Raw genomic sequence first — 144,179 nt, forward strand, 5'->3', positions numbered from 1 at the left:
GGTGTTGGAGAAGACTCTTGAGAGTCCGTTGGACTGCAAGGAGATCCAACCAGTCCATTCTGAAGGAGATCAACCCTGGGATTTCTTTGGAAGGAATAATGCTAAAGCTGAAGCTTCAGTACTTTGGCCACCTCATGCGAAGAGTTGACTCACTGGAAAAGACTCTGATGCTGGGAGGGATTGGGGACAGGAGGAGAAAGGGACGACCGAGGATGAGATGGCTGGATGGCATCACTGACTCAATGGACGTGAGTCTGAGTGAACTCCGGGGAGATGGTGATGGACAGGGAGGCCTGGTGTGCTGCGATTCATGGGGTCGCAAAGAGTCGGACACGGCTGAGCGACTGAACTGAACTGAAGTTTTCAGCATCCCTCCGTGTGTGCATCCCTCTGACGCCTCTGAAGTAAGTGAAGTCACTCAGTCGTGTCCAACTCTTTGAGACCCCATGGACTTTAACCTACAAGGCGCCTCTGTCCATGGAATTTTCCAGGCAAGAGTACTGGAGTGGGTTGCCATTTCCTTCTCCAGGGGGTTTTCCCAACCCAGGGATCAAACCTGGGTCTCCCACATTGCAGGCAGACGCTTTACTGTCTGAGACACCAGGGAAGCCCCTGACCCCTCTGGGTAGAGACAGTTTAACTGATCCTCTTCCCATGGTGAAGGGTCCTTACAATCCACCCCCTATCTTACAACTATTGAACCTTCATGAGGCTGTTCATTGCAATCACACTGCTTCTGTTCTGTGTAGTAGCACTGAGTTCTCCACCGTGGATCTTCCCCTTGATAGAAGTATCCACTTAGAAGATAAAAAAGGCAAAGGCTGTCACGTGGAGGGATTTGCAGAAATATTATTAATAAAAGTGGGAAATCTGCAAAGCTTCACTGTTCATTCAACCGTTTCCTTCTCTGGTCCACCCTTGCTCCTTGTGGTGCCCAGCCCTGCTGACACTCTGGAACTCCCTGGGAGACCCCATACCAAGGTAGGTTCCAAGAAACATTCCTCCCGCTTCCCAAGTGCAGGGCAGACCCTTACAGCCATATCCCCTGGGGGCGGCAAGTCCAGTATGGAACTGCCTGATCCCAGATCTGCCAGGGATGGCAGCCAGTGCCATCGGGGACTTGCTCAGGAGACATGGAGATCCCACCAGCTGTCTCCAGAATATCAGACATGGCGAACCCGTGAAAGGTCCACCCCTTGCTAAGTGATTGGGCTTCTAAGTCAACCACAGCTGAACGAAGCTGTTGCCGTTCAGTCACTGAGTCGTGTCCAACTCTTTGCGACCCTATGGACGGCAGCACTCCAGGCTTCCCTGTCCTTCACCATCTCCCAGAATTTGCTCAAACTCATGTCCATTGATTCAGTGTTGCCATTCAATGAAGCTAAGACTAAGCTAAGACTTGGGTTCCCCTTCTCCTGGCAGCAGAGAATCATAACAGTGGAGGAAGGTGACGACAGCTCCACTAACACCCGGGGTCCAGAGCATGAGGTTGCCTGCCTGAAATGCACAACTTCTTTTTTTCTTTTTAACTTTTTATTTTACACTGGAGTATAGCTGATTCACAATGTTGTGATAGTTTCAGGTGGACGGCAAAGAGACTCAGCCAGACATATATGTGTATCCATTCTTCCCCAACTCCCCCTCCCATCCAGTCAGCCATACGGCATTGAGCAGAGCTCCTTGTGAAACACAAAACTTCGTTAAAGTGTCATATTGTCTCTTAACAATTCATCCCATGCCATTCATTTTCGCAGCTTCTTTAATAATGTGAATTGCTTTCAACTGCTCACTATGGAGTGAGGTTCACACGTGCAGGAGAGACCTCAGGAAGCTTCTGCCACAGCTGCAGGCCATGAGAACAGAGCCTCAGATGAGGAGGGGCAGGTTTGAGCAGTTCTCCTCCTGGAGGTAGAGAGGACACAGTCACCCTGAGGCGCCTGGACAGAATGCAGCTCTCCGGGAAGACAGGGGCTGCAAAGGAAAGGGAGGGACAAAGTCTCAGGGCTTCCCTCACCATTTAAGCCAAGACTTTCCTGTCCAGACCATGAATGTGTTTGTGTGCTCATGAACCGTCAAATATCAAACATATCTCGGGACCCAGTCCTTAAGTCAGTTCACCTTTATTTGGAAGGAAATAATGGTGTTTCTACTACTAATTTCAAGGGATTTAGACAGTTACAATTTGAGATGAGATTTTCTGCTTCAGTTTCTCTGCTCGTATGTTTCAGTCGCTCAGTCGTGTCCAACTCTGCAACCCCAAAGACTGCAGCATCCCAGGCTTTCCTGTCCTTTACCATCTCCCTGAGTTTGCTCAAACTCATGTCCATTGAGTCGGTGGTGCCATCCAACCATCTCATCCTCTGTCGTCCCCTTCTCCTCCTGCCCTCAACCTTCCCTAGCATCAGGGGATTTTCCAATGAGTCACTTCTTGGCATCAGGTGGCCAAAGGACTGGAGCTTCAGCTTCAGCATCAGTCCTTCCAAGGAACATTCAGGGCTGATTTCCTTTAGGATTGACTGGTTGATCTCCTTGCAGTCCAAGGGACTCTCAAGAGTCTTCTCCAACACCGCTGTTCAAAAACATCAATTCTTTAGCACTCAGCTTTCTTCACAGTCCAACTCTCACATCCACACATGACTACCAGAGAAACCATAGTTTTGACTTTACAGACCTTTGTTGGCAAAGGAATGTCTCTGCTTTTTAATACGCTGTCCAGGTTTGTCATAGTTTTCTTCACAGAGCAAGCGTCTTTTAATTTCAGGGCTGCAGTTTCTCTGAATAGGCAACAAAGGAGATTGTAATACCAGGCAAGACCACTAGGTGGGGAGTGCAGCCAGCTGGAGCCCAAGTCAAGGAGGAAAAGGGTACCCAGTCCCAGGGGATGCAGACACTGGGTGCTGAAATGAGACGGGTGAAGGCAGTGACAGGCTCCTTCCTTGCTTTGTGTTCACATGGTGTGTCTGGAGCTGGGTGGTCATAGCAGAGAGGCATGAGGTGGGTTCAGTGGGTCGCAGGAGTGTAGCGCTGCTCAATGTAACCAGGGTACAGGGGAAAGCAGTCCTTGCTGAGCTGTTGATGCCACATCAACTATCTCCCTGGAGCTCAGGCCCAGCCCTCCAGCTGAAGGGCTGTGGGTGATGATGCCAACTGCAACTGTGGACAGGACCGCGCCCTGGGCCAGCCTCTTCCTTGCTTGGAATGCACAAGGACTGTGGGCTTCCTCGGGGGGCGTTTCTCGCAGATGGCCCTCAGACCTTTTGAAAGAGGCCCAGGTGGATTTCCAGTGGTGCCCAGTGGTCCTCTTCTCTTCCTTAATCCCCACCACCCTCAGCCTGAAATCTTTTCTTCTGCTTAGATGCCTCTGCCCATCCCACTTTCCAAGGATTCGCTGTCTTCCCTGCAGAAAGGATCACATTTCCAGCCCAACAGTTCCTCTGGCTTCTGAAAAATTTTGCAGCCTCACAAGTCCACAGCTCCACCCCTTAGCACAGTCACTGAGGTTCTACTCAGTGAGAGAAGGGGGCTTCTCCTCACCCCAGTTTCTAAAAACTGAAATAATGCCGCCAAATGGCCACGGAGCCCTCTCAGGGATAACTGTGTCAAGACCACAACTGCAAGGGGGTGTCGCTCCTGGCTTCTCCCCTCATCGAGGGCGCGCATGAACCGAAACCCGAGGAGGGAGACATGTACCCATGTGCTGGACCCAGTTTAGGGTGAGAGTAGAGACCCCAGAGGGATTCCCTCATAGCTCAGTCAGTAAAGAATCTGCCTGCAGTGCAGGAGACCCAGGTTTGATTCCTGGGTCAGGAAGATCCCCTGGAGAAGGAAATGGCAACCCACTCGAGTATTCTTGCCTGGAGAATCCCATGGACAGAGGAGCCCGGCAGGCTGCAGTCCATGGGATTGCAAGAGTCGGACACGACTTAGCAACTAAACCACCACCAGAGACCCCAGAAACCCAAGGAGGGAGACATATACCTACGTACTGGACCCAGTTTAAGGTGAGAGTGCTACTGCTAAGTTGCTTCAGTCGTGTCCGACTCTGTGCGACCCCATAGACAGCAGCCCACCAGGCTCCACCGTCCCTGGGATTCTCCAAGCAAGAACACTGGAGTGGGTTGCCATTTCCTTCTCCAATGCATGAAAGTGAAAAGTGAAAGTGAAGTCACTGAGTCGTGTCCAACTCTCAGCGACCCCATGGACTGCAGCCTACCAGGCTCCTCCATCCATGGGATTTTCCAGGCAAGGGTACTAGAGTGGGGTGCCATTGCCTTCTCCGAAGGTGAGAGTAGAGACCCCAAAAGGGCATCCCTTTTTCTCACCTAAGTTCCAAACCTGCAGACAGGCAAAAAAGTGAGGAATTCAAAATACCATCTTTCTTCATGATAAAAGCTGCACTGGGCTTAGAGTTGTGGTGTGTGTGTGTTCAGTTCAGTTCAGTCGCTCAGTCCTGTGTAAGCTCAGTCATATCCAACTCTTTGTGACCCCATGTGCTGTAGCCCGCCAGGCTCCTCTCTCCATGGAATTCTCAGGCAAGAATACTGGAGTGGGTTGCCATTTCCTTCTCCAGGGGATCTTCCTGACCCAGGGATCGAATATGCACCCCCTATGTCTCTTGCGTTGGCAGGCAGATTCTTTACCACTGAGACACCTGGGAAGCCCATGCTGCGGCTTAGCATGTGGCAGAAAGAGATCCCTGAACTGAACCTCAGAATCGGGCTCATCCACACAGCATCACACAGCTCCAAGCACTCACACCCTACTCCCCCTCACTGCCCCAGCCCCTGGCCCAGTGCACTTGACCTTGAAGGAGCTGACAGAGCCCCAGCCTCTGCAGGCAGGATGAGCCCAGGGAGACCCAGCAAGGAGCAGACTCACCCCTCCCACCCACCCCCAACCAGAGTCTCCCAGGAGTGGGGAGGAGCAGGGGGTCCAGGCGAGCCCCGCTGGCTGCGGTGCTGCCCTGGAAGGGGACCCTGGAGCCGGCCTGAGCATCACCACGGGCCCCAGGGGCCCGCCTCCCTTCACTTCAGCTCCCACGGAGGAGCCGGGCGTCTTGATCCTCTGGCCCCAGGGGCCACAGTGGCTGCTGCTTCCCCCTGCCCTGCAGGCTCAAATCCCAGATCCCACTGTCTCATCTCAGGGACAGGCCTCGGGTCCCCACGGGGCCCTCCCAGCGGGGAGACCACCCCCACTACTCAAGTCTGAACAGAAGCTGCTCCTGGAAGCTTGCGAAGCCCGTTGCCCTGGCAGATCCTGTGCCCCGTGGTCGCTCCTCAAGCGGGGCCTCTCCTGCTCTGTGGGTTCCCAGGTCTGATAACTGGGCTCCTGTGATAGCAGAAAGGCTCCGGCTTCAGTGCTCCTCGCAGCCACGGAACATGCCCCAAGCGTCTCCTTATTTCCTTCAGTCACTCCAGCAGGGTCTGTAGGAGGAGTTCAACATCCTTCTTTTTTTTTTTTAATTGAAGTTATAGGTGATGTTGTGCTAATTTCTACCTTATAGCAAAGTGGTACAGTTGTACACGTAATTCAAAGTGTGTTAGTCACTCAGATGTATCCGACTCTGTGTGACCCCATGGACTGTAGCCCACCAGTCTCCTCTGTCCATGGGATTATCCAGGCAAGAATAATGGAGTGGGTTATTATTGCCTTCTCCAGGGGATCCTCCCAACCCAGGGATCGAACCCGGGTCCCCTGCATTGCAGGCAAATTCTTTACCATCAGAGCCATCAGGGATGCCTGTTTATATATACATTCTCACGTATATATATATATATATATACATATTCTTTTCCATTATGGTTTATCATAGGACCAACCTGCCACCTGTCCTTTCCCAAACCTGAGTGGGTCTGACGTTATTTCCTGGATCAAAGAAACTGCTTTCTCCACAGAGGACTTGGGGTGCTTCAGACCCTCCCACCCCACTGCTCTCATGGGTGTGGTGCGGGCCCAGCTTTCTCTGACCTGCAGGAAGGTCTCCTCCAGGGGCCAAGAGCAGCCCCAACTCGGGAGTGTCTGTCCTGCAGATGGTCCAACCTCAGCTAAGCGGCCTCTGACTCCAGGTTCTCATCTTGGTGGCCCTAAGTGAGCCCACAGAAAAGCTGGCATGTTTATGTCAACATGCAGCATGGCGATGACCTGGTCCACCTGCCACCCAGGAACAGAGAGGAGAGAGAGGGGACCCTAGACAAGGCAGGTGTGGTCTGTGCCAGGCTTGTGTGGACCCTGTGCCCCATGGAGTCAGGGCAGAGGACAGTCCTGCCCAGACAAGGCTCAGCTCAGTAGTCCTGCTACCCGCTGGAGTGAGGGGGGTGAGAGAGGGGTCCATGCGTGTGCAGGACCAGGTACCCCTGAGACCCTGCCCACTGGTAAAGAAGTCCTCGTTGGAGTTCTGGGCTCTGTCCTGACCACAGTGAAAAGAAAGAAGTGAGCAGAGAGTAGAAACCCTCCTCTTATCCTCACGCATGATTTGGTTTCATTCTGACTCACAGTCTGGTCACGTCTGATCCTCTGTGGAAGGATGACAGAATCTGAGTGAAAAATCTATGGACAGACACAACTCCAGGGCCAAGGGTCATCCCCTCAGCTGGGGTTACCTGCTTGTTCATTTCTACATGATCTGGGTCCTAACCTCCATCTCCGTCTGGAGAGAAGCCTCTTGCCTCTGCATTCCCATGGCAGTGTCCCAGGTTTCTGTTCGTCAACCCCTGGCTACACTGGTGAAGCAACCCTGTAGTCAGGACACCTTAGACCCTTGCACCTAAGATGTCAACCCACATCACCAACTGGGCTCCACTCTCCAGCCCCAGGGCCTTGGAGGTTCTTCTCCTACCCCTGGCTGATTTCTAGGAATGCTAAAAATGTTCTCCCCACTTTATAAAGCTGAGCATTTGGGCTCGCTCCTGCTCGGTGTCCAAATGCTGGGACCTGACGCGGTTGGTCCAGGCTCTCTCACAGGCTGGAGAGAGGATCTGAAGTCTCTGTCTTCCCCTCTTCCCCTGACAACCATCTCAGCAAAGGGGAAGGGGCACACCTGAGTTTGCTCTTGACCCCATACTAAACTCTGAACCGCCCTGAGAAGGCAGAAGCCTGCAGACAGCTGGGGTCACGCAGATATCATTGCTGCCTTTGCACAAACAGCTGGACCCCTGGGGGCTGACCCGGCCGCTCCCTTGGCCCTCCAGGCCCTGAGTGTCACTCCTTGTCTTGCATCCCTGGGACCACATGTCTTGATGGCTGGAAGCACCAGGGAACTGCAGGTAGAGGGAAGGAGCCAGTGTCTGCCCAGCACAGCTCACTGGCAAGTACTTTCACTTCTGTTTTCCCCTCCATGGGCGGAGCCGCTAGCCCTGGATGAGACCCAGAGCTGACTTCCTGCTCGGCGCTCAGGGCTCTGGCAGCCTCTCCGGACCCAGGCTGGGGAGGCTGGAAGAATCAGAGGCCAAGCCCAGGCCCAGGCCAGGCTGGGTGGGAAAATGGCTGGAGAGGGCAGAGAGCTCAGCACCAGGTCAGTCTTTCTCCCTCTTCCTTCCGCCTTTCCCTGCGGCCACACTGCTGTTCAGTGCTGTCTTTGGACTCTGCACCGAACCTTTGCTTTCCACCTGGTGTAAGGGAACCTTTGCCTACCATATAAGGCTGGACAGAAATGTGTGACGAGGAGATGGGATTTCAAACTGCAGCAGGGCGCCTGCTGGTTGAGTCCTGCTGCCACAACACACATGACTGCTTGTTTTGCAGCTACGGCTCCGCTGGCCCGTCTGCCTGAAGGCGCCTTGTCCTTTATGACTTTTTATTTCCTCGTGACCCCAGATTACTCTCATTTCCCTCTTGTCAGTTCTACCTTTGCATAGATCATTTCAAAGAAGGTAGTTTAGAAAACACGAAATTCAGGGTAAACCCCTGACTTATTTTGAAACCCTGAGTGGTGTGGGCTCACGTCTGTCCTGTGGGTGACACCTCTGTCAGCTCTGGAACTAATCTCATTTCTGACTGGGGGTCCTGGGCTCCTCCTCCAGCCATCCTGAGCAAAGAAACAAAAGGAAGAGAAATGCCTCAAACTGCCCAGGGCTAGCACAGGCTGAGTAATTTTACGTTTGGTTTCATTTTCTATTCTGGAACAGGTTACATCTCTACAAGGAAAAAAGTTGTGTTTCTATCTTTCTCTAGTAATGGATCCGAAATAACATTACTTAATATTTTAAAATTTTAATTTTTTTAATACAGAAGAAATACATATGCAGTCTGGCTCATAAAATTTCAAACAATACGGAAGTAGAGAGAGGGGAAAAGTCCTGTTCACCACTCACCCCCTCGCAGCTTCCAATCCCGGTCCTGTTAGAGTTGTAGGCATAACCCTCCAGATTTGCATTTATGTATATAACTCATTTTCCTAAATACATAATGTGAGCCCTGTTTTTTAAAACATGGAATTATATTGTAAATGCCATTTTGCATTTTCACTTAGTTTAATAGTGAAAATCATAGAGATCTTCTTAATAATCATAGGCTTGCCTTATTCCTTTTAACAGCCATAGATAATACTATTCTATGGAATGGACACACCATAGTTTTATGTTGTTGTTGTTTGTTTATTTCTTTAATTGAAGTATAATCGTTTTACAATATTGTGTTAGTTTCAAGTGTACAGCAAAGTAATTCAGTTGTACATATATGAGTATATATGTATATACACATATTCTTTTTCATTCTTTTTCCATATATATTATTACAAAATACTGAGTAAAGTTCCCTCTGCTACAAGCAGGTCTTTGTTGGTTTGTCTGTTTTATATAGTAGTGTGTATATGTTACTCCAAAATTCCTAATTTAACCCCCCTCCATATGTTCCCTTTGGAAACTGTAAGTTTGTTTCCTATGTCTGTGAGTCAGTTTCTGTTTTGTAAATAAATTTATTTGGATCAGTTTTTTACATCCCACTTATAAATGATATATGATGTATGTCTTTCTCTGACTTACTTCACTTAATATGATAATCTCTGGGTTCATCCATGTTGGGGCGATGCATTTTTGTCTGACTGAGTAATATTCTGCTGAATGTATATACCACCTCCCCTTTACCCATTCCTCTATTGATATTTAGGTTGTCTCCATGTTCTGGCTACTGTCAATAATTCTGCAATGAATACTGGGTTGCATGCATGTTTGTGAAGTATGGTTTTCTCTGTACACATGCTCAAAAGTGGGATTGCTGGATCATATGGTAGTTCTGTTTTTAGTTTCTTAAGGAACTTCCATACTGTTCTTCATAGTGGCTGCACCAATTTACATTCCCATCAATAGTGTAGGATTCCCTTTTCTCCACACCCTCTTCAGCATTTATTTGTAGACTTTTTGATGACGGCCATTCTGACTTACACCATAGTTTTTAAACCACTCTACTGTTCTACTGACAGACCTTCAGGTAATTTTCAGTTGCTCACTTTTGCCAACAAGCTATGATAACAAAGATAATTTATTTCTTTATATTTTTTGCACATATACAAGTGTCTGTGTTGTGTCAATAACTAAAAAAGTTATAGTGCTGAGGCAAAGGGCACTCATATTTAATTGTTTATAGATTCTTCCAAACTGCATAAGTAGCGGAACCAATATATCTTCCTACCAAAAGTTAGGCTTCCCTGGTGGCTCAGTGGTAAAGAACCCATCTGCTAATGCAGAATACGCAGGCTCAATCCTTGGGTCAGGAGGATCCCCTGGAGGAAGGAAACGGCAACCCATTCCAGTATATTTGCCTGGAAAATCCCATGAACAGAGGAGCCTTCAGGGCTACAGTCCATGGGGTAGAAAAAGAGTCAGACATGACCTAGCGACTAAAAAACAACCCAAAATTAGACAAGCGATCTCCCCACACCCAAACTTTGCAGATGTGGTGGATAAAGAGTGGCATTTTGTTAACTTCATTTCAGTTCAGTCACTCACTCCTGTCACACCAGGCTTCCCTGTCCATCACCAGCTCCCGGAGCTTACTCAAACTCATGTCCATTGAGTCAGTGATGCCATCCAACCATCTCATCCTCTGTCGTCCCCTTCTCCTTGCATCTTCAATCTTTCCCAGAGTCAGGGTCTTTTCAAAGGAGTCAGTTGTTCACATCAGGTGGCCAAAGTATTGGAGTTTCAACCTCAGCATCAAGTCCTTCCAATGAATATTCAGGACTGATTTCCTTTAGGATTGACTGGTTGGATCTCCTTGCAGTCCAAGCTACTCTTAAGGGTCTTTCCCAGCACCACAGTTCAAAAGCACCAATTCTTCGGCACTCAGCTTTCTTTATGGTCTAACTCTCACATCCATACATAACTACTGTAAAAACCATAGCTTTGACTAGACAGACCTTTGTTGGCAAAGTAATGTCTCTGCTTTTTAATATGCTGTCTAGACTCGTCATAGCTTTTCTTCCAAGAAGCAAGCATCTTCTAATTTCATGTCAGCAGTCACCACCTGCAGTGATTTTGGAGCCCCCAAAAATAAAGTCTCTCACTGTTTCCATTGTTTCCTAGTCTATTTGCCATGAAGTTGTGGGGCTGGATGCCAGGATCTTCGTTTTCTGAATGTTGAGTTTTAAACCAACTTTTTCACTCTCCTCTTTCACTTTCATCAAGAGGCTCTTCAGTTCCTCTTCGCCTTCTGCCATAAGGGTGGTGCCATCTGCATATATGTTGTTACTGACATTGCTCCTGGCAATCTTGATTCCAGCTTGTGCTTCATCCAGCCTAGCATTTTGCATGATGATGTACTCTGCGTAGAAGTTAAATAGACAGGGTGACAATATACAGCCTTGACGGACTCCTTTCCTGATTTGGAACCAGTCTGTTGTTCCATGTCCAGTTCTAACTGTTGTTTCTTGCCTGCATACAGATTTCTCAGGAGGCAGGTAAGGTGGTCTGGTATTCCCATCTCTTTAAGAATTTTCCAAAGTTTGTTGTGATCCACACAGTCAAAGGCTTTGACATAGTCAATAAAGCAGAAGTAGATATTTTTCTGAAACTCCCTTGCTTTTTTGATGATCCAACAGATGTTGGCAATTTGATCTCTGGTTCCTCTGCCTATTCTAAACCCAGCTTGAACATCTGGAAGTTCACAATTCACTTACTGTTGAAGCCTGTCTTGGAGAAATTTAAGCTTTATTTTACTAGCACGTGAGAAGAGTGCAATTGTGCATTGAAGTGAAGTGAAGTGAAGTCGCTTAGTCGTGTCCGACTCTTTGCAACCCCACGGACTGTAGCCTACCAGACTCCTCTGTCCATGAGATTTTCCAGGCAATAGTACTGGAGTGGATTGTCATTTCCTTCTCCAGGGGATATTCCCAACCCAGGGATCGAAACTGGGTCTCCCACATTGTAGACAGATGCTTAGTTTCAACATTTTTTGGCATTGCCTTTCTTTGAAACTGGAAAGAAAACTGAACTTTTCCAGTCCTGTGGCCACTGCTGAGTTTTCCAAATTTGCTGGCATATTGAGTGCAGCACTCTCACAGCATCATCTTTTAGGATTTGAAATAGCTCAACTGGAATTCCATCAGCTCCACTAGCTTTGTTTATATTGATGCTTCCTAAGGCCCATTTGACTTTGCATTCTAGGATATCTGGCTCTAGGTGAGTGATCACACCATCGTGGTTATCTGGGTCATGAAGATCTTTTTTGTACAGTTGTTCTGTGTATTCTTGACACCTCTTCTTAATAACTTCTGCTTCCATTAGGTCCATACCATCTCTGTCCTTTATTGCGCCCGTTTTTGCATGAAATGTTCTCTGATTTTCTTGAAGAGAATTATTGTCTTTCCTGTTCTATTGTTTTCCTCTATTTCTTTGCATTGATTGCCGAGGAAGGCTTTCTTGTCTCTCCTTGCTGTTCTTTGGAACTGTGCATTCAAATGGGTATATCTCCTTTTCTCCTTTGCCTTTAGCTTTTCTTTTCATAGCTATTTGTGAGGCTTCCTGAGACAATCATTTTGCCTTTCCTTTTCTTGGGAATAGTCTTGATCACTGCCTCCTGTACAATGTCATGAACCTCCCTCCATAGTTCTTCAGGCACTCTGTCTATCAGATCTAATCCCTTGAATCTGTTTGTCACTTCCACTGTATAATCATAAGGGATTTGATTTAGGTCATACCTGAATGGTCTAGTGGTTTTCCCTACTTTCTTCAATTTAAGTCTGAATTTGGCAATGAGGAGTTCATGATCTGAGCCACAGTCAGCTCCCAGTCTTGTTTTTGCTGACTGTATGGAGCTTCTCCATCTTTGGCTGCAAAGAATATAATCAATCTGATTTTGGTGTTGACCATCTGGTGATGTCCATGTGTAAAGTCTTCTCTTGTGTTGTTGGAAGAGGGTGTTTGCTATGACCAGTGCATTCTCTTGGCAAACTCTGTTAGTCTTTGCCCTGCTTCATTTTGTACTCCAAGGCCAAATTTGCCTGTTACTCCAGGTATCTCTATCTCTTATTAACTTGATTCTCTTAATTACATGAAAGATTGAAAAATTTTTGTGTTTTCTATGATTACTGGTTAATTTATTGCCAATGTGAGTTCAGATGATTGTTCTTTCTTTAACAATAAGAATTTGCTAAATATTCTGAAAGTTATGAATATACTTTTCTTGCCTTTTAACTTTGCTCATGGGGACTTTTTCTTTTTTAATATAAATTTATTTATTTTAATTGGAGGCTAATTACTTTACAATATTGTATTGGTTTTGCCATACATCAACCTGAATCTGCCACGGGTGTACACTTGTTCCCCATCCTGAACCCTCCTCCCACCTCCCTCCCCATACCATCCCTCTGGGTCATCCCACTGCACCAGCCCCGAGCATCCTGTATCATGCATCCAGACTGGACTGGTGATTCATTTCATATTTGATATTATACATGTTTCAATGCCATTCTCCCAAATCATCCCACCCTCGCCCTCTCCCACAGAGTCCAAAAGACTGTTCTATACATCTGTGTCTCTTTTGCTGTCTCGCATACAGGGTTATCGTTACCATCTTTCTAAATTCCATATATATGTGTTAGTATACTATATTGGTGTTTTTCTTTCTGGCTTACTTCACTCTGTATAATAGGCTCCAGTTTCATCCACCTCATTAGAACTGATTCAAATGTATTCTTTTTAATGGATGAGTAATACTCCATTGTGTATATGTACCACAGCTTTCTTATCCATTCATCTGCTGATGGACATCTAGGTTGCTTCCACGTCCGGGCTATTATAAACAGTGCTGTGATGAACATTGGGGTACATGTGTCTCTTTCGATTCTGGTTTCCTCAGTGTGTATGCCCAGCAGTGGGATTGCTGGGTCATACGGCAGTTATATTTCCAATTTTTTAAGGAATCTCCACACTGTTCTCCATAGTGGCTGTACTAGTTTGCATTCCCACCAACAGTGTAGGAGGGTTCCCTTTTCTCCACACTCTCACCAACATTTATTGCTTGTAGACTTTTGGATCGCAACCATTCTGACTGGCATGAAATGGTACCTCATTGTGGTTTTGATTTGCATTTCTCTGATAATGAGTGATGTTGAGCATCTTTTCATGTGTTTGTTAGCCATCTGTATGTCTTCTTTGGAGAAATGCCTGTTTAGGTCCTTGGCCCATTTTTTGATTGGGTCATTTATTTTTCTGGAATTGAGCTGCAGGAGTTGTTTGTATATTTTTGAGATTAGTTGTTTGTCAGTTGTTTCATTTGCTATTATTTTCTCCCATTCAGAAGGCTGCCTTTTCACCTTGCTTATAGTTTCCTTTGTTGTGCAGAAGCTTTTAATTTTAATTAGGTCTCATTTGTTTATTTTTGCTTTTATTTCCAATATTCTGGGAGGTAGGTCACAGAGGATCCTACTGTGATTTATGTCAGAGAGTGTTTTGCCTATGTTCTCCTCTAGGAGTTTTATAGTTTCTGGTCTTATGTTTAGATCTTTAATCCATTTTGAGTTTATTTTTGTGTATGGTGTTAGAAAGTGTTCTAATTTCATTCTTTTACAAGTAGTTGTAAAAGACCACTTTTCCCAGCACCACTTGTTAAAGAGATTGTCTTTACTCCATTGTATATTCTTGCCTCCTTTGCCAAAGATAAGGTGTCCAAAGGTGCGTGGATTTATCTCTGGGCTTTCTATTTTGTTCCACTGATCTATATTTCTGTCATTGTGCCAATACCATACTGTCTTGATGACTGTGGCTTTGTAGTAGAGCCTGAAGTCAGGCAGGTTAATTCCTCCAGTTCCGTTCTTCTTTCTCAAGATTGCTTTGGCTATTCGAGGTCTTTTGTATTTCCATACAAACTGTGAAATTATTTGTTCAAGCTCTTTGAAAAATACCTTTGGTAGCTTGATAGGAATTGCATTGAATCTATAGACTTTTTTCTTATTAGAGCTTAAACTTCAGGTATAGACTTCTTATTCTATTGATTTTTTAAAACAGATTCACCCTTGTTATTTGGAATAAATAAAGCCATTCAGAAAGTTACTGATGAATTCCATGTGCACTGTCTTTAACCATAGCCCTTGTGCTCTTAAGGTGATAGATTCAATTCTACCTTTATGGTAAGGTTCTCTTCTAGTATATCCAAAATTATTTTCTTTTTTCAATTTTTGGATAAAATTATTCTTTAATTGTAGCAGTTTTAGCCTTCATAGCATTTATCTGTCTTTCAACTTTTATATCTTTAGCATTTTGCTTTCTGCTCATACTGATTGTCTCAAACTTTTCTTCATGAGAATTATTTAATATTTAGTAGTTTCTGGTTTCTTGGTGTTTTTTTTTTTCAAGTTGACTGTGTTTATTTGGGGGATCTTAATTTGTTTCTACAGCTCTCCTAACTTGAAACATTTTGTTGTTTTATCCCCACATCTTCGTGCTCTTTATTGTTTAGGTCTTTGTGTGATGCTCAGTGCTTTGAGGATGTTTTCTTCATCCTCTGGGTTATCTTTCCAGAGTGATTCTGTTTGCAGTTTGGTTTCACGCGCTGTTTAACCTTCTCGTTCATGCGCCTGCCATGGATTTACAGCCCGTTTCACTTCGACTTGACGTGCACAGCTCGCTGGTCACCCACAGTCTTAAGTTGAGTAAATGGTTTTGTTTTTTTACCCATATTTTCTTTAGGTATCTGAGACCAAATTATTTCCTGTCTGATAAAGCGTCTACTTTAATTCTTGTCAATTTCAGTTTGAGACTCCTTTGATCGGTTAAACCATCCCTTTCCCCGCTGATCTGCTGTGCTCCTCTTCTCATTAGCCAAGTGGCCATATCTGCAGGGTGCTGTTTAAGTGCTCTCTCTTCTCTGCCATTGACCTATGGCAGGCTTTCCTTATGTGTCTCCATACCGTCATGGAAACAAAAGCTTCACATGAACTCCTGAAAATGGTAGAGTAAATCTTCCCATGCTCTTTTCTTTTTCCAAAGTGTTTTGGTTTTAGCATTTCCAAATCAGTTTTTCAAAATCTTGTTGAGTTTTTGTTTAGGATTGTGCTGAATATGTAGGTCAATATTGTCTTCTATGTCATTATATAGCATTTGTATGTTATTAATTTAAAAATATTTTCTAATAAAATTTTCTGCCTAGAAGTCTTACACTTCTTCTGCTAGATTTATTCATAGATACTTGACATCTTTCTGCAATTATATCTATGTAATTTCAAAATCAACTTTCTAACTGCTTGTTACTAAGATGTAAAAATAAATGGAAACTTTGCCAGAAAATTCTAATAACTTGTATGGAGATATATACTTTTGTATGGACGTAAATTTATGAAACATATACACAATGATGGCTTTGGTCCTTCTAATCTAATCCTTATTCTTCCTACTTCTCTCTCTAGCCTTTCTGTGTGGGCTAGGACTTTGGGTATGGTGAACACAAGTAGTAGCAGTAATCATCTCTATTTTGATTCTAGTCCCAAAGGGAAGGCCTTTATCATTGTTCAATTATGAATGATGTGTTTTGTTTTTGTTTTTAGTTGTTCTTTTTTTTTTTTTTTTTTTTTACTTTACAATACTGTATTGGTTTTGCCATACATCAGCATGAATCCACCACGGGTGTACATGAGTTCCCAATCCCGAACCTCCCTCCCACCTCCCTCCCCATACCATCTCTCTGGGTCATCCCAGTGCACCAGCCCCATGAATGATGTCTGATGTAGGTTTTCTTTTTTAATAAAAGGCTTACACAGGTTAAAGGAGTTTTATGCTTGACATCTGACACTTTCCATATATGAAGTGTTTGTGGCCCTGTTTTCTCTTGTTCCTGCCAGTTCTCACTCACAAATTTCATTTTTTAGGTAAACTTCTTATTTTGGAATAACTTTATATTTACAAAAAAGTTACAAAGGTAGTACAGGAGTTTCTAAACCCTGCACACCCAGTTTCATATCCTGTGATGTTACCCTCTCATGTTATTGTGGTACACCTATCAAAACTAAAAGACCCCATACTGTTAGGTTATTCAGTTCAGTTGAGTCGCTCAGTTGTGTCCGACTCCTTGCGACCCCATGAATCACAGCACGCCAGGCCTCCTTGTCAATCACCAGCTCCTGGAGTTCACTCAAACTCACGTCCATCGAGTTGGTGATGCCATCCAGCCATCTCATCCTCTGTTGTCCCCTTCTCCTCCTGCCCTCAATCCCTCTCAGCATCAGGGTATTTTCAAATGAGTCAACTCTTCGCATGAGGGGGCCAGAGTACTGGAGTTTCAGCTTCAGCATCGGTCCTTCCAATGAACACCCAGGACTGATCTCCTTTAGGATGGACTGGTTGGATCTCCTTGCAGTCCAAGGGACTCTCAAGAGTCTTCTCCAACACAATTCAAAAGCATCAATTCTTCGGCTCTCAGCTTTCTTCACAGTCCAACTCTCACATCGACACATGACCACTGGAAAAACCATAGCCTTGACTAGACGGACCTTTGTTGGCAAAGTAGTATCTCTGCTTTACAATATGCTACCTAGGTTGGTCATAACTTTCCTTCCAAGGAGTAAGTATCTTTTAATTTCATGTCTGCAGTCACCATCTGCAGTGATTTTGGAGCCCCCCTAAAATAAAGTCTGACACTGTTTCCACTGTTTCTATTTCCTGTGAAGTGATGGGACCAGATGCCATGATCTTCGTTTTCTGAATATTGAGCTTTAAGCCAACTTTTTCACTCTCCTCTTTCACTTTCATCAAGAGGCTTTTTAGTTCCTCTTCACTTTCTGCCATAAGGGTGGTGCCATCTGCATATCTGAAGTTATTGATATTTCTCCCAGCAATCTTGATTCCAGATTAGGTTATTAGGTTACTATTAACTAAAGATGGTGGCTCAGACGAGAAAGAATCTGTGTGCAATGCAGGGGACCCGGGTTTGATCACTGGGTCTGGAAGATCCCCTGGAGAAAAAAATAGCAACCCATTCCAGTATTCTTGCCTGGAGAATTCCACGGACAGAGGAGCCTGGAGAGCTACGGCCCATGGGGTCGCAAAGGGTCAGACATGACTGAGTGACTAACATCAACACTAAACATACCTAACTAAAGCCCAGACTTTTTTGTTTCACCAGTTTTTCCACCAGTGTTCATATTCTGCTGCAGGACTGAATCCGGGGCACCACAATGCATTAAACTGTCCAATCCCCTATTCTCTTCTGGTCTGTGACCGTTTCTCAGTCTTTTCTCATTTTTCATGACCTTGACAGTTTGAAGAGCACCAAGCAGGCATGTTGTAGAATGTCTTTCAAGTTGGGTTGGTCTTGATGTCTTCCTCAGAAATAGGCCGGGGTTACAGGTTTTATGAAAGAAAACCACAGAGATGAAATGTCCTTTTCATCACATCCCATCAGGGAACATGTCAACTGACTTATCACCAGGGGTGTTGACACTGATCATTCGAATTAGGTGGTGTTTGCCAGACTTCTCCACCTATCAAGTTACTAGTTTTTTCCTTTTTATGCTCTATTCACAGGATTATTTTGCTTACATAGCTGGTTATCTTGGACTATATACTAGCACTGTATTTGGAAAATTATTTATAGGTTAAATTTGGGGCCGCAGTGAAGGTACTAAACTTTGGAAAGGATTTCTGTTTGTTACATCCAGGTGCTTCAAGGCACCCCCTCTGGAATCTCTTAGGTACAAGCTCAGAGACTGAGAGAACCTGGGGGAATCCAGGTGATTTCACCAGGAATGCAATTCAGTAATTCCAGAGCTGTTCCTTCTTCTCTTTATTCTCTCTATGAAGATATCAAAGTCAGGAACTGGACTCCCATTGGACTCTGCACCCTGTGTGGACTCTAGACTTTATTTCTGTCCATCTCACCCCTTAAGGCTCTCAAACCTGAGGTTCTGATTTTCTGGGATCAGCAAATACCCTCAAATCAAAAGTGTCTCTATGCTTTGTCCCTCCCCCTTTGCTTTTGCTGGCAAATCCTTCCTGCAGTTTCATCTCTTCAGTGATTGATAACATTTTAAAATGCTCTTTCCAACTCCTAAGTTTTTTCAACAGAACACTGTACTGCTTGTGGGAGCTGGTGGGAGACAGATGTTTTGAATCCTGCTCCACCACACCAGAAACTCGCTGTCATTGATTGAAGGATTGATTAATTGGTTAACTGCCAGTTTTCAAAGTCTATGGTTTGAGGTTTGATGGTGACTCATGAAGTTTCCTCTGACTGCTTCTGAGATTTTTCTCTTAGCATTTAAACAGTAGTGAGCCTAAATTTGTTTGCCTTTTGCTTTTGTTTTGCATTTATCCTATTGGCGTTTTCAGTTTCTTTAATTTGTGACTTGATGTCTGCTTTAATTTGTGACTGATCACTTTTGGAAAACCTTAGCCATTATCTCTTCAAATATTTCTTCTGCCCTCCCCCCAGCTTCTTCCTCTCTCTTTCCAGGACTGAAATGATTATACTAGAACTTTGGCAGTTTCTCACATATTTCATGTTTTTCTGCACTTTCCCACTTTTTAAATATCTGTACCTTGGTTGCATATCTTTTTTTTAGCTGTCTGTCTTCTAGTTAGCCAGTTCACAAATTTTGCCTTTTTAATTCAATCTTCTGCTAAATCCTGCTATTGAGTTTTTAATTTTTTTAAGTTGAAGTTGATTTACACTACAATATTAGTTTCAGGTGTATAACAGAGTGATTCAATATTTTTATAGATTATACTCCATTTTAAGTTATTATAAAATAATGGTTATATTTCCCTGTGCTGTATAATATATCCCTGTTGCTTATTTATTTTACACAGGGTAGTTTTTGTCTCTTAATCTCATATCCCTATCTTGTCTCTCCCTACTTCCCTCTTCTCCCTGGTAACCATTAACTTGGTCTTTATATCAATGAGTCTGTTACTGTTTTGTTATATATATCCATTTGTTTTATTTTTTAGGTTCCAGGTACAATGGATAACACAGAGTTTATGTCTTTTTCTGACTTATTTCACTGAGCATAATACTCTCTAGGTCCATTCACAGTGTTGCAAATGGGAAAATTTTTAATGACTAATACTCTGATTAGTGTGTGTGTATATTTCATCCTATTTCATCTGCTAATGGGCACTTAGGTTGACTCCATGTCTTGGCGATTGTAAATAATGCTGCTATGAACCTTAAGGTGCATGTATCCGTGTCCATATACTCATGTCTACCAAGGTTATCCTCCTTGTGTCTTTTTTCAAAGCACCTTTCATATACTGGGCTTCCCTGGTGGCTCAGACGGTAAAGAATCTCCTGCAATGCAGGAGACCCGGATCTGATCCCTGGGTCAGAAAGATCCCCTGGAGGAGGGAATGGCAACCCATTCCAGTATTCTTGCCTGGAGAATCCCCATGGTCAGAGGGAGCCTGGCAGGCTACAGTCCATGGGGTCACAAAGAGTCGGACACAACTGAGCAACTAAAACTTACTTCATATACTCAGAATTCTAGCCACATTCTCCTATATATTATACTAATGCTTGATTCATTCATCCACAAATATTTCCTGACACCCTATTCCCAGCACTTAATTAGGTGCTGGAATATAAGGGTGAGTAAAGCAGACCAAGTCTCTGACCTAATGGAGATGACATCCAAGACAAAGAATAAGCAGATGAACAAATAAATTTATAATTTAATGACAGAAGGTAGTAAGAAAAAAAAAACCTATGGGGTACATGAATAGGGTGTAACAGAAATGTTTTCTAAGAGGCTAGTATTGATATTTAATGGAAGTCATGAATGAATGAGTGAAAAGCACCACATAAATTCCTGAAGAAATGGTCCAAGTAGAGGAACAGTCAATGAAAAGTCAGGTATAGAAACATGCCTGGAATGTAAGAAGAAAACTTGGCGATTACAGTGCCAAAAGGCAGTGATCCAAAAGAAGAGTAGAAAAGGAGATTGGAAAGGTACCAAGAGATAGATCATGTTGTTTCTCATAGGTCACGGTCAAGAATTTAGAATATAAATTGTGGGGGTCAGGGGAGGGTTTTTCAATAGAGTGAAATAATAGAATTTCAATTTCAAAAAGCTCTATTGGTATTTAGAGTTTGGAGAACAGCTGCAATATGACATGAGTGTAAGCAAGAAGACTAGTTGGTGGTCATTGCAGTAGCCTGGTGTTATTGTGGTTGGGACCAGGTTAGAGCAGTGGATACAAAGAAAAGATGTGGGATACTGGATATGTTTCTATGGTAAAGTGAAGGACTGTTGAAGATGGATAAAACATTAGGTATGGGAGGAATAGAAGTGTCATAGAGGACTGCAAAGGTTCTAGCCAAAGAAACTAAAGGATGGAGTTGTCATTTACCTAGAGGGCAATATTATGTAATGATTAAAGGGACTAGACTCTGGTCCAAAGCCTCATTCTGTTCTTTAGTAGTTATGTGGCCTTGCAGATATCTCTTAACATCTCTGTACACCTGTTTCTTCATCTGTAAAATGGGATGATAAGAGCATATACCTCATGGGGGCTCTTTTATGTATTTATTAAATCCTATAGATGGAAAAGTTAGAAAAAAAGTATGTTTCAAGATGTGGCTCAGGTCTGCAATCAGTTCCTACATGGCTAAGTGTAAAAAGCCTGCTGGCATCATCACAGTGGAGATTATTGTTGTTGTCTTTTAATCACTGTTATGTCCAATTCTTTGCAACCCTATGGACTGCAGCATGCCAGGCTCCTCTCTCTATGGGATTTCACAGGCAGGAATGCTTGAGTGGGTTGCCATTTCCTGCTCCAGGGGATCTTCCTGACCTAGGGATTAAACCCACATCTCTTGTATCAGCAGGAAGATTCTTTACCACTGAGCCACCAGGAAAGCCCAAACATGCCTACTCCGTTATCAATGTTCCCCAACAGACTGGTACATTTTTTACAATTTTATGAACTTACATTGACGCTTCCCTGGTGCCTCAGCTGGTAAAGAATCTGCCTGCAATGCAGGAGACCTGGGTTTGACCCCTGGGTTGGGGATATCCCCTGGAGAAGGGAAAGGCTACCCACTCCAGTATTCTTGCCTAGAGAATTCCATGGACTGTATAGTCCATGGGGTCACAAAGAGTCGGACACAACTGAGCAACTTTCACTTTCAACTTACACAGACACATCATCATCACTCAGAGTTCATAGATTACATGAGGATTCATCCTTGTACACTGCTGTTGCTGTTCAGGCACTAAGTCATGTCCAACTCTTTGTGACCGCATGGACTGCAGCATGTCAAGCCACTCTTTTACTATCTCCCAGAGTTTGCTCAAATTCAAGTCCACTGTGCACTGTGGGCTTAGACAAATATATAATGACATGTGACCACCATCACGGTATCATAGAGAGTCATTTCTCTGCACTAAAAATGCTCTGTACTCTGCCTACTTATCCCTTCCCCAAATCCCTGGCAAGAACTGATCTTCTTACTGTCTCCCTTATTTTGCCTTTTCCAGACTATCACATGGTTGGAATCATACAGTATGTAGCCTTTTCAGATTATCTTCTTTTACTTAATAATGTGTATTTTCTTTTGGCCTGAATAGTATTCTCTTCTCTAAATGTACCACAATTTATTTATCCATTCACTCCCTGGGGGACATTTTGGTTGCTTCCAAATTTTGGCAATTATTTATAGATTTTAAAAATTTATATATAATTGGCATATAACATTATATTAATATCAGGGGTATATCATAGCAATTTGATATTATGAAATGATCACCACAATAAGTCCACTTAACATTCAGTACCATACATAGTTACAAATATTTTTCTTGTGATGAAAACTTGAAAATATACTTTCTTAGTATTTTTAAGCATACAATACAGTATTATTATCAATAGTCCCCATGCTCTGTGCTGCAATAGTTTCAGGTCTTACAGTTAAGTCTTTAATGCATTTTGACTTAATTTTTGTATATAGTAAGAGAGGTCCAATTAGGTTTCTTATCCCTTCACTCTGTGAAGCTGGCTACCACCTGGGCTTCCCCAGTGATTCAGTGGTAAAAGAATCTGCCTGAAATGCAGGAGATGCTGAGAAGACCAGGATCCAGTTCCTAGAGTGGGACGATCCCCTGGGGAAGGAAATGACAACCCACTCCAGTATTCTTGCCTGAAAAATCTCATGGACAGAGGAGCCTAGCTGGCTACAGTCCGTGGGGTTTCGAAGGGTTATACACGACTGAGTGACTAAACGACAGCAATATACATCCACACCTCATCTTCAGAAGTGTCTGCTTAATGTGTGTTCAGTGTCCGCTTAACGTGTGTTCAGTGTCCGCTTAATGTGTGTTCAGTGTCCGCTTAACGTGTGTTCAGTGTCCGCTTAACGTGTGTTCATTGTCCGCTTAACATGTGTTCAGTGTCCTTCCTTCCTTCCATTCTCTCATCCTTGCTTTCTGCCATGTCACTTTCTGACAGATGATCTCATGTCAGAAGGACATAATGCAGGTATGTTCAATCTGCCAGGTTTAACCAAAAGCACAGAAAGGTTTTCTAACCTGTCCTGTCCTAGAATTCCTGAGATGATTCTTATGTGGTCATATCACACTATGTTTTCATCTACCCTTGGACCGAGCTCACTAATATCTTATGAGGGGATTTAATAGTACATGTTTATAAGCAATATTAACCTACAGTTATCACCTATCTTGTGTTTACCTGGATTTGATAGCAGAAATGTGGCAGCCTCATGATAATTTGTGGTGATTTAAATTTTTTTAACTTATTTTAATGATTGAAGACAAATATGTTCTGATCTTTGAAGGATGACTGGAAATTTCTCATTAAACTCTTTGAAACCGATTTCTGGGAGGGAAATGAGGAGAGGGCAGGTTTAGGACAGGTCTGGAAGGATATTATACATCTCTCCTATTCATTTTAGTTCTATTTATTTCTCAAGTTTTCTCAGTTTTGATCATTTCTGTTTTCTTAAAAAGTAACAATTTTTCCTAGATTGTCAATTTATTGGTAGGAAATTATATAAGAATTTCTTTTATAAAATTTTAATCTTTTCTTTAACTAAAGACATATCCCTTTCCTTATTCCTAGCATTGTTCATTTATGTCTTTTCTTTCATTCTCTTGATCAAATGTTCTATTTTGCTGTTCTTATCCAAGAACCTTTTGATTCTTTTGGTTCCATTACTCTTATTTTTTGTTTGAGATTTAATTAAATACTGTTTTTAAAAATAATATTTATAAAAAATTATATTTATATATTTTTCTCTTCTTTATTCTAGTCTTCAGCTTTCTTGGGGGATTATCTTGATTTCTTATTCTAACACCTTGATTTAAAGTTTAATTTACTTTTCAATAGAGGAGAAATATCATATGACATCCCTTGTATGTGGAATCCAAAAAAGAAGTTATACAAATGAACTACTTACAAGACAGAAAAAACTGACAGACTTAAGAACATATGGTTGCCGGGGGAAGGGCTGGGGGAAAGGATAGTTAGGGAGTTTGGGATGGGCATGTAAACACCGCTGTATTTAAAATGGATAACCAACAAGGATCTACTGTATAGCACAGGGAAGTCTGCTCAATTTTATGTGGCAGCCTGGATGGGAATGGGGTTTGGGGGAGGATGGATATGTGTATATGTACATACCTGTATATGTATGGCTGAGTCCCTTTGCTGTTCATCTGAAACCATCACAACATTGTTAACTGGCTACCAGTTCAGTTCAGTTGTTCAGTTGTTCAGTTCAGTAATTGGCTATGCCCCAATACAAAATAAAAAGTTCAAAAAAATCAAGTTTAACTTAGTATATAGTGTTTCCTATTTTTTAATAAATGCATTTTAGGCCATGAATGTTCACCTTTGTGCCACTTTAAGTATGTTTGTGGTTTTGTATGTATTGTTTTCATCAGCGTTTATTGCTCAACCATGTGTAATCTATATATTTTTAAAATTTCATTTCATTTTGTTTATTTATTTACTTCTGTCTGCACTAAGTCATCGCTGCATGTCTCTAGTTGCAATGTGCAGACTTCTCATTGCAGTGACTTCTCTCCTTGTGGAGCACGGGCTCTGAGCACTCAGACTCAGTAGTCGTGGGGCACCGACTTATTGCCCCTTAGCATTTGGGATATTCCCGTGGCCCTTGCATTGGTAGGCGGATTCTTTAGCACTGGACCACAGAAATCCCTGTAATTTATATTTTTATTTTCTTTTTAACTTTTTTTAAAAAATTGGAATATGGTTGTTTTACAATGATTTGTTAGTTTCTGCTGTACAGTGAAGTGAATCAGCTGTATGTACACATATATCCCCTTCCTCTTGGACCTCCTTCCCACCCTCCCCACATCCTACCCTTCTAAATCATCACAGAGCAAAAGCTGAGCTCCCAGCTAAGGACTGTTGAGCAGGAGCTTTCTTTTAATATAAATTTATTTATTTTAATTGGAGGTTAATTACTTTACAATATTGTATTGGTGTTGCCATACATCATCATGAATCCGCCACAGGTGTACACGTGTTCCCCATCCTGAACCCCCCTCCCTCCTCCCCTCTCCCCTCCCCCCCTCCCCTACCATCCCTCTGGGTTGTCCCAGTGCACCAGCCCCAAGCATCCAGTATCCTGCATCGAACCTGGACTGGCAATTTGTTTCATATATGATATTATACATGTTTCAATGCCATTCTCCCAAATCATCCCACCCTCGTCCTCTCCCACAGAGTCCGAAAGCCTGTTCTATACATCTGTGTCTCTTTTGCTGTCTCGCATATATGGAATTTAGAAAGATGGTAACGATAACCCAGTATGCGAGGAGGAGCTTTGAAATTTTCTCAGAGGATGATTAGGAAAGGTCTTTCTTTGCCTAGTTACTTATTCTGATCTTTTCACATATGATTAAGATTTTTTCACTTAATAGTCTACTGTTATTTCTTTTGTAGTCTAATGCTCGTCATCTTTGAGGCTTCTCCGTGTTTGAAAGACAGTATCGTGTAATGATTAATAGTGTAGTATCTAACTCCAGATAGAGGAAGGGTAGGTGAAGGGATAGGTACAAGGTTGGGAGGGATGTTTTGAACCCCAGGGCTGCCATTGTGGAGGTAGGGCAGCCTGAGTTTCCTACCTGTAGAATGTTGCTGTTCAAAAAAAGTACCCATTGCATGGAAGAGTTAAAGTGTGTTAAACCACATACAGGAGAAGGCAATGGCACCCCACTCCAGGACTCTTGCCTGGAAAATCCCATGGACGGAGGAGCCTGGTAGGCTGCAGTCCATGGGGTCGCTAAGAGTCGGACGCGACTAAGCGACTTCACTTTCACTTTTCACTTTCATGCATTGGAAAAGGAAATGGCAACCCACTCCAATGTTCTTGGCTGGAGAATCCCAGGGACGGTGAAGCCTGGAGGGCTGCCGTCTATGGGGTCGCACAGAGTCGGACACAACTGAAGCGACTCAGCAGCAGCAGCAGCAGCAGCAGCAGCAAACCACATACAAAGCCCTTAGAAGAGTGCTAATAGTGAGCATTCAAAAATATCAAATGCTTACTTACAAAACAGAAACAAAGATATAGAAAACAAACTTTTGGTTACCAAAGGGAAAGAGGGGAAGGGATAAAATAGGGAGATAAGGATTCACATATAAACACTACTATACATAAAATAGACAACTAATGAGAACCTACTGTATAGCACAGGGAACTCTGCTCAATACTCAATGCTCCTTAGCTTTGTAATTGTTCGGTGTATCTATTCCAGTCCCTTGGGTTTGAATCCCATTGAGTGATTTCATTCACATGTCCCTTAAAAATAGAATATAACTGGATTTTGTTTTCTACTCTACATACATATTTCTATATTTTGTCAGTTTTTACGTTAAAATTTATTTTGACCATTAGTGTGTTTGTATTTATTCTTGCTATTATTAGTGCTTTGTGTGCATAAGGTACTCAAGAAAAATCGAAGGACAAAGCAGACAAAATTCCTATGCTTGTGGCATATGTATTTTGGGAGAAGATAGTCAGAGAATAAGATAATAAGCACTAATTAAAATAAATAAGTAATTTAGTATGTTAGGGAGTGATAAGGAGATGGACAATAAAAATAGAGCCAGATTAAGAGGTTGTGAGTATGTAGTTTGGGTGGGAGGGCTGTGGTTGTGGTTTTGAGTAGGTTGATCAAAACGGTCCTAATTGAAGTGACACAGAATAAGGATTTTAAAAAGATGAGAGAGTCATTCATTATATAAATGTCTGGACAAAGAACATATCACATGGAGGAAAGAGCCAGCATCTCATTCCTAGAACTGTAGTATGCCTGGTATAGTCAAGAAATAACAAAGAGGATGGTGAGGTACCCCAGACAGAAGTGAGATAGAGGAAAGGAGAGAAGGGCTGGATCATTTTAGGTCCTCTGAGCACTGTAAGGACTTGGCTTTTACTCGGGGGGGTAGTAGGGAGCCATTGAAAGTTGTGGAGCTTTTTATATGCATAATGGTGCTTTTATTTCCACAGGATAGGTTCCAACAGTATGATGGACTTCTGGGTCAATCTATGTGTCTTAAAATTTACTAGATATTGCTAAATCTTTTCTGAAAAGGCTATAGCAATTCTTGCTCATTCCAGCAATGCATGTATGTTTCTTTGAATCTTCTCCCACATTGCAAGGTCATTTAAGAAGTTATTTTTGCCAATCTAAGGGGTGAAAAATGGTTTCTCATTACCATTTTAGTTTGTATGTATTCATATGTTTATTGGAGGCTTTTACTGTCTCTTCTCTAAACTGTTCAAGTCCATTTTCTTTAGAATTATTTGTCATATTTTATCAACAGGCTGGAGCCTTTGTATATCATATATATTAAGCCTTTGTCATATTGGTTGAAAATATATTTATACATTGTATTTTAATGTCTATATTGTTTTTTACATTTAAACGTATTAAATCTTTTTCTACTTTCTTTTTTTAAATTAATTGTTATTGGGATAGAGTTGATTTACAATGTTGTTAGTTTCTGCTGTATAGCAAAGGGAATCAGTGATACATATCCACATACCCACTCTGTTAAATTATTTTCCCATATACTAATAGGTCATTACAAAGAACTGAGTAGAGTTCCCTGTGCTATACAGCAGGTCCTTCTTAGTTATCTAGGCTTCTTGGTGGCCCAGTGATAAAGAATCCGCCTGCCAGTACAGGAGATGCAAGAGAAGTGAGTTTGATCCCTGGGTTGGGAAGGTCCCTTGAGTAGAAAATGACAACCCACGCCAGTATTCTTGCCTGGAAAATTCCATGAACAGAGGAACCTGGTGGGATACAGTCCAGGGTGTCAGAAAGAGTCAGACACGGGCTGAGTGACCAGGCATACACACAAACACACATTAGTTTTCTACTGTATACAGTCATTTGTATACGTTAATCTCAATCTCCCACTTTATTCCTCCCCTCTTTCCTGGCATCGTGTTTGTTTTCTACATCTGTGACTCTGTTTCAGTTCTGTAAATAAGTTCATTTGTACCATTTTCTTAGATTTCACATATAATTGATATCATATAGTAGGTATCTTTGTCTGACTTACTTCACTCAGTATAGCAATCTCTAGGTCCATCTATGATGCTGCAAATGGCATTATTTTGTCCTTTTTAATGGATGGGTGATATTCCATTGTGTATATGCGCATATATGTACATACAAATGTGTGGGTATATATATGTGTGTATATATGCATATATATATATACATATGCCGCATTTTCTTTATCCATTCCTCTGCTGATGGATGTTTAAGTTGCTTCCATGTCCTGGTTATTGTAAATAGTGCTGCAACGTATGTTTTCAAACTATGGTTTTCTCTGGATATATGCCCAGGGGTGGAATCACTAGATTATATGATAGCTCCATTTTTAGTTTTTTCAAGAAACCTCTGTACTGTTCTCCATAGAGACTGTACAAATTTATATTTCCACCAAGAGTTGCATTCTCCATGCCCTCTCCAGCGTTTATTATTTGTAGATTTTTGATGATGGACATTCTGACCAGTGTCAGGCGATAGCTCAAGGTAGTTTTGATTTGCATTTCTCTAACAGTGACGTTGAGCCTCTTTTCCTGTACCTTTAGGCCGTCTTTATGTCTTCTTAGGAGAAATGTCTATTTAAATCACATACAATTTCAATGGGATTACAAGCTGCAAGTGTACCACACTTTTACAATAATTTTGGAAGGATTGACATTTTAAAATTATTATGCTTTCCTGATTGGAAGCAAGTTATATTATCTCTATATATTTAGATCTTGTTTTAATACCTTCATTAAGATTTTATATAAATCTTATATTTTATATGAATCAATAATAAGATTTTATAGTTTTTCTTCATATTTTCAGGTGTTTATACACACATATATACTTGCTATTACATTTGAAATATTACTTTATTTCTTTTCAATTTATGGTGTTCCAAATAACATCTATAAATTTTGTTCATGCACGTTGGCAAATTCTTTTTCTAGTTCTTATGGACTTAGGTTAGAACTCTGGGGTTTCTATGTATGTATGTTTTTAGTATTTATACCAACCACTTCATCTTCTTATCAAAACTACTAAAAATATGTACATATATAATATACATATAACAATGATGGTAATAGTAGGCATCCCTGTCTTTTTTTCTATTAAAATTATTTCATCATTTCAATGTCTATGGTAATATTTGTTATTTTTGTAGACTTAATATTGTGTTCAGTATCTGTATATTTCACGTAGATTTTACAAAATGGCTGTTAGGTCTTAAGAAATTTCCTTTTAAAATTATTATGGATATATTTATATACTTTTTCTCATTTTGTTTGTTGAGGTAATAAATTGCATAAAGAGATTTCCTGATGCTAAACTATTTTTACTCATTCTCAGTGTACTATTTTCCATTTTCTTCCACTTTAAAAAAAAATAACCTCTAAACCACAAAATATCATCTTTGACCCAACAGAGTAATTTTTGTTTTGTTTCATTAACCTCTGGGTGGTTTATTTTCCTTACTATGCAGTCTATTTAGCTTCTACTGCCTATAACTTTTTGTGACATCATTTATGTTCAAGACTGTGATCTGTATTGATCTGCATTTAAAGGACACTGGAGGGAAATGTTCTGTTTTCAGGTTATAAGATTAAATAATAAAATATTTTTGCTAATTTATCCAGAGCTTATATATTTTGATCATTTTTGAATATGTGAAGAGTCAAAAGCTAGAAGTGAACTGTTTCTCAATATTCATGAAATCTTTGCCCCATTATTTGTCTATTGAATTTTGCTTTGAGTTGGGTATTAATACCTTTATTTTTTGTTTTGTTTATATTTGAATACCATAACTTGCCTATCTTTGATTTAACAAATTTTGTGTCACTTTTTTTGTCTCTTGTTGGATTCTATTTTTGATCCTGTGCCTTTCAATATAATTTTTCATTTACATTTAGTGTTCTTAATGATACATTTTTCATGCTTTTTTCTTAGTTTTTAGAATTCTATTGTTTTTCTTGTTTTGTCTTCTCTAAAAATCCAAACAATATTTCCATTTTATGTTATCTTTTAGTGATTCACAAGGCTCTGTAAGAGTCTGATTTCACTCAACCAGTGGTTACTTTCAGCTTTTCAAAATAATTTAAATCTATATTTCTACATTTTTAGTGTTGAATTTGAAATCATATATTCAAACTTTTCATATTTAAAAGAAATAATACAAATTTTCCTTTACCAGTAAAGTCAACAGTTTGTTTATATAACTCAAAATTTTACATCAAACCAGTTACAGTTATGTTTTTATGCCAAGTTAAATTTGTATCCTTCTAGATTAATTTTCTGTTTATTTCGATTATGTATATATTTTGTTAGATTCATACCTAAATATTTTAAATTTCAATTAAATTAATTCTAAAAATGCTTAGATATAAATCTAATAAAATACATACAGAATTGCTCCTTGGAAGGAAACCTATGACAGATCTAGACAGCATATTTATAGACAGAGACATCACTTTGCTGACAAAGGTCCATCTAGTCAAAGCTGTAGTTTTTCCAGTAGTTGTGTGTGGTTGTGAGAGTTGGATCATAAAGAAGGCTGAGCATTGAAGAACTGATGCTTTCGAAGTGTGGTGTTGGAGAAGACTCTTGAAAGTCTCTTGGACTGTAAGGAGATCAAACCAGTCAATCTTCAAGGAAATCAACTCTCAATATTGGTTGGAAAGACTTCCGTATCAGCTTGGGTGGCCAAATATGAAGCTCCAATAGTTTGGCCACCTGATGTGAAGAGCTGACTCATTGGAAAAGACCCTGATGATGATAAAGACTGAGCAGGAGGAGAAGTGGAGACAGAGGATGAGGTGGTTGGATGGCATCACCTACTTAATGGATGTGAGTTTGAGCAAACTTAGGGAGATGGCGAAGGACAGGGAAGCCTAGCATGCTGCTGTCCATGGGATCGCAAAGAGCTGGACACGACTTAACGACTGAACAACAGCAAATACCTAAATATTTTATATTTTTGGTGCTATTGTAAATGGTATTGTCTTCAGTTCAGTTCAGTGTTCAGTCGTGTCCGACTCTTTGCGACCCCATGAATCACAGCATGCCAGGCCTCCCTGTCCATCACCCACTCCCAGAGTTCACTCAAACTCACGTCCATTGAGTCAGTGATGCCATCCAGCCATCCCATCCTCTGTCGTCCCCTTTTCCTCCTGCCCCCAATCCCGCCCAGCATCAGAGTCTTTTCCAATGAGTCAGCTCTTTGCATAAGGTGGCCGAAGTACTGGAGTTTCAGCTTTAGCATCATTCCTTCCAAAGAAATTCAGGGCTGATCTCCTTTAGAATGGACTGGTTGGATCTCCTTGCAGTCCAAGGGACTCTCAGGAGTCTTCTCCAACACCACAGTTCAAAAGCATCATTTCTTCAGCGCTCAGCTTTCTTCACAGCCGAACTCTCACATCCATACATGACTACTGGAAAAACCATAGCCTTGACTAGATGGACCTTTGTTGGCAAAATAATGTCTCTGCTTCTCAATATGCTGTATAGGTGTTGTCTTACTGCATTTCAAATTCCAAATTTGCAATGCTGGTATATACAAAAGCAATTGATCTTTGTCCAGCAACCTTGCTATACTTAACTATTAGTTTCAGATTTTGTGTGCATGTGAATTTTGGGGATTTTATACATAGACAAACATCTTATCTGCAAACAAAGTTAGTTTTATTCCTTCCCTAACTCTGTACCTTGAATTTCCTTTGTTTCTTCTTCTTCTTCTTCTTTTTTTTTTTTTTTCCGGTGCTAGCTGTCCCTTCCAGCACAGTGTTGAATAAGAATAGTGAAAGAGGGGATCTCTCCCTTGTTTCTGATCCTAGGAGGAAAATGTGCAGATTTTCAGCAGTAAGTATGATACTAGCAACAGAGTTTTTATTAGATTTGCTTCCTCATTTTGAAGATGTTCCTATCTCTAGTGTTCTAGGGAATTCTACATGAAAAAGTGATAGAATTTGTCAAATGACTTTACTGCATCAATTAATAAGATCATTCAGATTTTTTTCTTTTACCTTGATTGATATCAAATGTTACATTGATTGATATCAAATATTGAACCAGCCATGCATATCTGGAATAAGTTATACTTGGTCATGCTGTAATTTGCTAATGCTTTCTTGAAAAATTTTACATCTATGTTCTTGAGAGATATTGACATGTAGCTTGTCTTTATCTGCTTTGGGTATTGCAGTAGTTCACAGCTCATAGAAGAAATTAAGTGTTCCTTCTGCTTCTATTTTCTGCATAAGAATGTGGAAAATTGGTATCATTTCTTCCTTAAATATTTGGTAGGATTAACCAGTGAAATTCTCTGGGCCTAGTACTTAGTTCTTTCACAAGTTATTAATTACTAATTCAATTTTGTAATGAATATAGGCCTATTTAAATTATCCATTTCTCCTTGTGTGAGTTTTGGTAGTTTGTGTCTTCCTAGGGTTTGGTCAATTTTATTTATCAAATTAGTGGGAATAGATTTGTTCATACTAATCCTTTGTTATCCTCTTAATATTCATAAATCAGTTGTGAAAATCCTACTGTCATTTCTGATATTGGTAATTTGTGATTTCTTTCTCTTCTTTTCCTTAGTTAGCCTGGGTAGAAGTTTATCAATTTTACTGATCTTTTCCAAGAACAAGCTTTAGGTTTTGTGGAATTTTCTCTTTTGTTTACTATTTCCAATTTCATTGATTTTTGCTCCTTTATTTCATTTCTTCTACTGTTTTAGGCTTAAGCTTTCTTCCCCCCCATTCCAGTTGGAGAAACATATTGTTGATTTTACATCTTTCTTCTTTTCTCAATGGAATATATTTCTTTGTAGTCACTGCTTTTTCAGCATCCCACAAATATTGATAAGTTGTGGGTTTATTTTTATTCAGTTCAAAATATTTTAAAATTTCTCTTAAGACTTCTCCTTTGACTTGTGTGTTACCTGAATGTATTTTTAACTCTCCAAGTATTTGGGGGAATTTTTCATTTCTTTCTGTTATTTATTTGTAGTTTAATTTCTTTTTGTCTAAGAATGTACTTTTATGATTTCTATTCTCTTACATTTAAGATGTGTTTTATAGCCCAGAGTGGATTCTCTCTTGGTAAGGGTGATTATTCCATGTGATCTTTTTTAAAATTTATTTATTTTTTAATTGAAGGATCATTGCTTTACTGATTTTTGCTGTTTTCTGCCAAACCTCAACATGAATCAGCCAGAGGAGTATGTATACTCTGCTGTGGTTGCATGGAGTATTCTAAAAGTATCGAATAGATCAAGTTGATTGGTAATGAATGTTCAGGTCAGCTATATTCTGATGGCTTCTCTACCTGCTTGATCTATAAATTACTTTAAAGGAAAAAAAGGGGGGCTGTTTGTGTATCAAACTGAAATAGTGGATTTGTCTATTTCTGTCACTGTTCTATCAATTTTTACCATACACAATTTGATGCTATGTGTTTACCATGTGTAAATAACATATTAAGGATTGTTATGTCTTCTTGAAAAACTGATCCCTTTGTCATATGTAATGCTCTCTTTCTCTTAATTAGTATTTTTTCTTGTCCTAAAGTCTTTTTTTCCCTGGAAATAATATAGCTACTCTTTCTTTTGATTAGTGTTGACATGGTATCTCCTTCTCCATTCTTTTTATAAGATTTTTTTTTTAACTGTGGACTATTTTTAAAGCCTTTATTGAATTTGTTGCAACACTGTTTCTGTTTTGTGTTTCAATTTTTTGGCCATGAGACATCTGGGATTTTAGCTCCCTGACCAGGAATTTAACACCCACCCTCTACTTGGAAGGTGAAGTCTTAACCACTGGACCACCAGGGAGGTCCCTCCTTCTCCATTCTTAGCATGTGTCTTTATATTTATGGGTTTTTTCTTATTGACAATATAAGATAAGATCTCATTTTCTCAGTCATTTTAACAATCTCTTTCTTTATTGAAATATAATTGCTTTACAATGATGTGTTCATTTCTGTGATACAATGAAGTTAATCAGCCATATGTATACATATGTCCCCTCCCTCTGGACCTTCTTCCCACCACCTTCCCCTTCCCACCCATGTAGGTCATCACAGAGCACCAAGCTGAGCTTCCTGTGCTTTATAGACAATCTCTGCTTTTAATTGGAATATTTAGGCCATTCACTCTGAAAGTAATTGTTGATATACTGGATTACATTACCGTGTTTTAACTCTTCTTTATTTATTGTATTTGTTTGTTCTGTGTCTCTTTATACCCCGCTCTTTTTCTGCCTTCTCTAATTTTAATTAACATTTTATATGGTTCCATCTTAGTCTTCTATTAACATACTAATTATACTTCTTTTAAAATGTTTTTGATGGTTGTCTAGAGATTATAATACACGTTTTATAGCTCTTCCTCTGTGGCACACGTACCTTATAGCAGAGTATATGCAGTTCCCTTCTCCCTTCGCTTATGACATTGTTGTCATTCGTGGCACTTGTCTGTATTGGCCTTCCGGGTGGCACAGTGGTGTGAATGGAAAGGAAAATAATGATTGTATAGAAATCTTAGAGCATGTGTAAATTGTGCTTTTTAAATCTTAAATCTATGTATTGACATAAGCATAAAGGAAATAAAGAAAATTTTAGGAACAACACTCAAAATGGATGTTTGTAGAGTGAAATTTCTCAGCCCTGCATGGCTGGAGTTGTCCTGATTCACTCTGCATTTTGAAGGCCTAGATCTGTTACTGATGAGAGGTCTCAAGTTATTCTTGCCATCATCCTCAATAACTGACCAATTTCTTAATTCCTTCTGGAATATTTTAAGTTCTTCTCTGGTTTTTTAGGTGTTGGCATTTCATCACTATGTGCCTTGGTTTGGTTCTCTTTCTTAAAATTTTGTTTATTTATTTATTTTCGACTGTGTTGGGTCTTCTCTGTGGCGTGTGGGCTTCTTGGTAGCTTCTGGTTTGGTTCTTTTAAAATTCATTTTTCTAAGTCCTTTGAAGAAATCCACATTATTCTACTCTATAGAGATCATATCTCCTTAAATAATTCTCCTGGTACGGCCCTCCTCTGCATTTTCGTGAGTATCTTCCTCGACTCTAATAAGGTTGCTGTTAGGCCTCTGAAGTCATCTCGGACTCCTGTGTGCTGTGCTGTGCTTAGTCGCTCAGTCGTGTCTGCCTTTTTGTGACTCCATGGACTATAGCTCTCCACGCCTCTCTGTCCATGGGGATATTCCAGGCAGGAATACTGGAATAGGTAGACTATCCCTTCTCCAGTGAATCTTCCTGACCCAGCAATCAAACCTAGGGTCTCCTGCATTGTAGGTGGATTCTTTAAAGCTGAGTTACACTGGGAGCCCTAGACTCCTGTACTGTCTCTCAAATTTGCTCTTTTGTGTTCTTTTAATCTCTTTATTTTGGACTTCCCTGCTGGCTCAGTGGTAAAGAATCTGCCTACAATGTAGGTCGGGTCGGGAAGATCCCCTGGAAAAGGAAATGGCAACCAACTCCAGTATTCTTGCCTGGGAAATCCCATGGAGAGAGGAGCCTGGCGGGCTGCAATACATGGGGTCACAAAAGGGTCAGACATGACTTAGCAACTAAACAAGAACAACAATCTATTTAATTTTCTGGGGAATTCCCCCAACTTTATTTTACAACCATTTTAGTAAATTTAGTAAATTTCTAAAAATCAATTTTTAAAAAACATCTAATACCACTGTCTCTTTCTCTGTTATTTCCTTTTTCTTTGTAAACAGAAGTACAATGTGTGTTCTCAAATCCTATAAAAATTTTAGAGGTTTTGCAAGCTTCTCCTACAATATCTCTGTTTCTCCTGGGGTAACCTTTTTCTCTTTTTAGTGTAATTATTTCTTCCTGAAGTTGAAGAATTTCCTCAAAAGTCTGCTGACCTGTGGTTATCTGTTTCTACTTAAGAGGAGGCTCTTGAAATCAATGCATCTGACTCACCAAATTAAAGAATAAAGAAGGAAATCTGTTGCAGGAACGGGGACCCCTTCCAAGGCCCAAAACTGGGCTCTTGTCTAACACTCAGAAATGAATTGTCTGAGGAGACACATGTGCTGACAAAGCAAAAGATTTTATTGGGAAAGGGCACCCGGGTGGAGAGCAGTAGGGTAAGGGAACCCAGGAGAACTGCTCTGGCTCACAGTCTTGGGTTTTATGGTGATAGGGTTAGTTTCCGGGTTGTCTTTAGCCAATCATTCTGACTCAGAGTCCTTCCTGGTGGTGCATGCCTTGTTCAGCCAAGATGGATGCTAGAGAGGATTCTGGGAGGTGATCAGACCTGTGGGGTCTCCTTTTGACCTTTCCCAAACTCTTCTGGTTGGTGGAGGCTTATTAGTTCTGTGTTCCTTACCTGGACCTCCTGTCATAAAACAACTTATGTAAATGGTTACTACGGTGCCTGGCCAGGGTGGAAGGTTTCAATCAGTGTGCTTCCCCTAAGAAAACCATATGAACACCTCAATAGATGCATTTCATAATAATCAACATCTGACCATGGTAAAACTCTCAGTAAACTAGTAACAAACAGAAACTTCCTCTGTCACGTGTGTGTATCTGTGTGCATATGACATCATACTTGATGCATACATTAAATGCATTTTCTCTAAGGCTAGAAACAATGTAAGGAAGAAAGAAAAAAGAAACAATTTTTGGAAAGGAAGAAGCAGAGGAGTTTTATTTTCTGATGCCATGGTTATTTTTTCTATAAAATCCAAAAGCAGTCTACAAATATATTACTAGAATATGTGAATTTAGAAAGGTCATGAATACATGGTTACTGTTTCTTAAAAATCAATTCTATGTTCATACAATTGTTAGAAATAATTTAAAAAGCAGAATCACTTAAAGTAGCCCCACAAAGAATAAAATAGCTAAGAATAAGTTTAAGGAAAGAAGTGTATGACTCCTGTGTGTGTGTGTGTGTGTGTTCAGTCATGTTTGACTCTTTGCGACCCTATGGACTGTAGCCCGCCAGGCTCCTCCGTCCATGGAATTTCCCAGGCAAGAATACTGGAGTGGATTGACATTTCTTACTCCAGGAGATCTTCCTGACCCAGGGATCGAGCGCACATCTCTTGCTTCTCCTGCTTTGGCAAGCAGATCCTTTACCACTGCACCACCTGATACTGAAAGCTATAAACACTTCTGGCAAGACTAAGGAAAATTAAATAAATGGGTTGAACTCAGTGTTGTTAAGATGTCACTTTTCACCAAATGAGTCTAAAAGTTCGATGCAAACCCTATAAAACTCAAAAAGGCTTTTCTTGTAAAAATTGACAAATCAATTTTAAAAAACATGTGGAAAACCAAAAGACGTAGAAAATCCAAGGTAACATTTTCCTAATAGACTTCAAGTCTTTCTATATGCTGTAGATTCAGATCAATATACTGTTGGCACAAGGGTAAGCAAACAGACAAATGGCACAGAGTAGAAAATCTAGAAATAGAACCAGGATTACACTTTAAATTAATTTTTGAATATTTTAATTAGCTTGGGGGAGGCAAAGATTTCTCAGATGGTACCTAAAGTTGTTAGCCACAGGAAAAAAAAATGATAGCTTTGGCTTTGTCAAAATTAAAAATTTCTCCTCATCAAAATACATGGTTAAGAAAATGAAGGCAAACCACAAAATGGGTGAAAATGTTCACAATACATTTCTGTTGCTGTTCAGGGGCTCAGTCATGTCCAACTCTTTGTGACCCCATGGACTGTAGCATGCCAGGATTCCCTGTCCTTCACTATCTCCTGGAATTTGCTCAAACTCATGTCCATTGAGTCAATGATGCCATCCAACCATCTCATCTCCTGTCATCCCCTTCTCCTCCTGCCCTCAATCTTTCCCAGCATCAGGGTCTTTTCCAATCAGTTGGCTCTTCAAATCAGGTGGCTTAAGTGTTGGAGCTTCAGCTTTAGCATCAGTCCTTCCAATGAATATTCAGAGTTGATTTCCTTTAAGATTGACTGATTTGATTTCCTTGCAGCCCAAGGGACTCTCAAGAGTCTTCTCCAGCACCACAGTTCAAAGCATCAATTCTTTGATGCTCAGCCTTCTTTATGGTCCAACTCTCACCTCCATACATGACTACTGGAAAAACCGTAGTTTTGACTATACAGACCTTTGTTGGTAAAGTGATATCTCTGCTTTTTTAATACATTGTCTAAGTTTGTCATAGATTTTCTTCCAAGGAGCAAACGTCTTTTAATTTTGTAGCTGCTGTCATTGTCCTCAGTGATTTTGGCGCTCAAGAAAATAAAGTCTGTCACTGTTTCCACTGTTTCCCCATCTATTTGCTATGAAGTGATGGGACTGGATGCCATGATCTCAGTTTTTGAATGTTGAGTTTTAAGCCAGCTTTTTCACTCACAGTACATATATTAAACAAAACATTTCTTTTATAATATATACAAACTCCTACACATCAACAAATAATAAAAGACAACCCAGTAATATAAATGGGCCAAAGGCTTGAAAAGGCACTTCAAAAAAGAAGATTATGAATAGCCAATGAGCATATGGAAGTGTGCTCAATATTATCAGTCATTAAAAAAATACAGGTTAAAACTGTATGAAATACCATATTATATATTATAGACTAAAATGGCTAAAACTAGAAAGCTTATTTCTAACAGACTTTGGAATAGTTTGATAGATTCTAAAACTATTAAACATACTCCTACACAATGACCCAACAATTCCACTTCTAGTTATTTGCTAAAGGGAAATTAAAACATCTTGTCACCAAAAAACCTGTACAAGAACCACAGCTTTATCCAAACGAGTCCCAAACTAGAATACACCCAAATGTCCATAAATAGGAAAATGAATAAGTAGATTGTGGTTGGTCCACACAATGGAATATCTTCAACAATAAAATAACCAAATTTTTGTTCGTCTAACATGGATGATGAGCAAAAGAAGTCAGACACAAAGCACACACGATGTATGTTTTCATGTATACAGTGTTAAAGTGTTAGTCACTCAGTCATGTCCAACTCTGCAAACCCATGGACCAAGGCCCTCCAGGTTCCTCTGTCATGGAATTTCCTAGCCAAGAATACTGAAGTGGGTTGCCATTCCATTCTCCAGGGGATCTTCCCAACCCAGGTCTCCTGCATTGCACACACATTCTTTATCATCTGAGCCACCAGGGAATATGAAGTCCAATCATGCCTGCATGCTCAGTCATGTCTGACTCTTTGCAACCCTGTGGATGATAGCCCATCAGGCTCCTCTGTCAATGGAATTTTCCAGGCAAGAATATTGGAGTGGGTTGCCATGCCCTTCTCGAGGGGATCTTCCCAACCCAGGGATTGAACCCACTTCTCTTGCATCTCCTGCACTGGCAGACAGGTTCTTTACCACTACTGCCACCTGGGAAGGCCGTGTGAAGTTCAGTAACAAGTAAAATTAACTTATGGTTACAAAAAAGATAGCACTGTTTCCCTCTGAGTGGCTGTCTGGTTACAAGTGGTCAGGATGCAAACTGAGGGTGGAAGGTGTGATGTTCTGTTCTTAATTTTTCAAATAACGCAACAGTTTTCCACAACATGTGTCTGGGTCTCCAGGGTCCTGCAGGACTCACTGGTTGCTTTCCTGACCTCTGGGAGTATTTTCCACCTACAACAGTGGTTAGCGATCCTCTGATCACTTTTTGTCTCATAAATTTTGGTAGAACCCTCTCATCTGCTCATTGCCCCTGCCATTGTCCTTGTCATTGTGAATCCAATCCCTTTATTAGCATTTTTAGTGGGAGGTGGTGGCAATAATAAAAAGAAGATAAATTATTTTCTTTAATTGGCAGTATTTAACCAGAAACATTTTTTACAGGATGTTGATGCAATAAAGTGATTATTCCCCAATGCATTTTGGGTACTGAAAAGTATCCAAATATACCAGACAAAGGTGGATATCTTTATGATGGTTTTGATTGGGACAGACTGGAATGGACTTCTTTAGTCCTGTACTTCAGTCTTTCTTAACTTCCACACTTCTCTTCAATTATATCATTGTTTGTTGTTTCCATTGCTTTTATTTCTTTACTGAAACCACTTATTTTATATATGTTGGTTCTTCACAATCTATCCTTTATATATAAAATGTTACAGCCTTCACAAGCATCTCGGAATCTTGATGACCATTTTCACATGATATTCTTCTTCCTTAGGATGTCCACAGAAAATCAGAACGTGGAAGAAAGGCTTGTCTTTGAGACTGCACTCAGGCACTTCAAAAGACATAAAGTGGAGATTTCAACTGCAATTAAAAAGACATTTCCTTTCTTTGAGGGCCTTCGTGACCGCGAACTCATCACCAATAAAATGTATGAAGTAAGTGAGGTTTCTTATGTAACCATCTGGTAAACCATCCCCAAACTAAGTTATCCTTTGATATCCTGAGCACAGCTAGCTAACTGAGGAGTGTCCTACGAATAGAAGACTTCTTACTATTGCTGCAAATGTTCAAGTATTGTTGTGAGGTAGAAAGGGGAAAAGAGTGGAAACAGGTATCACTGGAGACAGTCCTTCCTCTGATTGAAGGGACGGTGCTCTTGGCAGCCACTGGAGTCAGGCAGGCTGGATCTAAAACAGTTGTGTTCCACAGATGTTTAATACACCACAGTACAGCATAAACTAAGAATTAAAAGTAAGTGTATAAATTCATGAATAATTTAAATGAGATGATTTAGTGAAATAATAATTAACACAGCATTCCTTTTTGAAGAACATCAATTTAAACAGTTGGGCTTCCCTTGTAGCTCAGTGGGTAAAGAATCTGCCTGCAATGCAGGAGACCTGGGTTTGATCCCTGGGTTGGGAAGATCCCCTGGAGAAGGAAATGGCTACCCACTCCAGTATTCTTGCCTGGAGAATCCCATGGACAGAGGAGCCTGGCAGGGTACAGTCCATGGGGTCACAAGAGTCGGACATGACTTAGTAACTAAAGCAACCAATTTAGATCTGAGAACATTAAAACCCACAGGGAACTGATGTATTGTTAGGACAAACTTGGGAGTAGATGCTTGCTATTCTTTCTCCAACAGTTTTCTTTTTCCAACAGGGGTTTTTCTTTTTCCATTTATTTATTTTCTTATTTATGTGTTTATCTGTACTCTTTCTGGAGTCTTGGACTTTGAGCTAACTTTAGTGATAGGCATTGTTGGAGATACAGGGGTGCAGGTCCTCAGCTTGTCCTCCGAGCATGCTTTCCCTGTGGCCAAGTTCACAAAATGGAGCACTGTCCCCTGGCTTCCTTGAGCTCTTCCAGGCGAAGTCAGGATTGGTGAAGGGGCAGGAGCTGTCCAGTCAACAGAATAGTGGCTCATCACCTGCCAAGTCCATTCCTCCAAGAGTTGACCAGGCTCTTAGCTACATATTCATTAACTTTGAACCCACTTTTAATCTTCAGAATTGTGCCTTCTTACATCTAATGTAAGTTAGGATGAGCAGATCAGATTCACAAATGGATGGTTTTAAGAAGAGAGGATTTATCGTTTCACTTAGTAGTCATACAAATATACAGAAATGCTAAATCTCTACGTGAAAAGATACCTATGTATGGAAATCGGAATGCATTAACTTGACATCTCTTTCTAGGGCTCTCTTGTAACCTGGAAGTCTGTATTTATACTTTTCTTCATTCATTGTTTTTAAGGACTGTCAAGATTCTTGTAGAAACCTGGTCCCTGTACCAAAAGTGGTGTACAATGTTCTCAGTAAGCTGGAGAAGACATTTAACCTGTCGCTTCTGGAAGCACTGTTCAGCGACGTCAACATGCAGGAATATCCTGATTTAAATCATGTTCGCAAAAGCTTTGAGAATGGTAATTAGCTTATTTTCTACCTTTTGATGTTCAAGGTCAATTCTGTTCAACAAGTTTATATTGAGCTCCCATCACGTGCCATACCTGGTGCTGAGCAGTGGGGATATAACAGTTAACAAAGCTCACTTGAGTCTTCTCAAATCACACCTAGGTCTTCTACATTTCAGGCAGATTCTTCACCATCTGAGCCACCAAGTTCTTCTCAAAGCTCATGTTATAAAGGCTATGGTACAACACCCACCTGGAGGTCTGCTTAACTAGACACTTAGGCTCACGGGAGGACCAGAGCCACAGTGCCATCCATTTAGATAGAAGGACAAGTGACAGGCTGGCAGTGGCCTGCACAGCAGTCCACTGAGTTGGTTACTACCCATCTGAAGCTTAGCTATGGGTATAGGATCCATCCTGGCTTAGAAACAGCAGATCAACGGAGTCAGTATCTCAACAACTCCAGAATCATAGCTTTCAGGGACCCCCTAGAGGGACAAGCCAGATTATAAGAATCACCACAGCCCAAGAATGTGGTGATTCAAAGAAGACCCAAGAACAGTCCATAAGTAGACCCTCCCAGTCCCATGTCATTTTAAGCCCTCAAACCTGGGTTGACCTGGTAACACAGAAGAAAGGCCACTTTCATCAGATTTCTAGAGTAATTAGCACAAAAGTTAACATATCAAATTACCCCTTAAAGGAAAAATGGTTTTAATCATATTTTCTCCTCAAATAATCACAAAGGCTATTCTCTTCCAGGGCTTATTTTTGGTGCCACATATAACTAAATGTTGACTTTTCCCTGAGAAGGTATAATTTATCCTTTTTAAATGCTAGAGACTCACATCTACACTTGCTGCCAACCCCTTGACCCTGGCAGAGGTCACTGCTGTCCACAAGAGCTTGGGTCAGTGACTAAACTCCAAAGGATGGGGACTGTGTTCAGGGCATGATATCTCTCCTGTTTCTAGGTTCCCCCTTCATCCCTGTCTCATGTGCTGAAGTCCTCCGGCCCTTAGGCCTCCTTCACCTTTTCTGGGCTTTGGGCCACTGTCCTCCTCATACCTGCCATCTGATTTTGCTGGAATTTGACCCATGCTCTGGGGAAGACAAAGTAGTACCCGTGGCTCCCACAGTCCTGTCCATCTCACCCGGTAGTGGGCATTTTCCCAGGAGGCGCTCCTGCCATCAACTCTGAGGCAGCGTCCCACCATGTCTCGTTCCTAGACTCCTGGCAGTGATCTACCCACTAGGCTCCTTGGTTTATTTCCTTCCTCCTACATCTGCTAAGTTACCTACATGCAGGGTCTCTGGACTGGTGTCCTGGCCTCCTCTTGTTGGCAGCCTCTTGGGTCCGTGGTCCAGGAGTCGTGGGGATGCCCTGCAGTACTGCAATAGGCAATCCCTGCGTGCAGCTTCAGAGTTTCCTTTTTTGTGGGATCTGGACCACTCTGGGAGCTCCGACTAGGAACCCCAGCATGCCCCCCACCCCCTCTGGTTTGTCTCTTTGGAAACTGAGCATCCTCTCCAACACAATTAAGCCCAAACCTCCTCTTATCTAGAGCTCTCTTTAAAGTCTTTGGGCTTTCTCTTTCACACACACACACACACACACACACACACACACACACCTCTCTAGGATCCTAGTCATTCTCCAGAAGAAATTTGTTTCTTTCTTACATTTTGAACAGTGCAGTTAACACATTTCACTTCCCTTATTTATTTTGACATGTGTTGTCCGCATGGTGTGACATTTATTGTACATGACTGACAGCCTCGGGATGTTCCCAGGACTCCTTTGTCCTTATATTTGAGTGGCTCATTTCTATGCAGGGAACATAACTGCTCCCTTGCTGGGGTTTCTCTTTTATGTCCAAGGATGATGGGAGAACTTTACCATGAATGTTGGGATCCACTGAGCTCTAAGTGACCCAAGAGCTGGAAATACCTAAATATATAATTCTGAGATGATGTTCCTGGTCTCTGGTGGAGATCTCTAATTGTGTTTTCTCTTTCTCTCTTCAGCAATCCAAGAGAAACTTAGTTATGAAGAAACTGACGGAGAAGAGAGGGAGGAGAGGCCTGCCATCCAACTGAGCCTTGAGCAAGGTGATTGAGACTAAGAACAAACCAATTCTCCCTTGCTAAGAGGAAAAAGAGAAGGGGAGGTGGAGGCCTGAGTCCTGAGCAAAGATTGAGAATCAGGGAAGAAACGATGAAGGACCACGGAGAAGGCAGGCAGGGATGTTTGTATGAGCATCTCACCAGAGGCTGAGTCCTGGAAGAGTAGCTGTGACAAGAGGCTTTTGCCCCAAATACCAAGACAAAGGAAGAGGAACCCAAGGTGTCAGTAACCAGATTTAAAGAGAATGACTGCCTGGAAGTCATTGTGATTTAGAAAGACTCCTATAGGAGAAGATCAATGTCAAGTTGTGATGGGCTAATCACTATGGGCCCAAGGTCAATGTAAGAGAGGAGGCCATTGATGATGGCAGAAGAAAGGACTGATTTAAATGTGGGGGAGGTTGTTCAAGAGCAGGAATATTCAAGGAGAAAGGTGGTCATATGGATTCAGTGGTGAGGAATGGTAAAGATGCGGAGGAGAAAATGTGGGTATTTGAGAGAGAGGGGAGAAGAAAAAGAAGAAATGAAAGGAGAAAGGGGTCAAGGACACAACAAAAACAAGCAAATTAATAACAGCTCACTTGATTGACAAGTTTCTTCTGGCAGTTGTGGGTTGAGTGCCATTGGATGGTGTTATCACTTATGTGCCCATTTTGCAGATAAGGAAGCTGAAATCTAGAAAGACCATGTATGTAGTCTGCCTGGGATCAAATGAGCAAGGATGGAACCAGGCATTCTGAACCCAGAGCCTGTGTTTTCAACCCTGGATACTCCCTGGTAGCCTAATGGGACAGACAGAACCCAGAAACAAAAGGAGGGAAATATACCAAGAGGGAAGTGAAGTGAAAGTCACTCTGTCATGTCTGACTCTTTTCGACTCCATGGACTGTAGCCCACCAGGCTCCTCTATCCATGGGATTTCCCAAGCAAGAATACTGGAGTGCGTTGCCATTCTGGAGAAAGTGGAGGAGAATCAGATGAATCCTCAGGGAGAGGCTAACAAGACAGATTAAACAGACTTGTGCAGGGAGGGAGTGGACGAAGAGAGGGTGGGGACTTTGTAGGAAGTAAGGTAAGGTCGCCAGTCAGGCCAACTCTAGGGACGCAGGCCCATTCACCATGGCTGTGGAAGTCAAGATAAGCCATCGCTAGGTACTGAATGGCTGGTGGAGATCATGCAGTGAGATGGCCTGGCCAAAGCCCTCTCAGCCAGGAGTGCCCCTGACCTGCCTTCCACTCGAGGATTTGGGGTCAGGCTACAAGAGTTGGATGAGATCCATCAGACCCAGATGGCCTCTGTATTGTTGTCTACCGGGGGTCTCAAGCTTCTTATTTATAAAAAAAAAGAAAAAGAAAGAAAAGAAAAGGGGAATTAGGGGAGGGTGGCTCTTCATTCCCTACCTCAATTTCTGAAATAAATTTTAAATTTTCCCCCTAGGAACTTCCGGAGGCCTGACTTGGTCTGGTGGAGAATCCTCATCTTCTGATGGTCTGTTGCTGACTGTTCTGTGTGATGCTCTGCTGCTTGTGCCCCTTCTAGGCTGTGCTGGGGGCGGAGCGGCTGCTTCTTTGTGTCAGAAATCTGTTAGTGTTTGCACCTGCAGTTTCTCCAAGGGTCAGTACTCTGAGTTGCGGGGAGGTCGCTGCTTCTGGGCTCCTTAAATGCACTTGCTGCCAGTCCCCAGGGACTCTGGGCCTGACTGTTTTGCCCCAGCATCCGGCTTCACCATTTTCTGTTCTGTTTTTTTGATCAGGCAGTGATCTTGGTGCTTCGATGTCATGTCTAGCAGAAACCAGTGCTACAACCAGAACGGTGGAAGAAGCAGGTGATGGGCGTTCCTCAGGGCAGGGGGTGGGGGTGGGGGAGGGGGAGTCCTCCCATAACTTCAATTAACCCATAACATTCTTAATGATGTTATTATTTAAATTTTATTGCTCAGCTTTCTCATTTGTAATATAGAGATATTACACGCAGATTGTCATGAGGTTATGAAATGGAACAAGGATAGGAATGCATTTAACCGTCACTAGGTATTCACTGGGTTTCCCTGGTGGCTCAGTAGCACTGTTGACAATAGCTAGGACGTGGAAACAACCTAGATGTCCATCGGCAGATGAATGGATAAGGAAGTTGTGGTACAAATACACGATGAAATATTGCTCAACTATAAAAAAAAAAAAAATTTGAGCCAGTTTTAATGAGTTGGATGAAACTGGAGCCTATTATACAGAGTGAAGTAAGCCAGAAAGAGAAACACCAATACACTATATTAACGCATATATATGGAATTTAAAAAGAGGGTAATGACGACCTATATGCAAGACAGCAAAAGAGACACAGATATAGAGAACAGACTTTTGGACTATGGAGGAGAAGGCAAGAGTGGGACAATATGAGAGAACAGCATTGAAACATGTATACCACCATATGTAAAATAGATGACCAGCGCAAGTTCGATGATGAAGCAGGGCACTCAAAGCTGGTGCTCTAAGACAACCCAGAGGGATGGGGTGGGGAGGAAGGTGGGAGGGGGGTTCAGGATGGTGGGACAGATGTGCACCCATGGTTGATTCATGTCGATATATGGCAAAAACCATCGAAATATTGTAAAGTAGTTAGCCTCCAATTAAAGTTAATAAGTTAATTAAAAAAAAAAAAAAAAAGAAGAAGAATCTGCCTGCAATGCCGGAGACCCAGGTTCAGTCCCTGGGTCAGGAAGATCCTCTGGAGAAGGGAATGACTACCCACTCAGTATTCTTGCCTGGTAAATCCCATGGACAGAGGAGCCTGGCAGGCTACAGTCCATGGGGTTGCAAAAGAATAGGACACACCTTAGCAACTAAACAACAACAAGGTACTCAGTACATGTTTGTTCCCTGAATAAAAAGTACTGGTACAAAAAGTATACGTAATGATTTGATTTTTTTGGTCATGGTATCCCATATATTGATGCAGCCAGTAGTTCATTTAATCTTCCCCCAAACCTGAAAATGAGTATATATTATCCTTGTTTTTCAGATGAAAAAGAATCAGCTTAGAGAATTTGGTTATTTGTACAAGTTCACCCAGCTGAAAATTAGGATTGAGCGCTGCTCTACGCAGTGTCACAGCAGGAATTCAGGGGCCCGTAGCCTGGCTTCAGCTTCTACCTCAAGATCTTGGGGTAGTGGCTAGCCCTCTTTGTTCCTCAGTTTCATCATCTGTAAAATGGACATGATAATAGCACCTATTTCAGAAAGTGATGGATTTTAAACAAGTTACATCATATAAAGCGTTCACAGTCTTGTCTGGGGCTATATCAGTGTTCCATGCATTTGTCGTTATTACTGCCTTTAATCATCATCTTTATTTGTGTCTGGTGCCAGAGTCCATGCTTTTAACTGTTACATTCATAGTACACTTTGAGATTTTTCTCTCTCATAGGTGTTCATTGGATTTACTGATTCCCCAGGCTGGAAAAGCAGTGAGAATAGCAATGCCACCTTCTGGCCCAGGAAGATAGATTGAAGGTCATAGTTTTCCCTGCTTACAGCACACTACTCTATAACAAATTTTAAGTCTTTATTCCATGACTCACCTTAGTAAGTAAGGAACATAGAAGAGTCTTAGGAAACTACGTTCAACATGAAAGGCTCTTACTATGTAGCTTCCCTTAGGGATGTATTATTTTAAAAAGAATGTTCTAAATTAGTAATATGTTTCTATAAAAGAACTTTCTAAGTGATTTTTGAAAGCACAGTAACACTTTTTTGATACTTTAGCTTTTTTGAATTGAAGGATATTTGCTTTACAGAACTTTGTGGTTTTCTGTCAAATACTAACAAGAATCAGCCATAGGTACACCCATGTCCCCTCCCTCCCATTTTCCTCCCCATCCCACTCTTCTAGATTGTCACAGAGCCCATTTGAGTTCCCTGAGTCATACAGCAAATTCCCATTGGCTATCTATATTATATACAGTATTGTAAGTTTCCATTTTACTCTCTCCTTTATTTCATCCTTTCCCTCCTCCTCACTCCATGTCCATATGTCTGTTTCTCTCCTGCTGCCCTGAAAATTTATTGATCAGTATAATCTTTCTAGATTCCATATGTAGGTGTCAGTATACAATATTTATATTTCTCTTTCTGACTTACTTCACTCTGTATAACAGGCCCTAGGTTCATCCACCTCATTAGAACTGACTCAAATGCATTTCTTTGTATGGCCGAGTAATACTCCACTGTTATCTGTAGACGGACACCCAGATTGTTTCCATGTTCTAGCTATTGTAAAAAATGACACAGTGGACATTAGGGTACATGTGTCTTTTTCAATTTTGGTTTCCTCAGGGTATATGCCTAGGAATGGGATTGCTGGGTCATATGATGGTTTCATTCCTAGCTTTTTCAGGAATCTCCATACCGTCTTCCATAGTGGCTGTATCAATTTACATTCCCACCAGCAATGTGAGAGGGTTCCCTTTTCTCCACACCCTCTCCAGCATTTATCATTCGTAGACTTTCTGGCGTTGGCCATTCTGACTGGTGTGAGGTGGTATCTCATTGTAGTTTCAATTTGCATTTCTCTAATAATGAGCAATGTTGAGGAGCGTATTTTCATATGTTTGTTAGCTATTTGTATGTCTTCTTTGGAGAAATGTCCGTTTTGGTCTTATTCCCACTTTTTGATTGTTTGGTTTTTTTTTTTCTGGTATTGAGTTGTACTAGCTGCTTGTATATTTTGGAAATTAATTCTTTGTCAGTTGTTTCCTTTGAGATTATTTTCTCCCATTCTTGTTTATAGTTTCCTTTGCTGAAAAACACAGTAATACTTTTAACAAATCACATTTATTCAAAACATTGAGTTAAAAATACATATGGATGAATATATATTGCCCATTCATCTGCTATTACAGCTGATGGAAACAGGGAAGGATAAGTGGATGGAATTGTGACAAGCAATGAGCAGAAGAGAAAGGATTCAGTGTGTGTGTGTGTGTGTGTGTGTGTGTGTAGGGTGTGGAGAGAGGAGGCAATGAAGTTCTCTGAAATTCACAGCATGGTCTGGGAGCACCCTTACCAGGAAATGAAATCCCAGAGCATCTTGATGTTGGGGAACAAGGAATATAAAGAGAGAAACTTCAACCTAGGACCCAAATGATACACAGCAAGTCACCAGTAAATGTGTTCGAGCGTCTGACCTGACAAGGTGGGCTGACGTGCCCAGGTGAGAGGAGCACTGTGTCTCACGCCCGCCCCCCACCCCAAGGGGAGGCTCCCAGTCCTGAGGATATGGCACAAAACAAGCACCAGGACCCACATTCCATACTAAAACTTTGGGAAATAGTTTTAAATCATGCTTCATGTTAATTACTTTGTTCAGAAAAATAACACTAAGAGAGAAAAATCCAAACTGCAGTGAAAAACATGTCTATGTGTTCACACATTATTGAGGCTGGAGGGGACAGAGTGGGAGGGGTTGATGGAATCAGTGAGGACCAGAGATGGTTGCCATGGAGGAAGGGCGTGTGTGCTGGTCCTCGGTGGTTTGTCCGGGGACTCAATCCTTCCCCTCCCCTGCTCTGCTCGGCCCTCTGTCTCTGGCCACTGGCCCCTGCGGACTTGTTTGTCAGCTCCCCTTGCTGCTGACTCCCTGCTGGGTTCCTAACATGGAGACCCTGGCAGGAGACTGGGAGTAAGGGAGCAGCCAGGTGTTTCTCCATCACTGCCTCCAGCCGCAATTCTGGCAGCAGCTGCATCTCAGCCTTGACTGCACCTTCCACAAAGCAGGCAAATCATGGTCCAGCCTCTGCCTGCCCAGTGACCTCAGCCCGTGACCTCCTCTATCCCTCCCGTAGCTTCCTGTTGACTCTTCTTTATGTTGTCACGTTCTTCCCCTTGGTCTTCTGTGCTCTTCCGTCAGCTGTGTAGCCAACCCCTGGATTAGATATCCTCTGCTCTAAAAACTCAAGAGTGCTTTGTATTTTCCTGTTGGATTCTGCTGGACGTTGGAGGAAAAAAAAATATTTATAAATCAAAATGTGGTTTAGGTACAGCCTCCCCTGAAAATAGACTCTCAGATTACCTCAGTGAAACAGAAGAGATAAATACAAAGAGGAATGATACACCCAGCAACCAGAACGATGCACTGGAAAGCCAACAAGCAAATGAACAATGTGACCAAGAATCTGAACCAGCAGGTAAGGCTGGCTGGCTTTGCCTGGGGAGTAGAGATGCTTACCACGGGGGAAGGGTACGTCCAGGACGTGCTGGTCCTGGGAGGTTTGCCCAGGGATTCGGTCCTTACCCTCTTAAAGGGGTCAGGAGGGCCTGACTGGTGGCAGAGAATGAATTCATGCACCACTTAAGGAAACATCTATTAACAAAGAAAGGGGAAATTACACGGACACTGAGGGCAGGAACTGAGCCTGATGTACTGATGGGAAAGACCTGGAGGAAGAAAGGGAGAAAAGAAAAACTAGGAAGGTGAAGTGTCCCAGACCCACCGAGGAAGAGAAACAGAAACAAGAGTCAGGGAGAGACTGGCTCCAGAATCAGTGCAGCGCGGCACTTTCGTGGGGTAAAGTAGCAATAAATGCAGACAGGCTCAAAGCAGACGCATAAGAAGGAAAGAGAAGTTGGGGAAGAGGCAAGAAAATGGAAATAGGGCAAAGCAAAGCTCTGCTGGATGTCAGCTGTGGTCTTCTTTATTTTCAGAGTTCTGTGAACCAGCACCTATTCAATCAAATGATGCAGATGCCGGGGAGGAGACACCCAACCCATTGCCTTCTAACAAAGAAAGTAATTATTACTTACCTTACCTATTTTCTTTCTTTTTTTAATTTTTATTTTATCCTTTTTTTTTTTTTTAATGGCCATGTTACATGCACGTGAGATCTTAGTTTCCTGAACAGGATTGAGCCCATGTCCCCTGCATTGGAAATGCAGTCTTAACCATTGAATTGCCAGGGAAGTGTCACATCTTACCAATTTTCTAATTATAGCTTTGTTTTTCTAAGAGCCTAAAAGCTTTCCTTTGCTCTCCCATACTACCTCACCCCTTCCAGATCCTAACACCATCCAAGACAATGCAGCCTTACCCACAAGCTCTAGCTGATTTAGCAGGTGTAAATTGCAATGGAGAAGGAAAGCTGAACTCTTTGGTGGACAGGGTGTCCCTGGGAAGACGGTGCAAAAAGGAAGAATAGGAAAAGGTGGACTGGGAGCATTAAATAACAAAGTACAAGAATGAGAAAGATTTTAGATACCTTGACATGGAATCCAAATAACACCATGTTGTGGAGGTGATGAAAAGAATTAAGTTGCAACTTCCTTTTCAGAGGTTATAGCAAAAACACGGAAATCACGTAAGATGCTGCAGGTCAGATTTGCGTGAAAGGAAGCTCAGATGAAGGGCCTTCTAGAAAGAAAGTGACAGGTAGAGGGATGTGGTGCTTTGGACACTGGCAAAACAGGGAGAACTTTGGTGATGATCTGAGAGCTTAAATGAGGAAAATATATAGAATGACATAATTGACACAGAGGAGACATACAGAGCTCATATTAATGTGACCTCTGAGAATAGGAGAATAGGAGAAAGTAGGGAACTTAATAGAGAATGGATACATTGAAAAAGCAAGTAGGGGACAGCAGGGTCAGGTCAAGGGTGAGACCCTGGGGCACACCTAAGGACTGTCTTACTGTTGGCACCTTCGTGAGTCCTGGGCACCTCCTTTGCCTCATCCTAGACACTGCTAGGTCTTGGGGACAGTGATTTTAAAAATGCAGAGGAAAAGAGATGAATAGAGAAAGATATTAATGAAAAAGAATACAAAAAAAAAAAAAAAAAAAAAAAACAGGAAACTGGAGGTGGGAGGGGCACAAAGAGGATAACTTGACAACAAATGAAAAATTGGTAGAGAGTGGACCATACAGAGAGAGGAGACAAACCAAGACGCTATCCCATTAGAGGAGACTGTCATCAAAGAGGAGGCGCAAGGAGTCTGTAATGATCAAAATAGCCCTGGAACCCCCTAGATAAAAACAGACCTCTCCCAGTCACCTTCACCCTCCCCACAGTCTCCACGACACCCATGAGCTGTTGTTTCTTGGACGTACATCTTCAGCCTCCACTTGATCTCTAGACTCATTCCGCCAAGTGTCTGGAGATCTTTATTCAAAGATCTGTTGGAAGGATTTCCCTAGTAGTCCAGGGGTTAGGGCTCCGTGCTTCCACTGCAGGGGGCGAAGGTTAGATCCCTGGTTGGGGAATTGAGATCCCACATGCCACACAGCATGGCCATAAAAAAAGGTCTGTTGGACATCTCAATTCAGAAGCCATATCTATAACTATCTATTGCTGTGTAACTAACAGTCACAAAACTGAGCGGATTAAACCAATCATGGTTTTCCTTCTCACTTCCATCGATTCTAACTTTAAAATCTTTCCAGCTTGTCCAATTGTTCTCCAGTCTTTGCCGTGCCCATGCTAAGTCACTTCAGTCGTGTCCGACTCTGCTACCCCATGGGCTGTAGCCCACCAGACTTCTCTGTCCCTGGGATTTCCCAGGCAAGAATACTGGAGTAGGTGGTCATGCCCTCCTCCAGGGGACCTTCCCGACGCAGGGATTGATTCAGAGTCTTTACAAGTCTCCTGCATTGGCGGGCGAGTTCTTTACCACAAGGCTCGCTGTGATCCATGTCTTGTCATTTCTCACTTCAAATAGAAGAACAGTCTCCTGCTCGTTCCTTCCCTCCTGTCTCACTTCCTTCAGATTCACCCTCTGCATTTTAGCTCAGTAGACCTTTCCAAAATGCAGACCAGTTCATAAGGTTCTCCTGTTTAAAGCCCAACGCCATCCCTGGGTTGGGAAGATCTCCTGGGGGAAGGCATGGCAACCCAGCCCAGTATTCTTGCCTGGGAAATCCCATGGACAGAGGATCCTGGCGGGCTACAGTCCATGGGATTGCCAAGAGTCAGACATGACTTGGCACGCATGCACGCACCTTCTTGTGGCCCTCAGCATGAAGTCAAAGCTGCAGGTGTGGAGTACTGACACATACCTACCAGTTGTGTATTTCCCCATTATACTACATTCCCATCACACCAAACTCCTTTTAGTTACTTAAATTTGACAAGCTCTCTCAACCATCCCTGCCTTTTCATATGCTTTTGGAAAACAGTTTTGTATAATCTTTCAAAGTAGAAAATACAGGTAGCTTATGACTTAGCAATTACACTCTTCAACAAATCAACAGAAATGTATATTATCACCACACACACAAAAGAATGTTCACCGTAGCATTATCTGTCACAGTCTAAAACTTGAGCCAGCACAAATGGAGATTTTTTTAGTTTTATTTTTTAATGGATAATTTCTGTAATGGAATGTTATACAGCAGTGAGAAAATACATATAACTGGATACAGATGACTATTGCACACATAATGTTGATAAAAGAAGCTAAATCCATATCCACCCTGCCCCCAAAAGAACAGACAGAACAAGAGTGAATGATTCCACTTAAGAGTGTTAGTCACTCAGTCATGTCAGACTCTTTGCAACCACCTGGACTGTAGCCCATCAGGTTCCTCTCTCCAAGGAATTTCCTAGGAAAGAATACTAGCGTGGGCTGTCTTTCCCTTCTTCAGGGGACCTTCCTGACCCAACGATCAAACCCGGACTCCTGCATTGCAAGCAGATTGTTTGCCATCTGAGCCACTAGGGAAGCTCTGATTCCACTTAGAGTTGAGAGGGGCGTGAAGAAAGGGACAGAGTTGAGCAGCAAACAGGAAAAGGGTGGGGTGGAGCCTCCCTCTATAGTAAGATGACAGGAAGAAGACTTCTTAATGCTAGTGAGCTCCTTTTGGGGGAGACAAATTAAAATTTTTCATTCGTTAAAATTTGATCTAGGACCAAAGGCATCCAACTATGGACTACAAATCAATTCCTGTTCTGTCCATCTAGTGGATATAAAGAAGGAAAAGCCATTTTTTAACTCAGAAGTTCGACTGCGAGCCCAAGCAAGGACGGGCTATAACCGAGTATCTGACATAATAGGTAAGGCTGACAAAGAGAAAGTGGAGTTGGGGGTCACGGGAACCAGGCAAGAGGCTGGGGCATGAGGGTCCAGCCAGCCCGTCCAGGTGGCCTTGGCCAGAGGAAAGAAGGGCAGGGAACCAGCACCCTGTGCTGTGCGTTTAGCAGAAGAGATTCCCCAGGGACCCAAAAAATATCAGAAGACAGATGATGGGTAATAAATATTGATGTCCAGGAGATTATTTCCAAAGTAAGAGAGGAAAGTATGAGAAAGAAAGAAAAGGGGGAAAAAAGTAGAGAGCCAAGATTAGTCAAGAGAGTAGATGGAAAAGAAACACATGAAGACAAAGTGAGGTATCAAGAGATACCATCCCTGGAATGAGAGGCATAAGTAAGGAAAAGGGGCCAACTGGAAAGTGAAGAAGTAAAATGAGAATGGAAGAAAGAGGTAGAATGGAGTAGAGGGTCAGAGGTAGATCTAGGGTGGGGGTGAGGGGTAGCAGGAGGGTGGGGCATGGAAGTGTGGGCCCTCTGCGTGTGAGCGTCATCACTGTTCATGCAGGACCAGGAGCAACCTGCAGCTCACCCACATTCAAGCACAGACCACGTGCCTTGAATTAACTTAGCTTCTAGGTCTCCCCGGTGCTCTCATTCTGGGGTTTCCTGCTGTGTGGGCTCCACCCTGAGATCCTAAGGGGAAGTTGTTCCTCTGTGCAGTGATCAGCAGTGAGGACTCTGCAGAATCCAGTGATGGAGACGAGTTCCCAGAACCCTCCACGTCAACACCAAGGATAACTGGTAAGGAAGGGGGAGAGCAAGGCCAGGGCTGCAGGAATCTGCACGAGAGCTTCTGTTTCTGGAGCATCTTACTCGGAGCCCCTTCTGAACCATGGATCCAATTCTTCTTGGAATTGTATCCTCTGAATTTTACTGTTATGGGAAATGCAGGATGATATGAAATCTCTATCTGAGGATGAGGTCTATTAACTGATGGTTGTTGCCATTTAGTCACTCAGTAGTGTCCAAAACTTTTGCGATTCCAAGGACTTTAGTCCATTGGGCTCTTCTGTCCATGGGATTTCCCAGGCAAGAATACTGGAATGGGTTGCTATTTCTTTCTCCAATATTCATTGATGGCTCCCATTAATTAATACATGTTTTCTATTTTATTACATAAAGAAATAAATTTTAAAAGTAATGGGTGTGTTTAAAACTACTAGTTGCTGTGTCTATAAAACGTTAGATTTTTTCAATGATTTTATTTATTGCTTATTTCTTCCTGGCCGTGCTGGGTCTCCATTGCTGCCGTGGGTTTTCTCTGCTTGTAGCGAGCAGGGGCTACTCTAGTGATGGGCCTTAGGCTCTCTCATTGCAGTGGCTTCTCTTGTTGGGGAGCACAGGCTCCAGGACACGAGGGCTTCAGTAATTGTGGCCCATGGGCTCAGCAGTTCAGGCTCCTCTAGAGCATGGGCTCAGCGACTGAAGCACATGGGTTCAGTTGCTCCGCTGCATTTGGGATCTTTCTGGATCAGGGATTGAACCCGAGTCTCCTGCTTGGCAAATGGATTCTTTACCACTGAGCCACCAGGGAAGCCCCCAGATGTTGGATTTATATGGTGATTTCTACCAAGAACAGAAACTTAAATGTGGTTGGCAATGCATAGGTTAAGTGCACCAACTCTCAGTGCAGTTGAAAATCTGCTCATCACTTATACTCAGCCTCCATATACACAGGTCCGAATCCATGTTGTTGTTGTTTAGTTACTCAGTCGTGTCCAACTGTTTGCGACCCCTTGGACTGCAGCACACCAGGCTTCCCTGTCCATCACCCACTCCCAGAGCTTGCTCAAACTCATATCCATTGAGTCAGTGGTGATGCCATCCAACCATCTCATCTTCTGTCGTCCCCTTCTCCTCCTGCCTTCACTCTTTCCCAGCATCAGGGCCTTTTCTAATGAGTCAGCTCTTCACATCAGGTGGCCGAAGTATTCGAGTTTCCGTTTCTCAATCCATGAATTCCACCAACTGTGGATTGTCTAGTGATATAGTGTTTACTACGGAAAAAAATAAATCTGAGTCTCATCTGGACCTGTGTAGCTCAAATCCATATTGTTCAAGTGTGAACTGTATTCCTTTATTGGAAAGTCATATTATCATCTGGATAAGGAAACGGCAACCCACTCCAGTATTCTTGCCTAGAAAATCCCATGGACGAAGGAACCTGATAGTCCATGGGGTCGCAAAGAGTCGGACATGACTGAGCGACTTCACTTTCACTTTCATATTATTATCTGATCACAAACTTGAATCGTGTCACAAGATAACTCATCTAGCTATCTATTATTACCAGAAATAAAGACTTCTGGTATTCTGAAACCCAAAGTGTTTTTGACAATTCTTCAGCAAGTCATGGCATATATAGTGATTTTTCAAAGGACTTTTTGCAAACAATCTTACAACAACCTTAAAGGGTAAGCAGGACAGACATTGCTATCATTGTTTCTAGATGAGAAAACACAATCGCATAAATATTTCAAGGTCTCTAATAAGTCTCATGAGAGATGAAAGGGAATAACAAAGCTGGCATTCTGGATTCTACATTATTTCCTTTGTAAAACTGGAGCTCCAAATGATTATCTAAATGTTGTTTCCTCAGTCCCGGAGACAGCCAGATTCGCCATAAGATCTGTATCTCTGTAGTGTACAAACTGGTGATTTTTTTCCTCCCTTTCCACTTTCTAGACACAGACAACATTAGAAACATACCTATTTATAGAAACACACTAGGAAAAGTGCTAAAAAGAAGCAAAAATATTCCTTGATCTTGATGCTACAGAAGAGTAATATTTTAAATAAAACGTTCAATCTACTTACTCACTAGATTTACCAAGTATATGTTAGTTGCTCAGTTGTGTCCAACTCTGTGCGACTCTATGGACGGTAGCCTGCCAGGCTCCTCTGTCCATGGAATTCTGTAGGCAAGAATACTGGAGTGGGTTGCCATTCCCTTCTCCAGGGAATCTTTCCAACCCAGGGATCAAACCTGTGTCTCCCACATTGCAGGCAGAGTCTTTACCATCTGAGCCACCAGGGAAGCCCCAAGTAAAATATAAATTTGCTTCAGTTTTTGGGGAGTCCACCTTCTACTTTCATCTTAGTTGAGTAGGTAAATGGCTCTAAAAGATAGTCCCCAAACTTATCTATGGGATCTATCTTCAGACACATGAGAAGATTATTTTCCAGGCTTGCAAATAGTTCAAGGGCAGCAGGTTGGCAGAGGGTGGGAGGAGGTGGGAAGAGGAGACTCAGTCTTCAACAGGTTTCCAAGGCACCCTACATGAGAAATAGCAGATGAATGACGTGTGAAAAAGACAATAGAAGGGGTCAGAAGTAGAAGGCAGAGAGGGGTAGGATGGTTAAGTTTCAAGCAGAGCAAAGTCTCCCCTTGCATTTGAATTGTCTCTGCTGCTGGGGATAAGGGATGGAGCATCACTAACCTAAATGGCAGGCGACTTAGATGAACAGACCACACTTTCCTTGGCTTTTCAAGACTTCGTGAGTTTTCTTATTAGGGAATTTCCTGCTCAGTGGGTTCCTTGGTCACACACCCAGACTCCTCAAGAAGCTCCTTTGTGCAGAGGCCAATAACCTTGAGTCTTTAGGATCAAGTGAGGGAGGAGAGGCCCAAGAAGCCGCCGTCTCTCCATCCTAGATGGTTCAAGTAGGAAGAGCAGGATTGCATCCCTGGACCACAAATATCCAGAGTCTAAATCCAGAGTTCTGTTTTCCTGATGAATCTTATTCTGACCATTCTCCATATGCCTTGATTTAATTACTTCTAGGATATCATTTTCCACATTTAACTCCTCTGGCCATGTTGGGAAGTGGAAAGAGGCAAGAAGGTGTTATATATAGACTGTTGTTTAACTGGGTGAGCCCAATCAGTTGCTATATTGAAACTATAGTAAAAATATGCTAGTAAAATGATATTTTTAGTACACACTGTCACAGCTACTAATGCTAAAGAGTGGAAATCATATTCTCCAGCATGCTTTTATTCTATAGAGCATACTAAGCAAAGTATTCCTCTATGCATTGTTAATATTGTCTTTAGTCCCCACTTTAGAAAGTCTTCACAGAGTAGTTTGTGCTTCTGTTAAATTATTGCTGCAAAATGGCTTCAGACTAAATACTCTCAAACCCTAATTATAGTTAAACCATTGGCTAACAGTGATTTCTCATAGGGTTTTTGTAAATAAAGCTTCATCTTGTTTTTACAAAAACCTTAACAGGGAGTGAGGGTAACCAGGTTCTCCCAGGTTTATAGATGAGGAAACTGGAATTGGTAATGTTTGAGGGTCTTTTGATCTTCCCAGTTGGCCCTAGTGGTAAAGAACCCACGTGCTAATGGGGGAGATGTGAGAGACTCAGGTTCAATCACTGGGTCAGGAAAGGTCTCCTGGCGGAGGGCATGGCAACCCACTCCAGCATTCTTGCCTGGAGAATGCCATGGACAGAGGAGCCTTGTGGGCTGTGGTCCACAGGGTCCCATAGAGTCAGACAAGACTGAAGTGACTCAGCACACATGCAAGCACTCACGAGTACTTTTTATGGATTCACATGGAGAGTACAGGGTAGTACTGGGTAGGACTCCAACACGACCTACCTGCAACATGACATGGACCTTTAGTCAATTCAAAAATATCTTCAGAAATAAAGTATCCTTTTATGTTCATAACAGCCTGAAATGTCAGTCAGAAGACTATTGTTCCCTCGTTTCACAGGTGAGAAAACTCCAGCACATGAACATTTAAGGGTCTTTTACACATCATAGTGATAAAAGCAAAAATGTTAGTCGCTCAGTCATGTCCAACTCTTTATGAACCCAAGAACTGTAGCCCACCAGGCTCCACACTCCATGGAATTCTCCAGGCAAGAATATTGGAGTGGGTGGCCATTTCCTTCTCCAGGGGATCTTCCCGACCTAGGGATCAAACCCAGGTCTACCACATTGCAGGCAGATTCTTTATCATCCTGAGCCACCAGGGAAGCCCCAAGAATACTGAAGTGGGTAGCCATTCGCTTCCCCAGGGGATCTTCTCAACCCAAGGCCTGAATCCACATCTCCTCCTTGGCAGGTGGATTCTTTATCATCTGAGCCACCAGGGAAGCCCATTACACATCATATATGGAAACTTACAGAAACTCACCAGAAGAGACAGAACTAACAATCTGGACTCTTAGGAAACATTTGTAATCCTTTATTCAAAATCTTTAACACGACGTTATAAAGCAACTATACCCCAATAAAAATTGATAAAAATTTTAAAACCAGATATAAAATAATAATGCTTTATTATTTTAGAATGGCAGTATGATGTATATCCTATAGATTACAAGACAACCCAATAAGTTTTGGACAGAATCTCATTCTCAAATAGACTGTGTTGGTGTTCCTGCAACAAACTGTGTGAATTCACATCAACTGTGATAAATATTTATTGAACTCATGGCTGCCGAAGTCCAGGTTCATTGCCAAATTAGTTAGCTGCAAGCCTATGAAAAAATACTGGTTTTCAAAACTTCTTTGACTTTGCAACCAAGATCGAAGCATTGGGGGTCTTCACTCCATTTGGTAGTGATCTTTTTCCCTTAGATGAGACAAGACAGTAATGTTCATCATTGCATCTTTATAGCCTACGTCCTGTCTGTAATGTGAGTAGTCATAAGTTCATAACTCTTTTTGATATAGATTACTGGTTGTATTTTCCTTTGCTTACTAGATCCAGCAGCCATTGGAAGCACGTCTATCTTCAGAACGAGCAGTAGGAAGAGACGTAAGAACAATTAAAACTCTTGCAATAACAAATATCTTTCTTTGCTACAAAACCCCCCTTCAACTTTTTGGTTATATCATTGAAAATGAAGCAATAGACTTATAAGTATTTTAGATGATTTACATTTATTTTGAATTAGGTGAGCTGGGCTAATTGATGTAACACATAGACCTCAAGAAGTTGAGTGTCACAGTGCAATACAAGTTTACTCTTCACTCACATGGAAGGATAAAGCGGTTCCCAGGTTGGAGGGGTGCTCATTGAGGGCCCAGCTGATGGAGGTTCTGATGTTGAAATTGTTGCTTCCATGGTCTCTTTGGATAAGAGACAGAGTGGAAGAAGGAATGTTAATATGTACAGACAAGAGAAAAGGGTAAAAGCTAGAGGCCAAAGGGAGTGCCTTCCATAGCAAAAGTTGTGCCCACTTCCAGCCTTGGGGGTGGTCCCTGGAGCAACTTTGACCGCCAGGTCAGATGGAGCCATAGGGTGGCCTGGTGGAAGAATTATCCTTAACCCTCTTACACAAGCTTCTCTTTTCCAAATTTCCTTTTAAAGAATTCCATGCTATATTGGTCCTAGGACACAGACTGAGATTGTAAAGGACTTTTATTTCTTTCGGCAGGGATGAGCGGTGGTGACTCTTCAGACTTGAGTAACGAAGGAGAGCCTCAGGCAACATCTAGTTCAGCCCTAAGAGATGGGTCAGGTAAAGAAGATTAGGATGTCCAGCCTTGGCCTGCAGCATGTCAGGAGTCTGAATTTAAAGCTACTGCTTCCAGATGCATTTCATTCTGAGCTCCCTGACTACCTTGTATCCAGTTAATCCTGGGAACTACTTCTGGGATTTTTAAAAAATGGAAGGAGGCAGGAAATTATCATAAACTCACACTTAACAAAATGAGTATAATAATATAATATAATAATGTGTGTGTGCTCAGTCATGTCCAAGTCTTTGCGACCCCATGAACTGTAGCCTGCCACGTTCCTCTGTCCATGGGATTTCCCAGGCAAGAATACTGGACTGGTTTGCCTTTTCCTACTCCAAGGGAACTTCCCCATTCAGGGATTGACCCCACAATTCCTGCACTGGCAGGTGGATTCTTTCCCACTGCACCACCTGGGAAGCCCTAGTAACTAAATGTGTACTTTTGTATTCCTATTTTAGCGGAAACAATTACCACAATGATGGTATCTTTTTAAGCACTTACTGTCATGTCTACTAACACCGAGATCCTAGATTTCTATAGTGCTATACTGGTTGGCACTAATGCCATTTGTAATTATAAAAACATCAAAAGACAACTGGTCCTGCTGTGTAATTATAGGCAGAAATAAAAGCTTCAGATGAACCACTGTAAAACTTTAGCATAGATTTTGTCAGATACTCAATGTATTGTGTTTGGATTGTCTGGCAGTATTTTAAACTCCTTTGGCAAATAAGACCTTACTCTGTCATTGCAAAGTCTTTAAGACTTAGGGAAAATAGCTATTGCTTCCCCATCTGGGGATGAGGAAATATTAATGGATGTACAGATGTTTAAGGATAAAAACGAGTGACTATTTTAAGTCACAGGAAGACAAGAGCTGTGTTGTGTGATCAGAGTCCAAAGAGGAGATACGGGGATCTGGCATAGTCACAGGGGAATGTATCAGTGTCTGATGCAAGAAAGTATAATTAACAATAATAAATGCATGTCATCTAGTCCCATTACTTCATGGCAAATAGATGGGAAAACAATGGAAACAGTGAGAGACTTTATTTTCTTGGACTCCAAAATCACTGCAGATGATGACTACGGCCATGAAATTAAATGACAGTTGCTCCTTGGAAGAAAAGCTATGACAAGCCTAGACACCATATTAAAAAGCAGAGACATTAATTTGCCAGCAAAGGTCCATATAGTCAAAGCTATGGTTTTTCCAGTAGTTATGTATGTATGTGAAAGTTGGACCATAAAGAAGGCTGAGCACTGAAGGACTGATGCTTTTGAACTGTGGTGTTGGAGAAGACTCTTTGAGCGTCCTTTGGACTGCAAGGAGATCAAACCAGTCAATCCAAAAGGAAATCAACCCTGAATGTTCATTAGAAGGACTGATGCTGAAGCTGAAGCTCTGATACTTAGGCCACCTGATGTGAAGATCTGGCTCATCAGAAAAGACTCCAATGCTGGGAAAGATTGAAGGCAGGAGGAGAAGGGGATGACAGAGGATGAGATGGTTGGATGGCATCACTGACTCAATGGACAAGAGTTTGAGCAGACTCCAGGAGTTGCTGATGGACAGGGAAGCCTGGTGTGCTGCAGTCCATGGGGTTGCAGAGTCAGACACGACTGAGCAACTGAACAACAAAAAAATGCATGTGTATATATGTATGTGTGTATATGTGACATATACACACATATATGCATATATATGTGTATATATTGATGAATATATTTAACCACCAGTATTAGTGTGAATATTGAAATATATATATCCAGACTGAGAGGGAAAAAGCAAAAACCATAAACAAAGAGGGTGGGAATGGAACCAGCTATATGGCGCACAAAACACCTAAAAAGATAAGACGAAAAAGGATGAACAGAGAAATTTTTCAAAAAACAGATGTTAACAATGTGACTGGACTTCCCTGGTAGTCCAGTGGTTAAGAGTCTGCCTTGCAATGCAGGAGACACAGGCTTGATCCCTGATCCGGGAAGATCCCACCTGACGTGGAGCAACCAAGTCTGGGTGCTGTAACTACTGAGCCCAGGCACTCTGGAACCCATGTGCCACAGTTAACACCCAATGCAGCCAAATAAGTAAACATTAAAAGTACAGGACCTGCAATTAAATTTGAATTTCAAATAAACAATGAATAATTCTTAAAAAAAAAAAAGAGTATAACTGATGAAATGAGAGAAATCAACACAGAAGACACGAGAAATCAGGGGCAGAGAAGCTCACAGAATCAAAGTGATGGAGATAAATTTTCTAAGGAGACCATAAAGGGGAAGAGAAGGAGGAGGTGTGGCTAGGTAGAAAGAGAGCAAATCTCCGTTGGATACGAAGAGTGGTCATAGGAGCAGATGTATTTCTCCTCAGCCCATCTGAGTTGTGGATGTTTGAGTATGTTTCAAGCTTCACAAGACCCAAATGTCACCAGATTGGGAAGTGTTATAGAGGAAGATGGGTAATTTTCAAGGTATCTCTAGGAACTTTCCCATAAACATGATAATAAAGTCTGTGATTGATAGGCCTGTGATGCAGGAAACTCATAGAGAACTGGCAGAAGTAATAATAACAGAGTGGCCAGAGTCAAAAGAAGAAGCAAATGGTGACGATGAAAGTGATATACTGTGAGATGAAGCTAAATATCACTGAAGAAAAAAACAGATAAATGCAAAGACTGTAATATTCTAAAGCCAAAAGATCAAGGTAAAATTGAAAGAAAAGAAAAATGAGAAAGGGATGTGACAGTATAGAGAGGATCACTTCAATAATAACACTAGTTCCAGAGACTGAAGCATAGAAAACCAGATGGAATGAGATACAGAGGGGAAGTAATCAGTGGAGGGGATAAAGATGAGGCACAGAGAGATGGTTGGATGGCATCACTGACTCAATGGGCATACATCTGAGTAAGCTCCAGGAGTTGGTGATGGACAGGCAAGCCTGGTGTGCTGCAGTCCATGGGGTCGCAAAGAGTCAGACTTGACTGAGTGACTGAACTGAAATGAACAGAGAGATAAATGGTTAAAAGATGAGGGGAAAAAAATGGTAGAGAGAGAAGCAGGGCAGTGCAAAAGAAAGAGAGGAGAGAAATGGAGAAGTTGTGGATCTGAGATGCTCATGAGACCAAAGCAACATTGTTCACAGTGGCAGTAAGTTTTCAGGGTAAGGTGTCCCCAGGTATCAAAATGGCTCCTGTAACTCACCCAGTTCATAAGAGACATCGCCAATGGAGTTTCATGCACTCTTACAGCTTCAATAACCATCTACAATCAAATTGTTCCTAAACCCACATTTCCAGTCCAGCCTGACTCTGTCTTCTGTGCCTTCAAACTCAGTTATACAAATATCAGAAAGACCTGGCCAAGGTCCTAAGGTTTTAGACTTCTCCACTTAGATATCTCTCAAAGACCTTCAGACTCAACACTTTCAGAACTGAGCACATCATCTTTCCCCTGAAAACCAGAATCTGCTCCTCCAATGTTCTCTGTCTCTAAAACACTTACTAACCGACTCATTCTTTCAACTTGAACTTCTCAGTCATCCATGACAGAGACATCGCAATTGATATAATCCATCTGTCACCTGAGCTTCCCTAGTGGCTCAGAGATAAAGAATTCGCCTGCCAGGGCAGGAGATGCACGTTCGATCTCTGGGTTGAGAAGATCCCCTGGAGAAGGAAATGGCAACCCACTCCAGTATTCTTGCCTGGGAAATCCCATCGACAGACGAGGCTGGTGGGCTACAGTCCATGGGGGTCACAAAACAATCAGACCTGACTTAGCAACTAAACACCAACAATCTGTCACCTAACTCTATCAGTTATTCCTTTTAAATGTCTCCAGCCTGTCCACTTGTTTCCATCTCCATGTCGGTACCCTTATCCATGTCTGTATCCCTTCTCACTTGATCTAGTTCTACAGGCTCCTGTTTGTTCTCCTTCTTCTAACATTGTTCCCACCAAACACAGTCTAAGTGATTTAGCTAAGCTGATCTTTCAAAAATGTGAATGTGTTCACGCTGCTCTCCTATGTAATAGCCGAATGTCCTTTAATTTTCCTTTGGAATAAATTAATTCTTCTTTGAGTGACTTCCAAACTCCCTACCTGAGGCCCCTGCATCTTTCTCCATCCTCATCATTGCCTCTTCTTGTCTCACGCAGTGTTCAGACCCACTGAACTCTTCTTGGTTTCCTGCATTTGCTGAATCCAGACTTTGGTATGTGCACTTCCATCCATTTGGGGCTGTCATCTTAGTCACCTTTCTCCCTAATCTGTTTACCTCCTTCTTCCATGATTCTTCCGCTAGAAAAGGTCCCTCATTTCAAACCAGGCTAGTTCTTCCTGCCTTCTGCATCCCCAGAGTAGACTGTCCAGTGTGTCTTAACAGTCTCCGTGTTTCAGTGTGCATCCTTCTTTGTGCATCAGTTCCCTGGTTGCTCCTAAGATTGATAAGCACTGATGCGCCAGTAGTCTTCTGCCCTGCGTCGTCACCATCAGTCACCTCAGCACCTGACACGTGAGAGATGCGCAGCAACCTTGTTGAATGAATAGAAAAAAAAAAGTCTACCTTCTGTGTCTCAACATTTGGAAATTTGTCTGGCAAAAATTCATTTATTACAGTATTTATATGAGAATACCTACTAAAGTTACTGTAATAGTTGAATATGTGTATAGAGGAACTAAAAAGCCTCTTGATGAAAGTGAAAGAGGAGAGTGAAAAAGTTGGCTTAAAGCTCAACATTCAGAAAACAAAGATCATGGCATCTGGTCCCATCACTTCATGGCAAATAGATAGGGAAACAGTGGAAACAGTGTCAGACTTTATTTTTGGGGGCTCCAAAATCACTGCAGATGGTGACACCAGCCATGAAATTAAAAGATGCTTACTCCTTGGAAGGAAAGTTATGATCAACCTAGATAGCATATTCAAAAGCAGAGACATTACTTTGTCAACAAAGGTCCATCCAGTCAAGGCCATGGTTTTTCCAGTGGTCATGTATGGATGTGAGAGTTGGACTGTGAAGAAAGCTGAGCACCGAGGAATTGATGTGTTTGAACTGTGCTGTTGGAGAAGACTCTTGAGAGTCCCTTGGACTGCAAGGAGATCCAACCAGTCCATTCTAAAGGAGATCAGTGCTGGGTGTTCTTTGGAAGGACTGATGCTAAAGCTGAAACTCCAGTACTTTGGCCACCTCATGCGAAGAGTTGACTCATTGGAAAAGACTCTGATGCTGGGAGGGACTGGGGGCAGGAGGAGAAGGGGACGACCGAGGATGAGATGGCTGGATGGCATCACCGACTCGATGGATGTGAGTTTGAGTGAACTCCGGGAGTTGGTGATGGACAGGGGAGCCTGGCGTGCTGCAATTCATGGGGTCGCAAAGAGTCGGACATGACTGAGTGACTGAACTGAACTGAACTGAATATATATAAATGTAACAAACAGTATTTTTGGAAAAGAATAATGTCACATAAAAGTACAAATGTATGTAAAAATGTCATCAATGAGTGGATTGGAGAAGTATATAAAGAAAAAAAATAGAAAAATAAAAATGCATATTTGGGGTGAAGAGTAAAAACAGATTAAAACGAAGGGACAAGGACAGTGAGGAGCAGCACCAAGAGAAAGAGATGTCAGAGGCAGAGTCAGCCTGTGATGTGGGAGTCAGGGAAAGAGGAGGGGAGGAGGTGTAAGTGAAAATTTCTGTACAAGCCATGACTTAGGAGCAGAGCTCCAAGGGCTTAGAAGTGCTCCTGTGTGATGTATTCTTCAAAGAGTGTTCCGAGAGGCCAAGAAGCGATGACTGAAAGTCACCAAGCATTGATAGGATGGGTAAGGCCACCCAAGGTCAGGGTAGAGGTGGTTGAATAGATACCCCAGACCCAGGAGCAGCAGTGGAAGGTGATCAGTGTTCAAGGAGAACTTCAAGCAGCTCCCAACAGGGCGTGGACCAGTTACAGAAGGTGCAGGTCACAGGACCTTGGGCTGCAGGATGTCAGGAGTCTGAAATTAGAGCTCCCAGTCCTGATGCACTTGAGTCTAAACACACTTTGACAGGGAGTGCACTCAGTTCACGTCACAACCTTATTCTCTGCACTTACTTGACCTGACCCTTTGGGGAACTGCAGGGAGGAAAGAATTCTATTAACAGAATGGGTCCAACTGATTATACCTGTATGATATAGTTGAAATACACTGATGAAATCGACAATATCATGGGGCAAAGAAATAAATGTGTTCTTCTGCTGGAAGATAATAGCGTCATTTTGTCACAACCTTGGAAAGACCTCAAAAGACAAACAATCCTTTACGCTATCAGAAAAAAAAGACCTCAGACAACTATTTGTAAACTCATTAGATAGTTTTGAAGGAGGCCTTCTAACATATTACTGATTTATATAGTGATTTCTCATTAGCTTTTGCAAATAAAATCTTATTTAATCTTCATAAAAAATGTAAAACTTGAGTGGCATACCTGTTGCTATCCCTGTTTCATAAATGAGGAAAATGATGCACATAAGTAGTGAAGAGATTTTTCAGGTTTACAGTTTTTTTAAGTTTCTGACCACCACCTGTTACTTTCTAGATTCCACGGATATTGGAAGCAATTCTACTTTGGGAAAACACGGTGGGAAAAGAAGTAAGACTATATAAGAATTTACTCGATTTTCATGTTACAAATGAACAATTTTTAAATTTATTTTAATTGGAGGTTAATTACTTTACAATATTGTATTGGTTTTGCCATACATCATCATGAAGTTTATTATATTTTCTATACCTTTAATAAGAAAAAGATTAATGCCTTTTAAAGTAATTATTTTTCAAAATGCTCATATCTTCATGTGAATATCTTGCTTTTTATTCTTACTTTAAAATGTTTCTTGTAAATATTAACATATACATTTCCACAATTTTTCTATGCATGTGTTAACACCTTTTGTAATACAGTTTTATTTATCTAAATAGAGTAATTCTATACATACTCTCTCTCTTAAAAATTATATCATCCCTAGAAAATTAAAATACATAACATTTTAAGTTGAACTACAAAAAACCTTTTTTAAAGGATGCTTTAACATGCACTCTTTCCATTTTTAGTGTGGTTGAGTATTTTCCATTTGTTATTGGTCATTTTTTTTCCTTCTTCATAGAATGCTTTGTCATGGAATGCTCGGTCAGTGTTTCCTGTTATGATCTTTTTCTTTTTCTTACTATACTGCATAACTATAGAGATCTTTGTATCAGATACATGCACACTAAATCTTGGTCCTCTATGTTCCTAATATTTTGTCCCATTTGTTGTTTTTCTTTTAGGTTTGTTAACGGAATATTTTGTCTTAAAGAAGTTATAAAGTTTTAGGAGGTCAAATTTGTTAGCCCTTTTCTCTCTAGTTCTTTGGTCTCCTATCATATTTATAATAGCCATTTCTAGATTTTTAAAAATATTGCTCTGTATTTGATTCTAGAATATTTGAAGTACCTGATAATTTTTATTATTTTCATAAAAATAAAGTTTTGCCATGAGTTTTGCCTATTTGTATATAGGCACTTTGATCACACAGCACCTTTACTTGTCTGAATATTAGTTTTTCTTTTATGAAAACATTGCAGGAGAAAAGGGAGAGCTCAGAAGTAGCAACAGACTGATGCTAGGGGTGAATTTTAGAATTCGCTCAAGAAGATGCCCTCCCCATCTCCTTCCCAAGTTCTTTGGAAACTCTAATTAAAAATACATTGATTTTGCAGAATGATTTAGGGAGAACAGAGACATACCCATTTGTTTATGTCTTATTTAATGTTCTTCCACTAAGAATTTTCTTAACACTTAAAAAAAATTTATATACTGTACACATTTGTTTCCATCTATAAATATCTTTTTCCCATTACAAAAGAGCTGGGATAAATTTAAATGAGATAAGACTCTTGAAATCTTTTTAAGTAGGAAATCTATGGTCATTTTATTGCCTATTTGCATATGAGGAAATCAGAATGCCAGGTATCTTTTTCTGATTTAATATAAAATCTTAGGAGCATCTATATAATAGTTTAAGGATCTACCTGCCACTTAAAATATTAGGGCCAGGCCTCCAAATGATCAAGACAACCAATCAGAATAAAGTTTCTTAAGAAATTTGTAATAAGTGGCAATACTTTCTAATGAGGAGAATATTACAAGACCCTTCCAAATAACTCTTTCAAGGCAAATTTATATCACAGAGAACAGAACAAATTGGTAATGGTTACAAACAGACATGTCTTACCTTCTTATGAAAATTCTCAATACTGTCAAGGCAATTCTTGTTTTGAATTTATTTATTTATTTTAATTGGAGGATAATTACTTTACAATATTATGATGTTTTTGGCATACATCAATATGAATTGGCCATAGATATACATATGTCCCCTCCATTCATATGCTTTATGTGGGACATCTCCCCCATGAATTCTTTGTGTTAGTTTTATGGTAGAGAATTCTGTCTCTCCTTCTAAAGCTATGGGTTGAGAGGGCTTCCCCTTGTTCTCTTTGTGTAATTCTTTGTTAGGTACAAAGACTTACATTTAAAAAATCTGGTCTCTGGAATTTGACTAGTTAGCCCTATACAAAACACAGACCCATAGAGTTGGATTTTGTTGGCAGAAATAGAGAAAGTATTTGGAAAGAATCTTACCTAAAAACAGTAAAATATGATAAATATAGATTTTTCTACTACAGTCTCCAATCTTGTTGCTAAATCTGAACTAGTTTGAGATCCTTTATCTTTTTTCTGTTCAGATTTCCTTTCTTGTCTTCACCTAAAGATATAACGTAAATGATTTGTTCAGTGATTTAAGCGAGGATATTTACAACATCCTTTTTAAGACTATCTCTCTCATATAGTATTAATAAGTGTTTACTACTTATAGGTTAATTATTATTCCCAGCATTGTCGAAATATTTTCTGTAATGTTCTTTGATCTCCAAATACTGAGGACCCTTCTTTATACACCTTCTACTTATCAGACCTCATCCTTATGGGCCTCGTCCCATTTCCAGACCTCTCAACTTACCCATTTCACACTCTCAACCTTTCTACAACTTCTCCTTCCTGAAAAATCAGACCACATCTCTACTAATGGCTGCTGAAACTCAGTCTTTCCTCATGGTACTCATTTTGGGTGAAGATATGTAAACAGACTTCAAAAGTGAGCATTATTACTGGTGTTGTGTGGGAATTTAGCATAATTGAAGGAAAAGCCAGATTTGGGGTGTCCCTGAAAACAAAAGTATAGAAGGCTTCCAAGATTTTGAAAGACTTTGGCCAAGCTTGCACTCATGCTAAAGACCGAGTTGCTGTTGGCTGTAGATAAAATTCCCATAGCTCATCCTATAGAACATGGCAGGATAATTTATAATGATTCCCTACTTCCACAGAATAAAGAAGTGAACTCAGAGCTTCCCTTTTGAAAAAAATTCTGAGTTTCACTCAGAGGCAAAGAGTCAAGCATCTCATTTGCAACATAGCCCAGGGTCTGGTCACAATAGAGGTTCCCAGTGACAAATATACATATTGACACAGCCTCACAATCTAGCAACCTTGGGTGCTAAATGTAAGGTGGGAACCTCCATATTTTTCCACCATGATGAAACCAAGAAGGACTAATTCCACAAGATTAAGCCAATGACATACCCCAAATACTTGGAGTGATTTATGCCTCCAACTATACTTGGCCCAGGTTGAAAGTAGTAGCACCATGTGGCAGGTGAGAAGAAACTCTGCATTAGAAATAGTTAAGCTTCTGTATATTGATGCATCTAAGAATGTGTTGGAAGAGTAATTTAAATGACTCATTCTATCAGTCTGTGAAAAGTTTAATCCAAGTATATGATTGTATACTTAAATCTGGGGGGAAAATGTTGAAATAAAGGGAGGGATAAGGAAATGTTAGGAAACTACAAATTAGAAGGTTGGTCAGTTTTCATTATTGGTTCTTTGTCATGTACAGTGATGTAATCAGTGTTGTTGGCTAAGGAAGATTCTCTGTAGATCTCATTGCAATGGTAAGGATGCCTCTATACCACATGCTCCCAAGAAGACTATACATATTGACCATAGATGAGCAGCTCTGCTGACCTCATGGGTGAGGCAGGAGTAGGCAGCAGGCGTGGGGAGCATTGAGGATGAGGAGGCAGACCTCCTCCCAGGAGCCTGGGCTTTAGACCTGAAGGGATCTCTTTCTAGCAAGCTCGTTTCTCCAGTCAAGAGGATGAAGCTGGTTGGCCTATCAGAGGGAGGTCTGATCATGGTCTTTCTGACTGGGAGGTTGTTGGTTGCTTCTTGCTTCCTAACACCTGGTGGGTCTTGGCATCACTGTGATCAGGTGAGTAAGCTGGGAGAATGTGATGCATTCTCTTGTCTGCTAAAGTATCATGATCTCCTACTTGCTTATAGCTCCTTCCTGGTCATTCATTGGTAATGTTGATCAGAGAGTTGACAGTTGTGGTACTGTTGGTGGTGATGGTCCCTTAATGGCTTCCTGTATCTACATGTTGGAGTGTAGCTGAAATAGCATCCCTAGATATTTCGTCCAGTCTGGTAGCTATAAATTCTATCCATATGTTAATGACCACCAATTTTATTTCACCTCCTTTGGTCCCTCTATTGAACTGCCAAGTCATAAGTTCAACTTCTGACTCCAAACTTCCACTTGGAGTCTCAGATTTGACACATGAAACCCATTTCTTTATTTCACTCCCAAACCTGTCATCCACCACCTTTCTCTCACTAAATGGCATTATTTCTACTCAGTTTGCTTGAGTCAAAAGTATAAAATAATGTGCTTGATTCCTCTTTTTTTCCCTAGTTCCTCCACATCCATTCACAAAAATGTTTCAAAACTATATATATATTTTTGAAAAAAAGAACCAAATATAGATAAGTATAACATCTGAAATCAAAAACAATGAAAAAATTGGGTGGACTCTGAAAATACATTGTGTGTGTGTGCATGTGTATACAAATACAGCCAGTTCTCATTATTCATGGTATAGAGGTTATATGAAGTCATCCCAAACCCAAAGTAGCTAATAGCAAAAGTTTGCTTCCAAAAGAAATAGAGGGTTTGGTTCCTGTGAGCCTCTGGTCCTATTTTTGTAAACCAATAAACATAGATCTTTGTTTCATGAGTGTTTCTGTTTAAAGACACTTAATTTATTATACACGTTGACTCATTAATGTTGAACTCACATCCAACGGCGTTATAACTCATGCCTGATTGGAGCTTGTCTAACACACGTGTTTTCTCCATAAGACACGTCACAGTCTTAAGAACACTAGACAGCACTTCAGCACTAGGCTTGAGGCCATTTTAAGCAGCATAATTACCAACAAAAAGCACAAAAATGAGAACAACATGGAATTAAGTAGATGGCAAAAGGATGCTTGTTTACAAAATGAGCTGAAACAAGGAGGCAGAGCTTTGTCTTATTCAGCCTCTGCTGGGAACACATGTGTCTGGCAACACAAATTTTTCACTGCTCTGCACACCACCATGAATGACCATGGAAACGCCATGAGAACTGACTTGGGAGTTTCAAATAAATTTTAGAGAGTGGGTGACTTCTCAAATTTGGAATATGTGAGTAATGAAGATTGGCTGTATATATACATATTTTCATTCTTTCTAGATTAGTTTTTTAAATTAAATAATACATAGGTTCTCACAGGCAATATTTTATTATTGTTGCTTGCCAGACAGCCTGCAATTTGGATTTATATTTACTCTCTGACCCAAGAGTTGTTTAACAGAGGGTGGGAGAAAATGTACATTCTCTATTTCCATTTTCTAGGTGTGAAGTTGAATGTATATCAGCAATATCAACCTTGTTAAAATGTATTATTTGGGTCTTTCATACCCTTCTCATTCTGTCCACTTGATCATTTGTGGACTGAGGGTAATAAAAAATAAGATTGTCTACTAGTAGAGTGTTTTTACCTCTTATGATATTTCCTGTAATTTCTATTTGCTTAAAATATTTTGTCCTGGATTATACTTTTTTTGATAATCATATCAGGATTCCCTGGTTTCTTTTCGTTGATGTATGCCGAAATTACCTTTGCCTGTACATTGATTTTCAGTGTTTAAAAATGTGTTTTTATTTGAGTCTTTTGTATATGGTTAAAAGGTGGGATTTACTTTGTAATTTAATTACAAAATACATTATTTAAATAAGTGAGTTAAGTCCATGTCCTTTTATTGTTAGGACCAAAATGTTTGAACTCGTTTCTGTCATGTTAATTTGTACTGATGACTCATCTTGTTCTAGTGTCTTGGATATTAAAAATGTCAACACCCTGCATTCTGTCTTCAATGCATTTATGTGCATGTGTATACCTGTGATACTTAGGAAGGTTTGCATTTTGGTTGCAGTGGTTAAAGCTGGGCATAGGATTGCTTAGCTGAGACTAACCCTCCCAACTGGTCTTGCAGTTAGCCCTGCCACATTTCTCCTGAGTAGGAGAAACATGAGCCACTTCTTTCCTTTAAAAGAAATGAATGGTTGAGTTCTTGTTCATTTCCCATATTTCCTTTGGTTGGGAGTATATACTTTTATTTACAAAGGTTTATTCTTTTGTTGTAGTAATTACTCTCAGAAGTACCTTTATATGGCACCTTTGATCCTCTCTGAAGACAGATCCTGTTAATTTCCCACCCGGTAGATTTGCAAAATTAGCATGTATCCTGTATTTCTCTGTCCAGTCTCTTTCCTCTCCCACCCAATTTAGGCCACACGTTCCCTTTATTTTTTACCTCTCATATATAAAAAGTGCTTTATATTTATCCTTTATTTATCCAAATAATACCTCTTGACTCCCAACAGTAAAACAGACAATGACCTTGCTCTACCACTCGTATTTCTGCCTTCCTCTGCAATTTTTTTGGTGTTACATTATATCTATATTTTCAGGACATATACACTTATCACTCTGGTCTTTCACCTCATTTGCATTTTTATTTTAATCTTCTTGCCAAAATGTCTCAGTCCTGTCTTGGTTTGCTAAAGTGGACCCTCTATCAGTTTTCTCAATAAGTACTCATAGGACCAATATTTCCAAAATATCCCTATTCAAAAGTACTTGCTTTTATTATTTATACCTGAAAATAATTTGCTTGTTCTTTACTTCTAGAACTGTCTTGTAGGATTTTCCCAAAACCTTCTGTGGCATTCAGTGTTGCTATAGAAAATTCTACAGCCAAAGAGATTCGTCTCCCTTGAAAATGACTTGGTCTTTGGGGCCAGGCTGCCCATTCAATTCTTTATCTTTAAAGTCCAGTAAGTTTGCTGGAATATATTTCAGGGTTGACTGGAATCTATTTTCTCTGCTACAGAGTGAAAATACATGTACTTACGCAAAGTATACTTGATTTTTTAAAATAATTTCGGAAAATGTTTTCTTGAACTTACCTTCAGTTATGTCTTCTCTTACTTTGGTTCTCTTCCTCAAGAACGCTAAGGATTTGTTCACTGCTTTCTGTTGATAGGGATATCACCCACATTTTTCTTCTAATGGAAAGACCCAGACTATCCTGCTCACATCCCATTGGCCCACACTTGGTCACATGGCCAGAGCTAAGTGCAAGGGGAGGCTACAGGCAGCCAAGCGTCCTACGAAAGAAAAGAGAGAATATTTATGGGTGACAAACAGCAATCTGCTTACTTGTTCTCCACGTTTTCCTCCCAAGTCCCTGATTTCCTCAAAGAGGCAAAGTCAGACTCTTTGTTGGTTCAAGCCTGGCCTTGTTGTCTCCTGAGGCAATTGGGCAATAAAAGGAGCTGGAATGTGGAGGCAACCCAGAGCTTTGCGGCCAGAGACAAGTTAGCGTTGAGTGGAAAATAAGGGAGAAAGTGTTAGAAAAGTCTGTTGTAACTGATGAACACAGCTCTCAATGGAATGAGGAGAAGCAGACAAGAGAGAATTTAATCAATTAACCAGAAGCCAGACTCTTGGTATCACATCAGATCTATGCCCAATATACACACAATTACGTAAACCAAACTCAGAGCACACACCACACTGTTGGTGCCATAGAGACAGGTGACACCCCATTCTCTGAACTGAGTTCTGTGATTTTCATTTCTACCTCGTTCCTTGTATTCTCTTCTTTATCTCTCTTCTTTTTCCTGCTCCCTTCCCATTCTACTAATATTTTTCTTCTCTACTTTATTTCTTTTGGTCATTCTTTAAAATCATATCATATAAAACACTGCTGCTGGGTTTACCTGGCGCTGTAGAGATGACAAGATTTTTCTTCTGGAGCTGAAAACATATTTGGATATACATTTCTTTCATTTGGAAGAAATCCTTTCAATTTCTTCTGATTATTTCTAATACTAGATACATATTTGAATATATTATTATTATTATTATTATATATTAAATATATTTTAAACTATAGTAGTAGTATTAGTCACTCAGTCATGTCTCTTTGTGATCCCATGGACTGTAGCCTGCCATGCTCCTCTGTCCATGGAATTCTCCAGGCAAGAAAACTGGAGTGGGTTGTGCACACTTCAGTAGCTGCAGCTTGTGGGCTCAGAAGCTTCAGTTCCCAGGCTCGAGAGCACAGGCTCAGTAGTTTCGATGCATGGCTTAGTGACTCCACAGCATGTGGGATCTTCTTCCCCAACCAGGGATCAAACCCATGCATTGGCAGGCCTATTCTCAGCCACTGCACCACCAGGGAAGCATCCCATACTTATCTTTATCATCTTGTTTATTTCCCAGGTTATACTTACCTGGTCTAAGAATTTTGTCCTCTGAGTTTTTGTGAAATCTCACTGCCATATTTGATTTAATAGTTGGAATGAGAAGTCTAAGCACAGAACACATTTTTTTCCTTCTCTTACTTCCTTCCTTATCAAACCTGTTCTCTTAAATAGTTCTTTCTATGCCACAGGATGAAGTCTTAAATAAGCCCCAGAGTTGTGTTAATCCTTTTCAGCAGCAGTGATATTCTCACTCAACATTAAAAAGACTGAGCTGATATAGTATTAAAACTTTAAAATAGGTAGGGGGGAAACTGGGTAAGACCAGCCTCCTCGACCATCTACACATCCTCTCTAATGCCGTTCAGTATCTACTGCTTTTGGCTGATTCAAGTTGGGGAGGAAGGAGAGAAGAAAGTAGTCAAGAGCAGAAATGGCCCTCTAACAATAAACCTTTCACTTCTCCCAGAAATGGCAGAGGCATGAGTCACATCTGTGGGTTCTTCAGAGATCCTCCCCCTTCAGGGAGAATTTCTCAACTGAAGTTCCTCTGATGCAGGAAATCCAACTGATGGGTTACCACTTCCTTCTTAGTCTCCCAGCTTCCAGGAGGTCCACACCCCTCCTAGGGTCACCTCTTTCATCCAAAACGTCTCCTGGACACAGTATCTCTCAAGAATTAACTGAACCTCTCCCTTCCCAGGGAAGGTTCATGCCTCTTCATGGTCTTCCGACTTTCTAGGCCCCTCTCTAGACTTTCCAGGTTTGAGTCTTTAAACACCGCTGCCTCCCTTAAGCCCTTGGAGACACAGATTAATTATCTTGGAAGCTTCCTCACTTGCCTTGAGGGGAGGGGAGCACTGAACTTCTATAGCAAGTCTCTGGCACCAACAGATAGTCTATTTGAATAGGAAACCCAAGAACAACCACTCTACTTTCTGTGGTATATTGAGAGAGAAACTTCACAAAGAATACTTATTACCTGGACTTAAACCGCAAAGCTCCCAGTAAGGAGAACTCTTAAGCTAAATCAGACTACTTATGTATCTTTAATTTATTTGGCCTAGCAGGTTTGCCTGGTGGCTCAGACGGTAAAGCATTTGCCTACAATGCGGGAAACCCAGGTTCAGTCCCTGGGTCAGGAAGATCTCCTGGAGAAGGAACTGGCAACCCACTCCAGTACTCTTGCCCGGAAAATCCCATGGATGGAGGAACCTGGTAGGCCTCAGTCCATGGGGTCACAAAGAGTCGGACACGACTGAGCGACTTCACTTCACAACAGGTTTGAAGGAAGGTGAATCAAGCAGTGCCAGAGAAAAACAGGAAGAGAAAATATTTTTCGTTCGCCTAAGAACCTACGGTTAAATAGGCCCAAACTGTAGTCCAGTGCAAGAAAGAGAAAGGAACAAAGGAAGGAAGAGAGAAAAGGGGAAAGAATGAAGGGGAGAAATGCAAACAAAGAATAAAAGAAGGAAGGAAGGAGAGGTGCACATTCCATGGCCCTGCCTTGGGAATCAACATGTTTGAACACAGCCTTCAAGAAATTCACCTGCACAAGTACCCTCATCTTTCCTCTCACAACCTCTTATATCTGAAAGCCTATTCACCTGAGATAGGGTTTCAATCAACCTTTTTTGATATCTCTCACCCTAAGATTTTCTGTGACTTGAAATTATATTTCTACAAATTCTACTTTGGCAATTTCTCTTGGTTAATTCTTTAGATCTTTTTTTGTCCAAACCCATGTGAACAAGCTCTTTTGTCTCTTTCATATTTTCACCCCAAAAGCCTTCATTCAGGGTTAAGATGATGGCCAATGTATTATTTGTGTAGGTCACCATCACATATCCCTGCTGCTGCTAAGTCGCTTCAGTTGTGTCCGACTCTCTGAGACCCCAGAGACAGCAGCCCACTAGGCGCCCCCATCCCTGGGATTCTGCAGGCAAGAACACTGGAGTGGGTTGCCATTTCCTTCTCCAGTGAATGAAAGTGAAAAGTGAAAGGGAAGTCGCTCAGTCGTGTCCGACTCTTAGCAACCCAATGAACTGCAGCCCACCAGGCTCCTCCGTCCATGGGATTCTCCAGGCAAGAGTACTGGAGTTGGGTGCCATCACCTTCTCCGTCACATATCCCTAGATAATCCAAATTCTTGCATTATTGCATTGATTCTGCCTCTCAAGCAAAGGAAACCTGGATTGCTAAACTTAATTTTTTTAATTTCAGGATGCTTCAGTTTCTTTATAGATAATGGGGATAGTAAAACTCCCTAAGATAAATTAGTAAATGTAAGGGTCTTAATTTGTGTCTAGCATATAATGAGCACGTAACAACTGTTCAGTTCGTCGCTCAGTCGCGTCCAACTCTTTGCGACCCCATGGACTGCAGCACAGCAGGCTTCCCTGTCCATCACCAACTCTCGGAGTTTGATCAAACTCATGTCCATTGAGTCAGTGATGCCATCCAACCATCTCATCCTCTGTTGTCCCCTTCTCCTCCTGCCTTCAGTCTTTCCCAGCATCAGGGTCTTTTCCAATTAGTCAGCTCTTCGCATCAGGTGGCCAAAGTATGGGAGTTTCAGCTTCAGCATCAGTCCTTCCAATGAATATTCAGGACTGATTTCCTTTAGGATTGAGTGGTTTGAACTCCTTGCTGTCCAAGGGACTCTAAAGAGTCTTCTCCAACACCACAGTTCAAAAGTATCAATTCTCTGGGACTCAGCTTTTTTTTCTAGTCCAACTCTCACATATATACATGACTACTGGAAAAACCATAGCTTTGACTAGAGGGACCTTTGCTGGCAAAATAATGTCTCTACTTTTTAATATGCCATCTGGGTTGGTCATAGCTTTTCTTCCAAGGAGCAAGCATCTTTTAATTTCATGGCTGCAGTCACCATCTGCAGTGAGTTTGGAGCCCAAAAAAATAAAGTCTCTCACTGTTTCCATTGTTTCCCCATCTATTTGCCATGAAGTAATGGGACTGGGTGCCATGATTTTAGTTTTTTGAATGTGGAGTTTTAAGCCGGCTTTTTTACTCTCCTTCATTTTCAGCTTTCATTATTATCATTCTCAAAGTGTTCCTTTAGATACAAGAAATAAAACTTGCCTGAAGTTCTTTTAAATGTAGACATAAATGTATTTGGATTAGTGTGAGAGTAAACAACATGAAATCTAGGAACTCAGGTTAACCATCAAAGGCTTGGTAAGTGCAAGGCTCTGGAGCATTTATTTTTCTTTATGCAGTAGGATCTTGACAATTTACAGTAAAATGGAATTTTTTAAAAGTATTATTACATGCAGTGCAACTTTTCAGCAGCATCTGTTTTATATTTTTCTATTTTCTCAGAAAGAGGGGAAAGACATAGAATTGAGATTCTGAGTAACAGAGCCTCAAAGAGGCAAACCAAGAGGAAATAAATATATAAATAATGTTTAATAACTAAACATCTAAATTCATATGTTTTATTCTACACTTTTATTAATAGACTTATTTCTCTAATTACTTTCTATAGCTACTAACCATTGAGAAATATACCAGATTTAGTCAACTTCTAAAACATGACAGGGAGACAAAGATGATACTTCAAACAAGTAGCATAGTGGTGGAATCTACAACCAGAACCCAAGGCCCAAGGGCTTCTGCAGTGCTGAACTGATAACTTTTGAGGCTGGGAATAGTTGTAGCTATAAAACACTGTGTAACTCACGAGTGATGACACTGTCCCACCCCACGTCCCACCCCCATGAGGCGGTCCTGTTGACTTGGTTCTGTCACATTGCCTCTTCTGCCTGAGTTTATTCCTCTGTAAGGTGAAATAATAATAAAGAGACTAACTGGCCAGCAAGGCCCACCTCAGCTTCATATATGAGCTGTTTTCTCCTGGAACCAGCATTACCAAATTAGGACTCTAGGATTCTAGCCGTGGGAACTGAATGATGGGCACAGAACTTAAGCTAGAAAGCATCGCTGACTTCAACGTTCAGATACTGCTGAATGATGGCACATGGACATGCCTGATCTTTTCGGATGCAATCAGCAATTGAATCAGATACTACATTTTTCTGAAATATCTAAGTCAACATTTTGTGCTATCTCTAACCCTACCTACAACTTTAGGAACTTAGGCATCAATTTTACATTGAAGGCAAAAAGAGAAGGGGGCAGCAGAGGATGAGATGGTTAGATAATATCAATGATTCAATGGACATGATTTTGAGCAAACTCTGGGAGATAGTGGAGGACAGAGGAGCCTGGCATGCTACAGTCCATGAGGTCACAAAGTCAGACACGACCTAGTGATGGAAAAACAGCAACAAAAACAAAAATCAATTTTATAAGCTTCCCTTCTTTGGGCCATTGAACTAGTTTGTTCGTTTTTTTGTCAGTCCTTGCTCATTTTTGCCACCATTTTTTATCAAAAAGCTTTCAAGTTTAGTTTTGTGGCAGTTATCTGACCTACAGAATTGAGCATAAAGTTTTCCTTGAGACCTAATATTACTGCCTTTAATCGCTGCCTCTTTATAAAAGTAAATCTTCAGTGCTTTTATTTAATTTATATTTTTAGCTGTGCACATCACTTTTCTCATCTGTAAGATGAGGATAGTATCAGTTCTTATTTGATAAATTTGCTCTAAGGATAAAGTAAATCAATAGAGACAGGTTCTAAGGATCGTTCCTGGCGCACAATAAAGACTTGACAGATGTCCAGCTTCATTACTCTGCTCACGTTGCTGCTTTGTTACTTGGGAAATGTGTAAGACATGGTTTCAATTTTATTTGGAATGACTGGGAAATGTTGGTAAAAGAAATACAGGATATATCTCGCATCATCTTTGTAACTAAGTCTAGACCACGGTTCCCCAAACTAAGGTCCACAGGGCAAAGTCAATCCATGAACTGTTTCATTAATGAATTTTTAGTGGAACACAGCCAGAGCCACATCTTACCATTTATGAATTGTCTATGGATGCCTTCACAATAAAACAGTAGAGCTGAGTAATCACAAAAGAAATTGTGGTCCATAGCACCTTAAATATTTTCTTCTCTGGCCCTTTACAGAAAAAACCCCTAACTCCTTATCAAGGTATTTGACATTTTTCTTGATGTACTAGACAGACTCCTGAAAAGTGACATTTGAATGGTATTTTTGCAAAACACTATTTGCAACATAATGTTGTAAAAAGACACATTTATGTTATTTTTCTACTTTCTCCCAGGGATAGAAACAGTCTGCACTGAGTCTTTGAAAAGAGGCAGAAAAAGAGGTAAAAAATAAATGATTAATGCATTTTTAACTAAAATAATGCAAATTTCTATTTTATAATTCATGTTTTTAGTGATCAATCAATTTTCTTAATTAATTTATAGAGCCAGTAACAAATGTTAGGATAGTTCCTGCTCCTGCTCAGTTTCAACAACATGACAGGCAACCGCTTCATTGATTAGTCAATTGATCTGTGAGAGACCCCCAGGCCTCCTGAGCAGGTCTCCCCTCACCATAGTGATAACTTTTGAGGAAGGAAATATGAAGAAATGTATCTAAAGAGTATGACTCACATAGTATTTAGCTCATTCATCTCTTGCCTACATAGAGAGCCATAGGCTAGCCACCAAAGGGGACTCTGAGTGGCAACGGGACCTGTTACCAAAGAAATTCCTAAAATTTCTTTGATTGTATAACTTTGGCTTGTCACTCATTTTTTTGGCCTCAATTTCCTCCTCTGTAAATCGGTGGGTGCCAGGTGAATTTGAATGGCCTCCTACACCCACCCAACTCTAATAGAACTGACTCTGGAAGGACTGTCCACAGCCTACCCTCCCCATCAAGAGAGAAGCCCCAACATCGGTCTTTAATGGATTCCCTTCAATACTGGCCAGAAGGGCAAGAGAAAATGTTCCCACTACTGACATTCTTTCTAAGATTTTCAGCACCTGCTTCAGAGGAATCAGACCTCAGCACCCTCACCCAAGGGAATACAGAGGCCCTCTCCCTGAGCAATTTGTGGTTTCTTTTAGAGCAAGTTACATTCTAGCCACAGAGAAAGCTCACATGAAAGAAGAGAAGCAAAGCAGAAAGTAAGGCGGGAAGGTGGAACTGACCCGCTGGGGGCCCATTGCAATCCTGCTTTGTTGCCCCAGTTGAGCCCTCAAACAGGGAGAAAAAATGAAAAATTGAGGCTTTTTCTCCATCTGTATAACTTCAAAGCAATGATATGACTATAAATCTTCCTTCAAAACAGCAGGAAGAAAATGATCGTGCAATAGGTAGCTGGGGCTGGCAAGCTTGGGAATTCAGATCCTGCTTCAAGAGGTGTGTATTTAGGATTTCAGAGGATTGGGATATAAAGTGACATTAGGTTTATGGACCTAACCTGCCATAAAAGAAAGACCTAGATACGTATCTAATTCATGGGAGAAATCCTCCCATTACATTTTAAGTTATAAAGAAGGATCTCAAGATGGGGGAGGAGAGACCATTTTAGAGCAAGATGGAATGAAAAAAACGCATGCTTCCTTGCAGGTCCAAGAGTTCCCAGAGATACAAATATGGATTTTCAACGTGATCAGCTTCCCGTGACTTGTGGTGAGGCGGAGGGAATTTTATATAAGGAGAAAATGAAAAAAGGTGGGCTTCACGATATTCTACACTTTTCAGTTAGAAAACTCCCATGTGAATGATGTATTGTACAGGTTGTGGACCCTTGTTGGGGGGAGGGACATGTTTCTAAGACTGTCCCCAGGTCTGGTGGTTCTCTAGGAAGACTGAAAGGACTCAGCATATTGTTGAACTCGTGGCTGTTATTTATTCTATTGAAAAGGCACACCAAAAAAATCAGCAAGGGGAAGAAGCACATGGTACAGATGTCAGTTTTCAAAGTCCTCTCCCAGAGGGGTCACCGTGACGCACTTAATTCTCCAGCAATGATGTGCAGTGTTGTCTGCCAGGGAAGCTGCCCTGAGCCTGAGAGTCCAGGGCTTTTACCAGGGGTTAGTTACGTAAGTACCCTCTGGCTAGCACATGCCAAAATTCCAAACTCTTGGAAGGAAAGCAGGCATTCCACACACACTATATCGTTCACACCAACAGTTCAGGCACAGTGAGCCACTCTTAAGTCTGGGAATAGTGAGACCCCCTTCCCAAGACCACGTTCCCAGATGCCAGCCAAGGGCCATCTGGGAACCAGACTTTCTGAAGAAAGCAGGCTCAATTCTTCTCTGTTGGCTCTTTTCCACATAGCATCCTAGAGAAGCTGGGGGAAAGACAACATTTCCACACTTAATAAATTAATGAACATTAGCTAAACAGGCCATCTCCTCTCCTGCCATGGAAAGTGCCCACGGGTTCCCATCTGCACCCAATACAAGGGCAAGTGCTTCAATAACAGGATGGAAGATGTACACATTTGAGAAACCCAACAACAGCCTTCACAGTCGATTCCCTGTAATGTCTGTCTGGCCTTTGGCTCACTGAAAAAGAGCACAGCCTTTAGGCTCAGAAGACCTGGATTTGAGTTTCAGCTGTACCAAGAGTGTCTATTTTGTGTGGGTCAATGTAGTATCTCTCATACTGAACTTAGTCTTCACCCAAATGGGAATAACAATAAAACTTGCCTCACCATATTATGAGAAAAAAGCAAGATGATAGATGTAAAAGCTTGCAAATTATAATTGTTATAGTACAGATGCTCAACTTGCTCATCTATCCTAACTGATTCCCTCCTCCCAAAATATAGTTCATTCAATACCAACAAGTATTGGGTTGGGCAAAAAGTTTGTTCAGGTTTTCCATATCTTACAGAAAACTCCAAATGAGCTTTTTGGCCAATCCAATATAAATGGGTTTTTTGCTTTTGCGTGTATGTTAGTTGCTCAGTCATCTCCGACTCTTTGCCACCCTATGGACTGATAGCCTGACAGGTTCCACTGTCTGTGGGATTCATCAGGCAAGGTAGGTAAACCATTCCCTTCTCCACAGAATCTTCCTGATCCCGGGATCAGACCTAGGTCTCCCTCATTGCAGGCAGATTCTTTACCGTCTGAACCACCAGGGAAGTCCATATATAAATGTTTGCCTAATGACTATATCAGATCAGTTCAGTCACTCAGTTGCATCCGACTCTTTGTGACCCCATGGACTGCAGCACGCCAGGCCTCCCTGTCCATCACCAACTCCCAGAGTTCACTCAGACTCACGTCCATTGAGTCAGTGATACCATCCAACCATCTCATCCTCTGTTGTCCCCTTCTCCTCCCCTCTTCAATCTTTCCCAGTATCAGGGTCTTTTCCAATGAGTCAGTTCTTAATATCAGGTGGCAATAGCACATATATAATATAACTTTTCCCACTTTATAGCATTTTCTAATTTCTTTTAACATAAAATAGCTTGAATTCAAAATATGAGAAATAGTTGCTTGCCGTGAGCTGAAATGATCAATTTTGTACAAAAGAAGGCAGATGTAGCTGTGGTGACCCCCATGTGACCTGACTTGCCCCCTCAGAAGCTCAGCCTGGTTCTATCTCAGGTCTCAGAGAAGGGAAGAGAAAGAATCTTCCCTACTCATCTTTAGATTCATTCATTTTTTTTCTCTTTTGAACATAATACTTTTTTATGTAAATGTGGGTAGTAACTGGGGGCTTCCCAGGTGGCACTGGTGGTAAAGAACCTGCCTGCCAATGCAGGAGACATAGAGATGAGGGTTCAATTCCTGAGTCGGAAAGATCCCCTGGAGGAGGGAATGGCAACCCACTCCAGTATTCTTGCCTGGAGAATCCCATGGACAGGGGAGCTTGGCAGGCTACAGTCCATAGGTCCCAAAGAGTCGGACACGACTGAAGTGAGTTAGAACTTGCTCCTGGGTAGTAATTACTGTCCTTCTCATTGCATGAAGGTCAAAGTATGCACACTGGACAGGAAGTTGGCTCCTACCCTTGCCTTTCAGACTGCTCTGGGTCCCCAAGAGGGGACTCTGCTCTCCTGTTGCCGATTCTGAACCCAAAACGGGTGGCCCAGATTCATGTGGTGGGAGGTCAAGTCTTGGGGTTCTCACAGGCCGGTGTATGCCCTGGCAAGAAAGGGAGCTCACCTTGTCTTGGTCTCACAGGCTCCTCAGAAAAGTGTATAAAGGATAAAAATGGAAAGTGGTTCACCCTCAAGGAGTTTGAAGATGAAGGAGGCCACAAAGCCTCCAAGAACTGGAAGCAGAGTGTGCGCTGCGGGGGATGGTCCCTGAAAAACTTGATTCAGGTATTCTAGCATCAGAGCGCTGCAATCAAGCGTTTTGTGCCATGGGTCACTGGTTTCAAGCTTTAGCAGGGCACTTCCAGAAAATCACCATGCCTAGGTCACAATGCATATATTACCCCTAATAGTTCATGTGAGTGCTATCTTCGCTGGTTTTCATTACAACTCAATTCTCTAAGTGTGTAAACTTTTACACTTAAATTTTTAAATTTTTTATTCAATTTTTAAAAGTTACTTTCCACTTCCAATTATTACAAAATATTGGCTATATTCCCCGCATTGTACAATACATCCTTGAGGCTGTCTTATACCCACTAGTTGTATCTCCCACTTGCCTACTTCTGTGTTGTTCCTCTCCCCACTTCACTGTTAACCACTGGTTTGTTCTCTATATCTCTGAGTCTGCTTTTTTTATGTTATATTTACAATGTTTTATATATATATATATATATATTTAGATTCCACATGTAAGTGATGCCATGCTTACATTTGTCTTTCTCTGTCTGACATTCGCTTACTTAGCATAATGCCCTTCAAGTCCATGTATGTGGCTGCAAATGGCAAAATTTTGTTCTTTTCTATGGCTGAGTAGTATTCAAACTCTTACAATTTTGGAGGTAGAACAGTAAAAATTGTGACCTTGGCGCTGCCACTAATAATTGCCATTGTATAATTTGGTCACAGGAAAGTGACGGGGGAAGATCTTAGGCTTTGTCGGGGGAATGTTTAAAATAACAATAATAGAACTGTGTATCTGAAAATAATGCATCAGAATGAGTGTTTTCTAGATAGATTTATGAAGTTCATTCTTGAAAAAGGATATTTAAATAAAATATCTCTTTGATCCTCATATCAGCCCCTGATGTGAACAAAACAGGCCAGATCTCTGTTACAGATGAACTTGTGCCTCCTGGCTCTGTACCACATGCCCCAGATGGTCCTTCCTTGTGCCAGTCTACTGATGAGAAGATAGTTATTGAATACGTCTAAATCCACAGGGACTGTAAAGTGTGGCCCCCAGCCCCTAACCAGGAAGACAACTACTCATTTATAAGCACAGGACGGCACAGCTCATGGGTAGGATAATGAGATTCGCTGGCAGGAAGAGACACAGTAGCTCAGGGGAGGGAAGGTCGTTTCTGTCTTTGAAGTTGAGGCCAGTTTCACGGAACAGTTTGCACTGAGCTAGGTCTTAAAAGAAGACTAGTTCCAACAAGCAGAAAGGTAGGACTGAGAAATTCTGCACAGAAAGGATGGTATGATTTGTCAAGAAGTTGTGGGTGCTAAGGCTTCCTAATGAACAGGGCTGAATGTAGAGGCCCAAGGCAGAAGACTGAGCCTTTCATTTAATCATGGGGCAGTTGTGAGGGGTTTGGGTTCGGGACTGACTGACTAAGTTGAAAGAGTGTTGTAGAGGTAAGAATCTGACCAGGGAATGCAAGATAGATTACAGGGTGGGGAACTGTAACCCACGGAGATGTCAAATGACCTCCATCACCTTTCCGCCTGATCAATCCCACTCACCCTGCAAGGCCCAGCTCAAACAGCACACTCTGCTGGAGTCCTTGGAAATTCCCTGAGCTTGCTTCCTGTTGCAGCTGTAACAATTTCCCACAAGCTTAGTGCCTTAAGACAGCGTAAATCTATTATCACACAGTTCTGCCGACCAGAAGCATGAGATCAGTTTCATAGGACTCAAGTCAAGGTTCAGCAGGGCTGGTTCCTCCTGGAGCCTTCCAGGGAGAATCTGCCCCTTGCTTTTTTCAGCTTTTGGAAGCAGCCTTCATTCCTTGGCTTGCGGCCCCTTCCTCACACCACTCCAGCTCTTGTTCTGCCATCACATCTCCCACTACTGACTCTGGTCCTCCTCTCCCCTCTACTAGGGGCCAAAGTCCCTTTTACTGTATAACTTAGCACATTCATGGGTCTGGGGATTGGGATGTGAACATCTTGGAGGGGATGGGGAACAACAGACATTATTTAGCCTACTATAGTTATACATCTCTAGCTCCTGAAATATTCTGAAAGCACAGTTAAAACTTTATCACTTACCAATTCTGTGCCAGCTTTTTCCCACTTGTCTCCCCAAAGAGAGTGTGTGTCCAAGGCCACTGATAAGGCCTGCCACCTGTCAATCACTCACTAGGTATGTACCAATGGAGTAGCTATAGTACTCGAGGTATAAATACATAATTTAGAGGGATACTGGGGGCTGGAACGGAAGTGGTTGTAAAGGAAATTCTGGCAAGACTTTATGAGGAGAGCAAGAGTGAGGATGCAGTTTCTAAAGCTGACTTTAAATCTGAGGCTGGGTGACAGAGAGCAGTGCGTTACAGACTTGAGGAGGGAGGTTATTTCCCATGAAGATCCCTCGAACTTGTGTTGAGAGTGGCACATGAGTGAAAGGCAGTTGGAATTACTGAGCTCACAAAGTAGAAACAAGGACCCATCGCAGCATGAATCTCATTTTTCTTTCAGAAAGGGTTCCTACCAAACCCACCAAGAAAAAGGAAAAAGGTAACTATTATCTTCTGTCTCATCTACCATATTGTTGATTTTCCATCTCTCTGGCTTTATTTCATAGTTTCTAAATTAACCAATTATGATGAAGCTTGACTTTATAGTATGGAGTTTTTGCTAGTTGCAAACATTTCTGTGTGTGAAGCTGGGACTTCTTTGAGTTTTAAAATATTTGAGATAGAGGGTGGAGATAATCCTTAAAAATAGATAACAAGGCAGAACTGACCTTCTACGTTTGTTTTAGAAAAATAGATGAGTAAGTCCCCTATATATGAGCGTTAAATTTGCAAGCTTTCAAAGATGCAAACGTGCGATCGCGTGTTCAAGCACATAAGTTAGTTTGCGTGTCTGGCTTGCATTGTCGTGTATGTGAATCCTCCGCAGCTGATTGTGCCTTTGTGTGCTTTACAGTACAGTGCAGTATAAAGCACAGTAGTACATTATCTTTATTTCAAGTCCAGGATGTCTGGAAGTAACTGTAAAAGCAGCAGTGATGTAGCTGGTATGGCTAAGAAACTCCAGGAATTGGAGGCCCAGAGGAAGGATGAAGAGAGACAAGAGGAAGTAGCTGCAGAACTGAAGAGATTCACGAGGCAGGACGTGGCAAGGGGATTTTGTTTATCTGAAGAGGCAGCCTTAGTGTCTGAGGCACAGGACTCGGACGTAGAACGGAACATGAAGGTTGTTGCAGCTGTTCAGAGTGCAGTCCGGTGCTACCGTGTCATCCATGATGGGAAAAACAGAGCCTCTACCCAGACATCACTGGATCATTTTTTAAAGCGAGTAGACAGAGTTGAATCCAGCAAAGAACTGGAACCTGTGTCATCAATGTCAGGCGTGAGCGAAATTGCAGCCTGCCCTCCGTCTCCTATTGCCGACGATCCTTCAGCTCTGCCGTCTTCCACCTCCTGTCCCTCCTCCAGTCGGTAACCCTCCTTGCCTGTTCACGCGATGCCAGCTGTTGTACTGTACTCCTGCACTTCTCAAGGTACTCTAACTGTACATTAAAAATGTTTTCTTCACTCTTTGTGTTTGTTTGCTTTTTCTGTATTATTTGTGTGAAAAGTAACAAGTTTATTACAGTACAGTACCATAGAGTTGATTGTGTTAGCTGGGTACCTAGGCTAACTTTGTTGGACTAACCAACAAATTGGACTTCCAGTATGCTCTCAGAGTGGAGCTCATTAGGAGGTAGGCGAGTTTCTGTACTGTCTTTCCTAAAAAATTGTTTATTGGAGTACAGTCGACTTGAAGTTTGTATTAGTTTCAGGTATACAGCAAAGTGAGTCAGTTATGTATATACATATATCCACTCTTTTTTTTTTAAATTCTTTTCCCATATAAGCCACTGCAGTGGGCACACTGTCTTAAAATTAGACATAAAAGATGGAGCTAGAGGTGGGAAAGCATGATTTGGGAAGGCACAAAAAAAGTGTGTTTAAGGATGGTTGCTTTTGCAACACTGACTGTATTTTCATTGGCTTTTCTGGGTTCTGGCTTTAATGAAATAAAGATTGAGCAAAATGGAAACATCTCATGGTCACTCCAGCTGACCTAGTATAGACCTAATGTAGACATCCCCTTCAGAACGGATATACAGCCATATGTCACCTGGTAAAGCAAAAACAAAACAAAACCTCTTCTTCACATGCACACAGCCACTGACACTGAGTCCTGCCTCAGGGGGTCTGTTTTCAAGGTAAATTTTATTTCCTTCATGGAGATGACACTTTAAAGAATAGAGTGATTGGGAAGCAGAGGTGCCCTGTAGAAGAGGCTGCTAACTGGGAAAATCTTTTCATTTGTGGAATTGCCCTTCAGCCCCATCAGAGGGGTTAGTGCAGACCTTAGTGCCACCGATGAAGGCAAATTCTCTCCTTCAAAGTAACGTGTGACATTCGTGGACCAGCACTGTCTGTGTTGTGTGGATTCTGGGGAGGGCGTCAGATAGTTGCTGTCTTCCTCTCCAAGACAGTGTGTGAGAGAGAAGCTATGAGGTGAAAAAGAGGAAATAGAACAGCTTCCATTTTCCTAACTTCCAGCAGAGGTAAGCTTGGCCATCTCTGCCAAACCAGGAAGTCATGACCTTCACCAAGCTGGTTTCTGGGGATGCCTGCTCCACTGACTGTATGCTAGAGATTCAGTAACGAGGCTCTGCATCCACTGGGTTTTCTGGAGAAACAGATGCTATTTGCACTGTTCATTGAGACCAATGCTTCCACCTGGTCCTAGGGAGTGAATGCTAGGCCATGCATGCATGCTCAGTTGTGTCCGACTTGTTGCAACCCCATGGACGACAGCCCACCTGGCCTCCCTGCCCATGGGATCATCCCAGGCAAGCATACTGGGGTGGGTTGCCATTTCCTCCTCCAGGGGATCTTCGTGATCACGGGATCGAACCCGTGTCTCCTTGGCTCCTGCACTGGCCAGCAGATTCTTTACCACTAAGCCACTGCGGAAGCCCTAGTCCTAGGGGGTCGGTCTGGGTTAATCCATTAGTTGATCTTCTCCCACCCTTCATCACGGATGGCTTCTCTTGGTTTCCTCTGGGCTTACAGCTCAAAGGTGTCACCGCCTCAGTTCTTGAAGGGTCTCTCTACAGCATCTCTTCCCTCTCTAGCCCCTTGGCTTCTGCTGCTTGTGTCTTCTTAGCACCAAATGGCATAAGAAAGCCTGACTCAGTAGCCTAAAAATAGTGGTCAGCATCCTTGAGGGTGAGAAGAAGGAAATGCAGTTACATGGTCCCAAGTCAGGACGTCTCAAACACAGGTAGGGATGTCCCCAAGGATCTCCCTAACAGGCCATTCCTCAAGCCCTCCTATTGACAGGGAGCACGTGCTCAAGATATGCCTTGCAGCCTAGAACTTCCTATGTGTGCATTTTGTGTCTCTTTTTCTTATATTGAAATTATAGATGCAAAGAATCTACCGATCAACATGTGTTCCAATTCACCTCAGCTCATTGGGCTCAAGGATAATATTCTGACTGTTATGCTTTGGAAATATCAGGCCATTTTGCTTTGGCTCATAATACTATAAGTAGAGGCTCTGCATTCTTGTAGCAACAGACCTCACAGAAGCACTGAGAATGAGAAGTATTTAAAAATTCAGATCAGCAGGACTGGTAATGGGTTGGATGTCTGGGATGGGGTAAGGGAAGGGATCCATGTTCACTTCCAGTCTCCTGGGTTCTTAATGAGATGAAGGGCACCAGAAGAGGAGCACATTCAAGACAGAAAGACAAGCACTGTGGTCTGGGGCACAGTGGGTTTTAGACATGATGAAAGACATATAATTTTATGATAAAAAAAAAAAGTAGCATTTGGATGCTTGGGTACTCAAAAGAAGACCAGGAGACCAGAGACACAGGTCTGAAAGCCCAGGGATGAATGTGGTAGGTCATGGGAGTAGTTGTGGTTATCTAGGAGAGGAAATGGCACCCCACTCCAGTACTCTTGCCTGGAAAATCCCATGGATGGGGGAGCCTGGTGGACTGCAGTCCATGGGGTCGCTACGAGTCGGACACGACTGGGCGACTTCACTTTCACTTTTCACTTTCATGAATTGGAGAAGGAAATGGCAACCCACTCCAGTGTTCTTGCCTGGAGAATCCCAGGAACGGGGGAGCCTGGTGGGCTGCCGTCTATGGGGTCGCACAGAGTCGGACACCACTGAAGCGACTTAGCAGCAGCAGCAGCAGCAGGAGAGGAAAATGGGCCTACAGAATTCCAACATTCCAGGTTTGGAAGCTGAAGAGAAAGAAGAAACATGTTAGAAAAATCAAAGAGAATGGAGTGTCATGGAACAAAGCATAAAGAGTGTTTCTAGAAGGAAGAGCTGAATGGCCCTCCCCACCACCTCCCCACTTCCTCAGCACCCACCAGAGTCCCAGCTACCCATCACCAGGCGGGCCGGTCCCCAAATCTGTGACTGTTTTGTACCTAGACTGTCAGGCAAGCACTGTTGTGTGAATTTCTTCTTCTAGCCGGTGGTGTAGAAAGGGTGGCTTCATCTGAATGAAGAGCTGCTATCCACTAGATGAACTGTTTCTCACCACACGGTTATCTTTCCACTCAGGTGGCCCAGGAGAGGGACCAGGTGCCCATTCTCTGGGCACTTCTGCAGAACAGACCCATGACCCTCATACATAGAGATCATAGTATATAGAGATTCACATGTTATTGCCACATAGATTATCACCAAAAATAAAAAGGAAGAAATTTAATTCTTCTTGCCCGCCAATGGGCTCCTTCCTTGATCATTCTTATTTTGGTCTATAAATTCTATAGGGTTGTTTTTTTTTAAGATTTTTTTTAATGTGGACCATTTTTAAAGTCTTTATTGAGTTTGTTACAATATTGCTTCTGTTTTATGTTTTGGTTTTTTGACCGTGAGGCATATGGGATCTTAGTTCCTCAACCAGGGATTGAACCTGCACCCCCTGCGTTGGAAGGGGAAGTCTTAACCACTAGGATGCCAGGGAAGTCCCCATAAATTCTGTAGTTTTAACATGTGCTGCTTGTTACTCCACGATACTTAGATGCAAACACTGTCAATTTTTTTCTTTTAAAAAATGAATTTTATTTATTTTTAATTGAAGGATAATTGCTTTACAATATTGTGTTAGTTTCTGCCATACATCAGCATGAGTCAGTCATAGGTCTATATATGTCAGCTGTAGGTATACACATGTCCCCTCCCTCTTGACTCTCCCTCTCTCCTCCCACTCCATCCCAGCCCTTTAGTATGTCACTGAATGAAAGAAAATCTGGCTAAAGCCCCCACATATTGAGCCTGGTGAAAAGTCCCACACCAATTGACTTTGTGGGCCCTTCCATCTTCCTTACACAGGACAAAGCACCAGGTCTTCCATGGGCTCAAAAAATTAGCGTAAGACCTTGGCCTTCAACTCCAGTGGTTGCCATTGCCACAGTTCCCAGCCATTGAGAGATGGCACCTCCACACTTAGATGCCAAGCTGAGTCCTGGGATGGCTTTCCCTAGGCTTCAGAACCCAGACAGAGGTCTGTCTGTCCTGGCATACACCTGATTATCTGTGCCCATCGTCTTTCCAACCAGAGGCATTGTTGCAGGTTCAGGGGCTCTCCAGCACAAAATCCATAGCCCAGGAATGCCTCCCCAGGTCCTTCAATTCACAGAGAACTGACAGCAAGGAAAATGGGATGCAGTGATCTCTCAGATGTTTGTCCTAGCATGTAAAGTCTCAGTAGGGACTTTCCCGGCGGCCCAATGGTTATAACACTGCTACCAGTCCAGGCGGTGCAGGTTCAGGCCCTGGTCAGAGAACTAAGATTCCCACACGCCGTGCAACACGACCAAAAGACAAAAAAAAAAAAAAAAGTAAATCACTCTTCAGTGAGTCACTATGAATGATGCAGTGTAGACAGCTGGATGAGACGCTGTATTCCTGAGACAGATTTGCCTTCAGAATAATACATTTCTCAGATTATCTTTAATTTATCCTTTTCTGTAGTTGTTGATAGACTTGTCGGAATATCTGTCTCTATAAAGAAAACTTTGAAAGTTTAACACACAGCCACTTCCTCCTGAACGTCACTGCAGACCAGACTGTCTTCTCCCTGACCTCTTGTAAACCATTTTGAGAATGGTTTCCAAGTATCACCTGGGTACAAGTAAAGGCTGTGTGTCTACAGTGCCAACCACAGGGTTGACTTTCCAGAGTCTCGCTGATCCCAGTGATGTCTATATCATTTCCCCTTCTAGCGAGAAGACTCAAATAAATGCGAGGTGTGCAGCAGAGAGAAAGAGCTGTTATCCTGTGATACGTGTCCAAGGTTCTTTCATGGGAACTGCCACATTCCACCTAAACTTGCTACCAAGTGAGTGAGACCCGGCCCCCTCCTGCCCTTCCTTCTTATGTTTCTCCCATCATGCACACTCAGACTGAAAAGTTGTCTCTTATCGTATGTGTCTTGATTCAGAAGCAGAGTCTTTACGTATCCGGATTCAGAAAGAAGATACATAGCTGTTTAACAGTGCTAGTAGCAGTAGGTTAATGAGAAGAAAACTCTTCAAGTGGTGATTAGGTATAACAGAGAAAGGAATAACCCTCACTTCCTTCTCTTGATTCCCGAACCCATGAATTTTGATGGGGTGATGATGCTCTATATTAGTTGCTGGTTTAAAACATATACCCCCTGCTATGGAAATATCAATCTGAGGCTGAATTTTGCAATAAAGAACTGATGATCTGAGCCACAGTCAGCTCCAGCTCTTGCTTTTGCTGAGAATATAATAGGAGCTTCTCCATCTTTGGCTTCAAAGAACATAATCTGATTTCAGTATTGACCATCTGGTGATGTCCGGGTGCAGTCATCTCCTGGGTTGTTGGAAAAGGGTGTTTGCTTTGACCAGCATGTTCTCTTGACAAAGCTGTTAGGCTTTGCTGTGCTTCATTTTGTACTCCAAGACCAAACTTGCCTGTTATTCTGGGTATCTCTTGACTTCCTGATTTTGCATTCCAATCCACTCTGATGAAAAGGACACCCCTTTTTGGTGTTCATGCTAGATGTTGTAGGTCTTCATAGAACAAATCAGCTTCAGATTCTTTGGCACCAAGGGTTGGGGCATAGACTTAGATTACTATGATATTGAATGGCTTGCTTTGGAAACAAACCAAGAACATTCTGTTGTTTTTGAGATTGCACCGAATATTGTATTCTGTACCCTTTGATTGACTATGAGTCCCACTCCATTTCTTCTAAGGGAATTTTGCTCACAGTGGTAGATATAATGGTCATCTGAATAAATTTGGGCTTAAATTGAAGAAAGTAGGGAAAACCACTAGACCATTCAGTATGACCTAAATCAAACCCCTTACAAATATACAGTGGAGGTGACAAATTGATGCAAGGGATTAGATCCAGCATGCAAAGTGCCTACTATGGACAAAGAACTACGGACAAAGGTTTGTAACACTATCCAGGAGGCAGTGACCAAAATCATCCCAAAGAAAAAGAAATGCAAAAAGGCAAAATGGTTGTCTGAGGAGGTCTTACAAACAGCTGGGGAAAGAAGAGAAGTGAAAGGCAAAGGAGAAAGGGAAAGATATACCCAACTGAAAGCAGAGTTTCAGAGAATAGCAATGAGGGCTAAGAAGGTCTTCTTCAATGAACAATGCAAAGAAATAGAGGAAAACAATAGAACGGAAAGACTAGAGATTTTTTCAAATAAATTGGAGATATTAAGGGAACATTTCATGCAAGGCTGGACACAATAAAGGACAGAAATGGTAAGGACCTAACAGAAGAGGAGAGATTAAAAAGAGGTGGCAGGAATACACAGAAGAACTATACAAAAAAAAGATCTTAATGACCAAATAACCGCCATGGTGTGGTCACTCATCTAGAGCCAAATATCTTAGAGTGTGAAGTCAAGTGGGCCTTAGGAAGAATTAATATGAACAAAGCTAGTGGAGGTGATGGAATTCCAGTTGAGCTATTTCAAATCCTGGAAGATGATGCTGTGAAACTGCTGCACTCAACATGGCCACAAATTTGGAAAATCCAGCAGTGGCCACAGGACTGGAAAACGTCAGTTTTCATTCCAGTGCCAAAGAATGTTCAAACTACTGTACAACTGTGCTCATTTCACATGCTAGCAAGGTAACACTCAAAATACTTCAAGCTAGGCTTCAGCAGTGCATGAATCAAGAACTTCCACATGTACAAGCTGGATTTGGAAAAGGCAGAGGAAAAAGAAATCAAGTTGCCAACATTCATTGGATCATGGGAAAAGCAAGAGAGTTCCAGGAAAAAGCATGATGACATGAAAGCCTTTGACTGTGTGGATCACACACACACACACACACACACACACACAAACTGGAAAATTCTCAAAGAGATGGGAATACCAGACCACCTTACCTGTCTCCTGAGAAACCTGTATGGGAGTCAAGAAGCAACAGTTAGAACTGGACATGGAAAAATTGACTGGTTTAAAATTGGGAAAGGATTCCTACAAGGTTGTATATTGTCACTCTTTTTATTTAACTTGTATGAACAGTACATATGGAAAATGCTGGACTGGATAAACCACAAGCTGGAATCAAGATTACTAGGAGAAATATCAACAATCTCAGATATGCAGATGATACCACTCTAATGGCAGAAATCAAAGAGGAAGTAAAGAAAGAAGAGAGTGGAAACGGTGACTTAAAACCTAACATTCATAAAACTAAGATCATGGCATCTGGTCCCATCACTTCATGTTAAATAGATGGGGGAAAGTGGAAATAGTGACAGATTTTATTTTCTTGGGCTCCAAAATCACTATAGACGATGACTGCAGGCACAAAATTAAAAGATGCTTGCTCCTTGGAAGAAAAGCTATGACAAACCTAGACATCATATTAAAAAGCAGAGACATCTCTTTGCTGACAAAGGTCCATATAGTCAAAATTATTATTTTGCCTTTAATCATGTACGGATGTGAGAGTTGAACCGTAAAGAAAACTGAGCATCAAAGAATTGATCCTTTTGAATCATGGTGCTGGAAAAGACTCCTGAGAGTTCCCTGGAATGAAAGGAGATCAAACTAGTCAATCCTAAAGGAAATCAGTCCTGAATATTCATTGCAAGGACTGATCCTGAAGCTGAAGCTCCAATACTTTGGCCACCTGATGCAAAGAGCCAATTCATTGAAAAAGACCCTAATGCTGGGAAAGATTGAAGGCAGGAGGAGAAAGGGATGACAGAGGGTGAGTTGGTTGGATGGCATCACCAACTCAATGAACATGAGTTTGAGAAAACTCCGGGAGATAGTGATGGACAGAGGAGCCTAGCATGCAACAGTCCATGGGGTCGCAAAGAGTTGGACACGACTGAGCGAATGATCAACAACAGCAAAATGGAAATATCACAAAGCTGACAAAGCTGGGACTGTTCTGAGCCTTCAGAAGATGATCATCTCAGTTTTATCAGGTCAGCTGATCTTGAATCTCAGGGTTCAGGATAAGATGCCTGAATTCTGTGTGTGTGAATCCACTGCTACATTTCCTTTGTGATAAATTGTATTTTTGGTCAGAGGTGATGATATGTCAGATAACACATAGAAGGAGAAGGCATTCTAGAAGTAGTAGAATTCCTGTGGCCAAGGAGGAGAATCTCTACCAGGATTATGTCCATCCCTATGAGGATAGAGCACTTTTCCTGCAAAACGGGAGGAGTCTAACGTAGCTCATCTGCTCCCATGAATCTCCCAGAGACTGTGCCACCTCAGGAATTCAGCAAAGAGAGGCAATGCCAAAGAATGCTCAAACTACTGCACATTTGCACTCATCTCACATGCTAGTAAAGTAATGCTGAAAATTCTCCAAGCAAGGCTTCAACAATACATGAACCATGAACTTCCAGATGTTCAAGTTGGTTTTAGAAAAGTCAGAGGAACCAGAGATCAAATTGCCAACATCTGCTGGATCATTGAAAAAGCAAAAGACTTCCAGAAAAATGTCTATTTCTGCTTTATTGATTATGCCAAAGCCTTTGACTGTATGGATCACAACAAACTGTGGAAAATTCTGAAAGAGATGGGAATACCAGACCACCTGACCTGCCTCTTGAGAAACCTATATGCAGGTCAGGAAGCAACAGTTAGAACTGGACATGGAACAACAGACTGGTTCCAAATAGGAAAAGGAGTACGTCAAGGCTGTATATTGTCACCTTGCTTGTTTAACTTATATGCAGAGTACATCATGTGAAATGCCAGGCTGGATGAAGCACAAGCTGAAATCAAGATTGCCAGGAGAAATATCAATAGCCTAGACATGCAGATGACACCACCCTTATGGCAGAAAGTGAAGAAGAACTAAAAAGCCTCTTGATGAAAGTGAGAGGAGAGTGAAAATGTTGGCTTAAAGCTCAACATTCGGAAAACTAAGATCATGGCATCTGGTCCAATCACATCATGGCAAATAGATGGGGAAACAGTGGCAGACTTTATTTTCTTGGGCTCCAAAATCACTGCAGATGGTGACTGCAGCCATGAAATTAAAAGATGCTTACTCCTTGGTAGGAAAGTTATGAACCACCTAGACAGCATATTAAAAAGCAGAGACATTACTTTGCCAACAAAGGTCCGTCTAGTCAAGGCTATGGTTTTTCCAGTGGTCATGTATGGATGTGAGAGTTGGACTGTGAAGAAAGCTGAGCACTGCAGAACTGATGCTTTTTAACTGTGGTGTTGGAGAAGACTCTTCAGAGTCCCTTGGACTGCAAAGAGATCCAATCTGTTCATCCTAAAGGAAATCAGTCCTGAATATTCATTGGAAAGACTGATGTTGAAGCTGAAACTCCAATACTTTGGCCACCTGATGTGAAGAACTGACTCATTGGGAAAGACTCTGATACTGGGAAAGACTGAAGGCGGGAGGAGAAGCACACAACAAAGGATGAGATGCTGGATGGCATCACCGACTCGATGGATATGAGTTTGAGTAAACTCTGGGAGTTGGTGATGGACACGGAGACCTGGCGTGCTGTAGTTCATGGGGTCGCAAAGAGTAAGACACAATGAGCAACTGAACTGAGCTGAACTGACAGGAATTCAGCATAAATGTCTGCAGCTGGGCATTCTGCAGAGGTAGAAGAATTCACTTTTCTGTGGAGCTCCTGTATAGTGCAGGCCACCCTTGCACCATGGGCACTGTAACGGGTCCCCTTGAGCAACCTCTGGGGAGGCCCAGGAGAGATGCTAAATGCCATCTCTAGGTTGGATCACTCTCTCTTCCTCTCAGATTATCAGGAGTGCCCCGGGACAGAGAACCTTGTAGAGGAGAGGAGAGAGCAAATCTAGGGACACATGAGAAACATCTGGCCCTCTCTTGGTAGATTTCCCTCCCAAGAAGTTTCTGCAGTGTAGGTTCTAGATACAAAGATAGCAATGACTAAAAAAAATAATGCTTATGGCTTATGCTCTGTGCTTATTCAGCAAAGCTAAGAAGAAGGGCTGATTTCATTATTTTTACTGTGAGTTGATGGATCATCAAGGCCCAAGACTCCAGTGCTTAACATACCAATTTCCAGTTCTTACTTCTAAAAGGCAGAGTTCACGACCAAACTCACAGCAGCTCAGACAGGAACCCTAAGTTTTGAGGAGAATGAGAGTCCTGACCCACTGTGATACTTCACTTAGACCATCAGTCTTCTACCACTGTTGATGGGAGAGCTGTTTTTGGCAGCTGAGCCCAAATGGGGCTTCAGTGCAGAAGGGTGTCAGAGAGAAGTTGTGTACAGGTGGAAACTACCAGTTACTCCTGAACAGAGGACTTTAGCAGCTATGGAGACAATGGTTAAGTCACAGAGAACCCGGCTTTGCTGACCTTATATTTGACCTCTCAGGAACCCATGGAGTTGCATCTTCTGCCAGATAAAGGATCTTAAAAAATGTTGCCCAGAAAGCCAGCCAATTTATCAGGAATCTGAGATCTTGCAGAAGCAGATGCGCCTAGAGAGCAGTTGGTGAGTTGAAATGTAAACCTAAGCCCCCTCCTTTCTGTTTACACAAGAGAAGGAGCACCATCTTGCAGGGAGCATGAGGAAGAGTGCCCAAGGCAACTGCTGTGCCTTGATGTGTTCTGATCACACTACCTGACACCAAACTCCATAAGCCACAGAAAATTCCCGTTCTGTGTTTGTTTTGGGAGGTCTGCAGGTTTGGGGGTTGTGCATTGATCTGAGCTTATGTAAGAGCTCATTCTTTCCAAGCTGCTCATCACTTAAAAATCTCATCTATCTTTGGCAGAAATGTGAGTTTCTCCTCTTGAAGGTCTATTGCTCTCCGAAAAGCTCCTTTTTTGTCTCAGAACCACTTTATGTAAGTAACAGCAACAAAAACTGCAAACTGTTATTTGTCGAATTTGTGATGTGAATCAATGGGCACACGTTACCAATTTCTTCGCCTTGTTGGTGGATGTCTTAGTCAGCTCAGTGAGCCCTTAGAAGCTTAGGCTGTTATAACAAACTACCATAGACTGGGTGGCCGGAGGCTGAAAGGTCAAGATCAGGGTGCCAGCATGGTCAGGCCATAGGGAGGGCTTTCTTTCAGGTTGCAGACAGCCACTTCTCATCTTGTCCTCATATGGTGGAAAGGGAGAGAGAAGTCCCTGGGATCCCTTGTATAAAGGCACTAATTCTATTTGGAGGGCCCCATCCTCACAATTACTTAATTATCTCCCAGTGGTCTCACCTCCTAAGACCATCACAGTTGGGGGTGAGGATTTCAGCATATGAATTTGGGGGATACAAGCACTCAGTCCTTAACAGTGGACATCGATAGAAGGGAAACTTGGAACCACGCCTACCATTTGTCACTTTTGTCAACAGACTAGAGACACTTCTCAGGACCTTGAGGAGCCCATGTGGTTAGATAAAATCAAGCACAAGCTGACGATGACCTTGTGCGGGACATGCGTCTCATTTTCCAGAACCACAAGGTAGTTTACGAGGTAAGTGGCTCTTCTTGCTTCTATTCTTCTTCAGTTAAGTCATTTAGCCTTTCAACTTCTTGTATCAAGTAAATGTTACAATTTCCCTCAAGCTCACACAAGTAAAAAGTCTGGCAGTTTTCTACAAGCCCTGTGGGCAATGGTAGGGAACATAATAACAGATCAGAACGGATCGCTGGAAGCGTTACCCTTGGACTTCAGAGTTGACTTCTCCATAGTTCCTTCTTCAGTTTGCCCATAAAGAGCACTGGTGCTCTGCTCAATCATGTCTGACTGTTTGTGACCCCATGGACTGCAGTCTGCCAGGCTCCTCTGTCCATGGGATTTTCCAGGCAAGAATACTGGAGTGGGTTGCCATTTCCTACTCCAGGGCATCTTCCCGACCCAGGGATCAAACCCATGACTCTTGTGTCTCCTGCATCAGCAGACGGATTCTTTACCAAGGCGCCACCTGGGAAGCCCAAGCAAAAGTTGACTGCAGACCCAGGACCTTCCACAGGAAATGGAAGTACTTTTTTTTTTATTGGACCTGGCAGTACTGTGTGTGCCTCAGAAGTCCCTGCCATTGGCCTAGGCTTCTATCCTCATTCATCCCAGACTTGGAGACCATCCCGGGGAGTCTGGATGCTGAGGCATCGTAGGTCCATGTGCAGTTTGCTGCTGTGCACTTGCCCTCTGGCATCTGGGCCCTCAGAAATGTGGGTACAGGGGCCTCCCCCCAACACCTGAGCATCTCCCTATTTCCAGCATTTCTGGATGGGAAACAGAACTCTCATGCCCTTGGTGCTCATATTTTGATTTTTTTTACACGCACCATTTTTAAAGTTTTTATTGAATTTGTTACAATATTGTTTCTGTTTTGTGTTTTGATTTTTTGGCCTCAAGGCATCTAGGATCTTAGTTCCCCAACCAGGGATCAAACCCACACACCCTGCATTGGAAAGCAAAGTCTTAACCACTGGACCATCAGGAATGTCCCTAGAAGCACGTTTTAAAGGTAACTTGTGCTTCTCTCCTCTAAAGGAAGATAACAGATCACTTTCCTCAAATTTAAAAATCTTGGATCTTTTTACATTCACATTTCCTACTGCTGTATCTAAAAGTTCATAAGGATTATCTCAAGGGGTGGGAATGAATAATAAAGGAAGACACCATAAACTTACCTTAGACCTTTCTGTACTTTCATACTGTCACGTGGAATATGGGCTATGTTCAAAATCAAAGAGCTAGAATTTTTTTTTAATTAATCAAAAAATTTCTGATGAAGAATTAGATTGCAGTACAGTGCCATTTTTGCTCCTACGTCTTCCAGATAAAGAGAAAAAATCCAGCTATCAGGGAACATAAGCTACTCTCAACTGGATCAATTCTCACTTGACATTTGGGAGTCTAAAATAAAGCTCTGGATTAAGCGAAACATCAGGTGTCTAAGCTCATTAGCAGTCTATGACTATTATTATTTCTGTCTTTGCCTTTTCAGAACAATAAATTCATCAATCTGGGACATCAACTAGAGGCTCAATTTGAGAACGATTTCAAAGACATTTTTGGCATCCAGGAAATAAGTACAAACAGCACTTAGTTTGAGCCATTCTTTTATAATGGAGCCTATTTCTAGTTGTCCCTTCAGAGCCTCCAGCAGCTACATAAGATTGTACCTGTGGCCTCACTGACCATCTGCCCATTTCTGTGCAAATAACACACTCCTTTTTCAAACTTGTTGTTGTTGACATTCCTGCTCATTTATTTTTCTAAATAAAATTAAAAATTTTCAGATTCTTTTACTGGGTAATAAGGGGTGAAATTCACAAAGGAAAATGTCAGGTCTTTCTATAAAGGATCATATTTTGTGCTTCCATTTACTTAAATCTTTATTAGGTTCTTAAGTAAACTTTTCTCTTTTCTCCTCCCCACACAGGACTTGTTGGTATTGTTTAGTCATTGTGTCCGACTCTTTGCTGCCCCATAGACTATAGCCCACCAGGCTCCTTCTGTCCATGGGGTTTCCCAGCAAGAATACTGCAGTGGGTTGCCACTTCCTCCTCCAGGGGATCTTCCTGATCCAGGGATCGGATCTGCGTCTCGGGCATTGGCAGGCAGATTCTTTACCACTGAGCCACCAGGGAAGCCCACAGAGGACTTAGTCATTTCTTATTTTCAGTTCAGTTCAGTTCAGTTGCTCAGTCGTGTCCAACTCTTCGCGATCCCATGGACGGCAGCACACCAGGCCTCCCTGTCCATCGCCAACTCCCAGAGTTTACTCAAACTCATGTGCATTGAGTCGGTGGTGATGCCATCCAACCGTCTCATCCTCTGCCATCCCCTTCTTCTCTTGCCTTCAATCTTTCCCAGTATCAGGGTCTTTTCCAATGAGTCAGTTCTTCACATCAGGTGGCCAAAGTATTGGAGTTTCAGCTTCAACATCAGTCCTTCCATTGAATATTCAGGACTGATTTCCTTTAGGATGGACTGGTTGGATCTCCTTGCAGTCCAAGGGACTCTCAAGAGTCTTCTCCAACACCACAGTTCAAAAGCATCAATTCTTCAGCATTCAGCTTTCTTTATAGTCCAACTCTCATGTCCATACATGACTACTGGAAAAACCATAGCCTTGACTAGATGGACATTTATCGGCAAAGTAATGTCTCTGCTTTTTAATATGCTGTCTAGGTTGGTCCTAACTTTTCTTCCACGGAGCAAGTGTCTTTTAATTTCATGGCTGCAGCCACCATCTGCAGTGATTATGGAACCCCAAAAAATAAAACTTGTCACTGTTTCCACTGTTTCCCCATCTATTTGCCATGAAGTGATGGGACTGGATGCCATGATTTTAGTTTTCTGACTGTTGAGATTTAGGCAACTTTTTCACTCTTCTCTTTCACTTTCATCAAGTGGCTCTTTAGTTCCTCTTCACTTTCTGCCATAAGGGTAGTGTCATCTGCATATCTGAGGTTACTGATATTTCTCCCGGCAATCTTGATTCCAGCTTGTGCTTCACTGATCATTTAGGAAGGCTTTCTCATCTCTCCTTGTAATTCTTTGGAACTCTGCATTCAGATGGAAGAATCTTTCCTTGTCTCCTTTGTCTTTTGCTTCTCTTCTTTTCTCCGCTATTTGTAAGGCCTTCTCAGACAACCATTTTGCCTTTTTGCATTTCTTTTTTTGAGGGATGGTTTTGATCACAGCCTCCTGTACAACGTTGCAAACCTCCACCCATAGTCCTTCAGGCTGTGAAGAACTTTTAATTGTCTGTCTATCAGATCTAATCCCTTGAATCTATGTGTCACTTTCACTGTATAATCATAAGGAATTTGATTTAGACCACACCTGAATGGCCTAGTGGATTTCTCTACTTTCTTCAATTTAAGTCTGAGTTTTACAATAAGGAGTTCATAATCTGAACCACAGTCAGCTCCTGATCTTGTTTTTGCTGACTGTATAGAGCTTCTCCACCTTTGGCTGCAGAGAATGTAATCAATCTGATTTCGGTGTTGACCATCTGGTGACGTCCATGTGTAGAGTCATCTCTTGTGTTATTGGAAGAGGGTGTTTGCTATGACCAGTGCATTCTCTTGGCAAAACTCTGTAGCCTTTGCCCTGCTTCATTTCGTACTCCAAGGCCAAACGTACCTTTTACTCCAGGTATCTCTTGACTTCCTGCTTTTGCATTCCAGTCCCCTATAATGAAAAGGACACCTTTATTTTGGTGTTAGTTCTAGAAAGTCTTGTAGGTCACCACAGAACGTTCAGCTTTAGCTTTTTCTTCATTATTCGTTGGGGCATGAACTTGGATTACTGTGACATTGAATGGTTTGCCTTGGAAATGAACAGAAATCATTCTGTCATTTTTGAGATTGCACCTAAGTACTGCATTTCAGACTCTTTTGTTGACTATGAAGGCTACTCCATTTCTTTCAAAGGATGCTTGCCCGCAGTAGTAGCTATAGTGGTCATCTGAATTAAATTTGCCCAATCCAGTCCATTTTAGTTCACTGATTCCTAAAATATTGATGTTCACTCTTGCCATCTCCTGTTTGACCACTTCCAGTTTACCTTGATTCATAGACCTAACATTCCAGGTTCCTATGCAATACTCTTCTTTACAGCATCAGGCTTTACTTCCATCACCAGTCACATCCACAACTGGGTGTTGTTTTCGCTTTGACTCTGTCTCTTCATTCTTTCTGGAGTGATTTCTCCACTCTTCCCCAGTAGTATATTGGGCACCTACTGACCTGGGGAGTTCATCTTTCAGTGTCATATCTTTTTGCCTTTTCATACTGTTCATGGGGTTCTCAAGGCAAGAAGACTGAAGTGGTCTGTCATACCCTTCTCCAGTGGACCACATTTTGTCAGAACTCTCCACCATGATCTGTCCACCTTGGGTGGCCCTACACGGCACGGCTCATAGTTTCATTGAGTTAGACAAGGCTGTGATCCATGCGATCAGTCTCATTAGTTTTCTGTGACTGTGATTTTCATTCTGTCTGCCCTCTGATGGTTAAGAATAAGAAGCTTGTGGAAGCTTCCTGGTGGGAGAGACTGATATGGGGGAATCTGGATCTTGTTCTGATGGGCAGAGCCATGCTCAGTAAATTTTTAATCCAATTTAACCCAAGCAAAAACTAGAAGAGTTAATCAATACTAAACCTACCCTAAAAGAAATTTTAAAAGGTCTTCTCTAAGTATATAAAGAAAATACTACAACCTTAAGTAAAAATCTAAAGGAAAGAAAAAATCCTATTAGCAAAAACTGTGGATCAACCACTCAAATGAGCTAAATAAAGATGAAAAATGCAAAAACTGTCAAATGAACTATAGCTATAATAAACAGTTAAGGGATAAACATGAAAGTGCAAAATATAACATGTAAAACATAAATGGGGATAGTAAAAAAATATAGACCTTTTAGAATGTACTGCTGTTGTTCAGTTGCTAAATTATGTCTGACTCTTTGCAACCCCATGGACTGCAGCACGCCAGGCTTCACTGTCTTTCACTATCTCCTAGAGTTTGCTCAGTTCCATGTCCATTGAGTCAGTGATGCTATCCAACCATCTCATTCTCTGCTACCATTGTCTCCTCCTGCCCTCAATCTCTCCCAGAATCAGGGGCTTTTCCAATGAGTCAGCTCTTTGCATCAGGTGTCAAAGTACTGGAGCTTCAGCTTCAGCATCAGTCCTTCCAATGAATATTCAGGATTGATTTCCTTTAGGATTGACTGGTTTGATCTCCTTGCTGTTCAAGGGACCCTCAAGAGTCTTCTCCAGCACCATAATTTGAAAGCATCAGCCCTCTTTACAGTCCAACTCTCACATCTGTACATGACTACTGGAAAAACCATAGCTTTGACTAGACGGACCTCTGTCAGCAAAGGGATGTCTCTGCTTTTCCGATGTCTAGGTTTGTCATAGCTTTTCTTCCAAGGAGCAAATGTCTTCTAATTTCATGGCTACTGTAACAGTCTGCAGTGATTTTTGGAGCCCAAGAAAATAAAATCTGTCACTGTTTCCATTGTTTCCCGATCTATTTGCCATGAAGTGGTGGGACCTGATATGCCATGATCTTAGTTTTTTGAATGTTGAGTTTTAAGCCAGCTTTTTCACTCCCCTCTTTCACCCTCATCTCAAGGCTCTTTAGTTCCTCTTTGCTTTCTGCCTTTAGAGTGGTATCATCAGCATATCTGAGGCTATTGATATTTCTCCTGGCAATCTTGATTCCAGCTTGTGATCCATCCAGCCCTGCATTTCTCATGATGTAGCCTGCATATCAGTTAAATAAGTAGGGTGATGATATACAGCCTTGACGTACTCCTTTCCAAATTTGGAACCAGTCCTTTGTTCCATGTTGGGTTCTAACTGTTGATTCTTGTCCTGCATACAGGTTTCTAAGGAGACAGGTAAGGTGGTCTGGTATTTCTGTCTCTTCAAGACTTTTCCACAGTGTGTTGTGATCCACACAGTCAAAGGATTTAGCATAGTCAATGAAGCAGAAGTAGATTTTTTGGGAATTCCCTTGCCTTTTCTGTGATCCAACAGATGTTATCAATGTGATCTCCTTTTCATCTTCCTTTTCTAAATCCAGCTTCTACATCTGGAAGTTCTCAGTTCATGTACTGTTGAAGCCTAGTTTGAAAGACTTTGAGCATTATCTTGCTTTTAGAATGTGTTTGAACTTAAATTACTACCAATTTAAAGCAAGTAGATGTAATTACAGGTCAACACAGATGAACATCACAGTAGCCACAAATAAAAAGCCAACAATAGACACACAAAAAAGAGAAACACAAATACACCACTAAAGGAAATTATAAAACCACAAAAACAGAAACTAAAAGAGAAAAGAACAGAGACAAACTACAAAAACAACCAGAAAAACAAGTAAGAAAATGGTAATAAGTACATATCAATTAATAATTAATTTGTGTCAACAGATGTGCCAAAGGCTCCAATCAAACAACAAAGGGTATAGATATTTCACCTCTTTGATTAAGTTTATTCTTAGGCATTTTATTCTTTTTGATTAATTTTTATTAGATCCCTCAAAAAACTAGAGCTAGCATGTGACCCAGCAACTTCACTCCTGGGTATATATCCAAAGAAAATGAAAACACTAATTCAAAAAGACACATGCACCCCCATATTGAAAGCAGCATTGTTTAAAATGGCCACAATATTGAAGCAGTCTAAGTGGCCATCAACAGATGGATGAATAAAGAAGATGTGGTATGTATATAATGGAATACTGTACTCAGCCATAAAAAAGAATTTGATTCTGCCATTTGCAACAACATGGATGGATCTGAAGGGTATTAAGGTTAGTGAAATAAGTCAGACAGAGGAAAACGTTTGAGTGTATGTTATCACGTATATGTTTCCATATAAAAAATAAAACAGATGAATGAGTATTACAAAACAGAAACAGACTCACAGATAAAGAGAACAAACTAGTGTTCACCAGCAGGGAGAGGAAAGGGGGGAAGCTCAAGATAGGAGTAGGGGATTAAGGGATACAAACTACTATGTATAAAATAAATAAGCTACAAGTATATATTATACAGCACAGGGAATACAGCCAATATTTTACAATAACAAAGTTGAATATAATCCATAAAAATTGCACACTTAAAACTAATATAGTACTGTAAGTCAACCATACCTCAATAAAATATTTTATATATCAGATATGTGTGTTAGTCACTCAGTCGTGTTCGACTCTTTGCGACCGCACCGACCATAGCCTTCCAGGCTTCTCTGTCCATGGAATTCTCCAGGCAAGAATACTGGAGTGGATTGCCATTCCCTCCTCCAGAGAAACTTCCCAACCCAGGGATCGAACCCTGGTCTCCTTCTTCACAGGCATATTCTTAACCACTTGAGCTACAGGGAAGTCTGGCCAATTTGAGTCAAAGTTGTTGTTATTTAGTCAATAAATCGTCTCCAACTCTTTTGTGACCCTGGGAGCCTGCCAAGCTCCTCTGTCTGTGGGATTTTCCAGGTCAAAATACTGGAGGAGGTTGCCCTTTTCTTCTCCAGGGGGTCTTCCTGACTCAGGGATTGAACCCACCTCTCCTGATGGCAGGCAGATCCTTTCCTGCTGAGTCCCCTGGGAAGCCCACCTGGCTCCAGCAGTGCCTTGATCACGGCTCCCATTATGAGGGACACTCTAGGCATCTTTTATGTCCCCTAGTCCAGTTTCTTGAGGGTTGGGTTTTTTTTTGTTTTTTTGTTTTTTGGCCACACCACATGGAATGTGGGATCTTAGTTCCTGGACCAGGGATGGAACCCCATGCCCCCTGCCTCGGAAGCTCAGTCTTAACACTGGACCATCTGGGAATTCTGCCAATCCAGTTTTGATTAGTACTAAAGCTGAGGTTACAATCTCCAAATGGTTGACTCTATATCTCTCCCTTAAGTGGATCTGAACTCAAGCAAGTAAAATGTGTGTTATTGTGAAGCCTCCTCAAATCCCCTCTGAAACCAAGAGAGACACACAGCTATAGCCTTTGCTTGGAGAGGTGCCTGTCATAAATGAAGCTACCTTCCTAGACAGGTCCAACACTGATTTATCAGTGGTGTGGCCAGAGCACAGGGCTCAAAGGGCCAGTGAAAATCAACAGGTTTTAAATATCCAAGGTGGACACCACGGAGGAGAAGGGAATCACTGGAAGCCTTGGAACTGATGATGCTCTCCCTGAAAATTTACAAAGTTTACAAGACAGATGCCACTCGCTAGGGCACTCAGATAAGTAGGTTTTCCTTAGCACATAGTGCCACATTTGACCTTCAGATGGAAAGTAACCCAGGTTAAAATTAAGTTCCACAATGGACTCTAGACAGTGACCAGCAATTTTTCTTCCCTCTGTGGTTTCATCTGTTTGTTGTTCACACCCCAAATAAGAGGAAGTTTTTACTCGTGTATAGCCATCGGTGTCCTGGGATCAGATTATACATTTCTAGGTTGGCTTCAAATTTTCTTGGGTTGTTTTGTTTGTTTGTTTTGATTTCTTTGTTTAATTCTGTGGAGTGGAACCAGACTGGTGACATTCTTGTTAGTTCTGGTTACCCTCTTACTCCAGGGACTCAAGAAGCACAGGACACATAAGAGACCAAGGCATAGACGACACTGGGTTGGCAGAGCTAAAAGAACCACATCTTCCAAGAGGCATAGTTGCTGCAGCCAGGACACTGAGAATCTAGTCTATACCTGGTCCTCTGCAGCTAGGTCTGAGCAGAGCAAGGACATCAGCTCGGGGCACTTTGGGCTATAACCCCTCTGGGAGCTTAACTTACAAAACAGTTCAGTTCAGTTCAGTCTCTTAGTCGTGTCCAACTCTTTGCAACCCCATGAACCGCAGCACACCAGGCCTCCCTGTCCATCACCAACTCCCAGAGTCCACCCAAACCCATGTCCATTGAGTCAGTGATGCCATCCAACCATCTCATCCTCTATCGTCCCCTTCTCCTCCTGTCCTCAATCTTTCCCGGCATCAGGGTCTTTTCAAATGAGTCAGCTTTTCACATCAGGTGGCCAAAGTATTGGAGTTTCAGCTTCAACATCAGTCCCTCCAATGAACACCCAGGACTGATCTTCTTTAGGATGGACTAGTTGGATCTCCTTGCAGTCCAGGGGACTCTCAAGAGTCTTCTCCAACGCCACAGTTCAAAAGCATCAATTCTTCAGCGTTCAGCTTTCTTTATAGTCCAACTCTCACATCCATACACAACTACTGGAAAAACCATAGCCTTGACTAGACGGACCTTTATTGGCAAAGTAATGTCTCTGCTTTTTAATATGCTGTCTAGGTTGGTCTTAACTTTCCTTCCAAGGAGTAAGTGTCTTTTAATTTCATAGTTGTAATCACCATCTGCAATGATTTTGGAGCCCAGAAAAATAAAGTCAGCCACTGTTTCCATTGTTTCTCCATCTATTTGCCATGAAGTGATGGGACCAGATGCCATGATCTTAGTTTTCTGAATGTTGAGCTTTAAGCCAACTTTTTCACTCTCCTCTTTCACTTTCCACAAGAGGCTGTTTAGTTCTTCTTCACTTTCTGCCATAAGGGTGGTGTCATCTTACAAAACAGGAGAGATTTTATTTGGGTCCCTGGTGACTACAGGTATGAAATTAAAAGATGCTTGCTCCTTGGAAGAAAAGCTTTGACAAACCTGGACAGTGTATTAGAAAGCAGAGACATCACTTTGCTGACAAGGTCCGTATAGTCAGAGCTATGAGTTTTCCAGTAGTTGTGTACAGAGGTGAGAGTTGGACCATAAAGAAGGCTGAGCACCAAAGAATTGGTGCTTTTGAACTGTGGTGCTGGGAAAGACTCTTGAGAGCCCCTTAGAGTGCAAGGAGATCAAACCAGTCAATCCTAAAGGAAATCAACCCCGAATATTCATTGGGAGCACTGAGGCTGAAGCTGAAGCTTCAATACTTTGACCACCTGATGTGAAAAGCTGACTTATTGGAAAAGACCCTGATGCTGAGAAAGACTGAGGGCAGGAAGAGAAGGGGACGACTGAGGATGAGATGGTTGGATGGCATCATTGACTCAATGGACATGAGTTTGAGCAAACTCCAGGAGATAGTGAAGGACAGGGAAGCCTGGCATGCCACAGTCCATGCAAAGAGTTGGGCACGACTGAGCAACTGAACAACAGTTTTACTATGGGGCTTAATTATGGGAGGGGGAGTCAGGAAAGATGGCAAAATGTCAAGCTTCCAAACTCTGTCTCTCCACTTAGACAACAGCTGTACTAGCAGAAACTGGCCAAAGGGTGCGAGGCACCCAGCAAGGTCTCAGAGAGAGGAGTGAGATCCTAACAGATCACGCAGCTCTGTAGCTCAGAGCTACACCTGAGCTTCCTATTCTGCTAGTTTCAACAAACTCCAGACAAGCACGGGCAGAAAGCACTGGGTCTCGGCTTGAAGGGAGCCTTCCAGGGGCTCTCCTCCTCTTTCCCCTAAATTTCATCCTGGGGTGAACTAGGTTTGGCCAAGGTGAACTTAATGGCACAGGTGAAGACCTTCAGGATGAGGAAGAACTCCTGTCCCCAAAGGAAGAAATCATGATCGGATCGACAAGGGACGAGAGACTGAGGCCGCGCTTGGGTAACAGACGATCAGGCAGGAGAGGTTTCCGCCCAGCAAACACCGGATGTCGGGGGACGGGTCGGGACTTCCCCGCGGGCACAAGGTCGCTTACTGGAAGTCAGCTGCTGACGCAAGCTCAGCCCTCTGGGAGCCAGCCACGCACTTTCCCAAAGCACCCTCCCCTTGTGGGGCAGAAGGCAGCCAAGACGACCCTCTAAAGCGATGCACATTATCAAACGTGGTTTTGACGCAGTGGGTAAATAGCCGCTGCCCTGAGCCCCTTCAAGGGCCTCCCTCCACTCCCTGCTGCTCTTGCCATTCATCTTATACCTAAACACCACTACCCGCGCCACCCCACCCCAAGACCTCTCCAATCAGCAACCAATCAGTCCCGGATCCTCCAAGAACCTGCTGCAAACTGCCGCCGGTGTCAGTTTTCATCCGGAGCACACAGAGCAAGATGAAAGGAGAGGCATACCACCGGGGTCATTTCTTAAAATTCTAATTTTAGCAAATGAAACTTCGCTTTAAATCTGCATTTTTCAGGGTAGGATGCGGGGACGTAGGAGGGATATTCAAGTGGCAGGGGACATAGGTAGACCTATGGCTGATTCATGTTGATGTGGTAGAAACCGACACAATACTGTAAAGCAATTATCCTTCAATTTAAAAAAATTTTTTTTTTTTTTTCCATTTTTTAGGGTTCTTCCTCTACCCCGTTCCCGGCTCCAGAACCTTCAGAACGTCTACACTGCCCTCTGGTGGCTGAATGTTGTCACTGATCAGTCCCCTTTAGAAATGTCTTAAAACTTTTCCTCTCCTAATTCATCCTGTTGTCAGTCCTGAAAAAGTAGAACTCATTTTTTGATCCTCTAAACAAAGATCTCAAAATCAAGATTAGAAGTGATATTGTTTGTTTGGTTGCAAAGCCTGTCTGAATCTTTTGCCACCCCATGGGCTGTAGCCCACCAGGCTCCTCGGTCCATGGGGTTTCCCAGGCAAGAGTGCTGGAGTGGGTTGCCATTTCTTTCTCCAGGGGATCTTCCCCACCCAGGGATGGAACCCACGTCTCCTGTGTCTCCTACTTGGCAGATGGATTCTTTACCAGTGAGCTACCTGGGAAGCCCTAGAAGTGACATTGTGAAAGTCGCTCAGTCGTGTCAGACTCTTTGCAACCCCATGGACTATACAGTCCATGGAATTCTCCAGGCCAGAATACTGGAGAGGGTAGCCTTTCCCTTCTCCAGGGGATCTTTCCAACCCAGGGACTGAACCCAGGTCTCCTGCACTGCAGGTGGATTCTTTACCAGCTGAGCTACAGGGGAAGCCCAAGAATACTGGAGTGGGTAGCCTATCCCTGCTTCAGCAGATCTTCCCCACGCAGGGGTCTCTCTTCCCCAGTCAGGGGTCTCCTGAATTACAGGTGTATTCTTTACCAACTGAGCTGTCAGGGGAGCCCAGAAGTGACATTATTTCCTTCTAAGTAAAAGGGAGTGAAATAATATAAGAAATTGGTGCCTGAGATAGTTTTCCTGTTTGGCAGTTCATATGCCCATAATTGAATTCATGACCTAGACAGAGAGGTCTTAGTTCAAATTGTGAGGATCCTATGTCTTTGACTCTTTTTCACTGCCACTGCTGAGCTGTCCCTGAGAATGTCCTTGGGCCTAGATGTCCTCAAGGACCAGACATCCCTGCCCTCCGGACCTCCCCCTTAGGCTGGCAGTGCTACCAGGTGAGCCTCCCTCAGGGGACTCCCGCAGGGACCAAGGGCTATCTGAAGCTACAGGGCAGCGACACAGTGCTGCGCACTCATCTGGACAGCCTCCACCTCGGCACGCAGCCTGTTGACCTCCACTGGCTCGCCTTACAGATTTTGAACCTGAGAATGCTTCTTATAAGAGGAGTCTCACGGTGCCTTGCACAGAGAAGAAAGATCTAGGTATTAAGGTGAGCATCACTGCAGCTGACAGCTGTCTTTTAAGGGGCAACGAGAAGTGGGTTGCTATGGGTGGACATCGTCTTGGGGAGGGCTCCATCCGTGCACCGTCGTAACTGTTGCCCAGCACGAGTTCATGCGCAGGATGTGACCTCTGGAGGTGATGTGTGTAGAGAAGTGGCTTCACACCAGAGGTCATGTTCCAGTGGGAGCTCCTTCTGTGACGTGTGTGGTTGGCAGACGGAACCAAACTCTTCGTGCATTCATGAGGAGTCCCACACAGAGAACAGGGTGAGTTTTCTCAAACTGGCAGTCATAACTAAGACGGCATCATGGCTCCAGCCCCAGGAAATTGTATCCACAAAAAGCATCAGGCAGGGGCAGCAGACACTGAAGCAGGAGCAACATGCCCGGAGATGAGTGTTTTCCAGTCTCGTGACAAGGAAAACAGTTCCCATAAGCAAAAGAGCTTCACATCACAAGTCCTGAAAGGAGAAATAAAATAAAAATAAAGTCTGTTCAACAGGATGTGAACTGAGAACTTCCAGATGTGCAAGCTGGATTTAGAAAAGGCAGAGGAACTGAAGATCAAATTGCCAACATCCGATGGATCATAGAAAAAGCAAGGCAATTCCAAAATAACATCTACTTCTGCTTCATTGACTATGCTAAAGCATTTGACTGTGTGGGTCACAACACACTGTGGAAAATTCTTAAAGAGATGGGAATACCAGGCCACCTTACCTGCCTCTGCGAAAACTGTATGCAGGACAAGAAGCAACAATTAGAACCTTACTTGGGACAAAGGATGGGTTAAATTCAGAAAGGAGTGAGTCAACACTGTATAGTTACCCTGCTTATTTAACTTATATGCAGAGTACATCATGAGAAATGCCAGGCAGGATGAATCACAAGCTGGAATCAAGATTGCCAGGAGAAATATCAATAACCTCAGATATGCAGATGACACCACCCTTAAGGTAGGAAGTGAAGAGAAACTAAAGAGCTTCTTGATGAAAGTGAAAGAGGAGAGTGAAAAGGATGGCTTAAAACTCAACTTTCAAAAAACTAAAATCGTGGCATCCAGTCCCATCACTTCATGACAAATACATGGGGGGAAAAATGGAAGCAGTGACAGACTTTATTTTCTTGGGCTCCAAAATCACTGCAGATGGTGACTGTAGCCGTGAAATTAAAAGACATTTGCTTCTTGGTAGAAAAGCTATGACAAACCTAGACAGCATATTATAAAGCAGAGACATTACTTTGCTGACAAAGGTCTGTATATTCAAAGCTATGATTTTTCCAGTAGTCATGTATGGATGTGAGAGTTGGACCATAAAGAAGGCTGAACACCGAAGAAGTGATGCTTTTGAATTGTGGTGCTGGAGAAGACTCTTGAGAGTCCCTTGAGCAGTAAGGAGATCAAACCAGTCAATTGTAAAGGAAATCAGTCTTGAATGTTCATTGGAAGGACTGATGCTGAAGCTCCAATACTTTGAACACCTGATGCGAAGTGCCAACTCACTGGAAAACACCCTGATGCTGGGAAAGATGGAAGGCAGGAGGAGAAGAGGGCAACAGAGAATGAGATGGTTGGATGGCATCACTGATCCAATGGTCATGAGTCTGAGCAAGCTCCAGGAGATAGTGAAGGACAGGAAATCCTGGAGTGCTGCAGTCCATGGGGTTGCAAAGAATCAGACATTACTGAGTGACTGAACACCAATGTATGTGTGTGCGGGTGCCCGAGCTTAGTCATATCCGATACTTCGAAACCCCATAGACTGTATCCAACCAGGCTCCCCTGTCCAGGGAATTTTCCAAGCAAGAATGCTGGATCTGGTTGCCATTTCCTTCTCCAGGGGATCTTCTGGATCCAGGGATTGAACCCAGTCTCTTACATCTCCTGTATTGGCAGGCGGACTTTTTACCGCTTCACCATCTGGGAAGCCAGTATGTACATACATAACAGTTATACGTGTATATAACTGAATCATTTAGCTGTACACCTAATGCACAATACTGTAAATTATTATATGTATAATTTTATCAATTATAAAAATGATTATAAATACCTTCTACGATGCTGGCTAACTCTTGTAAACAATTCTCCATGTAAATAATTTTTAAAGACGCAATCTCAGTGGTTGCTAATCAATGAAATAAGAGTTGTTACAGAAAACAAGGAGTAAGACTATGAGGAAAATAGAACAGAGTGATTTTATAGTCTGGGAGCTCGGGTGGCGCAGTGGAAAAGAACCTGCCTGCCAGTGCAGGAGACCCAGGAGACACGGGTTCCATCCCTGGGTCAGGAAGATCCCCTGGCGTAAGAAATGGCAACCCACCCCAGTATTCTTGCCTGGAAAAATCCCATGGACGAAAGAACCTGGCAGGCTAAAGTCCATGGGATCACAAAAGAGTCGGATACAACTGAATACACACAGCCCAGCACTGTAAGGAGGGAACACTTGTCCTGTGACCTAAATTTTCATGTGCAAAATCATCCAGACACAGTGGAGTCATCCATGGAGGGAACGGTTCTGATAACCCCTTCAGTCCCTTATAGGCACTCTGTTATAATGTCTACCATGGTGCTGTCATATGTAATACTTCTTTATCTTGCCTACAAAGTTACCGTGGATGAGTCACGTGTGCCTCAACTAAGGCTACATCCCTCACTGGCACACTGGACCCTGCTCACCTCCTCAAGGGCATCTCTTCTGCAATCCTACCCTCCACCTACTGCGTCGTCAGGTTTTCCACTATTTCTGGCTCTTTCCCAGCAGCATAGGAACACATTATTATCAGTTCAGTTCAGTTCAGTTCAGTCACTCACTCTTTGCGACCCCATGAACGGCAGCACACCAGGCCTCCCTGTCCATCACCAACTCCCAGAGCTTGCTCAGACTCATGTCCATTGAGTTGGTGATGCCATCCAGCCATCTCATCCTCTGTCGTCCCCTTCTCCTGCGTTCTATCTTTCCCAGCATCAGGGTCTTTTCCAAGGAGTCAGTTCTTCGCATCACGAGGCCAAAGTGTTGGAGTTTCAGCTTCAGCATCAGTCCTTCCAATGAACATTCAGGACTGATTTCCTTTAGGAGGGACTGGTTGGATCTCCTTGCAGTCCGAGGGACTCCCACTATTATCTCTCTTCCTGAAATCACCGTTTCCTGTCCCGTTAGCCCCTCCACCCACTGCCGCATTTCTGTCTTTGCCTTTACAGCAAAATGCTCCAGAGAGGTCTCTGCTCACTCTCTCCACTTCCTCTTCTCGCTTCTCTCTTGAACCAGTGTAGCAGGGCTCTCAGTCCCACCACTCGCCAACACGGCTCATTGCCAGGGTCATGAGGCAACTTTATGTTGCTGAATCCAATGCTCAACCTTCATCCTTAATCTAACTGAAACTTCTGGCAGCGTTTGACGCAACCCACCACTCCCTCCTTATTACACTTGCTCTTGGCTTCAGAGACTTGACTCTCTCCTGGACTTCCTCCAGGACTGCTTTCTTGCAGTCTCTTGCTGGTTTCTCCACGTCTCCCCAGCCTCTGCATGAAGACACGGCCCAGGGTTCGATTCTTGGGTTTCAAACCTTTCCTAACTATTCCTCAGAGATCTCACCCAGCCTCACAGCTTTCGATACCAGCTCTGAGCGGATGATTCTCAAACACATCACCTAGCTGAATGTCTCACCTGAGCTTATTTGAACATATGTGGGTATGTATGTATGCACGCGTGTAGTCACTCAGTCATGTCTGACTCTTTGAGATCCCACGGACCGTAGCCCGCCAGGCTCCTCTGTCTGAGCTCCAGGAGGACATGTTAAACAGGCAGAGGCTTCCCCGGTGGCTCAAGTGGTAAAGAATCTGGCTGCCATGCAGGAGATGTGAGTTCAATCCCTGGGGCGGGAAGATCCCCTGCAGGAGGAAATGGCAACCCACTCCAGTATTCTGGCCTGGGAAATCCCATGGACAGAGGAGCCTGGCAGGGTACCGTCCATGGCATCTCAAAGAGTCAGACACAACTGAGTGGGTGAGCATGCCTGGAGCTAGAATGATCCTTCAAAGGCTGAGGTGGATGCTATCACTCCCTTGCTTAAAATTCTCCAGTCCTTGCAAGCTTGCTCAGGGCAAAAGCCAAGGTCATCAAACCAGTCTATAGCGTCCTCTCCCTGGACTTCCACGACAGTCCTGAATTCATTCTAAGATCTGCTCGTGCTGTAAGAAATTTGGCAGAGTTGGAACCCAATGGTCAGATACTAGTTCAAGTTCCCACAGAGCAGGTGAAGGAAGTCCCCACAAAAATGCCTCTTTGCCATTAAAATTATTTTGAGCTGAAGGCAATTAAGAAGCAGCAAACACAGGAAAAGCTCTCTCTACCCTCTACTTTTCTGCCTAAATGCATGCGTGCTAAGTTGCTTCAGTCACGTCCAACTCTGTGCGACCTTATGGACTGTAACCTCCCAGGCTCCTCTGTCCATGGACTTCTCCAGGCAAGGATACTGGAGTGGGTTGTCATTTCCTCCTCCAGGGGATCTTCCCGATCCAGGGATTGAACCCGTGTCTTTTGGGTCTCTTGCATTGGCAGGCAGATTCTTTACTGCTAGTGCCATCTGGGAAGTCCCTTTCTGCCTAAAGATAGAATATAAATTATCCTTGGGCTGGCCACAGACTGTTAGCAGCCCCAGTGGAATCTGCAAGCAAGCTTTATACCATCAGCTTCCTCCCATGTATTTATTTACCTTATCACAATTTGTCACCCTAGGAAACCTAAACCTGCTTTCCCCCATCCTCTCATTTCTCTGCAGGTTTTTGATCTTTGTTCAAGATGCTAATAAGCCAAGGTTGTAAGCCTGCACTTTGAGTTATTTTTTCTGGTGGTTTCTCCCACATCCTACTCGAGTTAATAAACCTTTTTTCTCTTGTTAATCTGTCTTTTTATTAGATCCCCCCATTGGAAGCTTAAGATGAGTAGAGCTAAGGTTTTGTGTCCCCTCTGAGGGCCGGGAGCAGGTCATTTCTTTGAGAAGTGGACTAGGACACACACATGATGGAGGGACTGCAGAAAAGAGGGAAAGACAGACAAACGGCCTGTTTCTGAAGTAGGGACATCAGTGGCTCTGCCCCCGACAGGCCTCCTGAGAAACTATGGCCCACGCCTTCTGAACCAGCTCCTGAAGGGAGGAGGTGGCAGCTCCATGGGCTGACTCGTGTTCTCCACTCATTGATTGCTCCCAGGGACAATAACAGCTTGGAATCTCCAAGCTTTGCTGCCTGCAGCCCAGCCAGCTCCCAGTGTCGCAGAAATCCCTCAAGGAGACAAGGGAGAGGCCAGGCACTTGGGAGGAAGCTGTGAGATGCTGGACCGTCTTCCTCAGGCTCCATCAGGGAGGAAGAGGGACTCACAGGTTGGCTGTGAGCCCCCACCAGCCTCTGATGGTTAAAGGCCAAGGACATCACACATCTGGAAACTTGACTCAAATGCTATTCCTGGCCATTTCCTTTCAAATATTCCTCTTGCCCCATATTTTCTTCTCGTTCTGTCTCTGTCCTCTGGGTCTTTTATTCTGGCCTTCGTCCCTGGTTCTGCCACTTGCTTCGGCGCAAAGTCTCCGCGGTAGAGACCAATGTAACCGGCAGGCAGTGAAGGGGGAGCTGGTGAGGTGGCCTCAGAGAGGGGGCAGATAGACAGATGGCAGAGGGCCTGGGAGGCTGTTTTAGGACTTTGCTTGAACGTGAAATTGATGGACTCTGTTGGATGGTTTTAAGTTGAGAAGTTTCATGTTCTGTATCATATTCACGGGAAGTAAATTTTCCTTTCGCCTTCAGAATCTCTTCTATCTCTCCCTCTTACATTTCTCATTTCTTCTTTCTCTCGAGTTCTTTCCTTCTGTCTCTCCTTTCCCAGGGTGGTTCACTCCATCCCAGCTCCCCTCTGCCTCCCTTCAACCTCAGCCTCTCTGCTCATTGCACTTTCTTCTGCTAAGGGCCCTGTAAGCCCTCTCCCATCATCCTCCTCGGTTCTCTGGCTTCTCCCTTGGTCTGGATCCCTCCCAGTCATCACTGCTCTTCTCTGCTAGTATTTACCATTCAGAGGCTTTGAGCCATGCTGCTTGCCAGCTTATGCAACAGTGAGCCTTCTGAATTATGACTCTGTCTATGACATTTTGAATCAAAGGTATCCTACCAGAAAAAAAAAAAAATCCAGATATAAACTCCTGATGTCAAATGCATTCAGCATCTTATGCAGTTTGCAAGTTCGAGTCACGTTGTTGGTGTGACCCTGGGATCACAACGCAGGGGAAAGGCATCAGCATCTGTGAGGAGTCCAGGGGGCCGTGAGTTCTCTGATGACATCACACCCAGCCTGTCCCAGGCCCTGTGCCAAGAAGAAGCCTGCTTCTTGCAGAAATTGCTCTAGGCAGAGGAAGGACCAGAGACTACAGTCCTTGATCCCTCCAAGTTGGGAAAATTGTGCACTGAAATTAAGAAGCATTTTTCCATCTCCCAGGAAGTAAGGTCGTGCTCAGTTACTTCAGTCATGTCTGACTCTTTGCAACCTCATGGACTGTAGCCCACCAGCCTGCTCTGTCCATGGGATTCTCCAGGCAAGAATACTGGAGTGGGTTGCCATGCCCTTCTCCAGGGGATCTTCCAGACCCAGAGATTGAACACGCGTCTCCTGTGTCTCCTGCATTACAGGCAGATTCTTTACCCACTGAGCCACCTGGGAAGCCTGGAAGTAAGATCTGAACATACTTTTGGACCATGCCTGTCCTCTGGTCTGGGAAAACCTACCTCCAAGGTCACTGAGGTAGGCAGAATTTTGGCCCTTATGACCTTCACACTCTGGTGTCACAACCTCAATTATTTTGCCTTACATGACAAAAGGGAATTTGTAGATGTACTCAAGGCTATTAATCAACTGCCCTTAAAATAGTGAGATAAGCTGGATTGTCCAGGTGGACCCAGTGTGACCACATGAGCCCTTGATAACAAAAGAAGAAGTCAGAGATATTTGGAATTTGAGAAGGACTCAACCCATCAACATCAGTCAACATCACTGTTGGCTTTGAAGACAGAAGAAGGGCCACAAGTCAAGGGATGCAGGCAGCTTCTGGAAGCTGACGACCAATGAGGACATGGGGACCTCAGTCTTGGAATCACAAGGAAGTACATTCTGCCCACAACCTGAATGAACCTGGAAGCAGATTCTTCCCAGAGCCTCCCAGTAGGAACATAGCTGGCCAGTATCCTCATTTCAGTCTTAGGAGACCCTCAGCAGAGGTCCCTGTTGAGCCTGGCTGAGATTTCTGACCAACAGAACTTTGAGATAAAAAACATACATTGTTTTAAGCCACTCGATGTGTGGTGGTCTGTTACGGCAGCGCTAGGAGACTAACACGTCCCCTCTGATTAGACCACTGTACGCTGGAGCTATCTGCCTGACCTCTGCAGCTGTGTTCCTTCTGGAGAGGTCTTTCTTTGCCAACTGTAGATTGGGTCAACACTGCCCCCAAGCTCAACAGGAAAATCCTCTCCCACCATTTACTCTTGGAGACTTGACCAAGATACTCTACTTCTCCCTTCCTTAAAGTAATATGTGTGAGGATAATATAATTTAAACTTCCCATCAGTTCTAGATGTTGTTGAGACCAGAGACATGATGTCTTAATCAGGGTTCTCTAGAGAAATAGAATAGGCTGTGTGTGTGTGTGTGTGTGTGTGTGTGTGTACACAGAGAGAAAGAATTTATTTCAAGGAATTACTGATGCAATTATGGAACTGGCAAGTCCAAAATCTACTGGGTGAGCAGGAGGCTGGGGACCCAGGGAAAAGCCAAAGCTGTGGTTTAAGTTCAGAGGTCATCTTCTGGCAGAACTTCTTCCTGCTTGAGAGAGGTCAGTCTTTTGTGTTATTCAGGCCTTCAACTGATTGGATGAGGCCCATTCACACTATAGGCCACACTGTGCAGCAGTGTTGGACAAATAGCTGAGGAAAGAAGAGAAGAAAAAGCAAAGGAGAAAGGGAAAGTTACACCCAACTAAATGCAGGGTTCCAGAGAATAGCAAGGAGAGAAAAGAAGGCCTTCTTCAACGAACAATGCTAAAAAAAAAATAGAGGAAAACAACTGAAGGGAAAAGACTAGAGATCTCTTCAAGAAAACTGGAGATATCAAAGGAGCATTTCATCCAAAGATGGGCATGAACTTGAGCAAACTCGAGGAGATGATGAGGGACAGGGAGGCCTGACGTGCTGCAGCCCCTGGGGTCCCACAGGGTCGGACACGACTTGGTGACTGAACAACAACAAAATGCAGCCGTATTACCTGTTCCTTAGAATGAGATGGATCCATATGTGTAGATATGGGAATTGTGCTAAGATACATCATTAAGCAACGAAGGCAGAGTGCACAGCAGTGCTATTGCAGAATCCAATTTGTGGTGTTTAAAGAATCCACGTGTATTGAGTTCTACATAACCACTGCGGAAGAACTTTTTTGCTTTACACAGTTCTGCGATTCTCATTTTTAACTGCATGAATGTAAAACTCTTGTTTTTTAAAGTTTATTTTTTAATGAGAAAAATGACGTGACAGCTATTGAAATGGAGTGATATTATGTGGAAAAGGTTGCACAACAGGACGTATATGGCCATCCTATTTCTTCATGCATCTGTAATTATTTCCAAATGTATCTCTGTGCATTTTTAAAAATCTGGAAGAATTTGGCCAGAATGTTGATTGTAAAAATCCCCAGTAGATACTATTTTCCCATTTGTTTCTTCAAAGTTTCTATTGTTTTACAAAGGATGTTTCAAACTTAGCACTATTGACATTTGGGGCAAGACAGTTCTTTATTGTGGGGGCTGTCTTGTGTCTTATAGGACGTTTAGCAACATTACTGGCCTCCACCCACTAGATGCCAATAGCACCCCCCCAGCTGTGACAACCAAAAGGTCTCCAGACATTGCTCAATGTCCCTTGGGGAGAAAAATTATATCCCCACCGACCCACACCCCCACTGTTCTACAGTAAACATGATTTATTTATGCAATTAATTATTTATGTAATTAAGTGGTTAAATATGTATAGATTGGACAGAAACATAGATGATAGACAAATGGATAATACGAGAGAGGAAGAGATGGATACCTACAAGACATGCAGGGTAACCACAGGGAGGCAGATATAAGTCAAGAAGCTCTTGGGAGTGTGTTAGTCACTCAGTCATGTCCTGTAGCTCCTCTGGCTCCTCTGTCCATGGAGTTTTGCAGACAGGAATACTGGAGTGAGTTGTTCCCTTCTCCAGAGGATCTTCCCTACCTAGGGATTGAACCCAGGTCTCCTGTATTGCAGGCAGATTCTTTACTGTCTGAACCCCCAGGCAAGCCCAAGAAGCTCTTAGTGAGCAGCTGATGAGATCACTCCACAGAGATTTTCTTCTGACCTTTTTCCAGGTTCCTTTCAGAGAGAAATAAAGACAGTGGCTGTCCCCAAAATTCACCAGAAGGTACTTATCCAAATGGGTGAGTGGCCACAATACCATTCTTTGAAGGCTCTGCCTATACGCTAATGATATTGTCAATGTAAAAATATTTTTGATACTCCTCTTTGGAGTTTATCTTCAGAACAGATACCATGAACTTTTGAATAACTTCTGAGAGGGCTAATAGTTCTTCTTCTTTTAAGTGAAATTGCTTATGAGAAATAAACAAATGTCATTTTGATTCAAGTGTGATGAGTAAATTATATCATCAGATTAAATACTTCTGTGTGAAAATAAGCTGTGAGAATAGTTTTACATAGAATGTCTGTTGTTATCATGAGTTGAATGGTGTCCCCAAAAAAGGTATGTTGAAGCCTTAATCCTCAATATCTCAGACGGTGACTCTACTTGGAAATAGAGTCATTGCAAGTTAAAGTGAGGTCATACACTAGTAGAGTGGATTTTTAACCCAGTCTTACTGGTGTCTTTGTAAGAGAAGAGAGCATCTTGTGAGCACAAAAACACTCAGAAAACAACATGAAGACGCACAGGCAGAGGGCGGCAATGTGACTGCAGGGGCCTACCTCCAAGCCAAGGGCTATCACGGGCTACCGGCAGACACCAGAAGCCAGCAGGGTCCTCTCCTACAGTCGTCAGAGACAGCAAGGCCCGGCCAGCACATTTTTGGTCACACCACACAGCTTGTGCAATCTTAGTTCCCCGATCAAGGACTGAACCCACGCCCTCAGCGGTGAGAACGTGGAGTCTTAACCACTGGACCCCCAGGCAGTTCCCCCTGCCAACCTCTTGATTCAGACTCCTAAAACTGTGAGACAGTGAATTTCTGTTGTCTTAAGCCATCCAGTTTAGAGTTCTTTGGAACAGCAGCCCTAGGAAACGAATACAGTTGACTACTTAGCACCCATCACCCTCTTTCTAACACCTAGTTTTCACTTGTGTATTCACCCCTTTTTCACACCAACCATGTACTGCAGAGGAACTGATACGCCTCCGGTCGTATCAAGTCAGACCCTGAGAGGCTTAGCCAATCAGCATCTTCCCTCCCCTCACCCGCAAGTCCCTGGTCCATGAACAGGTATCTTAAACTGGGCCAATCAGAATGACTCCCAGGATCCTCCTTAGAATGGTGGGACAGAGAGATCTCTGGAGAAGGAGGGAAACTGCTCGATGTGAAGCAGAAGACAGGAAACCTAAATTGCATCTCCAACAGCCATCTACAGACGCAGCTGAGAGGGTTAGCAGCAAAGCAGAGAAACGCAAAGCCCCTGGGTCTTTGGAAAGATCTTTAAACTACAAGATCAGTCTGCCCTGAAACACTCTTATCTTGCAATTTAGAAGCGTCATCATTTAAGCCACTGTGACTTGGATTTTGCATTCCTCTCAACCCAAAGCTTCTAGCTGACAAGCTGGCATCGCAAGGCAGTACGAACCACTTCAAGCCACCGAGGGGGGCTTTAAGACAGACCTTTGGAAAGCTGGATATGAAAAGGGCTTGCATCAACATCCACAGAATCTAAAGATTGGAGGTTGTCGCTGAACTCCCCCTGTGAGTCGTAGGAAGCTGGCAGCTTGCAAGAAGAGGCATAACCTGAGTGGGAATGGGAATGGCTATAACTTGGAGAGCCTGACGGGACAAAAATGAGTGTGCATCTCCCAGAGCCCAGAGCTAGACTTGAGGAAGGGAGCTGGGCCAGGTCTTCTTGAGAGAGAGTCTGCCCAGAGAACCACAGCGAAGTATAGCAGGAGATGGAAACAGAAAGCGGAGGTCAGGGGGTGGCCAGCAGGGGGAGCCATTGCCCACTTCAAGGGAAGTGCAGGTGCAAGACACCTGGCAAGGTTAGAATCCCTGAAAAGCAACCCCCTCAAAAAATTGCTCCCTGAGAAAACTAGTCATAGCAACTGACATCTCTACCATGCAGAGACGGCCAGAGCCAAATTACAAGGGAGCCAGTCAGGTCACGCCTTTCCTGCCACTTTTGTCTCCTCTACTGCAGCCCTGCAGAGACCAACCAGAGCGGGTAGTAGAGGCGGAAAAACATGGAGACAGAAAGACAAACAGGTCGTCTTCCTGCTGGTGTCCAGACCACGGAAGGCCTCAGCTAGTGGCACGGGAAGGATTTAAGGACAATAAAGTATCAACCATGATGAGACTATTTTTGACCGTTGAGAGAAGTGAGTCTTCTCTTGTGACTAAAAAGGCCTGGAAAACCTGTGGCCCTTCCCTAGATCTTAACCCATTCTAGCGAACACTCACGACCATACCCCTTGGATTTCACCCTGTGCAGGAAGACCGTGTTGCCAATACCTGCAACTCTGGCTGAGGGCTTTTTTCCAAGCCTTGAGCAAGGCAAACCGGGCGTGCCACAGAACTCACGTATCTGGAAGCAGTCCTCAACCAGGGAGGAGCAGGAGGCTGCTGGTTAAGTACCAAGCCTCACAGCTGGCGTGGCTCTCAATCCCCGGCCAGAAAAGTCACTCTTCACTGGCTCACTCCCCTTCCTGTCTCACCTCCTCACCCCTCCTACCTGTGTGTTCTGGGATGGTCTCCATATGAACAGCTTGCACTCAAATTCTGCCCCAGAGTCTGTTTCTGGGGAGAGGCAAACCAAGAGACCAGAAAAAAGATAAGATGGTCTCAAAGAGCAGGTTTGAGTTGTCATGAGGGGACAAATGGCGCCTTGCAGCTTATCCAGTCAACACATCAGTCACACTGGTGTTCTGGATGTCCTCATCGCTGAGCTTCCTGTCTAACACCCGGGGACGGGAGGCCTTGGGGTTTTTCCACTCCCTTCTGCATGCTCATCAGATCTTGAAACTGAATCTGAATAGAGTCAGATACTCATCACACCACTCTTATGACTTCTTCCTGCCTACCGAACCCTCCACTTCCTCTCCTGCTGTCCTCGGAATGGGATGGACTGTACATGAGGTGGGGCTCACATGATGCACCATTCATCAGGTTGGACTTGGTGACTGACCAGTGTCAGGGACACCAGCTCTGATCAGCCCTGACTTACCTTGCCTTTTTATTTTCCTGTTAAAGTGTAATTTACTCACAGTAAAATGTAATCATTTTCGAGTTCTTTTACTTCTACCTTGCTTTCCAAATAAACTTTATTGTGGACTATAATTCAATGATTAGAAGAGCATAAAACACATATCTGGGTGGATGAATTGTCATGAAGTGGACAAACATATAACAAATTATACGATCATACACCACCACCAAGGTCAAGCAATGCCACCACACTTGTTTTCAGCTTTGGCATTTAGGACTGTGATCCATCTTAAACTAATCAATATATTGTGAGAGGTAAGGGTCAGGATTATTTTTTCCCCATTCAATTGATCCACATCATTTATTGACAAAAGTCTTTCTTTACTGACTTACCATGGAGCTTTTGCCATAAATAAAGAACCATATATGTAAGGACAGTATTTTTTAAGTCCAATTTTTCAAAATATATATTTGGATTATTTATTTGTTTGGTTGCACCAGTTTTTAGTTGCAGCATGAGAGATCTTAGTTCCCTGACCAGGGATCAAACACCAGACCCCTGCCTTGGGAAGACTGAACGAAGTCTTAGCCACTAGACCACCAGGGAAGTCCAGGACAGTTTCTTGATTCTCTTTTCTATTCTGTCAATCTATTTGCCTGTTCTTGCACCACCACCAGACGGTCTTAATTGTTGTAGCTTCATAGTAAGTCTTGAAATCAGGTAACATGTCTTCCATCTTTGTTTTTATTCAGAATTGCCTTGCTTGTGTGCTAAGTCACTTCAGTCATATCCGACTCTGTGCAACCTTATGGACTTTAGCCTGCCAGGCTCCTCTGTCCGTGGAATTCTCCAGGCAAGAATACTGGAATGGGTTGTCATTTCCTTCTCCAGGGGATCTTCCCAACCCTGGGATCAAACCCATGTCTCTTATGTCTCCTGCACTGGCAGGCAGGTTTTTACCACTAGCGCCACCTGGGAAGCCCAGCATTTCCTTGGCTATTCTACATTATTTTAATTTCCACACAAATTTCAGAATCATCATCTCAATTACCACAAAGTAACCAGTTAGGATTGTTACTGAGATTGCCCTGAATCTATAGGCAGATTTAGAAAGAACTGTCATATTGAACTTTTTAGAATATTTGGTCTTCTAATCCATCACTAGGGTAGAGATCTCCACTTTTGCCCTTCTTTAAATTCTCTCAGTAATGTTCCGTATATTTACTATGTAAATCTTAAATAACTTTCATTAGATTTGTTTCCTGGCTATTTGATATTTCTTTAAGGTGAAGACTAGAATAAGGGGAGAGATGAGAAAGAGAGTGAATTCTTCCTTATGTTTTTATCTGTTTCTTCTATGGAAGTATTGTACACAGTGTTGCACGTATACAGCGAAGTGATTCGGTAATATATGCACCTTTTCTTTTTTAGATCCTTTTCCATTATAAGCTATTACAGATACTGAAGGCAGTTTCCTGTGCTGTACAACAGAACCCTGTTGTGTGTTTTATATAGAATGGGATGTCTGTGTTCATCCCGAACTCCTAATGTATCCCCTCACTTAAATTTTGCACCCTAGGTGCTGCTCTAACTTTACCTAAAGTCCGAGCCTTGGATGTTCTCAGGTCAGTTCACTTCAGTCGCTCAGTCGTGTCCAACTCTTTGCGACCCCATGAACCACAGCACGCCAGGCCTCCTTGTCCATCACCAACTCCCGGAGTTTACCCAAACTCATGTCCATTGAGTTGGTGATGCCATCCAACCATCTCATCTTCTGTCGTCCCCTTCTCCTCCTGCCCTTAATCTTTCCTAGCATCAGGGTCTTTTCCAAGGAGTCAGTTCTTCGCATCAGGTGGCCAAAGTATTGGAGTTTCAGCTCCAACATCAGTCCTTCCAATGAACACCCAGGACTGATCTCCTTTAGGATGGATTGGTTGGATCTCCTTACAGTCCAAATAACTCTTAAGAGTCTTCTCCAACACCACAGTTTAACAGCATCAATTCTTCAGTGCTCAGCTTTCTTTATAGTCCAACTTTCACATGCATACATGACTACTGGAAAAACCATAGACAAAGGTCTGTCTAGTCAAGGCTAGGCTATGGCTGTTCTACATGATGCTTATTTAAAATTTTTATTTCTACTAGGTGGTTTCCAACATGTTAAAAATTCAGCTGACTCTTGGATACAGACTTTGTGTTCAGCAAGCTTTGCAGCCCCCACTCATACCTACCAGAAAGTAGTGTGGCATCCAAGGCTTGACTTGGACCTGTTAAAGCTCCCTGATATGCAGATTCAGAAGGGGCTGCCCCACCGGCTGGAAAAGAATGGAGTTTCTGCATTTTTAGGGACCTATGGGCTGTCTTCCAAAGCTCTCCATTGTCTCCCTTGACTTCTGAGTCTCTTACCAGGCTCTCAGTACACCACGGGCAGCTGGGAATGTAGGAAGGAGAAACAGAACTCAGAGCAGGTAAATATCGGGGTGTGGGCGGGGTGGGAGCCACGAGTAGCAGAAGGAGTCAGCTTCGTCGAGTCCACGAAAGCCAGGAGTCTGCCCACCTGACTTCCTGCCTACCACCTCTTTCTTTTCCCATTCAGTTCAGTTCAGTTCAGTCGCTCAGTCGTGTCCAACACCTTGCAACCCCATGAACCGCAGCACGCCAGGCCTCCCTGTCGATCACCAACTCTTGGACTTCACCCAAACTCATGTCCATTGAGTCGGTGATGCCATCCAACCATCTCATCCTCTATCGTCCCCTTCTCCTCCTGTCCTCAATCTTTCCCAGCATCAGGGTCTTTTCAAATGAGTCAGCTTTTCGCATCAGGTGCCCAAACTATTGGAGTTTCAGCTTCAATATCAGTCCTTTCAATGAACACCCAGGACTGATCTCCTTCAGGATGGACTGTGGATCTCCTTGCAGTCCAAGGGACTCTCAAGAGTCTTCTCCAACACCACAGTTCAAAAGCATCAATTCTTCGGCCCTCAGCTTTCTTTATAGTCCAACTCTCACATCCATACGTGGCTACCGGAAAAACCATAGCCTTGACTAGACGGACCTTTGTTGATAAAGTAACGTCTCTGCTTTTTCATATGCTGTCTAGGTTGGTCATAACTTTCCTTTCAAGGAGCAAGCGTCTTTTAATTTCATGTCTGCAGTCACCATCTGCAGTGATTTTGGAGCCCAGAAAAATAAAGTCAGCCACTGTTTCCACTGTTTCCCCATCTATTTGCCATGAAATGATAGGACCAGATGCCATGATCTTAGTTTTCTGAATGTTGAGCTTTAAGCCAACTTTTTCACTCTCCTCTTTCACTTTCATCAAGAGGCTCTTTAGTTCTTCTTCGCTTTCTGCCATAAGGGTGGTGTCATCTGCATATCTGAGGTTATTGATATTTCTCCCGGCAATCTTGATTCCAGCTTGTGCTTCCTCCAGCCCAGCGTTTCTCATGATGTACTCTGCGTATAAGTTAAATAAGCAGGGTGACAATATACAGCCTTGACGTACTCCTTTTCCTATTTGGAACCAGTCTGTTGTTCCATGTCCAGTTTTAACTGTTGCTTCCTGACCTGCATACAGGTTTCTCAAGAGACAGGTCAGGTGGTCTGGTATTCCCATCTCTCTCTGAATTTTCCACAGTTTATTGTGATCCACATAATCAAAGGCTTTGGCATAGTCAGTAAAGCAAAAATAGATGTTTTTCTGGAACTCTCTTGCTTTATCCATGATCCAGCGGATGTTGACAATTTGATCTCTGATTCCTCTGTCTTTTCTAAAACCAGCTTGAACATCCAAAAGTTCACGATTCACGTATTACTGAAGCCTGGCTTGGAGAATTTTGAGCATTACTTTACTAGCATGTGAGATGAGTGCAATTGTGTGGTAGTTTGAGCATTCTTTGGCATTGCCTTTCTTTGGTATTGGAATAAACACTGACCTTTTCCAGTCCTGTGGCCACTGCTGAGTTTTCCAAATTTGCTGGCATATTGAGTGCAGCACTTTCATAGCATCATCTTCCAGGATTTGAAATAGCTCAACTGGAATTCCATCACCTCCTCTAGCTTTGTTCGTAGTGATGCTTTCTAAGTCCCACTTGACTTCACATTCCAGGATGTCTGACTTTAGGTGACTGATCACACCATTGTGATTATCTGAGTCGTGAAGATCTTCTTTGTACAGTTCTTCTGTGTATTCTTGCCACCTCTTCTTAAAATCTTCTGCTTCTGTTAGGTCCCTACGATTTCTGTCCTTTATCGAGCCCATCTTTGCATGAAATGTTCCCTTGGTATCTCTGATTTTCTTGAAGAGATCTCTAGTCTTTCCCATTCTATTGTTTTCCTCTATTTCTTTGCATTGATCGCTGAGGAAGGCTTTCTTATCTCTCCTTGCTAGTCTTTGGAACTCTGCATTCAAATAAGTATATCTTTCCTTTTCTTCTTTGCTTTTCGCTTCCCTTCTTTTCACAGCTATTTGCAAGGCCTCCTCATTACAAAGGGGAAACGGGGGTGGTTCACAAAAACTGCCTACAATGTGGCCAGATGAAACTAACATACAAGGAAACTGAAGGGAAAATGGGGAAATGGACATAAACTGAAATCAGGAAGGGTGAGCAAAACGGTAAGCAAAAAAACAGGTCAGAGCCAGGGAGAGTCAAAGGCCAGAACCAGACTAAGACTTTAGAGCAGACCCAAGGCTCTGCCTTACAACTTAGAAAGTCAGAACTTATTTTGACGACCATCGTCTCTTATCTGGATGAGTACACTAGCCTCCTATCTGTTTCCCCAGCTTCCAGTTCTGCCCTCTCCCCACAATATACTGTCAAAATAGTAACCACAGCGATCTTTTGAAAACACAAGTCAGCTCCATAATGGGATAAAAATATCTCCAAGTCCCATATGTGATAATGATATTTGTTGTTTTAGTTGCTAAGTCATATCTGACTCCTTTGCAACCCCCTGGACTGTAGCCCACTAGGCCCCTCTGTTAATGGGATTATCCATGCAATAATACTGGCATGGGTTGCCATTTCCTTCTGCAGGGGATCTTCCTGACTAGGATTAGAACCTGCATCTCCTGCATTGCAGGCAGATTCTTTACTGGTGAGCCACCAGGAAAGACCTAAAATTCAGTATATTTAAAAAATAGTTGCAACACGTCAATTAAAAAAAAAGTTTTTTTTTTTAATGGGCAAGGTTTTGAGCAGAATTTTCTCCCCAAAAAAGACAAGCAAATAGCCAATAATTGCAAATCTTGCTCAACATCCCTATCCATCAGGGAAATGCAAAGCAAGACCACAGGGAAACACCAGTTCATACCCATTAGGAAGACAGTAATCAAAAAGACACCAAATAACCAGTATTGGTGTAGATGGAGAGAAATTGGAACTCTCACACTATGTTCAGTCCAGTTCGGTCACTCAGTTGTGTCCGACTCTTTGTGTCCGACCCCATGAATCGCAGCACACCAGGCCTCCCTGTCCATCACCATCTCCTGGAGTTCACTCAGACTCACATCCATCGAGTCAGTGATGCCATCCAGCCATCTCATCCTTGGTCGTCCCCTTCTCCTCCTGCCCTCAATCCCTCCCAGCATCAGAGTCTTTTCCAATAAGCCAACTCTTCGCATGAGGTGGCCAAAGTACTGGAGTTTCAGCTTCAGGATCATTCCTTCCAAAGAAATTCCAGGGCTGATCTTCTTCAGAATGGACTGGTTTGATCTCTTGCAGTCCAAGGGACTCTCAAGAGTCTTCTCCAACACCACAGTTCAAAAGCATCAATTCTTCAGTGCTCAGCTTTCTTCACAGTCCAACTCTCACATCCATACATGACCACTGGAAAAACCATAGCCTTGACTAGACAGACCTTTGTTGGCAAAGTAATGTCTCTGCTTTTCAATATGCTATCTAGGTTGGTCATGACTTTTCGTCTTAGTGGGAACTTAAAATGGTGTAATTGTCTTGGGAAACAGTTTAGTAGTTCCTCAAGTGTTATCATAGAGCTATCACGTGGCCCAAAAATCCTATTCAGAGGTACATATTCAAGGTCACTGGAGGCAATTAAAGTGAAAAAGCCACTGCTACGTACAACAACATGGATGAATCTCACCAACCATTGCATCAAAGAGACAAGGACAAATGGGTGCAAATTGTGTAATTCCATTCATACAAAGGTCAAAGATAGGCAAAACTAATTTTTTGGCCCATACCAAAAGTACTAGCCCTGGGGCCTTGGGGATGGCAAGAATCAGAGCCTCCATCACCACTTGGGCTCTAGAGCTTTCTTTGCCTCTTGTCTCAGCTTCTATTTGAGAGTCAGCTTCAGTCTCTGTGGAATTTCAAACCTGGCTGTGGCTCACTGATAACGAATCTGCCTGCCAAGTAGGAGACTCAGGAGATGTGGGTTCCATCCCTGGGTCAGGAAGATTCCCTGGAGAAGGGAATGGTTACCCACTCCAGTATTCTTGCCTGGGGAATCCCATAGACAGAGGACCCTGGTGGGCTACAGTCCATGGGGTCATAAAGAGTCAGACACAACTGAGCAACTAACACTTCAGTCTCTCCAAATCTCTTTCTCCACAGTGCAGAAACCATGACCCCTGGTTGACTCTAGACAAACATATTTCCAAACCCCTCACCTAAAACAAGACTTGTCTTCCCTTGAAATGAAGTGAGAGTCACTCAGTCATGTCCCACTCTTTTCGACCCATGGACTGTAGTCCGTGGAATTCTCCAGGCCAGAATACTGGAGTGCGTAGCCTTTCCCTTCTCCAGGGGATCTTCCCAACCCAGGGATCTAACCCAGGTCTCTTGGATTGCAGGCGGTTTCTTTACCAACAGGAAAACCCTGTCTTCCCTTACTTCCCGTTCAAAAAATGTTAGGGGACTTCCCCGATGGTCCATGGGCTAAGACTCCATGCTCCCAATGCAAGGGGCATGAGTTCAACCCCTGGTCAGGGAATTAGATCCCATATGTTGCAACTAAGAATTCACATGCCCTAGCTAAATATTCCACATGCCACAAGTAAGACCTGGCACAGGCAAATATATAAATATGTATATTTTTAATGTTAGGGAAAGCACCCAGTTAGCCAGGGATTATATTTGCTGACCCTTGGCTCAGCCAGCAAACAATAGCATGGGCGGCTCCTACAAGAACCCAGTGTTTGGAACTGGGGGAGGAGGAAGGGGTCTCTCTCAAAGGGACTATGTTAGACACACAATTGCATAAATGTCCCTGTCTTTCAGGCTTCAACTTACCTGGGATTCACTCCAGTGATGACTGTCCTTTCCAGATCGACAGTTTATGCCTTGTCCTCTCCTGGGTTAGTCCTCACACACAAAGTTGCCTCAACTGTTGCAGGCAGCTGAGGAAGCACTCCCAAGTATACCCAAGTCGGACCACCACTCCTTCCCTTTGTGAGCACTGGGAAGGTATCCTGTGGCATTCCTACCATCAAGAAATCCGCGAACTGAACCCTAGTCATGGTGCTTAGTCAGTTCGGCAATGCCTACTAAAATTTAAATGTTTATACCTTTGATGCAGCATTTCTGTTTCTAGAAATATATCCTGTACTCATAGAAACACTCTCACAAAAAACATATGTGCAAGGATATCCATCGCAGTATTGTTTATATAAAGTAAAAATTGGATTGGAAAGGGTTGAATCCCAAATATCTATCAACAGGAAGCTCATTAAAAATGATTACTCATGGACACAATGAAACACTGTACAATTGTTTTAAAAATGAGACCCTAATACAGAAAGAAGTTCTGCATTAAGTAAAAAAGCAAATAGCAAAATCATATCTATGGTACAATGATAAAAAAAAAAAAAAAAGAAGGCGGTGATACCAATATGTATGTCAGTAGGGGAAGAGAAGAAAAATCTGAGCAATATATGCCAAAATATTTTAACTATTGCCAAAACTATTTAACAATAGTTTTCTGACACTGGGGAGGGGTTACGGAGGGAGGTGCACATTTCTTAGGGACTTTCATCTGCCAATGTCTATATTTTTATAATATCCGAGTTTTCAAAGAGAGGTAACTGTAAAACAATGATCTGTTTTTTAAGAAAGGGTCTTGGAAGTTGGGGAGAGTGTGACAGATGTTTGATTGCCTTTGAGACAGATGTCTTGCGTTCACCAGTTTGTTTAAGAATTCAGACTTATCTCCTTGCTCACTGACCCATAACACAGCAGACTAAATGTTTGACATGGGAAAATTCTCTGTGACAAAAGAGCTTATTCAAGCAGACTTAACAGCCATGAGCTATCTCATAATCAGCAGAGAAACAGACGTCGCTGTGCCTGTGCTGGGGGTGGGGAGAGGCCCGGTGGGGGCCGCCATGGGCTGGGAAGGCAACTAACCCTTTTCTCCCAATACCGGCTCTGGGGGCCTTGGCTTTGCTGAAACAGAGCTGGAGAGCTCCTGCTCTGGTCTTGATGGTTGGGGAGGCCGCAGGAGGAGGTCAGGAACTGCTGCAGGGAAGAAGGCAGCTATGCACTTCAGAGGCAGAGCAATCATAGCAAATTCAAAGTGGGGAGCTGCATGTTTGGATGGTGAGAACATGGCATGCCATTGAAAAGGCCTAGGAGAGGGACACTTGTGTAGAACCTGCATCCTACCTGAGCTTTTCTGATGTGGAGCAGGTCATCTCTGAATCAGACGATAGTAATAATAAATCCCTGATTCACAAACCACCTTCTATTTTTCCAATTATGTTGCCATCTCATTCTTATCTCTGTCGATCATCACAACATTGGAGAGAGAAAGTCAATGCAACCCTCATTTGTGCAGGCAAAGAAATCAAGGCTCCCCTTCATGGTGTACAGTCCCCTCGTCTCTCAAGGTGTGACATCCCCTCCCAGAATCTATCGGACTATGCAGGTCACTGTAAGCCTGTTGCTGAGACCCAGCTGAGACTCAAGTAGACCTTCCATTGTTGTTGTCCAGTCGCTCAGTCGTGTCCGACTCTTTGCACACTCATGGGCTGGCAGCGCGCCAGGTTTCCCTGTCATTCACTGTCTCCCAGAGTTTGCTCGAACGCATGTCCATTGAGTCATCGAGGCCATCCAACCATCTCATCCTCTGTCATCCCCTTCTCCTCCTGCCATCCATCTTTCCCAGCATCTGGGTCTTTTCCAATTAGTCAGCCCTTCGAATCAGGTGGCCAAAGTATTGGAGCTTCAGCTTCAGCATCAGTCTTTCCAATGAATATTCAGGGTTGATTTCCTTTAGGATGGACTGGTTTGATCTCCTGGCAGTCCAAGAGACTCTCAAGAGTCTTCTCCAACACCACAGTTCAAAAGCATCACTTATTCGGTGCTCAGCCTTCTTTATTGTCTCACTCTCACATCTGTACATGACTACTGGAAAAACCATAGCTTTGACTTGACAGACTTTGTTTTTGTGTAATCGCCTCTTTGTGGGAACAACTTAGAAAGTAGAGTTTGCATGTTTCCTTAGATACACACAGGCATAGCCACTGTCCCTTCTTTCTGGGGAGGCAGCTAGGTGGGCTGGGCACTGGTTTCCCACCAGGTTTAATTCCATTAAAATTTACCCAAAATTTGCTCCTGCCTTTTATCAGGAATGTCAATTTCTTACCAGAAGAAAATTGCTAATTCTATCATTCAAAAAACTTTTGCTCATAATCAATTTGGGTACCCTTCTTTTACAGATTATTGGCATATAATCTGTATTAAAATCATCACCCCAGGTGCTGATGAAAGAGCTGAATGTGTTCACCGGGGAAGATGGGGAGCTGACTCCACCACACCCCAGGTTCATTCAAATGACCCTCATTCTCAAAGGGGACCCCTTCCCAGAACTGTCTGTCCTCAGAGGACCACTGATCGTTTTACTGGGGTCACATCAGGAGCCCAGGCTATCTCTCCCAGAGTCTCCCTGAGGGCAAGAGGGCAGGCGTTTGAGCTTGAGACGGAAAGAGTCTCCCTTCAGTTTCCAGGGGGAGCCCTCCAATTTGGGTGCAGTCTACTTTATTGAAAGTTTGGGGAGACACAGGGCCCACGGCACCGCACTGACAAAGTCAGCATCCTTCTTCTTACACAGTCCCCTAGCCATCCTCCACGCAGTGGCTCTACCCTCCCTTCTCGCCTCCTTGACCAATCCCTGAACCCCTATCCCCAAATCCAGCTCCAGAAATATTCCTCCCCTCGTTAAGCAGAGCCATTCCCCTCCATGACCGGCTCCCACCCACTTGGGCCCCCATGGAGCTCTTTGCATATTCAGAGACTCATTACTGTGCTCTTTCAGATAGTGCAGAGACATCTCCAAGGCTCAGGCTCACTTCCAGCCCCTGCTCACGTTGAGGAAGGAGCTGGGAGGTGGGTGGATCTTTACTCGAATCCATCCCTTCTGCTCTGAAGCCCCTTGAAAGGTAGGATCTTGAGGTTTGGGATTTGAAAGGGAACGGGTTCAATGAAGCTACTGACTCACACTCAGCGGTTGCCCCCTTTCTGTCCTCTGTGACACGTTGAGAGGCTATCTCAGCAAAGGCTGGGGGACATCTGCCTACTATGAAACAAAGGACAGAGCAGATGCCAGCCAGGCTTCAGCGTGGTCTCCCAGGACCCAACTCTTCCCCTCCAGTGTCCACACCCTTCCAAGAGCCACCCTAACTTGGATCCTGTTATGAGTTTGAGCAGACTCCGGAAGATAGTGAAGGGCAGAGGAGTGGTCCTTGGGGTCGCAAAGAGTCGAAATGACTTAGCCACTGGACAGTAAAACAATAGCAACAGAAGCGAGGAAGAGAAAATGGAATAAAAAGCATAAATTGGACGGGGAGTGGGGGTCCTAGAAGGTGGATTTTCTGGAATTGGCTTAAGTATCCACCTTGAGGCAGAAAAGGGGCTCCAGCTAGAAAATGAGTTGTAGAACTCTTTAATATTTTAATTTTAAACATTCAGACACTTAGACCTATAGCTTACACTTAGACCTATAGTTTTGAAACAGAAGATATGTAAAAATATTTTAATGAATATTATTATCAAACAACCAAAATAATTCAGGAACTGCTGGGTACTGAGGATAAAACATTGAGAAACTGACAGGCATGAACCATTATAGGTGTAACTACCTGTGTGCAGTTCAAAGTCACCAGGGAATCCAGATTGAAAGCACCCTGATGGGAAGAGAGGAAGGCACTGCAATGCAGGGACCAGTTACCATGCATTACACCAATAGCCAGCAAACGCCGTAGACATTTCCACTTAAAGAAAAAAAAATCTGCAAGTAATATAGTGACATAAACATGGAAAATAAAATTCAAGATGAGTAGAAGTTAGGAGGGAGAAAAAGGTCTTGGATGAATTAGGTATTCCAGGCAGAGGGATCAGCTACAAATGTGTGTGGGTTCCAAGAAAGCAAAGGTCCAGGGGTTTTAGGGGGGAGATTTCAGTGGACCTGGGCCCCCAGGTCCAAGAAATGGGTGGGCAAGAAGGAGAGGGATAAGCTGAACATAGGGAGGAGGGCTTGTTGCTAAGGAATTGGAGTTTTAGCTGGAAGGTAAGTGAAAGCCAGTAAGGGGAACTCTGGCAATGGGGTTAGCGCTTCTAAAGAAATTGTCGCTTAGCTGTTTGGAGCAGGGTCCCTGAAGGAGAACGTCTGGAGGGGGGCCAGACACTGAAAGGCTAGTGTAATAACAGACAGCAGGCAGGAGAAGACGAGGGCCTGGGGAGGAGGGGAGGGTGAGATGAGCCCTAGTCCCTTGGATATGTGTGGGAATGGAGTCCCCAGGCAGGCTGGGAGATTAAGATCTGCGTAGGTGACAGGTCTCTGCATAGGGAGCAGGTTTTGGGGCAGGGTCCTTGGAATGAGGCCCTGGCTTCTCTGAGCTGAGGTTAGGGTGGAGTTTCCTCATCTTAGTTCTGAAACACTCTCCAAGGTGCCTGGGGGCAACCCTGGGGTAACCAGAAGGATACCCGGACCCCACTTCACTCTGGGCAGTGAAAGCATAGCTCCAGAGGCTGAAGCAGCCCCAAGTTTCCCAGGAGCTGGCCCCCAGCCCTGTCCCGTATCACCCCCAGAGGACAGGCCCAGGCAAGGTAAAAGGACGCCTTCATCCACTGTGGAGTGGGGTTCACGTGGTTGTGTCTGGGCCGGGGGGCAGGGCAGTGGGGCTGCCATGCCACCACTCTGGGTCTCAGCTCAGAGGAGCTGAGCTATGGAGGGCTGGATCCACCTGGGGTCCAGCCCTGACCCTGGGGGCAGGAAATAGGTTAAAGGGCAGAAAGGGTGCAAAGGAAAATAGTTGTTGTTCAGTTGCTAAGTCATGTCTGACTCTTTGCGACCCCAAGGACTGCAGCATGCCAGGCTTCCCTGTCCATCACCAACTCCTGGAGCTTGCTCAAACTCATGTCCATTGAGTTGGTGCCAATGGGTGCCATCCAACCATCTCATTCTCTGTCATCCCCTTCTCTTCCCGCCTTCAATCTTTCCCACCATCAGGGGCTTTCCAGTGAGTCAGCCCTATGCATCAGGTGGCCAAAGTATTGGAGCTTGAGCTTCAGCATCAATCCTTCCAATGAATATTCAGGACTGATTTCCTTTAGAATGGACTGGTTGGATATCCTTGCTGTCCAAGGGACTTTCAAGAGTGTTCTCCAACACCGCAGTTCGAAAGCACCAATTCTTTAGCGCTCAGCCTGAAGAATTTATGGTCCAATTCTCACATCCATACATGACTACTGGAAAAACCATACCTTTGAGTTTGCAGACCTTGGCCGGCAAAGTGATGTCTCTGCTTTTTAATACAAAATAGGCTGACACTTGAAACTCAGGGCACCGGCACATTTCACAGTTTGCAGGGGGCAGTGGGGGGCAGCAGGGGGCAGGGAGTCTGGCTCCTGGTCATAGGAACAACTGCCATTTGCCAACTGCTCACTCTCTGCCAAGCCTGGGGCCAGTGCTCCAGAGCCTCTTTCACACCCTTATTGACTTGACAAGTCCTACCCTCATTACCTAGCTGTTGTCATTTTAATTGTGATTGCTCAGGCCACTTCTCACACCACCCCTTCCCTTGTGATCCTCGCCCCCTGGTATCTCAATCTGAGGCCCACACTACCCTCAAGGCCTAGTCCAAGGCCACCTGCTCCATGGCCCTGGACCACCCCATGACCTCACAGGGGAACCCACATTCTGCGTCTGCTTCTTTGGATGCCTGGGCCTTTCTGCCTCTTGTTGGACTTGTCACCTTCTTCCCCAGTGTCCTGCACACATCAGAGTCTTTGTGGCATCTGGAAGGAACTACTTCATGAAGGGAAATGTCCACCAAAAGGGAGTGATGAGTGAGTGGTAGCCAGTGCCCCTGGGCTGGGGCCGCTGACCCCTCAGTGGCCGTGTCCTAGCCACAGTTCTCGGCCCTAGTCCTGCGCTGACCGACCACACAGCGGATGCCCCACAATGACTCTTTCCTGGACGTGAGGACCATCCCTGCCCTGCCACCAGCCCCACTCTGGGGGTAGTACCCTTCATGGAGTCAAGGGCCCTGCACCCATCACGTCGTGTACAGACTCTTCCGAGAAAATTCCTCATCCGCCAGATGGAGGCTCAGGCTACCTGCTTCCTCCCAGGCCTCCAGTGACTCCTCCACAATCTTGACGGGAAGCCAACAGCAGCTGCCCTGAGCAGGCCATACAGCGATGTCCCTGGGACTCTCAGCCATGGGTCTGGGTGACCAGAGTCCCTGGGACAGTCTCTGCTCCACGCCCACGCTGCCCAGACTGGTGTGCCCTCAGCCTCTTCAGCCAGGCCTCTGCTGCCCTCCGGGGCTTCCCAGATCCCTCCCACACCCTCCGGCGTTGCCTGCCTGCCCAGCTCTCCCCAAGGACCCCAGTGATCTCAGGAACCCCGACCTGCCTAGTGAGCCTAGTCCTGCTCCTCTCTTTCTGCCCTTTGAGCTGCAAGTTGCCAGAGGTGTCCTGTGGAATCATGAGGTCTGTGTTGCCCATTTCCCTGGGTGTGGGTGGGGGAGAGAGAAAGCACCTTTTTAGAATGCAGTGGGTTTTAATTTCTGGAACTTGCAGAATCATCCCGAAAATGAGAAACGGGGTGTTGGGTGTCTGCTAAGTGAAGATAGGGCTTTAGTGGTTGACAGTTTCCAAAGGAAAAGGCAAGTTATGCTACTTTTTCTAAAGAAGAGCCCAAAGCCAGCCTGTAAAGTGGGATACATGTGGTTAGGAGGGCCACGCCAGGACCCACGGGGACCCCCCTCTCCTTGTGGTGACCCTCCACCAGCCCGCGCCGGGCCCCGCTCCCTCAGAGGTGTGGCCGATGGCACTTGCCCAGCGGAGGCAGCCCTGTGGGCACCTGAAGCTGGGGCCCTGCCACTTCCTCAGGCTCAGGCGGGCGGGCGGGGCCCAGGGCAGCCTTGTCATGTCCTCTGGCTTCTCCCCAAGGCCATCCAGTCCACCTGCCCTCTGCATCCAGCCGGGTGACACCTCTGCCCTCTTCCTGTGCCAGGCACCTTCCTGGGGGTGGGGGGCAGGGACTGTGTAGGGCGGGCTGGTCAACAGGCAAGGGCCGTGCTCCTGGGCTCCATCCCTGAGGACCCCCCCAACATACACAGACAGCCCAGTCCTCACGGGGGTGGGAGGCGTGCCAGCCCCATCAGTCTGCCACACTCATGCCTGGCTCACAGGCAGCTGTCCTCGGGGAGGGGGTAAAGGAGAGCCTCCTTGGTCCACCTTGACCCAGATTCTGACCCACAGAGTGTCCAGGGCTGGGAGGCCAGCAGAGAGGACTAGTTCCCAGCAAGACTGCAGAAACCAAGTTCACACAGCAGATGGTCGGAAGATCTCAGGAGGCCCCCCACTTAGCACTCTCAGCACAAAGGGAGCCCCTCACACTGTCGCTGAGGAGGAGAGGATGGAGGGGAGGAGTCCTAGGGAAGAGCACAGGAGGGTCTCCACCCAGGACCCACATGCCTGGCTTCAGACCCTCTTCAGGTCGCCCTGGTTGCCCTGGGAAGGCCCGGACAATCCCCCATCAACTGATGACTGACTTGGCTGTTCCAAAGCCAGCTGCCGACCACGGAGAGCTGGCCGTAAGGGTACCTCCACCTCCCAGTGACCCTGGCCAAAATGAGCACAGGGTGGCCTTGCAGGAAGGCAGGCCAGACGGGGGAGACAGCCTCAGCTCCCAGGTGGAGGCGATCCTCAGTAGGGGGGTGGGGGTCAGGCATGGGAGATTGCCAACTACCAGTTCAGACCTTTGTCACACCAGTCGTCAGAGTTTCTGTCCTTTTTTCCGTGATTTTCTTTCTAACTCTCTAGAGCAAGGAGTTTGGGGAAAAGGCCGGACCATCTACAACCCAAGGCAGCACATGTCAAGGAGTACCGTTGGTGTCGGTTCACGGTGCAGGGACCCAGGGCTGAAGTCAGCGGGATCGCAGCCCGACCTCGTGCGAAGTCGGTGTCAGTTCACGGTGCAGGGACCCAGGGCTGAAATCAGACGGGATCGCAGCCCGACCTCGTGTGAGTCACTGGAGCTTGCTGAACCTCCGCTTCCTCACCTGTCAAGTGGCGATAATATCAGTGACCCTCTCACAGGGCTGCTCAGAGGATGAAAAGAGAAACTCTCCGTCATGTCTTGAGGACAAAGCTGGGCACCTGGTGGACCTCAATGAATGCCAACTGCTGCTGTTGTCCTGACTAGAGGTGCTGTCTGAAGAACTCACACGCTTGTCTTGGGGGGTTCTGCCTCTCGGGACAGGCCTGTGGTCAGTACATCAGGACTAACTGCTTCCAGTTAGTCTGCAGAAAAACGCTTCTCCCCAAAGCTGTCTTCCTTCTTCTCCCCCCATTGGCCTCAGTGTCAGAACTATAGACACTTGTTTCTTGTACCATAGACACTGGTTTCTTTGGGTGGCTCCAGTGGCATCTCAGATTACAGGTCTGTACAAAGCTGCTGGGAGACCAGTTTGGCAGGTGAGGGGTCTAGCATAGACCGGTTCAGGGGTAGGGTTGGGAGTGGGGCAGTTGGAGGTCAGGCGTGACTGTCCACAGAACTCCAGATAGGGAGGAGGCCCCAGTGGGTCAGCAGCTGGGGCTCCCTCCCCGCAGCTCCAGGGGGCCTAGCACCCCAAGCTGTACCCCCAGCAGGCACCCCCATCATCACTTCCTGGGCTTCAGTTTCTGCATCTGAAAAGTAAGTACTTATCTCTCAGGGTTGCGGTTAAGATCAGATGAGACAACCTGTACAAGCCTTTCACACACAGTTAGGTGCTACTTGGGCTGCATAACAAAGGAGCACAGACTGGGTGGTTTAAACTAGAAAATTTTATTTTCTCACAATTCTGGGGGCCAGAAGACTGCAGTCAGAGGGTCAGCAATGTTAGTTTCTTCTGAGGTCTCTCTCCGCAGCTTGTAGGCGGACTTCATCTCTCTGTTGTCTTCACATCGGCTTCCTCCTCTGAGTGTCTGTGTCCTAGTCTCTTCTTATATGGATGCCGGTCAGACTGGATTAGGGCTCACCCTAAGGGCCTCATTTTAACTTCATTTCCTCTTCAAAGACCCTGTCTACACATACAGTCACATTCTGACATACTAGGTGTGAGGACTTCAGCATATGAATTTTAGAGGGAATACAATTCAGCCTGTACAGGTTGGTGCTCCGGAAACATCCCAATTTAATTCAGTTCAACGAATACTTTCTTTATGCCAGCATTATCCTAGGCTCTTAGAATGTATTCATGAGCAAAGCAGACCAAGACCCTTATTTCTGTCGGGTGGAGAGAGAGGTGAACAACATGGTACAGCCAACACAATAAAAGTAAATTATATACTCTGCTAGAAAGTGATACACTTTATTGAAAAAAAAAAATAGAGTAGGGTAATAACATCAAGAAATAGGAGTTTGAAATTTTTAAGAGTGGTCAGGGTAGGCCTCTTTGAGGAAACATTTACAAAGCCTTCAGAGAGGTTTTTGATCTTCTATTTTTATTATTATTTTCCTAAGGAATCACATCAGATTCACTGACCTGTGAACACCCACCTCTCTGCCCACCCTCACCCACCCTAGTACTGGAGAAGAAATGGTGCTGAGACTGAAGATCTTATTTTGACACTTACTCTGCTCTTATTAGCTGTGTGATACAAGGCAAGTCACTTAACCTCTCTGAGCTTGTGCTCCTACACTCTGCCCTTTTCCGGGCCATTGCCTCAGGGGGCTGGGCTCAGGGCAGAGGCACAGCTATCCTTGGGTGGGGCTGCTCTAGGGTTGGCTGGGGAACATGCTGAGATTTCCTAAGAAGCCACCAGAGTTTGTATAGGAAGGGCTGTGTGTCACTTAGCACTATGCGTTCCTGCAAGTACCCGAAAACTAGAGTAACAGGAGTTTAAACAAAGAGGTTTTCTTTTTAACCTCTTGCAGAAAAATAAGTTCAGAGTTGGCAGTAAAAGGGTCAGTGTTGACCCTTAGAAACATCAGCCAGATTCCTTCTATATTTCTCCTCTCCCACACTCAGCACCCAGTTTTTGTCCTCATGGGTGAAAAGTGGTTGCTGCACCTCCAGGCATCCAAATTGTCTTCCAGGAAGGTTGAAAGGGGAAAGAGTGAATCAGAGGTAAAGAGCTGACAAATGTGTCAGCTCTTGAGTCAGACCCTTTTTCAGTATCTACTTGCTGACTTCTCCTCTTATTCTATTGGACAGAAGTAGGTCAACATGGTCACCACTAGCTAGAGAATCCTAGGGAGTATTTTAACTGGGTAGAAAGAAGGAAAACTAGACATTAGGTAGGTGCCTAGAGCACCACTCTCAGCAGAGCTCAGTACAGGGAGGGTGGGTGACGCATGAGACCCCTGGTGATGTCAGGTGTCGCCAAGAGCCTGGCCCAAGACCACGCCCACCAGCAGCACCACCGGGGCTGGCAGGAGAGTCCAGAACTGGTAGAGGTGGGGCCTAAGGCTATGGATGTAGAGGGGGTGAATTTTGCTTCTCCAACGATGTAGCCTCCTGTCTCATTCACACACGTGGGACCTCTGTGCACCAGCATCCTGCAACTTCCATTTTTACCCCTCACCCTGAGGTCTCCCCCACACTGTGAGCATGATACCCATGGCAGCCGGGCAGGGGGCAGTTGGAGGTGAGGGCAAGGAGTGGTCACCGCTTCATATCGCTGCTTCTTAAGAGTGTTTTTCCCCTTCCAGTCTGCCAAAGAAGGGATGTGAAGCTGGGGAGTGGGGCTTGTGTACCAGTTATAATATTATTTTTAGGGAATCACAGCTGATTTGCCATCTGCTGAAGTCTTTGGTGGACAGGCCATTCTAAGTGCCACCATTTCCCGAGGCCAGGATATACAAACATGGTGTTGTGCTGGGAAGGGGGTGCAGGCAGACAGGTGGAGGGAGGAACCTCAAGGTAATATTTCAGTAAATTCTGCTGCCAGGCATGTGGGATGCTTAGCAGGTCCAGGGGACATGGCAGAGCTCTGATGATTCTGCACAGAATGGCTCTTGTTATCATTAGCTTAGAGTGAGCAGTTTGCGAAGGGCCTTGAGATCATCACACCTTCTCTGGAAGCCTTCCTGGGCCCTCCAGCCGGTGCTCAGTTCTCTAGAAGTTTCCAGCACAGCTGCAGACAAGACCTCACGTCCACAGATGGCATTTGCAAATTAGAGCCATGTGAAAGCTGGGGTGGGTGACTCAGGAGAAAAGATGGGAAGATGATGAATGGACAGAAGGCACCAGGCAGAGCATTCTGGGGAGAGAGACTGCTGGTCCACCCGGGCCGCCATGATAAGCACCATAGATGAGGGGGCTTCCGCAACCAACATTTATCTTCTCATAGTCCTGAAGGCAGACGTTCAAGATGGAGTTGGCAGGGCTGGTTCCTTCCAAGGCCTCTCTCCTGGGCTTGGAGGTGGTGTCTTCTCCACATGTCCTCACGTGGTCGTCTCTGTACGTGTGTGTCTGTGTCCTGACTGCCTCTTCTTATAAGGACACCGGTCACATTGGATTGGGCTTCCCTGGTGGCTCGGTGGTAAGGAACCCACCTGCCAATGCAAGAGATGTGACTTCGATCCCTGGGTCAGGAAGATCCCCTGGAGTAGCAAATGGCAACCCGCTCCAAGACTCTTGCCTGGAGAATTCCATGGACAGAGAAGCCTGGCGTGCTACAGTCCCTGGGGTCCCAAAGCCCTGGACATGACTGAGCGACAAAGCAAACAGCACACACATTGGATTCGGGCGCACTCTCATTGTAACTGAATTACCTCTCTAAAGATCTTATCTCCCAACATCACATTCAGAGGTACTCGGCGGGGGCGTGAGGGGTGGGGGTGCGGTGTGGTCAGGGCTTCCACAGATGAACTGGGGTCTGGGTGGAGACGTAATATAAGAGGAAGCACATGGTGATGTCTGATGTGGGGGGTGGCCCTGCACTGGGCAAGGGGTAGAGGACACCAAGGAGGCTGCCCAGCCCCCCAGCCCGGACTCTGCCGGCATCCCCAGTCTGGGCCGTCTCCTTCTCACCTCCCTACCCCCGCCTCCTTGCTACTCCTCACTCGCTCACACGGGCTCCAGGGCCTTCTAAGGCAAGATTAGCTTCTCAGACAGCTTCTAAGGCTTGATGACAGCACCCCGCTCTTTGCCCGACGGTGAGTAATGGAAGAAATTTCAGACAAAGTCGGAGAGGAGACTGGCACAGGGGATC

The 144,179-nt window shown here is 43.2% G+C and overlaps 1 protein-coding gene across 3 annotated transcripts; it reads left to right on the plus strand.

Moving 5' to 3' along the window:
* Positions 1-7,394: 7,394 nt before the first annotated feature.
* LOC138077044 (nuclear autoantigen Sp-100-like) lies at positions 7,395-87,943 on the plus strand. Of its 3 annotated transcripts, none has more exons than XM_068969421.1 (18): positions 7,395-7,510; positions 40,126-40,288; positions 41,613-41,781; positions 43,798-43,881; positions 45,335-45,385; positions 45,651-45,722; positions 49,929-50,078; positions 50,596-50,679; positions 53,792-53,938; positions 54,635-54,715; positions 59,701-59,754; positions 60,377-60,460; positions 67,055-67,108; positions 80,436-80,483; positions 81,740-81,844; positions 84,322-84,464; positions 86,940-86,978; positions 87,438-87,943. In XM_068969421.1, the coding sequence occupies exons 1-18, from the start codon at positions 7,479-7,481 to the stop codon at positions 87,909-87,911; spliced, it is 2,034 nt and encodes a 677-aa protein (XP_068825522.1). In that variant the 5' UTR covers positions 7,395-7,478; the 3' UTR covers positions 87,912-87,943. The 3 variants fall into 3 exon arrangements, with proteins under 3 accessions (XP_068825522.1, XP_068825524.1, XP_068825523.1); XM_068969423.1 differs by having other exon boundaries at positions 87,443-87,577; XM_068969422.1 differs by lacking the exon at positions 67,055-67,108.
* The last annotated feature ends 56,236 nt before the right edge of the window (positions 87,944-144,179 follow it).

This window comes from Capricornis sumatraensis, chromosome 3, assembly GCF_032405125.1.
Source record: "Capricornis sumatraensis isolate serow.1 chromosome 3, serow.2, whole genome shotgun sequence".
Classification (NCBI taxonomy): domain Eukaryota; kingdom Metazoa; phylum Chordata; class Mammalia; order Artiodactyla; family Bovidae; genus Capricornis; species Capricornis sumatraensis.

Coding starts and splice junctions, on each gene's coding strand:
- LOC138077044 (XM_068969421.1), top strand. CDS start 7,479: ATGGCTGGAGAGGGCAGAGAGCTCAGCACCAG. Junction 59,755..60,376: donor AACGAGCAGTAGGAAGAGAC/GTAAGAACAATT, acceptor TTCTTTCGGCAG/GGATGAGCGGTGGTGACTCT. Junction 60,461..67,054: donor AGCCCTAAGAGATGGGTCAG/GTAAAGAAGATT, acceptor GTTACTTTCTAG/ATTCCACGGATATTGGAAGC.